Source organism: Rhamphochromis longiceps, linkage group LG11 (genome assembly GCF_057381845.1).
Source record: "Rhamphochromis longiceps isolate RC_006_pf linkage group LG11, R_longiceps_female_GT1.1, whole genome shotgun sequence".
Lineage (NCBI taxonomy): Eukaryota > Metazoa > Chordata > Actinopteri > Cichliformes > Cichlidae > Rhamphochromis > Rhamphochromis longiceps.
The window spans coordinates 6,332,154-6,476,332 of NC_140567.1; the positions used below are offsets into that span (position 1 = coordinate 6,332,154).

At 40.0% G+C, this 144,179-nt stretch overlaps 2 protein-coding genes, 1 long non-coding RNA gene and 1 pseudogene across 6 annotated transcripts; all 4 read left to right on the top strand.

The window, feature by feature from the left end:
- Positions 1-5,521: 5,521 nt before the first annotated feature.
- Positions 5,522-48,951, top strand: tgfb2 (transforming growth factor, beta 2). 2 transcript variants are annotated; one of them, XM_085422065.1, is made up of 8 exons: positions 5,523-6,239; positions 6,474-6,776; positions 24,726-24,889; positions 43,458-43,590; positions 43,681-43,791; positions 45,429-45,603; positions 46,863-47,016; positions 47,131-48,951. In XM_085422065.1, exons 2-8 carry the CDS (start codon positions 6,515-6,517, stop codon positions 47,287-47,289), a joined length of 1,158 nt encoding a protein of 385 aa, XP_085278191.1. In that variant the 5' UTR covers positions 5,523-6,239; positions 6,474-6,514; the 3' UTR covers positions 47,290-48,951. The 2 variants fall into 2 exon arrangements, with proteins under 2 accessions (XP_085278190.1, XP_085278191.1); XM_085422064.1 differs by having other exon boundaries at positions 5,522-6,776.
- LOC146658454 (uncharacterized) lies at positions 47,405-53,980 on the top strand (annotated as a pseudogene).
- Positions 53,981-55,380: 1,400 nt separating this feature from the next.
- Positions 55,381-82,211, top strand: cndp1 (carnosine dipeptidase 1). 3 transcript variants are annotated; one of them, XM_085422062.1, is made up of 13 exons: positions 55,381-55,593; positions 55,880-55,990; positions 58,752-58,895; positions 59,536-59,698; positions 67,689-67,777; positions 68,325-68,522; positions 68,604-68,688; positions 70,960-71,120; positions 71,482-71,646; positions 71,740-71,881; positions 73,414-73,561; positions 74,181-74,268; positions 79,800-82,211. In XM_085422062.1, exons 2-12 carry the CDS (start codon positions 55,880-55,882, stop codon positions 74,257-74,259), a joined length of 1,485 nt encoding a protein of 494 aa, XP_085278188.1. In that variant the 5' UTR covers positions 55,381-55,593; the 3' UTR covers positions 74,260-74,268; positions 79,800-82,211. The 3 variants fall into 3 exon arrangements, with proteins under 3 accessions (XP_085278188.1, XP_085278187.1, XP_085278189.1); XM_085422061.1 differs by having other exon boundaries at positions 55,385-55,593; positions 74,181-82,211; XM_085422063.1 differs by lacking the exons at positions 55,381-55,593; positions 55,880-55,990; positions 58,752-58,895 and adding an exon at positions 66,424-66,586 and having other exon boundaries at positions 59,566-59,698; positions 74,181-82,211.
- Positions 82,212-92,298: 10,087 nt separating this feature from the next.
- LOC146658456 (uncharacterized) lies at positions 92,299-99,573 on the top strand. Its single transcript, XR_014913636.1, has 3 exons — positions 92,299-93,263; positions 94,118-94,277; positions 97,110-99,573. It is a non-coding gene; the product is annotated as an uncharacterized LOC146658456 (long non-coding RNA).
- The last annotated feature ends 44,606 nt before the right edge of the window (positions 99,574-144,179 follow it).

A 144,179-nucleotide genomic window follows, 5' to 3' on the forward strand; every position in this document is an offset into this window, starting at 1 on the left:
CCTGGCCACGAGGTGTCCCTTATTTATTTTTCAGGGAGTTGGCAACCCTAGCTGGGTGGGTGCTATGATGTTACTGATAGTGAACTTTATGTTATTCATAAGGTTAGTTAGTAGAGTTGCCAACCGTCCCGTAAAAAGATGGAATCGTCCCGCATTCAGAGAAAATATTACGTGTTTCATATTGAGCTGAAAAGGAGCAGTTTGTCCCGTACTTCAGGTAGGATGGAAAAAGACACAAAGCTGGAGTTATTCTGTCTTTACGCTGTCAGCTGCCTCTTCTTTGCTCATTCTTTCCCCTCCCTCTGCTGTTTCTACTTCAATGAACATGATCATGAAACTGCTCAATGATCAGCTGATCAGCTTTTCTCTCTTGTTTGTTTATCGCCCACTTTGCACCAGAAAGAGGAAACCACAAACAACAGCTGCACGTTTAAGCTTGATCAGCTGTTGTTAGAATTTATTTAATATTAATTTCAAGTATCAGCTGATGTTTGCTGGAGCCACAGCTGTTAAGCTGCTGGTCATGATATCGGTTTGGATAGGTGGTGAGAGGGAAACATGAAACCAGGAGATGTCCTTACTGAATCATAAGAGTTGAACAGGTGATGGACAAACTGGTTTACCTTTTAGGTGACATGAATGAGTTGAAGGGACGTTATGAACTGTTTCTGAGAGACAAACAACACCAGGTTCCTTTTTTATGCTGACTGTACAGTTTTTACTAAGCTAACTACCTTTAAGATAGTAAACTCCCACCGTAAGGGTGTGTTTTAACTGATGAAACTGTGTCGTACTCAGGCTGATTGCTGCCTTTTATAAGCTTTACTGCACAAGCATAAGCTAACACCAGTACAGAAGCCAGGTAATCAACTGAAAGACACAAAATAAAACATTAACAAAGCAACACTACAGAGGTGGGACCAAGTCATTGTTTTGCAAGTCTCAAGTAAGTCTCAAGTCTTTATCCTCAAGTCTCAAGTCAAGTCTCAAGTAATGTCAGGCAAGTCAGAGTCGAGTCTCAAGTCACTGGTGTAAAAGTCCGAGTCAAGTCACAAGTCTGAAACTTTGAATTTCAAGTCCTTTCGAGTCTTTAAAAAAAAAAAAACGAAAAAATAATGTTGCAGTTATATGCTAAATGTAAATATTAGACCATGTAATTTTAAAATCTGTGTTTTTCTCAACACATGACAAAATAGTGAACTTAGAAAATATACACAAATTGTGAAATTGCACCTCTTTAAAATGCAGCTCAATTAAACCTAGCTCCAAGAATAATTTTCACCGACAGTTCTGAGATAAGCTGCATGTTATTCTTGGATGCGGTTGTAGGACCAGCTTTAAAATCGCATGACAAAAATATCATACACATTAAAAAAAACTGTATCACCAACGTAGCCTGGACAACATTTGCTAGTTAGATGAAGTCAGCTATCTCATCTTAGCATATTTATATGCATATTTATAATCATACGGTTCTTGGAGTGAGCGCATACACTCATGAAGTTTAGTAACTTCAGGTCACTGCAACAAGCCCAGGTACAGTTTACCGACGGATGGGTACAGGACCTTGAAATGCACCATGTAGAACGAAAGACCATCGTACGTATCATAAGTTTACCAGTCTCACAAATTGTCGTCATAAATACACATTCCTTAACCGTTTATTAATAGGACCTTTGAGCTCAACGGTAATTAATTAGTAGTGGAAATAATTTCTGGTACCCATCACAGAAATGTAGCAGTGACAACAATATTGTATGCTGTAATCGTACTGGGCAATTAGTGATACAAAAAACCTGTTTTATCCTGTGAATAAAAGTATATGTTTTTGTCAATGTACCATAATAACAGAAGCGAAACGCAATATTGTGTCAGGACAATTCACTATTTATGCACAATAAATAAAGGAGCATAGCGCGACAATTTCTGTTCAGCGCCAGACTTGCTTGTAACCTATATCACTAATTATGTTATGAAAATGACGTATTAACTACTAAAAAACACTGACCTTCGTGTAAATGCTTGGAGCAGACTAACCTGTGAGCTGGAGTGTTCTGGGACGTTATATTTGATCTTTGAATGGCTGAAATCCAGGCCATCCGTCGCGTCTTTGTTACTTCGGAAACATGGCTTGAACAATTTCTCTTCAACGACGTAATCCGATAACAACCGATCTCTTTACCCGTCGGCTTCCCGTGGCTGTCATGCGACCGGCTATTGCAGTTAATAATACAACGGCTTCTTGACATTTTTGTGTTTCTTTTTATCGCTGTATAACTGATTTTAATTGAAAGCCTGCGTGCGCTAGTACCGCTTGCCACGAGTTCCCAGAATCCTTTGCGGTTCTACCCGTGAATGACGTCACATTTTCAATCTCTATATAATATGCATGTTAAATTTTATATTTGGGGTAAAATATCAAGTCTTTTCAAGTAAACCGGTTCAAGTCCAATTCACGTCCCAAGTCATTGGTGTAAAAGTCCAAGTCAAGTCACAAGTCTTAGAACATTTTTTCAAGTCAAGTCTAAAGTCATAAAATTAATGACTCGAGTCTGACTCGAGTCCAAGTCATGTGACTCGAGTCCACACCTCTGCAACACTATTAATGACAGTACAGTTTGGTAATAGTCATATTTGTATCTTTAACACGTTATTTAGTTAACACAGAAACTCACCAGCTCGGCTTCATCAGTCATAACAGCAATATCAACGAAAAGAAGATCCTGCAGGTAGGATCTATGAGCGGCTGTTAACACGTACCATCCCAGACTTACATAAATCACTCTGTCTTAAATAAATTTGTCATTTAAAGCAAATATGGGTCTGGCTGATAATAAATCACAACAAAATTAATTGATATGTTAGAAATATGGGGAAAAAATCCACACTGACAGCTGGTAACTGTGCAGGGGTGGGTCTAGCAAAGTTTTGCCAGGGGGCCAGGTAGGGCATTAACTGGGAAAAGGGGGCACAAAGATATACGTTCTTATTCTCCTTTAAAATGTCTCGCTTTTATTAAATAATTATCTGAAGCTTACAACCAAAGTTTTAATCTGACGTAAAATGTATAGGAATCATATATATACCAACAAAACAAGTGTACATCACTGTCACAACAGCCTCTGTTTTCATTCAAAGGCTTTATGGCTTTTCCTATAATACCTGGGGGGGGCGATCTCTAGTCAAAATACCCGGGCCGATTTTTTGTCCCAGTCCAGCCCTGGCAACTCTCTCTTGCACCTCCAATCCCTCTGGCATCTGGGAGTAGGGACTGGGCTCGAACAGGACATCCTGACCTGCTGGGAGTGGGCCTGCTCTCACACTACACTTGACAACTCTTGTCTGACCAGGTGGGATGCTTATTAATTCACTCCCAGTTTTCACTCTGCCCTCACCTCATCGACCTCAGCTTTCTTACAGTCAATGGAGAATGCTGTGCTAACAGCTTCTGTTACAGCACGAGGTGACTCTATTCCCCTCTCTAGCATGTGTTCAATCACATTGAAGCCAATTATTGCCTCCTCCGCCACCCCATCTTCCTGAGCTGGCATGAGAAGCTCTAACTGCGCAGCCTCTTCTGTGGGCAACCTGAATTTGATTTCAACCCACCCAGAAAATGGGATTGGTGTCTGATTTACTGCCCTCCCATCTAATATACCAGGCCCAATGATTTCAGTTAAACTCCTAACTTTGAGGTGTGGGATGTTCTGTTGTCTCCATTTTTCATTTATGAGACAGACCTGTGATCCTGTGTCCCACAATGCTGTGCTTTTTACTCCCTCAAGCAGGCAGGTGATCATGTGCTTCCTCCCAATAAGATTGAGGAGCTGGGCTCTTTGTCTTGGGGAGAGGAGGCTGATAGAGACCGCTTCATTCCTCTTATCTTGTGTGACAGCTGCTACTTTTGTCTCCAAATGTTTTATACTGTCTGTCAAGAGTTTGTGAACATCTTGTTGTTGCTCACCTTGGTTTAGTAGCTGAAAAGTAGCGTGGGTTCACCGTGCTAGCTGACATACCAATTTGATCTTCCCTGTCTGGAAGTTTTCTCCGGGTGCAGCATCCCCTTGACAAATGCCCACTTTGTCCACATTTGAAGCAGTGGCCGCAGTTTTCTCCTCTATTGCTGTCCTGACAATCCCTGCAGCCACGTTTGAGACTTGGGCGGTGTGAGGGAGAAGGTCGGTGCGACTCACAAATAACTCCTTTTATTTCATCTATTTCCCCTTTTAGTTGATTGATGATTTCAAACAGCTCAGTTTCCTTCCGAGTCACTGTTGCTGGTGCTTTAGCAGCTTTACCTTTTGTCGAGGTGGAGAATGGCTGGTCTTGCCCACCCACTGCACCAACTGCTGCCTCTTGCACTGACTGTGCCTCTGCTTTTATCTCTCTTACTTTCATTTCTCGGGTAGTCTTTCTGAATTTTTGTTGCCTCTCCCACTCAAGGCTGGCCCGCTTCATTTGTCTTTGCAATCAGCACATCATCAGTGACTGCTGGATCATCCAGGTGGGGATTGATCTGGTATTTCACATTGTCACTGATCAGACCTGTGCCAACGGCTCGCAGAAACTTTTTCTGAATCAGTTCGACACTGTATTGTTCATCTGTCCCTGGCTCCCTTGATGATGTTAGGAGTCTTTCTTTCAGCTCTGTTGCCCTAAATAGAAAGTTCTGTGGGGACTCATTACTTCCTTGAGTGATATTTAGCAGCCGATGATAGAGGTCAGTAGAGCTATCCTCCTTGTAGTGTCCCCTCAGCGTGGTACAAAGTTGCATGGGGGTGAGGTCTGTTTTAATCTCCAACATATCACGGAGACTTAGGCCTGGGCTTATGGCTCCTGTTTTGTCCACAGTGTCTTTCTTGTCCTTACACAGGTCATTTTGTTTCAATCCCTGGCTGCTCTAGTTTGCATGTTAAATATACTAACCCCACGTTGCTTACCAATGCATCCATTGGAGTGTGGGAGTATTATACCTTATAACATTTAAATAGAAAGTCAAATAGAAATATTAATAACAATAAGCATAGAAGAAAAAAAAATCTTGCACAGATGGGTGAATGCTGTACAAAGGGTTTGAGTGCTCAGGTAGAATAGAAAATTACTATATAAGAACCAATCAATTTTCCATGATGTTTTTCTTAAGTTATGCAGCTCTTATTTTTTTCCTGTCATTTGGCAACCCCATTTCTGCTTTTGATTTTGGAAATAAAAACCACTAATCTCATTATGCAATTTTATTAAGATAATATGTGTTTTTGAAAATGTATGGTTTCAATATCTAAAGTTTAAGAGTCAAATTCTGGTTAAAAATAATAATTAAAAAAAATCAATTTGTCTATTGTAACAGATCGTGGACCCATGTACACATGCCCAGGCCATATTAGAAAGGACAGAACCCCGGGTATAAGACCCCGCATTCATGACCTGTGATGAGCCAGCGTATTAGAGTACTGTTGCCGCGCTGTCCCACTGTGCAAAACGAACACTCCTGTTTACTACAAATCGTCTGTTGACCTGGAATTGAAAGCATATCCTGCTCTGAAAAGTGAGGACGATAACTGTGGTTCAAAGCTGGTAGAAGGGGTAGCACGCTGTACGACCAGTCCCTTAAAATGGTCCAGTAAACAGCCACTACTAACAATTTAGCATTTGTAAATAAGAAACGATCCTTCCTCCAGCTGGATGAGCTGAAGGGAGACGCTCTGCAGTCGTACCAAGAACAACCTCCGAGTTTTTTTTGCTGTTGGTTTATTGTTTTCTTTCTCTCTTTTTTGAAGTGCTCTGCTTTTGCAGGAAGACTTTAGCGTTGTGAGAACAAGACTGGAGCTATTTTTGATTCGACTTCGAGGCGGCAGCTTAAGTTTGTGGCGCTGCTAAGAGCACGTTCGAGTTTTGATGCTAGTGTAAACCCATTTATCTGTCTGGACCATCAAAGCGCTGAAGTGTGACAGAGTGACTGTTTGGATTCCAGGAGAGCGATGAGAAGAGCGTTCGGATACTCAGGCTCGCTGAAGATAGCGCTTCAGTTTTAGGCTCCCCTTCGTCTCTTTTTTTTTTTTTTTTTTTTTTTTTTAAATCCGTGTGGGCTATTGCAGATCCGTTTGGTTGGCGATCTGGACACATTCAGTACCAGATTTACTCCTCACCCCCTTAAACGATTAAACAAGCCGGGAGCAGACCCTCGCTGTCCCACAGTAACGGATTCCTTTTTGGACTGAGGCAGTTGAATGGATTTTCCGGTACACTGCTAAAATTGGTTAAAACGAACTGTTCGAGATTCAAATAATTTTTCGGTACCAGCTTACTCGTAAATGCTCCAATTTGATCGTTGATAAAGGAATATATCTGTTTGGCGATATTCAAAGGCAAAGTGCTCTTGATTTTGTTTCCTGATTATTTATTGTGATATTTGAATACGCTGGTGGAGAAAATGAACGTGTATCTCGTGTGCCTTTTCCTTACTTTGGATATAGCCACCGTGGCTTTCAGTCTGTCTACGTGCAGTACGCTGGACATGGATCAATTCAAGAAAAAACGCATCGAAGCCATCCGAGGGCAGATCCTGAGTAAGCTGAAACTCGCAGCCCCCCCAGAGGACTTCCCCGAACCCGAAGAGGTGTCCCGGGACATCGTCTCTATCTATAACAGCACCCGGGACTTACTGCAAGAAAAAGCGAACGAACGGGCGGCGACTTGCGAACGGCAGCGGAGCGAGGAGGAGTACTACGCCAAAGAGGTGCATAAGATCGACATGCAGCGCTTCTACCCGTCAGAGAGTAAGTCTGTGTGCCCGCACTGATGCCATTTCAGGCCAAAAGGCACAACTTCGAATACCGCTGCTACGCGTGTTTGTGATTCTTTTGGAAAATCCTCTCCATCACGCTGTGCTGGGAGAGTGTAAGGAAAACCAGGTAGTGCTAATATTAAAAATAAGCTACACTTTTTATATATCGGTCGCTTCTACTCTTCACGAGGCTGTGTGTTGCCTTGTAACTTTACCATTACACACTTAGTCTCACTGGTGTCAAGCCAGCCTCCAATTCGAGACTTGCAGTCAAGCCAGCCTCCAGTTTGTTTTACGTTCCCTGTGTATTCAAAGTATTACGGGAATGGATGTGGAAACCGGATTTCAAAATAAAAGCCAACTTCGAGTGAATTAACAGATATGTTAAGAACATAATAACATATAATTTAGGCTTTTTTTTTTACAAACTCTAATGTTAGATCTATATGACACAGCCTTGTACCCTAATTGTGCCCTGTCACTATCAAGGCCATCTTATTTTGGATTTCAAAGTAAAAGCCCTGTGAATCTTCATTTTTGAACTACTCTTTCAATGACTTAATAATGCTCTTAAAAGCAAAAGTCGTATTTCCAAATACTATTTGAACTTTATATCAACACTTTCCAACCACAGTCTTTTTCACAGTGATACCATATCAATATCAAGTCAGTCTGATTTTGCCTTTCATAGTAAAGGCCCTTTGAAATTGCTGATATTTGACTTAATCTTTTAACGATTCAAAATGCTCTAAAATGGAAAATTCCTGTTTCCACAGGGTAAGTCCACTCCAGATCAACAGTATACAGCCCCACAGTGATACCATATTAATATCAAGTCATTCTGATTATGCCTTCCAAAATAAAAGACTTTTTAAATTGTCCACAATTGACCTACCTTTCAGTGATTTCAAAATGCTCTAAAATGGAAATTTCCTGTTTCCATAGGGTAATTCCACTCCAGATCAACAGTATACAGCCCCACAGTGATACCATATCAATATCAAGTCATTCTGATTATGCCTTCCAAAATAAAAGACTTTTTAAATTGTCCACAATTGACCTACCTTTCAGTGATTTCAAAATGCTCTAAAATGGAAATTTCCTGTTTCCATAGGGTAATTCCACTCCAGATCAACAGTATACAGCCCCACAGTGATACCATATCAATATCAAGTCATTCTGATTATGCCTTCCAAAATAAATGCCCTTTCAAATTGAGCATATACGACCTACTTTTTTAATGATTTCAAAATGTTCTTAAACAGAATTTTGCTGTTTCCACAGGATAATTTCACTTTAGGTCAACAGTATACAACCTCACGATGTTACCATATCAATATCAAGTCATTCTGATTTTGCTTTCAAAAATAAAAGCATTTTCAAACTGCCCATTTCTGACTTGATCCTGGAACAATTTCAAAATGCTCTAAAATGGAAAATTCCTGTTTCCACAGGGTAATTCCACTCCAGATCAACAGTATACAGCCCCACAGTGATAACATATCAATATCAAGTCATTCTCATTATGCCTTCCAAAGTAAAAGCCTTTTCAAATTGTCCACAATTGACCTACCTTTCAGTGATTTCAAAATGCTCTAAAATGGAAAATTCCTGTTTCCACAGGGTAATTCCACTCCAGATCAACAGTATACAACCCCACAGTGATACCATATCAATATCAAGTCATTCTGATTATGCCTTCCAAAATAAAAGACTTTTCAAATTGCCAAGATACGACCTACTCTTTTAAAGATTTCAAAATGCTCTAAAAGTGAAAATTGCTGTTTCCACAGGATAATTTCCCTTTAGGTCAACAGTATACAACCTCACGATGTTACCATGTCAATTTCAAGTCAGTCTGATTTTGTTTTTCAAAATAAAAGCTTTTTCAGCTTCCTTTTACATCATCTTTATGATTCAATTCTGTCATAATCAATTGAGTCTGATTTTGCTTTTCAAAATGAAAACCCAATATGTGTTGAAACAGCAATTTTCATTTTTAAAACATTCTGAAATAATTGAAAGAGTATATCACATATGGACAAATTCGACGGGCCATTAATTTGAAAGGCGAAATCAGACCACCATGAAATTTACATGGTTTTACTGTCGGGTTGGATACTGTTGATCTAAAGTGGAATTATCCTGTGGAAACAGCATCTTTCAATTTAAGAGCATTTTGAAATCGTTAAAAGAGTAGGTCGTCTACAGGCAATAAAAAATACTTTTATTTTGGAAGGCAAAATCAGAGTGACTTGATCTTAACATCGTATCTCTGTGGGGTTGTATACTGTTGATCTAAAGTGGAATTGTCCTGTTGAAACATGAATTTTTCATTTAAGAGCATTTTGAAATCGTTAAAAGAGTAGGTCGTATATCGGCAATTTGAAAAGTCTTTTATTTTGGAAGGCAACATCAGACTGATTTGATATTGATATGGTATCACTGTGGGGTTGGATACTATTGATCTAAAGTGGAATTATGCTGTGGAAACAGCAATTTTCCATCTTAGAGCATTTTGAATTCGCTCCAAGAGTAAGTCATATATGGGCAAATTGAAAAAGCTTTTATTTTGAAAAGCAAAATCAGACTGACTTGAAATTGACATGGTAACATCGTGAGGTTGTATACTGTTGATCTAAAGTGGAATTACCCTGTGGAAACTGAAATCTTCCTTTTTAGAGCATTCTGAAATCACTGAAAGTTAGGTAAATTATGGGCATTTTCAACAGGCCATTATTTTGGAAGGCATAATCAGAATTACTCGAAATTGATATGGTATCACTGTGGGGCTGTATACTGTTGACCTAAAGTGAAATTATCCTGTGGAAACAGCAAAATTCTGTTTAAGAACATTTTGAAATCTTTAAAAGAGCAGGTCGTATCTTGGCAATTTGAAAAGTCTTTTATTTTGGAAGGCATAATCAGAATGACTTGATATTGATATGGTATCACTGTGGGGTTGTATACTGTTGATCTGGAGTTGAATTACCCTGTGGAAACAGGAATTTTCCATTTTAGAGCATTTTGAAATCACTGAAAGGTAGATCAATTGTGGACAATTTGAAAAGGCTTTTACTTTGGAAGGCATAATGCGAATGACTTGATATTGATATGTTATCACTGTGGGGCTGTATACTGTTGATCTGGAGTGGAATTACCCTGTGGAAACAGGAATTTTCCATTTTAGAGCATTTTGAAATTGTTCCAGGATCAAGTCAGATATGGGCAGTTTGAAAATGCTTTTATTTTTTAAAGCAAAATCAGAATGTCTTGATATTGATATGGTAACATCGTGAGGTTGTATACTGTTGATCTGGAGTGGAATTAACTTGTGGAAACAGGAAATTTCCATTTTAGAGCATTTTGAAATCACTGAAAGGTAGGTCAATTATGGACAATTTAAAAAGTCTTTTATTTTGGAAGGCATAATCAGAATGACTTGATATTGATATGGTATCACTGTGGGGCTGTATACTGTTGATCTAAGGTGGAATTACCCTGTGGAAACACGAATTTTGCATTTTAGATCATTTTGAATCGTTAAAAGATTAAGTCAAATATCGGCAATTTCAAAGGGACATTACTATGAAAGGCAAAATCAGACTGACTTGATATTGATATGGTATCACTGTGAAAAAGACTGTGGTTGGAAAGTGTTGATATAAAGTTCAAATAGTATTTGGAAATACGACTTTTGCTTTTAAGAGCATTATTAAGTCATTGAAAGAGTAGTTGTTTTTGATTTATGTATGTTATGTTTTGTTTTACTTCATATGTTTATATGTTTCATATGTTGTTTGTTTAATTTAAGACAAAAAAAAAATTAAATGAATGAGAGGTAAAACTTGAGGGGGTAGGGACAAATAAGTAAATACTTCAGCCTACTCCTTTTCAAACAAATAATGGAATGATATTTTGTAATGATTGTGAAGGCACATGTTTGAAATGTTTGAAATAAAAATGAACTGAACTGAACTGAAAAAAGAGTAGTTCAAAAATGAAGATTCACAGGGCTTTTACTTTGAAATCCAAAATAAGATGGCCTTGATAGTGACAGGGCACAATTGGGGTACAAGGCTGTGTCATATAGATCTAACATTAGAGTTTGTTAAAAAAAGAAAAGAAAAAAAAAGCCTAAATTATATGTTATTATGTTCTTAACATATCTGTTAATTCACTCGAAGTTGGCTTTTATTTTGAAATCCGGTTTCCACATCCATTCCCGTAATACTTTGAATACACAGGGAACGTAAAACAAACTGGAGGCTGGCTTGACGGCAAGTCTCGAATTGGAGGCTGGCTTGACACAAGTTTAGTCTCTCACTCGAACGACAGCGTCAAGTGTGAGCTTTATTGTTTGCCCGAGTAACGTGATACCAAGTCAGCTGGCCACAATACATTTGTGAGCTTGAACTTGTGGCACAAAAACAAGCAAATTACTGGACTTCTTGTTCGCTTCATCATGTCGCTAATTGAACTTGATATGTTTTGCTTCCTGATGTACATATTGCACATGCAAGTTTATTTTCCTTCCTCCTTCCTTTATCTTAGGGCTAAAACTGTAATTTGAGACAAATAATTAACTAAATATATGACCAGATTCTCTCAGGATTTCATGATAGATTAGTGATAATTGATTAGTCTGTTAACTTATTAATTTGGCATTTACCATCCAGGTGGAATGTTACCCGCATTACTCTGACCACTACAGTTTATATTCAGTCACACACACGAATGATTTAGTCAAGTAGGGTAACAAAAACATACTTTGTATGTTAAACTTATTATTGACAGGATTATCAAGGTAACAACTTCCCAGGAGATTTTCCCATAAATATAAATTGTCAGTGCTAATGACTAGTTGAAAAAAAATAACATTTATGCGTTCAAGTTTAATTGTACAAATGGAGTAACACAGTAGTGCTGTGGATAGCACTGTCACCTTCAGTGGTGGGATTGTTAAAACCCTTTTATGTAAGAAACAGCATCTGCTACTGTCCCCACTTGCTGGACACGAATGGCCCAAAAATTTTGTTGTGCTTGCTGCTGCGTTCTACCTGTACATAATTTCTTTAAACCCATTTTATGTGTACTAGAGATGGACCGATCCGATATTACGTATCGGTATCGGTCCGATACTGACCTAAATTACTGGATCGGATATCGGAGAAAAATAAAAAAAATGTAATCCGATCCATTAAATATCACGAAAGCACCTCACAAAACTTGCAACACGCCGTAACTCACCTCAGAACGTTAGCACGTCGGAGCAGTATGCATCACGTGATAGAGCGGCTGTGGCATGCGGGACCTGTCGGTGGTCTGGATAGCATTTGGAGCTTCGCTAGCAACCCGGCATTTCATCTCCGACAAAGTTATCCCAAGAGAAGTAAAGCAAGTGTGTAAGTCCATCTCTGAATGTTTGTAAAGCATTCCTGCGTTAAGCTTAACAAGCGACTGACTCTCCTGCTGCTACTTCAATCATGAAACTGGTTAACGATCAGCTGATCGGCTTTTCTGTCGCGAGTCAGTGTCTCTAGTTTGCTTTTGGCCCACTTTGCACCAGAAAGAGGAAACCAGCGGCTGAACAACAGCAGCACGTTTAAGCTTGATCAGCTATTGTTAGAATGTATTTAATATTACTTTCTACTCCAGGATCTTTTTCTACGTAGCTGACGCTGGTAACTGTGCAGGGGCGGATCTAGCAAAGTTTAGCCAGGGGGGCCGATAGGGCATTAACAGGGAAAAGGGGGCACAAAGACATACTTTTCTTTCTTATTCTCATTTAAAATGTCTAGCTTTTAATAAATAATTATCTGACACCCAAAGTTTTAATTTGATGTAAAATGAATAGAAGTCAATTACTGTATATAGTAACTATTAAGTCTAATATATATACCCTAGTAAGCTATAGTACTTTTTCCTTTGGGAAGGTACCATCTGTGCAGTCTGCAATTTTGTTGAAGAAAGATGTTGAATCTATTTAATATTTCTTGAAAAATAATTGATTTCTGTGCATTTTTTTTCACACTGCATCAAATTAAGGTTGATTACGTCGATTAAGCATCATGAGGTGGAGCGTGAGGGGTGGTTCCCTATTTTTTATTTATTTATTTTTGTTGTTGCTGGGAGTTGGAACCCTATTAGTTAGGTTGCTTAATATTTATGCTAAGTACTCTTTAAAATACCAGAATAGGGAGGATGGTGTAGGTGTAGGCCTCATTGTTTGACAAACAGAAAGAGCAACTACACAGCACACTAACCATACACACCAAACATGCCAAATGTCACAAATCTTTGGGTTCTCTGAGTTCTTGGCTAGCTTAGCATTAGCATGCTGTCTGTTCATTTTGTTTGCATAAGCCGAGGTTGTATTAGCAGCATAATGCAGTTGTTTCTGCCCTGGATGCTGTTTTCACTTTACCATCATGCTTATGGCCTTATGTAGTAGTAATAATAATAATAATAATAATAATAATAATAATAATAATAATAATACATTTTATTTGAAAGCGCCTTTCAGAACACACAAAGACACTGTATACAGCAGAATAATAAAAACAAGCATAAAAGCAAGCAGTTTACACAATCATAAGAGCATAAAATATAAAACAAATTTAAAATAGCAGAGTGGTGAGGTTATGTGGGATAAGCTATTTTGAACAAGTGAGTTTTGAGTCTAGACTTAAAAAGAGAGAAGGAAGTGATATTTCTTATGTCAGGAGGTAGGGAATTCCAGAGTCGAGGAGCAGAGCAGCTGAAAGCCCTGCTCTCCATGGTGGCAAGACAGGGAAAAGGGAAAGAGAGAGTGCGAGAGAAGAAGAAGATCTAAGACCCCGAGATGGAATGGTGATCTGAACCAAATCAGAGAGATATGGAGGAGAGAAACGATGAATAGCCATAAATGTATACAAAAGTATTTTAAAATTGATGCGATATTTGACCGGGAGACAATGAGCTGTGGGACAGCGGTGATGTGGTAATTAGAAGGGGTCCTGGTGATAATACGGGCAGCAGAGTTCTGGACACGTTGGAGCTTGTGCATGGATTTTTGAGTAAGACCAACAAGAAGTGAATTGCAGTAATCAATCCAAGAAGTAACACGGCTGTGAACAAGAATGGCAGTGGCACGTGGAGTAAGAAAAGGACGGAGACAATTAATGTTGCGCAATTCAAAATATGCAAACCGAGTGACATTATTAATGTGTGAATTAAAAGATAGAGTACTGTTGAGGATGACACCCAAACTTCACAGAAGAAGAAACGGAGACCGGCGAGTTATTGATAGTAATAGAGAAACTGTTGGTTCTGGATAATGTTGATTGCCCAGAACCAAATAAAAATAGAAATTAAAAGTAATGTCCATGACTCTGCTCTAGATCACTCCACCATTTACTAGGGGTGCAACAATACTCGTATCGATATTGAACCTTTCGATACAGTGCTTTCGGTTCGGTATGCATATGTATTGAACAATACAAAATTTTTTATTTATTTTAGCAACTTTTCTTCTGACGATGCTGTCTGTGTTGAGCAATGACTGTATAAAAGACGGACGACGCGACACCGCCTCCTCCCATAGTGCAAAAATGAAGCCAAAATATCCCGCTTGTGGAGGCTGCCATCTTGCAAATTTGGAGCCAGAGTCTGCGCAGTAGTGACTTGAGGTGGAGTGACTGTGTAACGCTCCCGCCCACACACCCGCTGGACGTGACCGCAAACACGCCCCCCTACACTTTTTACGTAGCCCGGCGGCTCGAGTTTTTGTGCTGGTTTACCGCGACTGACGACTCGTTTAATTAAGGTAAATACAACCATGTCACTGTTATATTAAAAAAAAAAAGACACACAGCTTTTCATCTTATAGTTCTAAAATCACCCTGTTATTAATTTTTGCTAGATTAGCCGCTAGCATACGCACTGTGTTGGAGGCTTGTTGCTAGCTAGTTAGGATGCTACACACCTGTTACTCTAATAGTCTGTATTATTGAAGGATTCAGCACTTCTTATGTTTTTTTTATTAATCCATTTTTAGACAGCGATAAGCTCAGCTGCACACTCTCCCGAGGCCCAGAGTTACTGTTAATATCAAAAATGTAATGCTGTCCTTTGAGATATTAACATAAGACTGTTAGTGTAATGGATCTAAAACGGTTTAAATCTTCAGAGCCGTCTACATCCTGGTAACATGGAAACTTTAAAAACATCAGCAGAACGTTTCAGTAGTGTAGTCTAATTTGTTCATTTCATTTAATAATAGAGTCCATATCAACAGCTACATTCACCCTGGAGAGAAACTAGTGAGGGAGACCATCAGGACCAAGCTGGGTTTCCTGGGTCCAGAGGTTTGGAGAAACTTCTTCCCTTTTTTTCATGACAGCTGTCCTGTGCCAGAAGTTCTGTTAACCCACTGAGAGAGGCTTCATTTAAGAAACACCAGGAACACTGAAGCTCATCGCATTGATCAAGCAGGACTCATGATCTTCACCAGCAGCTCCCTCACAGGGAAATCTTCAGCACTCCTCCGTAGGCCTGCCCTGGGAGATGGATAAACCCAGCATTTCATGAACACTGTGATGGAGACCTTTGGTTTGTGTAATGTTGTAAATACTCCCCAGAGGCTCCGGACTTTTACATAAAGATATTATATTCAGTCCTGTAGAAAGTTATATATTTAAAAATATATGATCCTCTCTGGTTACTCTGGTATGAATAACTCTGCAACTGCAGCTGCAGTTTTCACTACAGCACATACAAGGGAGTGCAGAATTATTAGGCAAATGAGTATTTTGTCCACATCATCCTCTTCATGCATGTTGTCTTACTCCAAGCTGTATAGGCTCGAAAGCCTACTACCAATTAAGCATATTAGGTGATGTGCATCTCTGTAATGAGAAGGGGTGTGGTCTAATGACATCAACACCCTATATCAGGTGTGCATAATTATTAGGCAACGTCCTTTCCTTTGGCAAAATGGGTCAAAAGAAGGACTTGACAGGCTCAGAAAAGTCAAAAATAGTGAGATATCTTGCAGAGGGATGCAGCAGTCTCAAAATTGCAAAGCTTCTGAAGCGTGATCATCGAACAATCAAGCGTTTCATTCAAAATAGTCAACAGGGTCGCAAGAAGCGTGTGGAAAAACCAAGGCGCAAAATAACTGCCCATGAACTGAGAAAAGTCAAGCATGCAGCTGCTAAGATGCCACTTGCCACCAGTTTGGCCATATTTCAGAGCTGCAACATCACTGGAGTGCCCAAAAGCACAAGGTGTGCAATACTCAGAGACATGGCCAAGGTAAGAAAGGCTGAAAGACGACCACCACTGAACAAGACACACAAGCTGAAACGTCAAGACTGGGCCAAGAAATATCTCAAGACTGGTTTTTCTAAGGTTTTATGGACTGATGAAATGAGAGTGAGTCTTGATGGGCCAGATGGATGGGCCCGTGGCTGGATTGGTAAAGGGCAGAGAGCTCCAGTCCGACTCAGACGCCAGCAAGGTGGAGGTGGAGTACTGGTTTGGGCTGGTATCATCAAAGATGAGCTTGTGGGGCCTTTTCGGGTTGGGGATGGAGTCAAGCTCAACTCCCAGTCCTACTGCCAGTTTCTGGAAGACACCTTCTTCAAGCAGTGGTATAGGAACAAGTCTGCATCCTTCAAGAAAAAACATGATTTTCATGCAGGACAATGCTCCATCACACGTGTCCAAGTACTCCACAGCGTGGCTGGCAAGAAAGGGTATAAAAGAAGAAAAACTAATGACATGGCCACCTTGTTCACCTGATCTGGACCCCATTGAGAACCTGTGGTCCATCATCAAATGTGAGATTTACAAGGAGGGAAAACAGTACACCTCTCTGAACAGTGTCTGGGAGGCTGTGGTTGCTGCTGCACGCAATGTTGATGGTGAACCGATCAAAACACTGACAGAATCCATGGATGGCAGGCTTTTGAGTGTCCTTGCAAAGAAAGGTGGCTATATTGGTCGCTGATTTTTGTTTTGTTTTTGAATGTCAGAAATGTATATTTGTGAATGTGGAGATGTTATATTGGTTTCACTGGTAAAAATAAATAATTGAAATGGGTATACATTTGTTTTTTTTTAAGTTGCCTAATAATTATGCACAGTAATAGTCACCTGCACACACAGATATCCCCCTAAAATAGCTAAAACTAAAAACTACTTCCAAAAACATTCAGCTTTGATATTAATGAGTTTTTTGGGTTCATTGAGAACATGGTTGTTGTTCAATAATAAAATTATTCCTCAAAAATACAACTTGCCTAATAATTCTGCACTCCCTGTATGGTACTTTAACCTTTGTACTGTTTTCATCAGTTAATTTTGCAGTTAACATGTGAACATGTTGGATGATCTGTCTGCTGTCACTGGGTGGTGCTGAGGTCTGAATGTGAGGGCAGCTCCTGTAATCACAAAGAGATCAGAATCATCAAACTCAAATCTAAATTTTATCCCTCAAAATTGAAATAAAGCTGATCCTTCTGTCCTCACACACTCAGGATCTGAAGTTCTTCTCTTACATTCTTTTCAGTATTACAGTACACTACAGTACTTTAATCCATAGTTCCTGATTAATGAGGAGTTACTGAAGTACAAGCTTTTAAAAAAATGTTACTGTCTTTACAGATGTGGCAAGAGACTGAAAATCTACTGTTGTTTGCACATATTTAATATTCAGCTCTGCACAGGAGCTGAAGCAGAGTGCAGCCTGTTGCTTTTACAGTATAATACTTGTAATAAAAGTTTCTCTTGATTTCTTTAGTCAGGGTAAATTCATTCACCTGCACAGATTAGCTAAACGAACCTCAGTGCTCATTTTAGCTAGTGAGGTCTTGCTAAGGATGGTAGTTACGGATTAGCTTACAAACACGTTTAACTTACCGAAAAAGTGCAGCGGGGCCTCGGGTCCTTCTGTCGGGTAGTCCAGTTTACTGAAGAACACCTCAGGCTGTCAGTTTAAAACAGTCGGTCATGTTTTCGTAATGTAAATGCTGGTTCTCCTCTCAGAGCCTACGCTCTATCTGCTATTCCCGAACAGAGATACGCAAGTTTCTCCGTGACTGCAGCTGCCAGTCAAAGCTGTTATGATGACGTTTCACCCCAATTTAACATCACCGCGGTAAGAATTAGAATCAAACTTATGTGAGAGGAGACCCCTTGGACATAAATCAGCGTGATGAGAACTATTGAAAACAAAAGAAAGAATCTTTGGAAAAAAATTTTCTGAGGAGAATTAATTAATTTTAGTCTGACCCCAATCCCATCGCTAACATGGAGGAGACGGGGTTTATGACCTATACTGCAGCCAGACACCAGGGGGCGATAGAGATGTTTTGGCTTCATTTTTGGGAGCTGTCGCGTCGTCCATCTTTTATACAGTCATTGGTGTTGAGCGCTGTCACTACCCGATCCGTACCAGAAACCCGATCGGTACCCCGCATGTGCGAAAGGTGTCTACTTCCGGTCGTAGCGTTTTACGATAGTTATGGGTCATGCACACACATGCACCGTTATACAAAGATGAAGAGGAAACTTTTTCTGGCTTGTTCCATTTCAGAAGCTGAAAAAGGTTCATGTCCTCATATCCTTAAAAACAAAAACTGTGTTTCATCTTATATTTTTTAATTGGTTGTCCCACAAGAGCGGTGGCAAGCCCCACAATCTAGTAAAGCAAGAGTAAACTCATAAAACAAATTTCCCACGTGTGGGACTAATAAAGGTTATCTTATCTTATAATTATCTTTTTACAACATGAAGTAAAATTTTCTAAAATAATACTTTTTGATCCCTAGAGTAGAGTTACAGATACTAGGAGAATCAATGCCAAGGTTTGCCATTATGCCATGATGTTGTGACCCAACACCTTTTGGCTATTTTTCTTAAATACTAACCCACATGTATTTTCTAAATTCTATCAACTTTGTAGTTTTGCTTTCCCTACAGTATCCAATACTGACAGACCACAAAGTGAATTGTAATATTTGGTAAAACAAGCAACTTTCTACAAGTAATACAAATTGGCTAGTAGGCATAATGGAAATGTAAGGAATTACTAGCAGTGTGCTCCACATACTTTTTTGTACTACATTTTTGTTAAGTCATGGTCTAGCATGCAGGACGTGAATGCTATTGCTATTTGAACTGCTCAGCCACGGTGGCCAGCATTGCAAAACAGAAGGGAGAGAAAAGGGGAGATTGAGTGAGAGAGTTAAGAATACTACATTTTCCTCCAACAATGCATTGTTTACAGCAATGGCACCAGTCTGGTGTAAGATGATGGTTTTTGCAGAAGTGCTGGGGAAATGGGGGGGAAGATGTTTGATGCTCAGGCTGAGCCTGGGCTGGGGAGCATTTCTCATGCTACATGGGAGTTGGAGCTTTGTTTTTGGCTGTGTCTCAAGTATGGCCTAATTTATTGAGCCAATATTTGTCTGCCATGCTGTGATGTGTGTGTATACTGCCTTCTAGTAACTTGTTGCTATACAATACCAAACCCTTTTTCCTTTTAGTGTTTTTGCTGCACACTTTAATTTCTTGCTACAGGGCTCGCAAAATCGCTAGCCCGACGTCCCGGAGCTAGCGATATCTCCGGTCGGGCGACCAAAATCTGTCTCAGCCCCGCCCGTTGGGTTATCATATAGCCCGACGGGCTATATGACAGCTTTTCTTATGTTGGTATGGACATTTGTACAGTTAATGATGTAATAGAGGTGCATCAACAACTTTACATTGACAACCTACAACCGGTTCAGTTACAAGCAGCATGGGCTGTACAGGGGGATGCTTCCTTAAGTGAAACAGAACGGGAGCAATTCAGGTCAAAAATAGGACAGATTTTGTGGGTTGCCAAACAAACGAGGCCAGATGTTATGTTTGACATATACAGCCTGGCATCTAATATTAAAGATGCAACTGTGCAGTCCATTCATGATGTGAACAAAGTTATCCGTAAACTTAAGGCAGAGAAAGTGACTCTTAAGTTTCAGCACTTGGGTAACAGTGAGGATTTGGCATTGGTTGTTTTCAGTGTCGCATCATTTGGCAACCTTCCTGATGGCGGTACTCAAGCAGGGGCATTAATTGCCCTTATGGGTAAAGGAGGAAAGTTTTGTCCTCTCTTTTGACAGTCTAAAAAAATCAGGCGTGTGGTCAGAAGTACACTGGCAGGAGAAACTCTTGCCATGTCAGATGGAATAGACAGTGCAGTCTTCCAGGCAACACTTTTTTCTGAGCTTACAACTGATAACACTAGTCTGAATGCTCTTCTGTTGATCTGTGTGACTGACAATCATTCCTTGTTTGATGCACTCAAGTCCACTAAGCAGGTTACAGAGAAGAGACAGAGGCTAGAAATGAGCAGCAAAAAGAGCTCATACAAGCCAAGGAAATCAGACTGTTGGTCAGATTCCAAATCCCAACTTGCTGATTGTCTGACAAAAAAGGGAGTTTCACCTTTAACCCTCCTAAAAGCACTAGACGAAGGACTCTGGATACTGTGATCCTTTGTTTACTAAGTTTTCTTTGCATTAAAATGCACTATTGTTTATTTTGTGCAGTGATAGTATGCTTTAAGTAAAGTACATTGAAATGTTTTCTGAATGTTCAACAATGTTGACAATTTTTTTGTTTACATATATATTTATGCAAATGTTTTAAAGAGGTGTTTATATTTTTATTTTAAAAAAGAAAGAGGGAGATTGTTAACTTGTTATTTTCTGTTATATCGCGAGAGTACTGTTGCCCGCGAGGAGTTGTTGTTTTGTGTACGTGGTGTATGATGGCGTAAAGAATAAAGCGCTTGGAGTGAGACTACGACGTGTCTTTTGACTTTACAATCTGTATGTCAAATCATGGGCGAGATACTAACATGAAGTTTCTCTCTGATACGTCTATTGGAGTTTGAATGTTAAAGCACTTAAGCATGGAAAAGAGTCCTTGTGTGAATGAGATAAGTATAAAGTACTTTGAGCGCTCAAGTAGAATAGAAAAGAGCTATATAAGAACCAGTGGAAAACCTAGTTCATGTGTTTATTACTTCTGGCCTGGACTATTGTATGTCACTATTATAAGGATGTCTTAAAAACATTTAATCCAAAATGTTGCAGCCAGAGTATATCTTTGGTTCCTCGTTTCAAGGACATTGAAGTGCCTCCCCAAGAGTGTAAACATTTATCCACTCTCTCTGTCAGAGTTTTTTGTTAACATGAATGTTCAAGATGTTCAATAAACATGTTAAGTGCATATATTTTCCCTTTTTTCTCCAGTCTGTTTGCTCATGCAAAATGAAATGTGATTAATATAGAATAAAAATGAATGATATTTAATCGTGATTAATCAAAATTAATCCACAGTAACCCTGTGATGAATCTGATTAAACATTTTAACTGTTTGACAGCACTAATATATATTATATATTTGTGTGTACTTTTTTTTTTTAAAGTTGTATTTCACAGGAGAGAACCTGTGCTAAAAGATTAAAGAAAACTATTCAAATTCTCTTTGAATTTAAGCATACATTCTTTGTGTTTATTCTGCATTTACTTCCTTATATTGCATAAATGTCAGTTACAAGCTTAAATATAAAGTTAAAAAAAATGTAACTGCAACCATGCTCTTGATCAAGTAATTGTGATTAATTACAGAAAATTGTGAGATTAATTAGTTTTTATTTTTTTATTTTTCAAATCTATTGACAGCACTAGTTTTTAGAATTAATGAATCAATATAGCATTATTCAAACTAAAATCGATTTAAATCAGGAAATTCACTTTATAAAGCCAAGAGTTGGAACACCTCTAGGAATTAGTAGCACCAACTTTCAATAGATTAATATAAGATATGATGGGTCCTGATTATTCAAGACCTTGTATGCAAGGAGAAGGATTTTAAACTAATTCTGGATTTAACAGGGAGCTAATGAAGAAAAGCCAGGATAGGAGAAATATGCTTTCTCTAGTCTGTCAGTCTGTCTAGTCTGTCAGTATTCTTGCTGCTACATTTTGGATGAACCAAAGCCTTTTCAGGATATTTTTGTGGCAGCCTCATAATAATGAATTACAGTAGTCCAGCCTAGAAATAATAAATGTATAAACTAGTTTTTCAGCATCCCTGAGACAGGATGTTTCTAATTTTAGAGATATTGCAAAAATGGAAGAAAGTGTTCCTAGGCATTTGTTTAATATGCGCATTGTAGGAAAAAAAACAATTTCAAGATTCCTCATTGTTACTGGAGGTTATAATGCCAACCAAAGTAAGCATCTGGTTAGATGCCATACTCCTAAGAGATCTTTTATGCCTAAGTTTAATACAATAATCTCAGTTTTATCTGAATTCAGAAACAGAAAATTAGAGGTCATCAAGGTCGTTCCCACTAAACATGGGATGTGTCAGATAGATACGTGGATCATTTCTATATTGGGCCCGTTGCTCCATGACCAATTCTGGACATAAGTTTTCTAAACTAAGCCCACAATTTGGACATCCAACCATGACCCAACCTGGTTGTCAATATGATGTTCAATTTAAGATATGTCTGAAAAAATCTGATTTCCTGGCTGCTTGGGACGATCTGCGTGTTTGGGCGTGCTCTCTGCAATATCAAATGTGGAGCTACCCAGTGTGGTAGTTCCACACTGAGTAGCTTGTGAATAAGGTAGTAACCAAAAGAAAGAAACCACATGAAAATTGTTCTGCTGAGGAAATATGTTTTAATTTTGTACTGATCTCTGTGTAGAAATGTGACAAAAAACTGCAACATCTCAGTTAAGGTTGGTTTCAGTAAAATATGAGTATTACTATAGAGGAACAGAAAGGGACTTAAACATGCAAGGTGAGGACTCAGTGAAGAGTTACAGGGCAGGGTCGAATTTTTGGACTATGTTCAAAGCATTGCACCATCTGCCTGGGACTATTATGCACTAGTTCTGAAAACATTTCCCACTCTCATTCCCAATAAATAAAACACCTCAAATGTCACAAGCCCCATATACTCTTGGAACCAAAACTTTTGTAGGTTTAACACTAAACAGAAAAATAGTACATTTAACACTAATCTTCATAAATCATATTTATGTGATTTAAATACTCTTCCCCCCAAATTTTGTGCCATGAAAGGGACACTCCTTATGGAAAAAGCCCAGCCACAAAATATATCTGTCCATGCTTTTCAGCTACTCTTTACTGTTTTTCTATTCTCTATTCTATTCTATTCTCTTCTGAGTTGTACCAAGAATCTGGTCTTCTCTGATTCAATGCTTGTTTTTTCAAAGGGACCAACAGTATTGAGTGTCATACACAGTGAGGCTGCAGCACTGTCAACAAGATAGCTGACTTGTGTGGGAATTGTAGGTAGGTGTCCTCTACTGTAATGGTACATGAAATGCAAGTAAACAATAGGTTCATGACTTTCTTAGATGTGGTTACAGCACTTTTGATATCAATTGTAATAACATTTCTCAAAAAGTAACATAGTCCACATATAAATACTAACATTTAAAAAAATGGTAGGAGCAAAGAAGATTTGAAGAAGTACTATTAAATGTTTATTTTCTGTATGCCAGAAAGGTGTAATTAAAATAATGAATGGGTTTATTTATATTTGAGAGAAGTCAGTTGACTTTATTAATAAATTAAATGTTTTAATGAAGCTGCCCTTGTCAACATCTTTATCAATAGCCACACACTGTAATGACTGTAGTAGGCTTTGTGTTGGTTCACCTGATTTGAGGAAACTTGACACAACACAGGGGTGTTCAGCTTGGTGCAACACCATGTCTTTTTAGTTCTTTTTGTATTTCCCTTTGCATTTTCAGCTGGTTATTTGCTTACTATACTATTGTTCTCAAAGACAGGGGGAGGCATAATTAAGCAACTGGCCACAGCTGCAATAACCAGCCTCACTTCATTTACGTGTGAATTATATTTCTGCATCAGATCTACGTCATAACTTAAGCCATAACTGGGAGTCCCATTTTAACCCTTCGCCACAAGCTTCTACGTAGCCTGGTGTGCAACTCTTGAGAAATGTAACTACATGTCAGTTTGATGCATACCACAACAATTGGAATGTAACGTTGCAGTATAGGGATTAAAAGGCGATTCTGGTTACCATCTAAGTTTGGATGTAGATTTCCTGAGAAGTCTAAATCAAGCATTTAGGCCAGGGAGCCATCTGGCCTAGCCTACTGCTACCCCTAGTGCCACAAGTGGGAGAAAAAAAATCTGTGGCCGATTTTCTCTAACCAGTCTAGAGGGAAGACCCACCCCGAAGTCAGCATCAACCTAGCATCACCACTGAGTGCAGCACAGACACTACATGTCCCTATCTGTTGTGAGCCCACCACTAAGCATTGTCCCACCAAGTTATCCTGCCTAATCCATTAATCTTGAAAGATTAGGGGTGGACAAGGTGATAGCTCTTGTTAGTAAGAGCAAAGGAACCTGCCATAGCACCCACTATTCCCTTGGCCACTGGTATGCCTTGGCTGTGTCTTTGATTAATACAATGGAAGACTGCTGCCCCTCCCTTTCTGCTTGTGTTTAGAAGATAATGACAAAGTATGTGTAATTTGTGGGCGCAGTTGTAAATGGTACATGCACTAACATTCATACAGCACTTTTCTTGTCTGGTAACCACTGAAAGCACCCCTTACAACACTGTATCAGATGCAAACTAACACTAATTGGTGGTGACAATTTTGTAATGTCTTGCTGAAGAACTCCTCAAGCAGGCTTGACTAGTAGGGGATTGGACCATTGAACTTCAGTCCCACAACCCTCTCAGGCTGTGATGTCTTTCCTTAATTGTAGTTTCATTTTAGTAGTTGGAATTGACTGCCTCAGTCCAAAGCAAGCGTTCCATTAGCAGTCATTAAGTATCCAATCCTTATTCACACAATTCCTTTACATTTTTTTGCAGATGTTATTTCTCCTACACTCTTCAGCCCTTACTTCCGGCGGCTGACTTTTGATGTGTCCTCTATGGAGAAGAATGCCTCCAACTTGGTGAAGGCAGAGCTCAGGATCTTCCGTCTTCAAAACCCTGGGGCCCGAGTGTCTGAGCAACGAATTGAGCTCTATCAGGTACAAACACTTTTGTCTGGAGTAACATTCATTATGCCATATTTCCTAAATATGAGTTGCTTTGTGTTTTATAAAGACTAGGAAGGATTGCTTAATATAATTTTAAAATGCAAAGATTTTTTACATTGCAAAAAAATATATTCTGATTTTTGTAGGTTCTTTTTCATAAACTTTGAAGATTCTTAATGATTAGTATAATGAGATTATCAGAATGGGAGCCCTGTGGAATTGTATAACTAACTTTTGTGTGTGGAAGGCTCATCATTTAAATTTTAAAAATTAATTAATCCAATAAATATGACTCAAATCACTGTAGTATAGTTTTTATTCTCAGTTGTTCCAGTGCAATTCAATTTTGCGATTACTGGTGTCAAAAGCAACAATGATCCAGCAGGACATGCATAGAGACAGTCCATTGTCTGGCGCCATTAGGAGATTGTTAGTAACTGACTGGACATCCGTTTTTGTGCTAACTGAAACTTTTCAAACAATTGATTCCTTTCACAGACACAGGGATTTTAAAGGACTTTATCAGTAAAAGGAATGTTGGTTGTAGGTCTAAAGCACTCAATTACACTCAACAAAAATATAAACGCAACTTCTGTTTTTGCTGCAATTTTTCATGAGCTGAACTTAAAGATCTGAAACATTTTCGACATACACAAAGGACCCATTACTATCAAATATTGTTCAGAAATCTGTCTAAATCCGTGTAAGTGAGAACTTCTCGTTTGCCGAAATAATCCATCCCACCTCACAGATGTGGCATGTCAAGGTGCTGATTAGAAAGCATGAATATGGCACAGGTGTGCCTTAGACTGCCGCAAATCAAAGGCCACTCTGAAATATGCAGTTTGATCACACAGCACAATGCTACAGATGTCACAGCTTTTGAGGGAGTGTGCAATTGGCATGCTGACTGCAGGAATGTCTACCAGAACTGTTGTTTGTGAAATGAATGTTCATTTCTCTGCCATAAGCCATCTTCAAAGGCGTTTCAGAGAATTTGGCAGTATATCCAACCGGCCTCACAATCGCAGACCACATGTAACCACACCAGCCCAGGACCTCCACATCCAGCATGATCACGTCAACGTTGTGGATTGAGTGGCCCATGATGGCGGTGGGGTTATGGACAATGAACACAAGTGCATTTTATTGTTGGCATTTTGAATGCACAGAGATACCTTGTTGAGATCCTGAGGACCATTGTTGTGCCATTTATCCATGATCATAACCTCATGTTACAGCATGATAATGCACAGCCCCATATTGCAAGGATCTGTACACAATTCCTTGGAAGCTGAAAACATCCCAGTTCTTTCATGGCCAGCATACTCCCCAGACTGTTTGGGACGCTCAGCTCAGCATATATGACAGCATGTTCCAGTTCCTGCCAATATTCAGCAACTTTGTACAAGTATTGAAGAGGAGTTCACCAACATTCCACAGCCCACAATCAACAACCTGATCAACTCTATGCCCACTGCACACCATTTTCCTTACTGTGTGAGGCACCATTGTGAGAGAAATGGTGGCCACACCAGATACTGACTGGTTTTGCGACATCTGTAGCATTGTGCTGTGTTATCAAACTGCATATATCAGAGTGACCTAAGGCGCACCTGTGCAATATTCATGCTACCTAATCAGCACCTTGACATGCCACACCTGTAAGGTGGGATGGATTATCTCGGCAAACGAGAAGTTCTCACTAACACAGATTTAGACAGATTTGTGCACAATATTTGATAGTAATGGGTCCTTTGTGTATGTAGAAAATGTTTCAGATCTTTAAGTTCTGCTCATGAAAAATTGGAGCAAAAACAAAAGTGTTGCGTTCACATTTTTGTTCAGTGAAAATACTTGATTACAGAAGGTCTAAAAGCCTGTGGTGTGCAGCCTGCTATATGACCCTACTACCGTATTTTTCGGACCATAAGGCGCACCGAATTATAAGGCGCACTGTCGATAAACGGGTCTGTTTTCATACATAAGGTGCACCAGATTATAAGGCGCATTAAACGAAACAAAACAGTCAGGTAAGCCAAACTTTACTCAACTTATTCTTCTTGCTTCCTCCACTTCTGTACCATTGATTCATTAATGTTGAATTCTCTCACAGCTGCTCTATTCCCATGTTGTTACAGTATATTAATGACTAACGTTGTGTTGTGAATGGATTATCTCAGTTTTCTCCTGACTGAAGTTTGGTCCGTTTAAAGCATCCTGCCATGTGATTGCATTTGTCCCTAACCTTCTGGAACCCCCCCATTAACTTTTATCAAGTGGAAAAAAGTTAGCATTCATCTTGAAGCTTCACTGTGTTTGTTATGATGTGTCGCTAGTGATCACGTAGCATTATATACCAGCTAGTCCAACCCTACAAAAGTCACTGCTGTTAAGTTTTCTGTCGGAAGCAATAGCAGAGCTGTAGGTTTTAATTTTTTCAGAAATCTTTCTGTCAGAACATGGTATATCATGTTTAGGTCGAAACTAGCGAGCTAACTTCCTGCTAACTTCTAACTCTATTAAATTTAATCAATTCTGTTGTCATGGATGCCTGGATGTTTAACTTAATTCTTACACCTGGTAAAGCAGCAACACTGATCATTCTATTAAAGATGGGGTGGCTGTAGCTCAGGTTGCAGAGCAGGTCAGCCACTAATCAGAAGGTCGGTGGTTCGATCCCAGGCTGCCTCCTGACTGCATGCCAAATATCCTTGGGCAAGATACTAACCCCATGTTTGCCTACTGGTGGTGGTCAGAGGGCCCGGTGGCGCCAGTGTCCGGCAGCCTCGCCTCTGTCAGTGCGCCCCAGGGTAGCTGTGGCTACAATGTAGCTTGCCATCACCAGTGTGTGAATGACTGAATGTAGTGTGTAGCGCTTTGGGGTCCTTAGGGACTAGAAAAGCGCTATACAAATGCAGGCCATTTACCATTTAAAGATGAAAGAATTTAGACAGTTTTTAACTCTCAGTGATGCCGCAGTGACTTTGGGACCTAGAGCGGACAGAGTTTTGAACCCAGATTACTCAAGGCTCCTGACTACAGTAGCTGTAATGCCTCAACAATCCATCAAGCGGTGCGGCTTCATGGCTTACCAAAGTCATACTAAAGCATTTTTGACAGATTTTTGCGCCGTGTACCACATAAAATTGGTTCGACGTCCGTAAGCACAACCAGAATTCATACATAAGGCGCACCGCAATATAAGGCGCACTGTGGATTTTTAAGAAAATTAAAGGATTTTAAGTCCGCCTTAGTGCGGAAAATACTGTAAATATTGAATTGTTTTAGACATGCTAAATAAATGTTGATGATTTCGATCAAGTGACAGTTAAAGCTAGTTTAGTGAGGGAGTCAATAGGACAAAGGTGGTAAATAGATTCGGTCATATATAGCATTTATCTACTGTCATAGATCTTACGGTTGCCTCTTGTTGTTGTACTAGATGAAAGAATGGAAATGTTTATTAATCATGAATAATAATAATAATAATGATAATAATAATAATATATAGGTTTTTTATCATAAAGACATCCATGCTAGGTAACATTTTTCTAAATTAGTGGAAGACCAATTTCTTTTTAGCTTCTTTCACATTTACTGTTGTCTCGTATAAGGTGTATATTAACAGTCAAGAGCAAATTATATAATCTTTAAAAGTTTGTAAAAAAAATCACATCATGAAAACTTTGCCAAGTATTTTTTCTCTGTTTACTTTTTGTATTGTTAGTCTGTAAAGTTTCTCACTCAAGTCTTAACAGGAGACCAGAGCAAAAAACTAAACTGTGGCTTATAGACACTCAAAACCCTGTACGCATTTCCTGACATTGTCTCTTACAGTATCTGCAGGTATCTGAAAATGTCTCTCCCTGGTAACTTGTGTATCCCTTGTAACTGATTGAAAGAGGCAAAGATACCCTCCCAGTACAGATTACTGATTGTGCAAAACTGATTGTGCACCTGTTTCCAAAGTCTAAATGTATTTTCTAGAAAAGATGGATTGCCTACAGTGGGTGTGATAGAAGATAAAGACTTCAAATTAAAGTATAGTTTAGTAGCCGTCATACATCGACTTATCAATGGGCAGGGAAGACAGCAGTAAAGCTCCTATACAATAAGGCTGAGAAGCTCCAGCTGCAACCACGTGAGGGGACTGCTGTTGTCAGCTAAGCAGAATGTCATGAATTTTATATGCGAAGCCCAGTAATAGAACAGGAAATTTGGAAGCACTAACCCTCACTCTATTTTAGACTTGAAAAGATGTTTCCTAGCAAATTCTATGTGTTTTATTGCTCCACGAAAAAGGTAAGATGAGTGAATTCAGGTTTTTAAAAAATGATTTAGGAAGGAACATGGGGAGATTTTATAATAAGTACAACCACTTGGGCAAAATTATCATCTTTATAGCATAAACTCTACCAATGAGTAATATAGGGAGCATGTTCCAGAACTGTATACTTGACTGAAGCTCAGATATTAAAGGAGAGAAGTTAGGTTTTAATAGAGAGGAACAGCTGAGTACCCAGATAAGTGAGCTTCTCATAAACTCTGTCTATACCATGCTGGATGGGAGGTTTTGTAGCCAAGATGGGTTACTCACATGTATAGGGATTAGTTTACTTTTATTCAGATTCATCCTATATCCAGAGAAGGACCCAAATAACTTAATTTTGACAAATACAGCAGGAATAGTCTTTTCTGGCTGGGTGATGTATAATAACACATTATCCATGTAGAGTGAGATTTTATTAGTAGTTGTGTCAATATTATAACCAAAAACGTTGTAATTGGATCTTTACATATGCTTTCAGCAAGGGGGCTCTATTACTAAGGCAAATATCAATGGAGGGAAGGGGTCTCCCTTAGCACTAAAACCTTAGAAAAGTGCTTGTGTGAATGGGTGTAATTGAGTGAACGAACGAGTTGTATAAAGTGCTTTGAGTGCTCAGAGTAGAAAAGCGCTACATAAGAACCATTCCATTCACCATTTACAGAGTAAACCAGAGCCAATTACTCTGTCTTATCACCTTCACTGATGCATCCAACATCCAACTGCAGAGTCTGCAGAAAACTCCTGAAGATGGCAGGTCACTGTGCAGCTGCTGAAGTCTTATGGTGTAGAGGATGAAGAGAAAAGGGGAGTGGATGGTCCCTTGTGTTGAACATGCACATATTTTGGCCTTACTGTCAGGTATTCAAACAATCCAGGACACAAGGGGCATCCAGCTGCATCACTGTCAGCTTATCACCCAAGAGGGTCGGCCTGACGGTATTGAATGCAGGCCTGTAATCCTGAGGGCGACTTAATTTATGCTTCAATCTTAAATATGGTCAACATAACTCAATTAATGGGCTATGTACCAAAGGCATTTAAGCTGGTAGTAATTAAACCACCAATATACAGTACCAGGCCAATCTCCAACCTTCCTTTTATCTAAACAATTCTTAAATGAGTAGTTGTAAAACAGATGCCTGATGATCTGCAGAAGGAGGGTTTATTTAAAGAGTTTCAGAGCTCATGAAAGTACAGAAACACCTTTAATGAAATTTACAAAGAGATGTTCATATGACTTCTAACAGTGGACTCATCTTTGTGCTTGTCCTACAAGACCTTAGTGCAGCATTTGATACCGCTGACCATAATATTTTTGTCATGGTCCTGGGCCGTGTTGGCCCAGTATTCTTAGTTCTCTTGTATTTTTGTATTCAGTTCCCTGTTTAGGTTCTGTTTCCTGAGTTACCCTGTTATGTTGTTCCCTGTGTGCTTTCCCTTTGTGACTCTCACCCCCTGTGTGCCCCTCTATGTATTCATGAGCCCTTGTCCCCTTTCGTGTTTTATTCCATGTTTTCCCCAGCCCGTTATGTCTGTGTTTTCCCCGTGCTCTCTCCTCCTGTCTGAACCTCTGTACTTCCTGTTTGACTCTGCCTGTCTTCCGTCAGTGTTATGTTCACCCCGCCCTGTCTCGTTATGGTTATCTGTGTCAGCTGTGTTCCCCGTGTGTTCCCACTTTCCTCGTTAACCCTCTGTGTATTTCTGTCTGCGTCTCCCTCTGTTCGGCGTCGCGTTCTCCCTCATGTTGTGTGGATCTTCCTGTGTCTACCTGCGAGTGTTAGTTTACTTTTCCCCAGTTTAGTTTTGTATTTCCTGTGTTCTGCCGTGCCAGCATTAAAGCTGTGTTTCTCGAGTTCATCCCCGTGTCTGTGAGTTATGCATTTGGGTCCTCCTCCTGCTTGCCACACAGCGATCCATGACAATTTTATTATAACAATTAGAGCATGCTGTAGGATTTAACAGTAATGTTCTGCAGTGGTTTCTTCATACACTAAGGTTAATTATGGAGTTCCACAAGGTTCTGTGTTTGCACTAATTCTGTTTACATTATAGGTGCTTCAGTTAGGCAGTATCAAAAACATAGCATTTTCACTGCTATGCAGATGATGCCCACCATATATATTCATGCTGCCAAATTACACACATGTACAGCCTGATGCAGGGGTGTCAAACGTACAGCATGTGGGCCAAAACCAGCCTGCTGGATGAATTTTGAAATATAAAAACAAAAAATCATAAAAGACAGGAACTCAGAATTTGTAACAAAATGCCATTCCTAAATCGTCCACACGGATGTTAGTCAGAAGAGAGGGGAGCACTGTGTTAGTCAAAGGGGAGGAGCGCAATGTTTTAACTAGAAAAATTTGTATACCCTGCGAAAATGCTGTGTGGATGCCTCAACGCTGAAGATGTCTGCTGAAAAAGAGGTGAATCAGCATAATTTCTACTGAAAAGAGGTTTTTGCTGAAAACAGCTGAAAAAACTGGAATTTGTGCTGAAAATGGGTGAAGAAGCTAAAATCTGTGTTGAAAAGAGTTAAAAAAGTTCAACTGTGAACTGAAAGTATTGTTGCCAAAAGCGGGATTTGAACCCGGGCCTCCTGCCAAAAACAACCGAGAGAGCACAGACTTTACGCCTGTGGGTCCACCTCCCCTGCAGCGGCACTGCAGACCACGCCCTGCCACACACATCAAACACGTAAAATAAATATTTATGCACTTTTGCATTTACTTTTTATTTTTTGTTATTTTTACACAGTGTTCTGAATGATTAACAATGGTCTACAGCCAATCTTGTGTATTATTGGTTGTAAGATTCAGATAACTATTTAATAAAAGGTAAATATTTTATATGAGAGCAAGAAAGAAAAGTATATCTTTGTGTCCCCCTTTCCCTGTTAATGCCCTACCTGGTCCCCTGGCAAAGGCTTTGCTAGATCCGCCCCTTCACAGTTACCAGCTGTCATCTACTTAGAAAAGGATCCTGGTGTTATTTGTCTCTCAGAAACAGTTTATAACTTCCCTTCAACTCATTCATGTCACCTAAAAGGTAAACCTGTTTCTCCATCACCAGTTCAGCTCTGATGATTCAGTAAGGACATCTCCTGGTTTCGACCAGCCCTTTTTTTTACAGCTGTGGCTCCAGCAAACATCAGCTGATACTTGTAATTAAAATCAAATGAATTCTAACAACAGCTGATCAAGCTTAAACGTGCTGCTGTTGTTTAGCGCAATAAACAAACGAGAGAAAAGCCGATCATTGATCAGTTTCATGATTGAAGTTTCAACAGGCGAGAGAATGACAGGGGAGGCTGTCATAAAGTTCAACATCAGTAACTTAGCGCGCACACAGCTGTATAGAAACTCCGTCATGCTAGCTAGCAGTAAGTGATTGTAAAAAGTCAGCACAACGAAAATAAACTCCACCTAAACTCGGTTTATATCTGACCCAAATAGAGTGCAGTTCATAAGTTCTTACCTGAAATTCAGTTAACCTGACGCTCCGACCAGCAGCCGCCTGCTTCTCCTGCCTTCGGTTTCCCTTATCCACGATTGAGCTCCGTGTTAGCCACCACCGGTCAATCGGCGGCCGCCTTGCCGCCTCGCATGTGTCTTTCCCCGCATGCCCTTTCTGTCATACACCAGTGGCTAGCTGCCCTCTCTTGTAGCTCCGCGTTAGCCACCACCAAGCAACTCAGTTAATTTTTCCACATCGACCAGCATCTGGACAACCACCTTTCACTGTTTATACCATTACTAAAATGAATAAAGGAATCATCGGCCCATATATACGTAGACACAGACTATTTGTGAGCGATCGGGGGGTGAAACGAGTGTAAGCCGCCTCACTGAAAGCCAAGCCTGGGTGCTTTCGAGCGAAGCGGCGCTAGCCGGCTAGTAGCAACATTGTGAGAGAACTGTCGCTAATATGGGAAGTCTTGATAAAACGAGCAGATATTTGAAGTTTACAAAATTACATTCTCGCCTGAAAATATCTTAAATGTTTATTTTGTGACCTAGAAACACGAATAAGAGGAATATAAAAACGAGGTGGCAGCCGCCATTTTTTCACTCGGTAGAGGCGTGCTATGAATTGTGGGATATGGAGTTTTCCACCAAGCATACTCCCTTTCGCTTACCGTAACTATTCAATGGTTCGCGCAACCTTAAAAATGCCAATGGCTCCTGAAAGCAGCGATGCCGTGCGCGCCGTTGATATTGTCATCACTACGGTAATCCAAATAAGGGTAGACAGGCCGTACTACTCCTGACATACCACTAGAGAGAGCCAGCACACCACAAATGAAGTTTGAAATCTGTTTCTATGGGGCCAAAAGTTGAATCTTTCCCATTGGGCCTAGAAATGGGTCAAATTTGCACTAAAATCAAAATATTTAAAAAACTATAAAAGTCATAAACACCAAAAGTCATAGGATACTAGTCCAGATCCAGCCGCACAAAATGATATAACATATGTAACCCTTGTCTCAAAACTGGGTCAGATAAGCGCGGGAAAATTTGAACTGAAATATTAATATTTAAAAAACTATAAAAGTCATAAACACCAAAAGTCATAGCATACCATTCCAGATCCAGCCGCACAAAATGATATAACATATGTGAACCTTGTCTCAAAACTGTGGGGCGAGTTACGCGGCGAAATTTAGGCGGAAGATGGAGAATAATAGTAAGAACTAGAAAAAATTGCATTTCCTGCGAAAATGCTGTGTGGATGCCTTACGCTGAAGATTTCTGCTGAAAAAAGCAGAAAAAGTTGAAAAAACAAAAAACATTGCCCTGAGCGAGATTCGAACCTGGCCTTTCTGATCTATAGGCGGCGTCTCACCTTACTGGACCAAACTGATTCTTACAAAGAAGAGGTGGAGAGACTGACAATTCTGGTGAAATTAGCAGAAGCTGCTTAGTATTGTGCTAATAAGAGGTGAAAAGGCTAAACATTTAGCAGAAAAGAGGTGAATCAGAAGAAGTTCTGCTGAAAAGAGGTAAAGAAGCAAAAAGATGAGTTGAAAAGAGGTGTAGAAGTGCTTGCTGAAGATGGCTGTATGTGTAATGACACACTGGAGAGTGTCAAGAAAGCAGAGCGCATGCAAGCAGGGAACATGTGTAGCAACTGTCACAGGTAGGATTCGAAACTCTGCCCCCGGGTCTCACGGCAGCTGCCCTACCCTCTGAGCCAAATGAGTTCTGGTCTCAAGCAAATATATGATGAGAGAGAAAATGTGCACTGTGGAGCAGAAGCTCAAATTAGCAGAAAAGAGGTGAAGAGGAAGAACTTTGTTGTGAAATGAGGTAAAGAAACTGAAATTTGTGCTTAAAACAAGTGAAAAAGCTGAACTCTGAAATCCTGCTAAAACAGTAGTAGAGGCTGATATTTTTCAGCTACTCACTGAGCCAAACTGGTTCTCACGTAACTGAAAAAAGGTGGAAAAGCTTAAAATTCTAATGAAAACAGCAGAAGAGGCTAAGTGCACTGTGGAGCAGGAGCTCTAATTAGCAGAAAAGAGGTGAAGAGGAATAATTTCTGCTGAAAAGAGGTAAAGAAGCAAAAAGCCGAGTTGAAAAGAAGTGTAGAAGCAGAAGTGCTTGCTGAAGATGGCTGTATGTGTAATGACACACTGGAGAGTGTCAAGAAAGCAGAGCGCATGCAAGCAGTGAACATGTGTAGCAGCTGTCACAGGTAGGATTCGAACCTCTGCCACCGGGTCTCACGACAGATGCCCTACCCTCTGAGCCAAATGAGTTCTGGTCACAAGCAAAGATATGATGAGAGGGAAAATGTGCACTGTGGAGCAGCAGCTCAAATTAGCAGAAAAGAGGTGAAGAGGAAGAACTTTGTTGTGAAATGAGGTAAAGAAACTGAAATTTGTGCTTAAAACAAGTGAAAAAGCTGAACTCTGAAATCCTGCTAAAACAGCAGAAGAGGCTGATATTTTTCAGCTACTCATTGAGCCAAACTGGTTCTCACGTAACTGAAAAAAGGTGGAAAAGCTTAAAATTCTAATGAAAACAGCAGAAGAGGCTGAGTGCACTGTGGAACAGAAGCTCAAATTAGCAGAAAAGAGGTGAAAACAGCAGAAGAGGGTGAGATTTGTGCTGATAAGAGGTGAAACTGCGGAACCAATCAGAGGTACTGCTTCTGTCTGCTTCATCAGGCTGTGTACTTGTATGTATTTCTGCCATAGACTGTTAACCAGAATCTGAGGTCCATATTAGAAAAGCTGCTAAAATCATTAAACTTTGCAGAATTGTAATAAATTATCAATATGAATTACCGGTCTGTGATAGTGTATAAATTTGTAGTTAAAAAAAAAACATGTGGGCCAAGGTGGAATCGAACCCACGACCTCTGGTCTGAAGAGCGGTGTCATTACCAATCGCGCCACCTCTAAGGGGGCGGGCGCTTTGAAAAAAAGGGTGATGAGGAGTCAGAATTAGATCGCGGTGAGACGCGAAAAACGCCGTTTTTTGGAGTTACAAAACGTCGTGTAACTCAAAAACTAGGTGGGATAGAAGCATAATTCTTGCACTGGGTGAATCAGCGGACTTTGGTGTACTTTGACTGCGATTTACATAGCTCTTTGTATCTCCGTCGCGGAGATATGACGAGAGAAGAAACGGCTTCATTTTCGGAATTTGAAAAATGAGAGGAGGACAGATTTCCACCCCTCAAACAAGTCTAACTCATCTCAGAACGGTAATAGGTGAGAAAATAATTCTTGAATTGTGAGTGTCAGGAGTGTCTGAAGATATACAGGGACAAGCCTCATGTCTTAACTTTGCTTCGTTAAGGAGATATGACGATTTGAAAATGCCTTCAGTTTCAGTATTTCAGCTCTGAGTTTCACAACCTCCCCATAGACTTTGAATGGGGAGTTTTTAGACCATGTGTCACTTCGAGGCAAATTGTGAAAAAAACGTAACTCTCACAATAATTATAGTGACACTGTCTTAAAGCCAGCAAAAATACCTACGTTTTGATGTATAATTTGTGGAAGTTGAGTGGAAATTGAGCGAGTAGCAAGGAGTTGTTCAGACATGAAGAGAAAATTCAGAACGGACGAGTGTGCAGTGGGAGTTAATTGCATAGCAACCATAGCAACACATGTATTTTCTGAAAAATCACAAAGTTGTAACTGAAAACTTAAAGAGTCATTACATGAAAACGGTAACAGATATGAAAAAGCTGAATCACACAGGAATAGCCCAATCATCTGAGAACGTTTTAAAGTTTGAATGGAGTTTCTAGGTGAAAGTATGAGGAAGTAGTTAAGTTTCAAAGACAAGCAAGTTTTAGCAGAATTGTAGAAGTTTCCCATTCATTTCAATGGGACAAATTAAAGGAAAAAAGTGTAATATTTTAAAAAGTATAATAGTAATAAGTACCAAAAGATATAGCAGTCGAAAGCAGAAATAGCAGAACAGTTTAGAGTTTGAATGGTAAAAATCGGCTGAAAACTGAGGGAGTAGTTAAGCGGCAAAGAAACGGAGCAACTAGAATAATAAAGGATAAAGAATAAAGAGAAACAGGATCTCAATAGTGTGGATGCCTACGGCATCCACCCAACTAGAAAAATTTGCATTTCCTGCGAAAATGCTGTGTGGATGCCTTAACGCTGAAGATGTCTGCTGAAAAAAGCTGAAAAAGTTGCAAAAAGTTGTATGGCAGTGAAGAAACTGAGAATTCTGCTGAAAACAGGTGAAGAAGCAGAAAATTTTTGCTGAAAAGTGGTGAAAAGAAAATGTTGCCCTGAGCAGGATTCGAACCTGGCCCACCAGTGTAAGTGTGCCTCTTGGCATAGGCACACTTAACAAAGTATAAAGAGAAACAGGAACTCAATAGTGTGGATGTCTTTGAGGCATCCACACAATTAGAGTAAAAGAAGCAGCAAGTCTGCCACTGTGAACAGCAGATGGTAGCAACACGACTTCTGCAAATTTGGTGTAGGCTACCTTATTCCCTACTCACCTTGACACCCTCATTAGCCAAAATGTTTTTGTCAAAAAGGAGAAAAGTGGATAATGGGGTGTAGGGTTTTCCAAGAGAAATACACGCTTCCTATTTATTCATACAGACCTGTGTGCTTTGAGTGTAATCAACAAGTGTGTCTGTGCCTAAGGAATATAATATTTATATAATATATTCACTATAAGACTCATCATGGTAGAAAATACAACATCTTGCGAGGACAACTGAGGAGAGAGGAAAAATGAATTGCTGGGGGGTCAATTATTACCCGGAGCCGAGAGGTCAGTGAAGCAGCAGTAAAAGCCACCTATGTAATTGTTAATGAAATAGCATTAACATCAAAGCCGTATTCCGACGGTGAGTTTGTTAAAAGATGCATGACCAAAGCTGCAGAACTCGTGTCCTGAGAAGAGACAAGCATTTGCCAACATTAGCCAACAGCTGTAGGATCTTGCATTTCTGGTGGATATTACAGAGCACTTGAATATTCTGAACAAAATGTTCCAAGGCTGCAAAAAAGTTGTCACACAGTTTTATGACAGCATACGTGCATTCAAATTGAAGCTGACTTGTGGGAGACACAGCTGTCAAGTGGTGACCCTGCACAATTCCCTTGCCTAAGAAAGGTATGTGCAACAGGCATTAATGGTGACATTAAACAGGATAAAGACAAGATTGCAGGATTGCTGTGTGAGTTTAAGAAACTGTTTCAAATTTTTGATGAACTCGAGACAGAATTTGCAGTTTTTCGCTTACCCTTCACACTCAAAACTTCTGATGTGCCTGTCGAAATCCAACGGTTGATTTGCAATGTAATTTAAAGGACAAGTTTGCCTCAATAGGTTTGGACACATTTTATCAATATCTTTTGCCAGGGTACCCAAAATTAACAGCCCTGGCTGCAAAAATGTTGTGCATGTTTGGGACAACCACCTTTGTGAAGAAGTTTTCTCAGTAATGAACATCAATAAAACAAAATTGCACTCAAGCCTCACACATAAGCATCTAGATGACATTCTAAGATTGACTGCTAGTCAAGACATGACACCTGATATTGATGCACATGTGCAAACTAAAAGATGCCAAGTTTCAGAAGCAAAAATAAAATAGCCCAGAAATGACTAACTCCTTTAAAATGTTGCTTCAGACACAGATTACACTTAAAGAAAACAGTTCTGTGAAAATGAATTTTTGCTGTAGTTAAAAAATATTAAATTTAATGTAAGTCAACAGCTTCACTGCGAAAGAGTTTGGTTTGGTGGACTCCTATTGTTCATGCAATGCCATGAATTTTAAAGTACAATACTACATTTTCCATTTCCCAATGTTTTTGTCTTATAGTTATGTTTGTACTTGTGCAAACACTTACTTTAAGAAATCAGAGGTTGTTATTTGTTTTCATATGTTTTGTAAAAGGATATTTGATTAAACATGGAGGTTCTTTAATGTACTACTTCTTTGCAGGAAAAAAAACATGGACTTATTATTATTTATAGGTAATTATGTTATAATTGTACTGCTCCGGCTCTATGTGGCCCCTGAACCAAAATTAGTTGTTTTTTTTTTGTTTGTTTGTTTTCCGCCTGTCCTGTTTGGTTCTTTTGCCATCAGAATTATTGTCTAAAGGCAAAGAAAGATGCCCAAACCAAAATGAGTTTGACACCTCTGGCTTAAAGACTTAGAGACCCTCATATCCTCTAATTTTCTGCTTCTAAATTCAAATAAAACTTAGGGTTAGTGTTGTATTGTCTACTTATTGTCCACTGATCTATAATCTATCTATAATTGAATATCATCTGCAAGGGATGTCCTTAAAGGTTGATAAAACATGCCCAAGGGGGAGCAAATATAATAAGAACAACAGAGGCCCCCAAACAGAACCTTGGGTTATACCAAAATGGACTGGATAAAGGGGAGATCTGTACTTTAAAAGTAGCTACAGAAAGGGATCTGTCATATAGGTATGAAGAGAACCACTCCAAGGCAGTTCCTGATACCCCAATCAAGCACCTCAGCCTGTTAAGCAGAATATGATGGTCATCTGTATCAAAAGCTGACGTAAGGTCCAACATGAGCAACATAGAACAGTTACTCTTGTCACTCTGCATCAAAATGTAATTTCATACTTTTAGAAGTGCTGTTTCAGTTGAATGTGACCTAAGAAAACCTGACTAAAAGTAGTCAGAGCAGCAGTTCAATGGTTGACCGCAACCTTCTCTAATACCTTAGCAGTAAATGGAAGCTTGGAGCTGGGTCTATAACTGCCAATGAGAGAAGGATCCAAGTTGTCTTTTTTCAAAAGTGGGTGGATGACAGCATTGAAATAAGTAGATAACTTACCACAGGCCAGGACACATTTAGAATATTGAGCAAACTGGAACAAATCCACTGCAAGACATTTTTGAACAAAGATGTACTGTAGGTGAAACATCCAGGGAGCAAGAAGAGTCTTTCATTGTACCAATAAGCTTCACTAGACCAAGATAACAGGCTGACTGGTGTGGGAACCATCAACACAGATGCTGAGGAAGAGATTATTTCTTACATTTTTGACCTTGTCAACAAAAAAGGAAAGAAAACACTGACACTCCTTATTTGACAATATAGGAGCAGTAAGTGTAGCAGGAGTAATGATGCCACTAATAATGCTGAATAACAACTTATTATTACATGTATCGAGGAGTGGCCCTAAGGGTACATCAACATTCACCATCTTACAATGCTGTGAATGCAGCCAAGTATAATAGGAATATATGTAAATTAATTTCTCTATAGACTTTCAATTTTTCTGCAGGAACACTTTAAACAGCGTATATAATCATGGACCTATGGTGAGGACTGTAAAACTGTTAATTAAGGCTGGCTGATAAAAGAGCCCCTCTCTTATCCCCTTTAGTAAAGGGGACCTTACTGCGGACCGAAGCAGCCAGCTTTATTTTTTACAATTATTATAGATGTTTTAAGGCTGTAAACCCCTCACTACACACTTTCTACACTTTTCTCAGACAGGCACGAACATTTTCACACTTTTCTCTCTTGCTTAAACACTCTCAAAGTTCAAACCTTCATAGAAAAATAAGTCCAGTATTAAAGAATGAAACCAAAGGCACCCGCAGGTGCCGTTGACGGTGCAAAGCGTTTTGTTGACATTGTTGTGTTCGTTGGGGAGAAAACTTACAAACATACAGTACAGCACTTCAGAGTCACACTGTTAGCGATCGAAGATTTATGTAAATTTGACAAACTGAACCCATTCTGTACTGTACAGGAGACACAGCACGAGATTAACTGACAATGGTCTACAGCCAATCAGGACCAGAGTTGGGCAGTAACGCAATACAAGTAACACGTTACTGTAATCTGATTACTTCTTTCAAGTAACGAGTAAAGTAAGGGATTACAAAAATGGTAATTAGATTACTGTTACTTTCCCATAACTAAAACCGTGATTTTTTTTTTTGCGAGAGTGTCTCATGACAACGTAAGCGAGTGCAACGTTCGTGGCAACAGCTGTGTGCAGATGAACAATGGATAATATATATGAGTGCGGAAGAGAGTATGAGCGTTTAAAGCATGGAAGTACTGACCTTACTTTGAGTCTGATTCCGTAAAAAGAAAAACATTAGCGTCCGCTGTTTACTGTGTGGGGCAAACATCTGCCTGCTATACAGGTGAAAATAGAGCAACAGGACCGCTGAGTCTTTGATTTTATTTATTTTCTGCTGTGTTTCACTTGAATTTATTTGAAAGACTGAGTGTAAACCCCCAAATTTTTTTATTTTATGTGCTGGAATGTGCAGAAAATAGGTCTAAACGTTAAACAAATTTCTTCCTGTCAGAGAATGTTGCATATAATTAAATTTTTGCTTGATGCATAAAGTTAAAAAATTAAAACTAATAAAACCAAGCTTTAAAAAGAGACTTTTCCATTTGATTACATTTCATATGATGGATTATGCAGAAAAAGTAGAATTGGGCTGAAAGATGTATTGCTTTATTACCTATTCAGGTTGTAAATCGTGTTTTTAAAAAATAACTGAGTAACTAGGTAATTAATTACTTTTGAAAATAAGTAATCAGTAAAGTAACGGGATTACTTTTTGGGGAAGTAATCAGTAATTAGTTACTGATTACTTTTTTCAAGTAACTTGACCAACACTGATCAGGACACAGAACACAATGTGCTGTGAAAAAAAAAGAAAAGAAAAAAAAGCATGCAAAATTGCACAAAAAAATCTGTGAAATAACAAAGCTGCAAAAGTTGAAATGCGTTATAGCGAGGGACCACTGTAGTGTGTTCTCTTCAGTGGCTGCCCGTTAAATCCAGAATTGAGTTTAAAATCCTTCTCTTCACGTTCAAGTTTTTGAATAATCAGGGCCCATTTCATCTTTAGGAATTCATAATACCTTATCTAGTCATTTCAGAGAGTGAATTATACTCAACAGAGCACTTTACTGTCAGACTGCTGGCTTACTTGTGGTTTCTGGGATAATTAAAAATTGAATAGGAGGCAGAGCCTTCAACTTTCAGTCCTCTGTAAGGTGGAACCAGCTCCCACCTTGGATTTTGGAGACAGACACCCTCTGTTTTTTTCAAGATTAGATTTAAAACCTTCCTTTTTTCAAGGATACAGTTAGCACTGGATCAGGTTACCTTGAATCCTCTCTTAATTATGTTGCTATAGGCCTTGGCTGCTTATTTATCCTGTATTAATAATTACAAATGAATCAAAATTGCTAAACAGTAAATCAAATTTGTTTAATAATTACATGCATTCAGGACTCAAAATAATGGCTGAAAACCTGTGTAGAAATTATATTAACATGACATCAAAATGGATAGTTTTATCTGACATAAAATGAAGTGATAATTCAGGTTGACATAATGTTTTTAAACCATAACTTTTAATTAGGGCCCGAGCACTAAAAGTGCGAAGGTTTGATATGCCCATTGTCAGGAATACGCAGAGCAATACCTAGTGGGAACAGGAAATGTCATGTCTTTCACTTTGATATACTGATTTTCACAGGTTCATGATGGCCACCTCAAAAGCGGTGAATATTAACATCCGTCCCTCATGATGCTTCAGTGAGAAAATTGTGAGTTTAAACTGAACGGCGCACCCTGGTGGCATGGCGGTTCACCGTGAAAGATGAAGTAGCTTTTGAGGGGCTTAGAAAGTTTAAAAAGTCTTGAAATTTTGCCCACACCTCTAATGTCGTGAAGGCTTTCTTGTTATGTGATCATTTCCATGGAATATTGCAAAATGGCTCCACAGTGCCCTCTATAAAATTTTAAAACATCAACCTCTGCTCTGTTTCATCTACGAGTCTGAAACCTGGGAAGCTTATGGAAGGATATCAAGATTTACAAAAAAGTATCTTGGAGCAATATCCCAAATCCAACAGGAAGTCAGCCATTTTAACATTAATGTGTAATTTTGGCGACATTTTCCCTTCTTTTCAGGTCTCGTACTTTGACGAACTCCTCCCAGGGATTTCATCAGATTGACTTGATCTCCAGTGCAGGGAATCTAAAGAGCTTTGTGATGTTAAATTGCAAAGCTTTTTACGTTCAAGGAAACGGGTGGTCACAACGGCATGGGGAGTTTCAATCACTTGCCAAAAAGCAGTAATCTGCTGTCACTAAGAAACACAATGTCCAACCTCTCCCAAACTTCATAGGCATGAGTCGAGAGTCAAGCTCGGAAATATTTGATATGCCATTCGTCAGTAATGGTTAGAGCACCACCTAGTGGGACGACTATACTCATCATTGAACGAGATGAAATTTTAGCTGGTGGTTCTACGCATGAATTCCATCAATGCTACATCAGATCGGACATGATGGGTGTAGGTGTTGGACATGGCTCGATGTGCCAGGGTGCGAGGGCCCACTTAACGCTGCTTGCAGCTTTAATTTTAACTATTTATGTCTTGAGGGTGTCTAATTCTAACAACCCTTAGCCCCACAGATGCCATCTGCAAACCTTTATAGATATACATAGGTCTAAAAAGACCTTTATAGGTAATTTTAGAAACCATTTACTAATATTTTTTGTAAATTGTTGGCCATGACTACAAGGCTACAAAATAATTTTATTTAAATTTTGGCACAGTTTTAGTATTAATACAGGTATTTTATCCATCTTTTTATCTGCAGTGTAAATTAGTACTATTGAACATTCAACATTTAATTAATCAGAACTTTGACCTCACATTCCTTTAATTTGTCAACAGATTTTAGGATATAAAGATGTGACATCCCCAACACAGCGGTATATTGACAGCAAGGTAATACGAACACAAACAGAGGGGGAGTGGTTATCCTTTGATGTTACAGAGGCAGTTAGTGAATGGCTAAACCACAGAGGTGAGTACATTCTGTCCCATCAGTATTGCCTTTTCCCAATTGTTTATGCTTTGTGTTAAATAACTTCTCATTACTTTTGTTTTTCCATAGACCGAAACAGTGGATTCAAGATCAGCCTGCACTGCCCATGCTGCACTTTTGTACCATCAAATAACTACATCATTCCTAATAAGAGTGAGGAGCTGGAGGCACGATTTGCAGGTTATTTGAAAAATGTTGCCTCAAGGCACTTTTATGTTGTAAGGTAGGGCTGCCACAAACGATTATTTTGATAGTCGACTAGTCACCGATTATTTTTGCGATTAGTCGACTAATCAGATCATCATCCATTGGACGTAAAACTACAGCTTATTGCACCAGCAGCATCTGCTCTTATATAACTATCATTAGCTTACAGCTTTAAGTGTTTAAGGTCTGTGCTAACTAAAAATAAAGACAAGATGATAGTTTATTAAATTTTAATGAAATTTGCAGATTGTTTCGGTGAAGTTTAATAAACTCCTTGCTATCTAAAATATAACAGGACACTGGAGTATATTCTGGAGCATCTCACACTTCTGATAATCAGTTGTCTGCTTGACGTTTATTCAGCTGTGTAAAAACTATAACTTTAATCTCAGACAAACTGATTTACTCAGGAACAAATAAAATACAAAAAAAAAAAAAAAAAGCCAAACAATAACATTTTAAGTTATCTAAGTGACTCATATATATTTAACCTGAGGAGTGAAAGACGGCGGTGGGTTTGAAAACGATTTGCGGGGGGTCCGGTGTTCTCACGGCGCTAGTGAGCCTAGCCCCCCGGCTCGCTAATGAGCTAGTGGGTAACAGATGTCTCCGAAAACGTCAGAGCGCTTTTGAAAATATGTGGTGTCTTGATAAACTGAGCAGATATTTGAGGTTTACACAGCTACATTCTCGCCTGAAAATATGTTAAAGGTTTATTTTGTGACCCAGAAAGAATAATAAGAGTAAAGTTAAAACTAACTAGCTGCCGCCATTGTTGGAAACTGCGCTGGGCCGCGCTATGAATTCTGGGACACAGCTGCTTCTTCTTCTTCTTCTTCGGGGTTTAACGGTAGCTGACATCCTTGTACATGCAATGCTGCCATCTTCTGTTTCAGTCCGTTATTACACTCTTAAATCCTGCCACTTATTCCTGCGTCTTTTGTGATCTTACAAAGCTTCAAACGACGCGTCGACTATTAAATCAGTCGTCGACGATTTTGATAGTCGACGTAATCGTGACTAGTCGACAAATCGTGGCAGCCCTATTGTAAGGTAGACCCTATAATAATAGTTCACACTAGAAAGCTGTTGTGGTTTGGCCCCCCAGTACAGCTTAGAATTAATCACCATCTACAACCCAGTCAGACCTCTCACATCATCAGGTTTAGATTTTTTAAATGATCCCAGAATCCGATCTCAGTCTGCTGAGGGTTATTTCAGTTACTGTTGTCCTGTTCTTTGGAACAAGCTGCCTGCTGACGTGAGATCAATTACATCTGTGCGTACATTCAATAACAGATTCAAAATCTTTTTATTCACACACATTAATTAATAGGTGTTGTCATTTTCTTTTGTGCTATTTAGCCATTTTCACTGTGTCAAGGCATTGCAAATCTATGCAGGTTTTGTGTTCTGTGTTAAGTAGAGTACATGCAGTCATTATTTCTGTCTGACCCCCTCTCCCTTTAACAGAAATTTCACCTTTCTATAAGCACTGGAGCTATGCTGATAATTTTACTCTGAATACTTTGATAATGGTTTTTTTGTAATGAACTTTTCTGTCATTACCAGCCCTTGCAGTGCTGCTTATTAATCTCTTATGTTTTCAGGTATCGACGACAACCTAATCCGTGGTCGTGACCTAAAGGTTTTTAGGAAGTGGCAGCACAGTGTTCGGGGTCCACATCTTCTCCTCATGTTGCTACCTTCATACCGCCTGGAGTCCCAGTCCCAACATAAGAACCATCGATCCAAGAGAGCTCTTGATGCTGCCTACTGCTCCAAGTACTTGTCTGAAAACCAAATTGCCAAATGCAAAGCAATAACAATGTCCCTATCTGTTGTGGAGATTTTCAGAAATGAGTCATCAAGTAAAAAGGGGCCAAGCAACACTAATAGCACTAGGCACTGCACAGAATTGGTTGTCATTAGGTACAAAGATATAGAATAACTGTTAACACTCTGACTTCTTGGCTAGAGCCCATAGTGATGTTAAAGGTGAGTGCGTGTTTTAACCCACAGCCCATCAACCACAGCCTAAACTTCAACAAGTAACAAAAGGCACTGATCATGTTCATGTTTCTAAAGTAGAATCACCGTGGTGATTGGTTTCAGTCTCTTTGTGCTTGTTTTCATCTTTGCTTTGAGTTCATAAGTGTAAAAGGAAAAATATTATGTGTATCCTCATTAGGATAGGGTTTTGTGTTGATGTGTTGGATTGTGCTCAGGTTTATATTGTTAACTGGTAATTATGTGACAATGCATTAATGTAACTATAGTGTAACAAATGAGTTTCATTGTTACTTTTGAGTGATGACCCCTACGCAAGCTATATTTTTCTTACCACTGTGCAATACTTCATAATGCCATGCAGTCCCTATTTTCAATAAGGAAACATCTTTACCTCCAGGTGAAGGGGAAAAAGTAGCAACAGTGTTGTAAGAAAAAAAGTCTGTACCAGTTCAAGTCCAACTGAAGAAACTGGAACAATTTTGTTAAACGAAGAAGCCAGGAAGAGCACAGCTTTCCAAAGTTTTTTCCAACAGAATGCTGACAATTTGAAAACAAACAAACAAACAAACAAATAAAACAAGATTCTGGATATAGCTTTCCTTTTCTTCATGAACTACGCTTGATGTACCCTTTCCTGGTGAATTAAAATGAAAAACTGTGCATTGGTTCAGTTCCCACAGTCCCTCTCTCTGGACAGCCAATGGGGCATACATACTAAGGCACTGATGCTTGGCAGCATGCAGAGAGTGTCAACAAGTTGACCACTAACTGGTATTGCAAACTGCTTTCAAAACAGGCTGAAAGCAGAAGTGAAAGGCAACACCCTGGACAACTTGTTGGCTGATCTGTTTAACTATGTATATTTATCTTTTCTGGTTCAGTGGTTGCCCACAATAAGTAAAGAATCTAATCTGAGTGCATCTTCACCTATCTTCATCTCTCCATCTGTGACTTTTTATAGACTGCACACACTAGTGACGAGAGGATTCCCACAGCTCTGTTATTCACTTTTCCACTTTATGTCTTTACAGAAATGTTCAGGATAACTGCTGCTTACGATCGCTCTACATTGATTTTAAGAGGGACCTGGGCTGGAGGTGGATCCATGAGCCCAAAGGCTATGAGGCCAACTTTTGTGCAGGGGCCTGTCCATATCTGTGGAGTGCAGACACCCAGCATTCCAAGGTACTGAATGAGGAAGTTTGAAAGGCTACACAGTAAACGTAAACATGAATGCAGTCGCACTGCACTGTAAATCAGATTTTATTTTATGATATGGTTCTAATATGTATATTCCAGGTGTTAGGTCTGTATAACACCATCAACCCTGCAGCATCGGCATCCCCCTGCTGTGTCTCCCAAGACCTGGAGCCTCTCACTATCCTGTACTACATCGGCAAGACCCCCAAAATAGAACAGCTCTCAAATATGAAGGTCAAGTCCTGCAAGTGCAGCTAGAGGTCCTTAGAAAATACATACTCTTCTTTCATCCAGAGTGGAGTGAGTTAACGTACCGTCAAAGTGCCGCTGCACTCATTTACTAGCAATCCTACAGCAGTCGTTTCACACAGGCATGGCCAGGAATGGTGTATTAGAGAATAAAAGGAACAAGTCAATGTGAGTTCAATGCATATTCAACATACAGGACCAGAGCAGTTATAATACCAAAAACTTTAGTTCGATGCACTGTATGGACAAAAATGTTGGGCCTTCATGTAAATTCATGTGTGTTCAGTCTTGTTCCTGCAGGTGTTAATAAACATTCACCTAGCCATGAAGTCTGCCTTTAAAAGATCTGTAAAAGAATTGGTCATTCTAAAGAGCTCATTGACTGAGTATGGTACTATAATAAGATTTAAAGATTGCAACGAGTCATTATGTTAAATTTTATTTGTCATAGATATGAAGTGATCAACTGTAAGCAGTTTTATCGCAAAGTGAAACAGCAACTCATCCAGGAAGTGAAAGACCGTGTAAAGTTACAACGGAGTTCTGAAGCATGTTGTACATAAAAGTCGCTAACGCTCTGTTGATTCAATAACTACAGAGTTAATTTATTATTTATACCAGAACTGCATACCAGAGCTGTCAGAAGCTTCATGTATAGGTAACCCATTACTTTTGTTCATATAGGAAGAATTGTATTTCTGTATTGACACAGGTTTGCAAGTAAAATGAGCTTGTGTGCTGTTCTCCTAATAAATGGTCAAAGAAGAATAATAGTTCTTAATAATATTTCTTAGTAAGGGTAATTTACACCATGAAGGCCTGCTCTCAAAAACTGATATAGATAAATCCAGCTACACAAACACTTAAAAGTTTTTTAGAAAATGTTTAGTGCCATCTTGTGTCAGTACAGAACATGTCACCTCGTTGGTTTGTTGGTTGCTGTTAACAGACTTGCACTGAACCAACCAACTCAGGTGAAAATAAGGACACTAAAACTAACCCTAACCCTTTTCTACTCTCCCGGAATACTCAAAGCGCTCTATACAACACGCCACATTGCATATTTGGCATGCAGACTGGGATCAAACCACCGACCTTCCGATCAGTAGATGCTCTACCTCCTGAGCTATAGCCACCCTACAGAGTAGGCAGCACAAAAGTGAACCCTTTAAATTAAATTTTAGTTTTAGCCTCCTCATATTCCACTGAGTTACTAGTTTGCTGAAATAAACGGAAGTCAAACAAACCAACCAACTCGGTGATGTAGCATTCTGTATCACAAGATGGTGCTAAACATGTTTAAAACAAGCACAAGTATCTTAAATCCAGCTACAAGGAGTGTTAAATCCATATCAGTTTTTGAGAGCAGGGCTCCATGGTGTAAATTAGCCTTTGTCCGCTTTAATCCATCAGAAAAATAAATAATGAATAATTCACATAGTTTTTTTTTTCCCTCACCAATATGCAATACTGAAATATTTTCCTCAATAACAAAATTATCAAGTCTAGTATTTACAGTTAATTTTATTATTGAGTCTTCGTCATTGACTTTTTAGGAGTCTTGTTAAAATCCAGTGGCGTTTTAGATCATAACAAACTTTCCACCAGTTTTGTTTGTTTTTGGTTCACTACATGAGGCTAGAGATTTGCTTGTTTGTTTGTTTTTTAAATCATACACTTGCAGAGTTCTGAATTTAAAAAAACTGAAAAGTACTGTCATCTCCAATATCTTTTTGAAATGTTGTGGCGCTAAAGTGGCACACATTCAAAAAATCCAGGCCGATATAGTATTCAGTACCAAGTTATGTGAGAATACAGCAAACACTGGAAATGTAAGTGATATGTGTATATATGTGAAATAAGTCCTTGAAAAAACAGATCTACTCAGACCTACCTAACACTTTGCTTTCAACCACTTCGCCCTTCAGCAGATATCAAAGGCACAATATCACATTCTTATACATCATTATTTATTTTATTCCTTAAGAATTATTCTTTATTTTTGCATTTTCTGATTCTGTACAGTAAAACATTGCAGTAAGATGTCCTGCAACCTTGCAGTGTTGACATATATTATCTACTCCATTTTGTAGTTTATATAATACACACGCACAACTTTTATTAAGCCGCCATAAGAGAGAATAAGATGTTGCATTAGAATTGTAAAGGCTATTTTGATTTATTATGGCAATAGTATTAATTTTATAGCTTCCCATTTATATTATAAAACACTTTTTTAAGGGGTAAGAAAAACAGTGTTGTATGTAATAACTTTTAATTGCTAAATTGGCATACTTTGTTAACAGTTTTAAGCAGTAATGGAGCAATAGTCTCCTTCCAGAATTTCTTATGAAAATTATTAGTTTTGTTTGTTTGGATGAACTGGCAACTGGCCCTTTTAAATAGCCCAGTGTAACAGATGCCATAACACGTTTAAGTAAAAAGCTTAGATTCTGAATCATTACAACCCCGAGTCTGCTGTCTGTGTTGTTTAAAAACGAAAATACATGTTTATTTATGATGTTCAGATTTCTGAAACAGAAAATTCTGTAAATGTGTAATGGCAATGAATAAAATGTGTTTTCATCATTAACAGGTTACTTGCTGAAATTAGTTTACAATGTGAGGTCACATCCTATGTATAATTGTGACAGTAATACTGTACGGTATTAGTGACAATAATACATACAGTAAAACTGTTGACAACAGAAATATTTCTGACTTTATGAATAACAACAATACTACTAATAATAATAATAGTAATATTTTTTAAATTATTATCATTAGTATTATTATTATTATTATTATTATCATAGCAATTTTAAAGATATAATTCTTTGCGTCAGTTCAGCAGTGTGTGAATGGGTGAATGGCTGAATGTGTAAAGCGCTTTGGGGTCCTTAGGGACTAGTAAAGTGCTATACAAATACAGGCCATTTACCATTTACCATTCAGCAATTTGAGGTAGGTTGGGATAGAGAGAATATAAAACATGGATATTAATGAAATAAAATCAAATTCAAACAATCTTATTGAGCTGAGTACTGCACTTCAATGGAATGGAAAAATGGAAACAAATGTGAAAAAAAGGCCTGCTGCTCAGCTCAATGAAATATCCAGTTATTAGTGCTTAAAATTAAAATTAAATTAAGATTGTTGAAATATGCAACCCTAAGCTCCACCACATTTTATATTATAATGGGGAAAACTAAAGATTATCCAGAGGCCATCCAATTCATTTTCATTTACATAGCACCAAATAACAACAATAGTCTGCTGGTGGTGCTTTACATTGAGGGTTACCATGGTAAATGATTCTTATATAGCGCTTTTCTGCTCTCCCGGAGTACTCAAAGCAATCAATACAACATACCACTTTCACCCAAGTTCCTTGTACCATGTAAGGTACAAGGTACAAGGAACTTCCTGTTTTTCAGTCTGGCTGAGCACTTAGTTTATGAGTCAAAAGCGGCCTTGCTTTACAAACCTTCATTATTAAAGTACATAAAACAATATAATAAACAAAATAAGCACTAAGGATATATTAATTACATGACACTACATGTTAAAGAAAAAGCTGCTGTGACAAAGAAAAGAATCTGTCAAGCACAACTCTTTGGAATTTAAATTGTAAGAAATAAATGTGTAAAATTACACAAGAAGTTCTGGTAGCTCGTTGCCCAGACTGTCCATTTTGTTGTTTTAGTTTGGTTTTTTTTTAACTGTAGTCATAAAAAATAGAATTATATAGCAGAAAGTGGGAAAAAAAACTTTTCTTTTTTTCACAAAGTAAGAGAGGTTTTATTAGAGACATAGCTAAAAGGTTTTGCAAAATTTTGCATAAATTGTGATTTTCTTTTGGTATTGAATAGCAGAAATTAGGCTTTGCCAGATGTAATTTTTTGGGGGGAGGAAAAAAAAGCGGTATACAGCGGCCGACAGCGCTGTATACAACGCTAGACTGGTGTCTAATAAGCAAGTAAATAAGGCAGAAAATAGAGAAACGCACTGAGAGATAGAGCTGTGCGATTTTATTATCTGCATACTTACCGTGAACCCTTTACATTGTTCTTCATTTTGTCAGTAGTAATATAGGTGCTCTTGTTTAGCAGGCAAAAAAAGAGCACCTATATTACTTCTTTTGCCATTGTTCTATTATGTATTTTTGTTCTATTGTTAAGTGTCCTTGGGTGTCTTAAAAGGCACTTTATAAATAAATAAATATGTCTGTGAAGGTTCTCAGTCATCCGGGTCATCGTAGTCTAAGGAGTTTGGAAAGAAAAGCGTCTGGACTTCTTTAAGTTGCTTGAACACGTTTCACCTCTCATCCGAGAAGCTTCTTCAGTTCTAATGGTCAAATGGTGGAGAGTCCCAGATTTAGGACACCCAGTGGGAGACAAGAGGGACAAAGGGAAGGTGCACCGTGGTCCTAAACACAACAGATTACCACACAAAGATTACTACTCTCCTCAGTGACAACAATACCTACGAAGCCTTAAAGCGAGACCCCACAAGCAGCTACAAAAAGAAAGTTATAGCTTGCCTTCAAGACCTTGAAAGGGACAAAATCATTGACCGCCTTACATATCACCGCCTTTACCCAGGGGATGCCATACCCTGCATTTACGGACTTCCTAAGATCCACAAAGAAGGTGTCCCACTCAGACCCATTGTAGGTGGCATAAACTCAGCCACTTACAACATCTCGAAACACCTTGCTACCATCCTAGCACCTCTTATGGGGAACACCCCACATCACATCAAGAACTCCACCGACTTCATCGACAAGGTCTAGAAACTTACCCTGGACCCAGATGAAACCATGGTGTCCTTTGATGTAGTCTCCCTCTTCACTTGCATACCCACCACGGAGGCCGTGGAGACTGTCAGAAAACGACAACAAGAAGACAGCTCCTTGGAGGACAGGACCAACTTCACACCCGATCAGATTTGCACACTGTTACCCTCTGCCTCACCACTACATATTTCAAATACAACAAGGGTTTCTACAGACAAAAACAAGGCTGCGCCATGGGCTCCCCGTGTCACCTATTGTAGCCAACCTTTACATGGAGGAAGTGGAAAGGAAGGCTCTTGGCTCTTTCAAAGGAAGAGTAACCAGCCACTGGTACAGATATGTAGACGACACCTGGGTCAAAATCAAAACACAAGAAGTGGAATCCTTCACTGCGCACATTAACGCTGTGGATAAAAACATCAAGTTCACCAGGGAAGACACAAAGGACGACTGTTTGCCTTTCCTGGACTGCGCTGTGCACATCGAAGAGAATGGCAACCTCAACATTGAAGTTTACCGGAAGCCCACACACATGGACCAGTACCTCCTCTTTGACTCCCATCACCCTCTGGAACTCAAACTTGGAGTAATTAGGACCCTACACCACCGGGCAGAACATGTTCCCTCTGAGCCTGAAGGGAAAAAGAAGGAACACACACATATAAAGGAAGCACTTAAAACATGCGGCTATCCTAATTGGGCGTTTATAAAGTCAGCAAAGAGGCACAGAAAAGAAGATCAGACACCAGCGAGGGAGGATAAGAAAGACAGACGCAACAACATTGTCATCCCCTATGTAGCCGGTGTATCAGAGAAACTCAGGAGGGTTCTCTCCAAGCATGACATCCCAGTGTATTTCAGACCCAGCAACACGCTCAGACAGAAACTGGTTCACCCGAAAGACAAAACGCCAAAACACAGACTTAACAATGTGGCGTATGCTGTACAGTGCAGCGAGGAATGCCCAGACCTCTACATCGGAGAGACCAAACAGCCACTTCACAAGCGCATGGCACAACATAGAAGAGCCACCTCCACGGGACAAGACTCAGCTGTCCATCTGGATCTAAAGGACAAAGGTCACTCTTTCGAGGATGCCAATGTTCACAATTTGGACAGAGAGGACAGATGGTTTGAAAGAGGAGTGAAAGAAGCCATCTATGTCCACTGTGAGCGACCATCTTTGAACAGAGGCGGTGGTTTATGACACCAACTGTCTGCCATCTATAATCCAGTTTTGAGATCCCTTCCCAGACGCCTTAAGGCCCACTCACATCCTGGGTCATCTGACCTCAGGAAATCACATGATAGGGTGGGGCCAGGTTTCACAATGAGCTCACCCGAAACCCTGGCTGATTGTGACCCACACCCACTTTCGCACCTTGGCTCATGTGATTAGGTAGAGGATCACCAGCGTGTCCTAAATCTGGGACTCTCCACCATTTGACTCTTAGAACTGAAGAAGCTTCTCAGATGAGAGGTGAAACATCTTCAAGCAACTTAAAGAAGTCCAGACGCTTTTCTTTCCAAGCTCCTTAGACTACGATGACCTGGAGAATCTTCACAGACATTTAGACATGCTCAGTGTTTTATGAAAAGCCACGATAGCAGAACAGGTACTTACTAAAAAAGCTATGCATGCTTTACGCTATGTTGTGATTAATACAAAATGTAAATAACTGAGTTTAGATATCTGAGGGGTTATTTAAAAAATTATTAGTTCTCTTTATGCATTTTATAGTGAGCTTAGAGCATACCACCCTGAGCACACCCAATTTTGTCTGATCTCAAACGGAAAGCAGACAGTCAATCTTCAAGCTGGCAGGAGTTAAACATACTTAAAAACACATCACTTGACTGTCTTAGGTAATTATAGGCCAATCTCTAACCTTCCTTTTCCTTCCAAATTTGTCAGACAAGGAGACTTCTTTCATGTCTCTTAGGAGAGAGTATTGACAAGAGTATTGACAATTTAGTGATCGTAGATCAAACATAAATTTGATTTAACTTACTTATTGTTTCTCACATTATTGTGGGTGAAGTTTGGCCCACTCATCTTTATGATGTTGCTTCAGTTCAGATCAGTTGAGGTTTGCTGGCATTTAATTCGGCTCTTTCCTGACACAGCATTTCAGTCAGGTTGAGGTTTGACTGGGCTACTGTAACACATTGATTCTTTTCGTTTTCAGTCATTCTGTTGTAGATTTATTGATGTGCTTGGGTTGTTTTCCTGATGTATGACACAGTTTTAGTCTGTGAAACAGATGGTGTTACATTTGACTCTACATTACTGTGGTATACAAAGGAGTTGGTTGACAGAATGGCTGTACAGATCCTGTGGGGGCAAAACAAGCCCAACAAGCTGTGTTAATGTGTCATATTCTTTTTAAAGAGAACAGGCTTTCTCCTGGTAACCCATTGAATAAACCATAAAATATAATTAAGAGATGTAGGTCCTGGGTTTTTTGCTTTTTCTCTGATCGTTTTTCTCTGTCTTGAATCCTTTTCACTTGTGAGTAATCTATCTTGAATTTAAAAGTGAATTGAATTTCTCAGTGTAGAATTAGATAGTTCACATTTTTTCGATATGACCTTTTCCACAATGATGGGAAAAATTACTAATCTAAGGTCACTGGTAATGTCTTTCCTTGTTGGTATAGTGTTTACTGAGTGCTCCACATCAGCAAACTGCCAAAACTTTCTTCGATGAGCAGTTAAACCAAGTGCATAGCAGCAGCTTCTACATACCCTCTTAATTCCTATGCAAGCAGTAGGAGTCTGCTTAGTTTAGGGCTACATTAAAAAAAACTTCTTTTTGACATGACTGTATCAGCTCATTGTAGAAAATAAGAAAGACCATAAGAGCATTAATGAATATAAGTAAACAAAGTAAGAACTAAGAAGTTGGCAGCTGTCTTTGGCTTTCTTAAACACCCCCCCGTACATTTTTATTTCAGTGTAACAACTCCTGAGTCTCTTTTCCTGTCTCACACTGAGGCACACAAAGAGAAACAGGATGTTGTGAGCGAGGACAATTTATCCAATGAACAGGAGGTGGTGACGGGATTAAATATGTTCAGACAATCCCAGCTTAGGTTAATAATGTCAGGTAGAAATGGCTGACATTAAGTTAACCACAGTGGGACACCAGGCTAATATGGAACAACAAAAGCTTTGCTGAGCTCTGCTTTTGTCCTCACAGCTGGGTTTGCTTGGAGATTCCAAAACACAAACAACTGGACTTTCACATGCTCCTTTGTTCCCGCTGACCCTGCATTCCTAAGGTCCACTCTTCGCCCACAGGTACACATACTTGGAGTCAAATCAATAGATCAGAGTTTAATTCCTGCACTTTTCAGCAGAAAAAAAAATCACTTTGTCAGCTGTCCTGGCTTTATGTCAAGAAATGTTTCACTGCTTGACCCTGGGGCTCGGTATAAAAATCAAGTCAACAGCACAGGACCACAGTCTGCGAGCCTGAGGAAACTATCTTACACATTTCCAGCAGAGAAAAGGTAAGACACAAGTTAGCGGACAGTAACTTTCAGAATGCTTGTAGGTGAATTTTATATCAAACTAAATTAAAACATGCATGATTTCAGGATACAGTCCTCCCATTCAGCTTATATTCTAAACTGATGGGGAGATTAACAAAAATGTGACAAAAATTTAAAATAGGAAAGTTTTAATCTGTTGTGTTTTGGCTGTGGGAGCTTTCGGAGTACACACATCTAGTGTAATAAAGTAATAATCTTTTTGTGTGTGTGGTTTTGCTGATTTTGTTTCTGACTCTTGTAACAGATGAACCCTCAAGTCCTGCCTTCCATCCTGCTGCTCATTTCTGCTGCCCATGCTTTCCAGTACACGGAGCTAGCGCAGTATGTTGACAGCCACCAGGACGAATATGTGGAGGTACAAATATCTGCTCCTTACTCTAGCAGCACTGAACTCTGAATGCTAGAACTGTTGTAATCTATGCTGTTAGGTGTATTGGGTTTAGACAATTTACTTTAATATCTGAGCTTGTGAGTCAAACAAAATCTCAATCATCATCAATAATGACCCTAGTGCCAGCCCTAATCCTAAACCCTACACAGATTCAAAATATATGAGTTTTGGTTTTATTAAATTATTCTGTCAAGTCGTCAAGGTTTATTGTCATTTCGTATGGTATCTACAAAAATACACAGACTGAAATTAAATGATTATTACAGCCTATATACTGCAATAATCAGTAAAAAATAAAAGTACTGTATAACAATCAGCTTGCCGAGATACTCAGCAAACTCAAGTGTAAAACAATCACACTCATTCCGCTAGCAGCGGTAAGCTCAGAGAGGGATTCAGTTAGATCAGCTAAGTGTTTTTATGAGGAGAATGGTGTATGTGTGTGCCTGTCACAGTCCATTTGTTGGTCTTGCAGTGTGGCTTCTGTCTGTCAGTGTGTCATACAGTTTGACAACCTTAAAGACCTTGGCCAAAAATGGCCTCCATCCCCAGTTCATGCAAATGCATAAATGTATCAATATTATCTTCAAACCAAAATGTAATTATTTTTATTTAAAACAACAACAACAACAAAAACAAAAACACCACCAATCGGCTGAACTGACCCTCTAGTGTATATATATATATATATATATATATATATATATATATATATATATATATATATATATATATAATGCATGTAGCTGCATATTTGGCAGCTACATGGATTATTTCAACTAACTTAATTTCTGTGGAGACTAGGACTTACAAACTGCATGTACACAGTCTCCAATCAAATGTAATAATTAGCGTAACTAATAATAACAATCGTGGAAAGCAATCTATGTTGTTACAAAATTCTCCCATTGATCTCAATAGAGCATACTTATAGTTCCATATTTCACTCTAGACCATTATTAGACAAGAAGAAAGAATATAATTTAATACCAATAGATAGGCCATTAGAATAAGACACCAAATAAGAAATAAAAGTAAGGCTAAGCGTGCTGTATATAATCACAAACTACAAAAGAATCTGCATGTGATATAAGTGTGACTCCTTGAAGATTGTCGGGGCTGAGGTCAAAAGTACACTGTAATGATTCTGGATCACTTTCTTTACTCGGCATCAACACGGAAAGACAGTAAGGTGAGGTGTTGACTCTGAAGTAACAACCACAACTTTTACCTGTACAATATCAGCTGTTGTTGAGAAAAATAATAATACTCTGACTACTTGAATATGAAAGCAGTTATTCCAACTAAAGAGACATTAAAATGTATTTTTGTCAAAATTTTGACAAAATTTAAAACAAAAACATCAAATAAAGGCTCAGGAGTTAGAAAAAAATGGGGTAGAGTTAGGGCTGCTCAATTAATCGAATTTTAATCTCGATTACGATCTGGGCTTTCAACGATCATTAAAAATGACTGAGCTGATTATTAGCCCCTCCCTTGTGCTTTACTCTCGCGCTGCTCCGTGTGGCAAATCGAGCGCACCTCTCTGCATTTCGAACACATGTCACAACAATTAAGAGCAGTGGTCCCCAACCTTTTTTGCGCCACGGACCAGTTTATGCCCAACAATATTTTCATGGACCGGCCTTTAAGGTGTCGCGGATAAATACAACAAAATAAAACTTGTACTGGTACCGAAAAAAAGAAAATTTATTCATAACACACGTGAAAAGACCAAGGAAAACCGAGTAAACGATAAAAACGATAACAAAATAACGCTGAAAACCGATAAAAACCCTGAAAACTATACATTTCACACCTGAGCCTCAACTCTCGCGGCCCGGTACCAAACGACTCACGGACCGGTACCGGTCCGAGGCCCGGGGGTTGGGGACCGCTGATTAAGAGGACCCGAGGGAAGCTCGGAAAGCTAAGCAGAAGTTATTTGGAGAGGAGAGTGACTGCCGTTGGTTGAAAAGAGAGGTAAAAAAAACTTCAGTGGTGTGGAAACATTATGGGTTCGCGGAGTCAGACGTGGATCAAGTAGACATAGTGTGTAAACTTTCATTTATTTTTTATATTGCAAACATTTGCACTGTTATCAGTATTTGCACACTATTTTATATTATTTTTTGACAATCTTTAAAGTCATTATTCAATACATTGTTATTGTTAAATAAATATCGTCAAATAATCGAGATCTCAATTTCAGTGAAAATCGTGATTATCATTTTTGCCATAATCGAGCAGCCCTAGGTAATCTCCAAATATCATGAATAGTCACAACTTTTAAAAATTTTACTATCCATTAGTATCCACGAATACATCCGCTGAGGCACAAAGCAAGTTTGAAGAAGAAATTAGCCAACTCTCACATTCAGCTTATTCCAAGACATTGCAGGAGACTTGAATAAATCATCAACAGTATTTCACACTTTTTGTGTGTTTTTTTACATATTGAACGCAGTGATTTTCCACAGGGGGAAATGTAATATGTAATGTCTTATGAATGAGTGTTGGTGGCCAAAGTCAAAAAGTGGCAATATAGCAACTGACTATTTCTGAATGTCAGTGTTGCAAATAAAATATGTCTTTAGAATCAAGTGCACATTTTGCGAACTGGACACTAGTTGAGGGCAGGAGTATTAAATAACATAAAACTCAGTGGCAGGTGGATTAGATCAAGTCCAGTGACAATGTTTTGGATCTTGGTTGTGTGTTTCAGATGCTGAGGGACTGGGTTGCAATCGAAAGCGACTCCAGCAATGTCCAAAAGAGACCAGAGCTGCACCGTATGATGGAGACTGTGGCTCAGAAACTCCAGTTGATGGGGGGGACTGTACAGCTGGTGGATATCGGAGAACAAGAAGTCAGTGAAAGAACCACCTATCTTTGCAATATTACCCCTCCCTGCTCTTTAGAAGTGCTTGTTGATATTGGAGCTTTGTATCTAATTGTCAGTGTAATTGGCTGGTAAATGTGGTGGATTTCTCACAGAGGTCAGCTCATTGGCAAACTTCAAAAAAAAAAATCAGAGGGCTCAGGACTAGCTTTGCCTTCTTATTACTGACTGGGCCACAACAAAGCCGCTTTCCACACTCATTAAACACACTGTGTGTGTGTGTGTGTGTGTGTGTGTGTGTGTGTGTGTGTGTGTGTGTGTGTGTGTGTGTGTGTGTGTGTGTGTGTGTGAGAGAGAGAGAGAGCGAGAAAGAGGCCATACTAGAGGGCCTAGCTTTTCACCATTAACCATTAATTAGGTGCCACCCAGTGTGAACTGTTACTGTACTATAATGCCTCCAGAAAAGCAGATCTTCTGGCCTCCTGGAGGAGTATCCCTTTTATAGTCTTACACACAGTGCAAGACTATAAAAGAAATTGCATTGATATGTGAGAGAGACATAGACCAGCTGAATACTATTGCAAGCGTTTTGAACACACTTTAAAATCAGAAGGATTAATAGATTGATGGAAAAGAAATTGTGTGCTGATCTCGACTGTATGTGCAGCTTCCTGATGGCCAGACATTAGAGTTGCCTAAAGTGGTGACGGCTCAGTTTGGTAATGACTCCAGCAAACACACAGTGTGCATCTACGGCCACGTGGATGTCCAGCCAGCAAAACTGGAAGACGGCTGGGCAACAGATCCATACAACCTGACTGAGATCAATGGTAAGAGCCTTTAAGCTAATTAAAAATACAAAGGAATGCTATCCAAACTCACAAATTTCATTTGATTCTAAAAAAGAGGAACATGTCTGGGTAAATGTCAGGGCTCTGTGTGCGGGCAGGTGGATATGAGGATCCAAATGCAGCACTCGAAAACAGAATGCAACTCAAAACCTCAGCTTTATTGCTGGCATGAAAACAAAACATGAAGTGAACACGGAATGCAGAGACCAAAAACACACAGGCATAATCTGAGGGTACGACGCGACACTAAGGGCATACACAGTAAAACTGAACACATTCACCTGAGTCACAGACCTTCACAATAAAACAGGAAACAAGAAACCACTAAACAAGGACACAGACTGAGAGGCAGACAGAATATAACACATGGAACTCAAACAATACATGAGACAACAAATCCTTAAACACGAATAAACAGAAACATGGAACTCTAATAATCATCATCATCATCACTACAAGAGAATAAGAAAACAATCCATTATGCAAAAACACACCAAAACATAACAACTCAAAATACTGGGTCAAACTGGCCCAGAACCGTGACAGTAAACCTTTGGTGAAGTACAAATGCTGGACTTGTTGCCTTCCTAAGATGATGACCAGAGGGGCAACTGGTTTCCTGTTCAACAATGTGTGGTGCTGTGATAAAGAATAGAAAAAGGGAGCTGATGTCGGTTTCATAACAGGAAGGTTTATTCTTCACAAGAGCTTCAGGTATCACCACACTAACTGCAAAGAAATGTCCATATGCTTCAGTCCAATTTACAGTACATGGCCACAGTTTCCTGAGCTAGAGACTGTATTAATCTCTCAACACAACTTTGACAAAGCATGAACAAAATGCTGCTTAAATCCATTGACAATATCACATCCACAATAAACACATTTGTTTTACAAAGATAAACAAAATGTCATTTTTAAACATTTTAATTCTCGTTTCAGCACTAAATTATTTATGTGAAATGTATTTCCACTGTACTGATGATAAACGTGACGAAACTATTCAGAAAAAAACACACGGCGTATATATTGTTTATCATGACCGGAAGTAGACACCTTTCGCACATGCGTGGTACCGATCAGGTTTCCAGTACGGATCAGGTAGTGACATCCCCATTAACTCCAGGTGTTGTGCCAGAAAGTGATCATGATTGCCGTCTGCGGGAGCGCGCGCAGCTGCTTACAGCTGTAGCACTCAGCGACTTCCGTGCAACTGATGTAAGGTGCGGTAAGCTGAACACAACTTCAACCGTCTGTTTGTTGAAAAATAGTAACGTGACCGCACCGATTTTCTTGTTAGTAACCATAACGGCGTTGTAACGATAGGAATAGTAATTAGTTAGATTACTCGTTACTAGTGTTGGGTAAGTTACTTTAAATTAGTAACTTAGTTACATTACTAGTTACTTCTATCAAAAGTAACTCAGTTACTTCAAGTTACTCGTTACTTTCAAAGTAACTAGTTACTAGGGAAAGTAACTTTGGTTTTACTCAGAATTCTCTTGTTAATGTGTTGCTTCCGTAACTGGACACCTATCAAGATTGCCAGTCTTCTAGCTTGCTTACTTGCCACAAGTGCATTGTGCCACCTACCAATAGAAAGGAAAAAATAGTGTGCATACTTCCACGAGAGGAATCCCACACCTGGACCGTCGTTGACTGCCGCCATGATTCTAGCCAACGTCACAGCCTCATGTGCGCTTTTTACATCCAACACAAAACTGCAGTCGTGGTCCTTTGATTGTACTCCGAACTCGGAAATTCTGCCTTCCGAATAGATCTTCCTATTCAGAAAGCAGAATTTCCGAGTAGGTAACACCAGACTGCAGATAAGCTGCATACAGGGCTGGACTGGGACAAAAAATCGGCCCGGGCATTTTGACTAGAGACCGGCCCACCATTATAGAAAAAATCATGAAGCCTTTGAATGAAAACAAATGCTGTTGTGACAGTGATGTACACTGTCTTGATGGTATATACAGTGGGGCAAAAAAGTATTTAGTCAGCCACTGATTGTGCAAGTTCCCCCACTTAAAATGATGACAGAGGTCAGTAATTTGCACCAGAGGTACACTTCAGCTGTGAGAGACAGAATGTGAAAAAAAAATCCATGAATTCACATGGTAGGATTTGTAAAGAATTTATTCGTAAATTAGGGTGGAAAATAAGTATTTGGTCACCTCAAACAAGGAAAATCTCTGGCTCTCACAGACCTGTAACGTCTTCTGTAAGAAGCTTTTCTGTCCCCCACTCGTTACCTGTATGAATGCCACCTGTTTGAACTCATCATCTGTATAAAAGACACCTGTCCAGAGCCTCAAACAGTCAGACTCCAAACTCCGCCATGGCCAAGACCAAAGAGCTTTCGAAGGACACCAGGAAAAGTATTGTAGACCTGCACCAGACTGGGAAGAGTGAATCTACAATAGGCAAGCAGCTTGGTGTGAAAAAATCAACTGTGGGAGCAATCATCAGAAAATGGAAGACATACAAGACCACTGATAATCTCCCTCGATCTGGGGCTCCACGCAAGATCTCATCCCGTGGGGTCAAAATGATCAAGAGAACGGTGAGCAAAGATCCCAGAACCACATGGGGGGACCTGGTGAATGACCTGCAGAGAGCTGGGACCAAAGTAACAAAGGTCACCATCAGTAACACACTACAACGGCAGGGAATCAAATCCCGCAGTGCCAGACGTGTTCCGCTGCTGAAGCCAGTGCATGTCCAGGCCCGTCTGAAGTTTGCCAGAGAGCACATGGATGATACAGCAGAGGATTGGGAGAATGTCATGTGGTCAGATGAAACCAAAGTAGAACTTTTTGGTATAAACTCAACTCGTCGTGTTTGGAGGAAGAAGAATACTGAGTTGCATCCCAAGAACACCATACCTACTGTGAAGCATGGGGGTGGAAACATCATGCTATGGGGCTGTTTTTCTGCCAAGGGGACAGGACGACTGATCCGTGTTAAGGACAGAATGAATGGGGCCATGTATCGTGAGATTTTGAGCCAAAACCTCCTTCCATCAGTGAGAACTTTGAAGATGAAACGAGGCTGGGTCTTCCAACATGGCAATGATCCAAAACACACCGCCCGGGCAACAAAGGAGTGGCTCCGTAAGAAGCATTTGAAAGTCCTGGAGTGGCCTAGCCAGTCTCCAGACCTCAACCCCATAGAAAATCTGTGGCGGGAGTTGAAAGTCCGTGTTGCTCGGCGACAGCCCCAAAACATCACTGCTCTCGAGAAGATCTGCATGGAGGAATGGGCCAAAATACCAGCTACTGTGTGTGCAAACCTGGTAAAGACCTATAGTAACCGTTTGACCTCTGTTATTGCCAACAAATGTTATGTTACAAAGTATTGAGTTGTATCTTTGTTATTGACCAAATACTTATTTTCCACCCTAATTTACGAATAAATTCTTTACAAATCCTACCATGTGGATTCATGGATTTTTTTTTCACATTCTGTCTCTCACAGTTGAAGTGTACCTCTGGTGCAAATTACTCTGTCATCATTTTAGGTGGGGGAACTTGCACAATCGGTGGCTGACTAAATACTTTTTTGCCCCACTGTATGTATCAATTTATCAATCGTTTGTTGTAAGATTCAGATAATTATTTATTAAAAGCTAGATATTTTAAATGAGAATAAGAAAGAAAAGTATTTCTTTGTGCCCCCCTCTTCCTGTTAATGTCCAACGTGGCCCCGCTGGCAAAACTTTGCTAGACCCACCCCAGCACAGTTACCAGCTGTGAGCGTAAAAAAGGATCCTGGTGTTATTTATCTCTCAGAAACAGTTCATAACTTCCCTTCAACTCATTCATGTCATCCATCACCTGTTCAGCTCTGATGATTCAGTAAGGACATCTCCTGGTTTCATCTTCATGTTTCCCTCTCACCAGATAACCAAACCGACATCATGACCAGCAGCTTTACAGCTGTGGCTCCAGCAAACATCAGCTGATACTAGAAATTAATATTAAATAAATTCTAACAACAGCTGATCAAGCTTAAACGTGCCGCTGTTGTTTAACGCGACCTCCACTGGTTTCTTCTTTATGGCGCAAAGTGGGCGATACACAAACAAGAGAGACGGGACTTGCGACAGAAAAGCCGATCAGCTAATCATTGATCAGTTTCACGATTGAAGTAGAAACAGGAGAGGGAGGGGGAGAGAATGAGAGAAGAAGAGGCAGCTGCAGGGTAAAGAAACAGAATATCTCCAGCTTTGTGTCTTTTTCATTGTGGCTGAAGTATGGGACAAACTGTGTTCCTTTTCACCTCAATACGAAGCGCATAATATTTTCTCTGAACACGAGACGATTCCGTTTTTTACGGGATTGTTGGTAATAATTAACCGTATGAACAAAATAAAGTTCAACATCAGTAACATCATAGCACCCACCCACCTGTATAGAAACTCCATCATGCTAGCTAGTACCCAGTACGAAAAAGTCAGTTTTTTTTATTTATATATGTTTATATATAAATATATGCGGTGGCCCCTAGAGACAAAACACGTACAAACTCCAAAACACATTTCTAGCATGAACTGAACTTCCAAAACAGAGCTACCTAGATCACTTAAATTACACAATTGAAAGCATGAAAGCATATGTGTATTGTTTGTGTATTTATACACAAGCATTCATATATAGTCAAATAATAAAAAAAAAAAAAAAGTTCATTTACCTGTTATTACCACACACCAAATCCGGTCATTGGTACTTGCTGGCTTGTGTAGCCACTACGTAACAAAAGCTCAACACTGCCCCTAGCATCCTGGAGCACTTCTGTTGTCTTTTGTACGTGTTTTGAGTTTTTATGTGCTTCTGAGTTTTTACGTGTTTTGGAGTTTGTACGTGCTTCGGAGTCTGTACGTGTTTTTATGTGTTTTGGAGTTTTTACGTGTTTTGGAGTTTGTACGTGCTTCAGGGTTTGTACGTGCTTCAGAGTTCGTACGTGATTTTAAGTTTGTATGTGCTTTGTCTGTAGGGGCCACCGTAAATATACTTTTATTTATTCACTCCACATAAAATGTAATAAATAAATCATATAATACAAAAATCAACTATTCACATTTCAACTTTTAACTATTTAAATTTTCAGCTTTTTCCTTTTACAAATTTAAAGTGAAACAACACAAAACACTGCAAACCACAACACAATTAAATATAAATTATAATATGAAAACAAAAAGAACATGTATATTCTCTGTCATATGGGCCCGCATGAATAAACTTTCTGAATCCTTTATCAGCTGCTCTCACACTGCTCATCACTGAAAAAAGTAACGCCGTTAGTAATGCCGATATTACTAACGGCGTTACTACTGGGGTCAGCGGGGGAGCTGGCCCCAGGGAGGGGTCACTTGCCCCTCCCTTCCCTCCCCATCTCCAGCTGCCTCCCCCTTCCCGCTCCACCACAACCACCCACACATGCAGGACCTTGGAGTAGGGGTATGTCACCAGGGTGCAGAGGAGGCTACCCCCCCCCCCCCCCCCCCGTCCCCTTCTGGCTGCCTCTGCCTCAATTTTATCCCACAACTTAGACATTCACATTACTCACACTCTCATTACACATACATATAGGATCTTGGGGGTGGGCACGATACACGGAATCCAAATTACCATCAGGGTGGAGGGAGGTTTGGAGTCTTCTCTCACCCCCATTCTCTGCGGCCTGCTGGAGCGGGGGGGCTAGGAGGAAGAGTTGGCCATCCGACTGCGGTCTGGAGTGTGGGGCCTCCCTGCTGCTGTGGAGTCGGGGCGGTCTGCCTCTCCCCACCGCAGGGAAAAGGGTAACACCACCTGGGTCTGGGTGCAGTTCCCCCTCCAGGGGCAAGGGTACCTAGACCCGGTTCGTAGAGTACGCTTGGGGAGTGTGATCGTGTGTACAGCGTCTCTTTATGTCTGTCTCCACGTTGGTTGAGTGTGAAGTAAGTGCATATGAGAGCATGAGGGTGGGAACTTCCCCTGCCAGTGGCGGACTCCCTCAGGTGTCGGTGCGTTGGTGGTTCTTTGTGTCCGGGGATGGGCGTCCAGGTACACACCGGCTCACTCCTTGGCAGCCGCTTATCGGGGCCTGGAGCCTGGGGCTCGCTCGGGCCACTTCAGAGGTGGGGTGCCCCCGGCCTCTCGGCCTGGGGCTCGGTCACTCAGGCACGGCTGGCTGCCGGCGGAGCTCACGGGCGCGTCACTGCAACTCCCCCTGGCTTCTGCTCCGCGGCTGCTGAGTGAACCCTCATCTGGGACTCTCCTCAGCTCTTTCTGGGACAGTGGCGCGGCTGCCCCTCTGTTGGTCTTCCTTGGTCTCTTGTGTTCTGAGGGCCTCTGGATGTCTGGAGTTTTGATCTCCTCCATACCTGCTTCATGCCCTGGAGGACGGGGCTGTGCCCCCCCCCCCCCCCCCCCCCCCCCCCCCCCCCCACACACACCCTCTAGCAGATCATTACATGAAGGAACCTTTTAAAAAAAACAAGCATGTCCATGCTCACAGGTGTACACACGGGTGATCACACCCACAAACTACACCCTTTTTGGCTCCTACCTCAAAGCACACTGTGTTCTGTCGATCTTATGTGCTGCACAATAATGTTTAATATTTAGTATTTACTGTCATATTCCCATATATCATTGTGATGTTGTTTATTCTATTACTCTTGTTCTCTTCTGCTTGTTTTCTTTTTTCTTTCTCAGCAGGTGACCCAGGTGATCGATATATGTATTTTTTTTTCTTTTTTTCTGCCCGTTCTGTTGGTTTTTGTTTTTTGCCCTTCTCCCCCGTCCCTCTTCTCAGCTGTTTCTCTTTCCCTCTTTCTTTCTCCCCTTCTTTCCCCCAGTCAAGTCTGTCCCGTATTCAGTAAGTGAAAATAAAATAAACAATAAAAGGTGAATCAAATGGACCATTACGGCAAGGCTGGGATGGTCAATTTGGTAAAGTAAATCCGTTGGGCATCTTTCTTTGCCTTTAGACAACAATTCTGATGGCAAAAGAGCCAAACGGGACAGGCAAAAAAAAAAAAAAAAGTAATGCCGATATTCCCATCACTGATCATACCAAAAAACTTTTTCCCAGTCTATTTCTGATACCAGATTTTAATAGAAAGCTATTTCCAACTTTCTACACACTAAACAGCTAGAATATTCTCATGTGATGAAATGGTACAGCCAAAAAAGCATAAGAGAAGCATGTACAAGGAAATTATGGGTGCTCCATGCCAACTGTGTAGGGATAACATACAAATAGTAAGACAGCAGGAATAAATAACAAACAGGATAAATATATGCAGTTAAGAGAAATATATACAAACTAGAGGAATATACACAAAACAAGAGAAAAGACACACATTGGAGTGCAAAGTTGAAGTAGTGCAAAGAACTTGGTCTGAGTATAGTCCACATATGAGTGGCTTGAGTGATGAGGGTTACTCAGACCATGACTCAGATTGGTGAGGTGAGTCGGGAGGGTAATAACTACTCATCACAACCAAGCTATGTAGAGTATATCAACCCGTAGGGCACCTTTGGGACTGTTCATCTAGATGTAGCGTTTTCAGTGGGAAAAACGTTTTGTCACTCATCTAAGTGACTTCTTCAGTCTTAACTGACTGCAGCTTTCTCCAACCTTATATACAGTACTTTTGCACAATGGCTGAAACTAGCACCCCTGGTGAACAATGAGCAGTTGAGTTTCTTGGTGAAACCTTGAGCTGAGACTGAAGAAGTCACTTGGATGGCTTACGAAACTCTTCTCCCACTGAAAATGCAATGTCCAGATGAACAGAATCAACTTTTGGCGTTTTATGTAAAGAGTCAAAACGAATTGGAAGGTGATGCTTTTTTCATATGAGGCTTCATGGATGCATGTAGATACATTTACAAAATAGGATGAAAAATAGAATGCAAAAGTTTTATGTACATCATTAATAAATACAGTGATATTGTAATTTTTATACTTTTAGGCAATCTGTATGGACGAGGAGCATCAGACAACAAGGCCCCAGTTTTAGCCTGGATCCATGCTGTAGAGGCTTACCAGGCTCTCAGTATGGTAAGAGACTGAGTTCACCATATTGTTAGATAGGCTTTCATGTCCCAGCTGAATGGAAACATTTAAAATGCAAAGAGTGGGAACAGAGAGAGATGCCTTCGGCAGGCTAGATTCAAGAGATAACTTCTATTGCTGTAGCAGACTTTTTTAAGTTGAGTGAAGTACTCAGCAGATATATGGGGAACAAAGTGCGTACCCTCAGGCTAGTGAGACAGCAGAGCCAAGTCTAAGGCAGACTAACTTTCCATGTCAGTGCTAGTTGTGTGGAGTCACTAGAGCAGTCTGTTCCATCCATGCTGCTTTGTTGTCATGTTAAAAAATATGGCGCAATATGCACACATCAGAAGGCCTCAGCCACATGCTGAGTGCACTGTGGAAGGAGAAATGCGTTGGTGTGGACGCTGAGAAGACTGATTCAAACAAAGCTAATCACTCACAATGTCAAAAAGACAATTTAGGTTTTTATGGAAACAATAATTTTCTGCCCAGAAAGCCTGTTTGTTTGCTTCCTACCAAACATCATGGAGCTGTTCCCCCCATTCACCAGGATCTGCCAGTGAATGTGAAGTTTGTCATAGAGGGCATGGAGGAGACGGGCTCTAACGGCCTGGATGCCATGATCATGGCCCAGCGAGACACCTTCTTCTCAGAAGTGGATTACATCATCATATCAGACTGTGGCTGGCTCAGCAGACGCCCCGCCCTCACCTATGGCACCAGAGGCAACTGCTACTTCTTTGCTGAGGTGGTGTATTAAGAAGCATCCATCCATCCTTTATTCAAAGAGTCACCCTCCAGTCTTTGATTTGTGCTGCCATGTTTGCAGGTAGAAGGACCGAAGCAGGACTTGCATTCTGGTGTTTATGGAGGGACTGTGATTGAACCAATGACCGACCTCATTGGAATTCTCGGTGAGTCTCATATTTGAATGCGCGTAAGCAAGCAGCCTTTGTTCATAAACCGCATAATTCAGTCAAATGTATGAAGAACTTCTCTGAATGTCCAACACATCAGACCTTGAAGCAGATGGGTTACAGCAGCAGAACTGGGTGCCACTCTTCAACCAAAGAAAATTGGAAAAATGTTGCCAGTTCTGATGAATCTTAATTTCTTCTGTGACATTGATGGAAGTGTCTGAATTTGGCATTAACAACATTAAATGATTCTTAATCCTGCCTGTTATCAGCATTACAGTATTTCAGTAGATACTGCCCTTAGTACCAGTGGAGCATAGTTTAAATGCCGATTTTCTGTACTCTTCTGCATAATGCACCATGTCATAAGCTCACATCATCTCATACTGGTGTCATGGACATCATAATAACTGAATTTTACTCAAATGGCCTCCAAATTCACTAAATCACAATCCAATAGAGCACCTTTTTGGGATGTGGAAGATTCACAACACTGTGAAATGCCATCATGTCAATACAGCCCAAAATCTCAGGAAATTCATGAAGAATTAAAGCAAAACTGGAGGCAAAAGTGGGTCCAACTAGCAAGATTTACCTAATGAAGTGGCCAGTAAGGGTATATACTTACTGTAAAGGAAACTGTTGTTTTAAAAGTACTCTTGGCTCATCAGCAGAATACCAGTTATCCCCCCCCCCACCCCACCCCCGCCCAAGCGCCCTGTTCTATTAAATTAGACTTAAATTAAATAATCGAGGAACTGATCTAACAGCCCATTGTTCATTGAGTGGACTAGTTTCAGTTATCATGCAAATGTACTGTTATATGGTTGGGGAAACCTGCAGTCAGCTGCAGAAGTCAGTTGGATGAGTGACAAAAAGTTTCCCTCACTGAAAATTAACAGAATCAGCCATTTTTTTTAGGATTTACCTACCTAAATGATTGAGCATGCATCAATACATAGACTTAAAGAAATTGTAGAAGCTAAATTGTTATCAGAAAATATACCCAGTACTCTCAACATTGCATTTCCAGTTCCCTGGAAGCAATAACTACAAATGGAAACTGGAGGAGCTCTCTGCAACAAGAAATCTTTTTCCTACCTTCAGATAAACAGAGATTGCCAATCAAGCGTTCTGTCTGTTGCTGACAAGTCGCTGTTTCATTGATTTTGTTCAGCAGGGTTTATATGAACCCAGTGGTGATAAGGTTAACCCTTGGTGCTTTCAAACATTTTGAACTCACTATGATAAGGAATCCCACTATTCCAGCCAGAAATGTGAAATGAGACCACATTTCCAGAAAGATTGTCTTCTTAGGGTGCCGTTTTAGCTCAGTGCGTTGAGCAGGCGCCCACTTCAGTCCTTGAGCATCAGAGCAAAAGAATTGCAACGAGAGTTTTTTATTTACAGTTTGATAAATCTTTGTAGCCCTATGACAGGCCTTGGTTGCCTACTGCAGCCAAGGCCTGTCATAGGGCTGCTGCAACTTTAAATCTCAATGAAGTTTGAAGTTTAAGTTTACTTTAGTAATTACAAACATGCATTTTTTAACCTCTGGCTCTAAGTTGGCTATTTTAAATTGAAGAAGATGGGGATTTTAATAGTAAGAAAATGCTCTTATTTCATTTCAGTTATCATGCACTCATTAATTTTGTTCATTAGATCGTATTTAGCACATTCACAAGCAAATTCATGTTTTGTCAAACTGACAAAAGTCAGGTGACAATAAGCAGTGCTGGTGTCCAGTCACATCTAACAATATATTTATCATCTTTGTCCTGTGTGTTTTCAACAATGCAAGACTTCCTTGTTGACAACTCTAGCTGACATTAAATTTAATAAAAACATTCAGTAAGCTACATTCTCTTGGATCAGGCATAAGAGGCATGCGTAATAATCAGTGGGACTCAAGCATCAGGAGGATCGGGTCTCATCAGTACGTGTTTAACCCTGTGAGGCCTAAGTCAGTGTCAAAGATAAATGTAATATAAATATAAATAAAATCTAAGATTTGGTTGAAAAATGTTAAAAGTGTTCGCTGATTTGGGAGTGGGAGAATTTTGTTACATTTTCAAATGTCATATACAGTAATCAGTAATCATAATAGAGATTTTTTTTAGTCCTTACAGCGTTGAAAGAATCTTCCCTACTGAAGTCCTTGAGCAAAGCATCAAATAAGTATTTGCAATAAACCAGTCCAGTCTTATCTTTGGAAAATCTAAGTTTAGTTCCATTAACAATAGCATCATCCTATTATTACTTCATTAGACACACTGATCAGCCCCAGTGGCAAGATCCTGATTCCTGGGATCAGAGAGGCTGTAGCTCCCCTCTCTGATGAAGAATGGAAAATGTACCAGGATATCCAGTTTGACATGGACAACTACAAGAATAAGATTGGTGTCAACCAACTCATGTACAGCAATAAGGTAATGTAAGGCATCCTTGGTGTCAGAAGATCATTAAGAGCAGGTGAGTACAATCCAGAATTTAGATTGTCATTACCCTTGCTTCCAATGCTACTGTGAAGAACCTTTTTAACTACTGTTTAAACAAGTCTCTCATATGGCTTTATTTCTTACGTAAAACATTACCAGAACTAGGATGATCCTGAAAAAATAGTTCATCTATTTGCTTCTCTCCATGAAAGTGCTTGGTCATAGGAGATCAACGCTTACAATCTCGTGAGATCTTTACAGGATAAAGCTCCTTAAAATGAGTGTTGTTTTCATTGACAATATATAAGTAAAATTATTAGTGAAAATAAAGAATTATATCCCTCTCCCAAAGGTGGACTTGTTGGCTCACATGTGGCGCTACCCCACAGTCTCCATCCACGGTATTGAGGGGGTCTTTTCAGACCCTGGGACTAAGACTGTCATCCCTGCTAAGGTTACTGCTAAGTTTTCAATTAGGCAAGTTCCTGACATGGACCCTGCTATGGTCAAGAAACAGGTAAAATACATGAAAAGTATGTACGTGCTCTGTTCTGTTGCATTTACTTTTTGTAAACTGCTTCTGCTGTTTTCTTGATGTGCTCTTCTTCAGGTAACAGACTACCTTCACTCTGTGTTTGCCAAAAGAAAGAGTCCCAACAAGCTCAAAGTCACAATGGTGATAGGAGCCAAACCTTGGCTGGCTGACACTCACCATCCACTCTACGAGGCTGGAAAGGTTGCTATTAAGAGAGGTATTGACCGTTCACCTTACTTTAATCACCGGTGATGTTGCTATCAGAATGTCGGGTCTCGGGTTTGATAAACTGCAAATAAAATTTCACCAAAACTGGCTCTTACAAGCCAGACAATTACTGACAGTTTTTACCCAAATAATCTTCATTTTCATATGTTAACATTACTAGGCAATTTTTTTCATTTTTCGGTCATTTGAATAGACTTTAATGAAACGATAAAGAATTGGGACATTGTGTTGATACTGATTTTCCCTGTCCCACAGCAGTTATAAATGACTTTTGTTGGCATAAGGCCACTCTGTTTTGACAGGAGTACATCCTAAACCTAGTGGAATTAGTAGTAATAATAACAACGATTTCTTAGTTATGATTATGATCACATTGGTGTTTTGGATGGCAGTCTTCAGTTTCCCTTACATAACAGTCTCCTCAAGGCAAAGACTCTAGAGTATTAACGAAAACTGATGACATCAAAGAAGTGGGTTGGAACAGTGGGAATGAAGAACTCTTTTTAATAGGATGAAGCTTCCAGAACCAGTCTCAGGGAGGAGCAGTCATCTGCTTTTTCATCATATTTGAAAATGATTCTTGGTGGTTATAGTTATTGTATAAACTAGTGCTGTCAGCGTAAATCTCGTTAAAATGATGTTAACGCCATAACTGCGTTAACACGGCAAATCTCCGTTAATGAGTTAACGCGGATCGCCCCGTGCAAGGGCTGCACGGCGTCAACGTGTTAGCGCAGTTAGCCTGTTAATCTGTTAGCGCTGTGCAGCCCCTCGCACGGGGCGAGCCGCGTTAAGTCGCCGACGGACATATGCCGCATTAATGCAGTTATGACCTTAACGTCATTTTAACGAGACTAACACTGACAGCATTAGTATATACACAAAGTATTGTAGCGTCTGTTGTATGACAGAGAACTAGGCGACAGGAGTTAGAAACTGACATGATATAGGTGTATGTACTAAAAATCTTCGATGAGATCAAATCCCAGTGACCTTGATCTCAAGGCCAAGGTCAGAGGTCATGTTTTCGAAAATCTTGCGAATGCAACAACGTAGGACCTAGGTGACTTAGGATTTAGAAATTGATACCATGGGCTGAGGGGTAGCACTATAAGGCCACCAGTATTTTACACCAGTAAAATACAAAACCTGGAGCTCTTAGTTTAGTAGAAACACAAGAAATGCATTTTCAGTGGTTTTGACACAGCCTTAAGATATTGGCTAACTTTTAACTTTTGTATCCTTTTATTATTATTATAGCTTCATTCCTTTGTAGTGTGCTTTGTTGCATTTATATCCTGCAGGAGTTTTGAAAGGTTACCAAAGAAACAGTGTATGTTTTCACCTGTCCTTAATTGTTTAGTATTATAGGAATATAAAAAAAATGTGAGACAATGTAAAGAAAACAAGTTAGTCTTTCAATTTTCACAATTAGTCATTCAAACATGCCAGAATAGTTCCCACTTAATGTTCATGTCCACTTTACTAGCAGAAAATATTCTGTCTTTGCTCTACCTTTAGTTTTCAACATGGACCCTGATCTAATCCGTGAGGGTGGAACCATCCCAATTGCCAGGACCTTCCAAGATGTGACGGGAAAAAGTATCATCATGATGCCCATCGGAGGCTTTGATGATGGTCTGCACTCTCAGAATGAGAAAATGAGCAGGTTAGACTGTCTGTACACTCCTGCAGTTTTATTCATTTCACAGGAATGTTTAAAGAAATTAGCTTGTACTGAGTCTTTCTGAGTGTTCAACACAATATTTAAGAGAAAAGCTTGAGGGAGAAAGCTTTGCAGTCTGTTAGAACCATCCACAACTGAAAAATAATTTAACTACCATAGAGACACCATACAGGACCTGGACACAGGAAATTATTTTAACACTGAAACATTAAGCAGACCCAAGTAGACAAATTTTAGGGGCAGATTTGTTGGAATCCAGCATAAGACAACAAGGGTAAATGGGCAAATTCTGGAGAAATCAGAAAAGATGGTTAAAAGCAGACTTCTCCGATTATAAGGTGGATGCTGTGAGACTTAAGCAGCAGATATAAAGACATACTGGTCTGTTTCCAGAGGGCTTTGTAAGTCTTACAAGCTGCTGGCAGCAGAAAAGTGGAACAATGCTTTGGGGACTTATAAGAAGGTGTAATGTAGCCATCTACTGCTGCAAATAATAGTGTATGTGAATTTATTGTATTTATGTTAAGGAAACTTGGAAATTTGCAACCCAAACAAACAGGACCTTTAACTCTGCCAACCATAGTTTTTCTCTCTCTCCTAGGTACAATTATATTGAAGGAACCAAGTTATTCATCGCATACCTCAATGAAGTGTCCCAGATTAAGAGGACTAGTGTGTGATGTTTTATGGTATGATCACATGACCTCTTCAAAAACATTCCAGCTATAGAAAAGTGTGTTTTGATATTTTTACTGTGCCTTTATCTTTATTTCATAAGGTTTTGAAACTTGTGGCGCATTTACTGATCTGCACCTCAAGTCTATCTATTTTTGCATTATCTCATGGTTTTTTGGCTGTTTCCATCTCTTTTGCCAGTGTTTATGTTCACATAAACTTGGGCAGCACTGTGAGTGTGTTTGTATGTGTGTCATGTAGTAAAAGCTGGACAATGCAATATTACGAATACGTCATTTATTTTATGAGAAATACAAAATGTTATTTTATGAATGTTAATAATACGAGAGACATATACAAATACTGTTTCTTTAGCCATTAGTCATTTATTCACTCCTGAAAAATTCACTCTTATAGTATGTCATTCCTTAATCAAATGATTAGTTCATTACCAGGCCTCTGGAGATCTCCAAAACATGTTGAGGAGGTAATTACGCCATTTACAGTCGCTTTGGTGCGTTTCTCACATCACTAGTAACATTTGCACAGCACTTAGTGTATTTCTCAAAACAATTGGTGCAAACTGCAAAACCTAGTGGATAACCTGCAAAAGCAGGTCACTTGCTCAAAATCGATAATCCATTCCTCAAAAGCAAGTATTCATGTCAATGAAACTGCCAGTGTCATCAAAATGAGAAGTCGTGACACCATCTTTATGAACAAGATAGTCAAATGGCTTGTCATGTTTTCATTATGACAGTGTACAGTATTCTCTCAGTGTATTCCAATGCAAAAGAAGGTCAGAACTTGTTGACACTACCTGAAAATGCTCAAGAAAATGCTCCACCCTCTCCATGACTCTGCTGTGATGTTGTCACATGCTGCATCCATGGCTGCTAGCAGGGCCATTTGCACATGTGAATGCCAGTCATAAAACTTCCACCTCCAGGCAGAGAAAAACTCCTCTATCGGATTAAGAAATGGGGAGTAGGGAGGGAGATATTGAACCAGCATTCTGTCATGTGCTGCAAACCACTGTCTGACCAGATGTGAGTAGTGAAAACTGACATTATCCCACACAACAACATACTTGTTGAGTTGGCCTCCACCCCTCTCATTCTCAGGGACTATGTCCCTGTAAAGAGTGTCTAAAAAAGTCAGGAGATGTTGTGTATTGTATGGGCCAAGAAGGGGAATATGGGAGAATGCCATTGTCTGAGATGGCTGCACACATTGTAACATTCCCTCCGCACCGGCTTGGGACATCAGTGGTTGCTCTCTGTCCAATGCGATTTCTTCCACGCCTTCTGCCTTTGGCCAGATTGAAACCCGCATCATCAAAGTATATTAATTACAGCGCTTTGAATTTCTTTCAACTTTATTGCATTGTTTGCAATCACCATTGCACAAATGGCTTCATCTTGCTGCGGGGTAAAAAAGGGCCCTCTTCTACCTCTGCGAGGTTGTCTTTCAATCCGTTGTGGTGCAGATTACAGTAAAATTACAATAATGTACACTAAACATGAGATATTACGAGATGTTGGATTACTGTCCAATACTATACATACCTGTTCTCCCTACGAAATGTTTAAATGATTAAATTCACAGTGGTTCTTCCAACACCCTCCGACCAGCCTCATCCAGGCCGTGATTGACAACATGATCAACAAGTGTTGCCCTAATTTAATTAGGAATCTGCCTGTATTTGGCATCTTTTCCCTCTTCCCCTGTTTTGTCCCCCCCGCATCCTCAACCCTCTTCCACGATGCTGACCTTCCATTTCTGTGTCACAGAATTGTAGAAATGGTACACACTATGGCTGTATCCCAATTCAGGGTCTGCAGCCTTAAAGTACGCATTTCAAGGCCGATTACGTCACAGCAGCGCGCCGAAGGCTGTCCCAATTCAAAGGCTGCTCGAAATGCGGCCCTGAAATGTGTCCTTCATTTCCCTGAATTTTAAGGCTGTGGCGGTGTAGACTTCGTGGCCCAACATATCCCAGAATGCATAGCGCGGCGGCGGGTGTGGATAATTTTGCCGAAAAAAAACGGCGGATGAGGGGCGCCCGAAGAGTAAACTTTAAGTAAGTACTAAATATCATGTCACTTATTTATGTGCAAATGTTTAATGACGAAGAACATTAAAACGTTACTTTTGGCCACATGTCGGCAAAGTTATGTGACATTAGTGACGTTTTTACTAACTTGGTTTTAAAGCCTTTACTTTAAAATATACGCCGTTCAATAGCTGAGCTTAATCTTACAGAGAATGATCAAAGCTCATGTAGAAACAAACAAACAAATGAACAAAAGATTTTCTCCTTCATTTCTGTCAAACAAAGCTGTATGACACGTTTCCAGCTGTTAGTATCATGGTTGCTGGGCAACCTGGGCAGCGCAACGGAGGCTAGACCGTCCCATTTCACAAGCCTCGCACTTCCGGCCTTAGCGGTCTTTGAGTATGCGGCCCTTGAGGATCGTTAAGGCTGCGTACTTTAAGGCTGTAGACCCTGAATTGGGATACAGCCTATGTCCTGCTCGGTTCATATATGCTTGCCAGTTGAGGGTTCATGGGATTGATCCATGATTGATCCATGAGTGGCTTGTCATTGGTTACAACTAATACTTTCCACACCTCCTCATCAGTGAAAGCTGAAGTTCACCTGAGAGAAATTGTTCTATTTAGGAGACATTTCCAGGAAAAATAATAACAAAAGGTATAAAATTTTCTGGGCAGAATTTGATAACTAAGTCAACAATTTTGTATGTAATGACTCCAGCAATGAAATGAAGTCTATTAGTTTTATTGGGAACGACTATTCAGCATCCGAAAGTAGAGTTCATTTTGACTGACATGACATAAGAAAATGATAATGTTATAAAACGGCAGAGAATTGTATGAAAGCAACTAATACATGTACAAGAGCATTTGCAATTTGTTCAGAGGAAGGAGAAATTGCAACTATGATGTGTACAAATGAATAAATGTTGTGGAGGTTGCACTAATGGTTTTGAGAATTTTCTTGTTCAGAGGAAGGAGAAATTGCAACTATGATGTGTACAAATGAATAAATGTTGTGGAGGTTGCACTAATGGTTTTGAGAATTTTCTGATCTGAGAAAAGCACCAAAGGAACTGAGAAAAACTGTAAATAAACTGTGTTGGATCAAGGACACATCTAAAACCTGCAGGACACCGGCCCTTGAGGCCTGGAGTTCCCCCGCACCTGGTCTAGATTGAGAGTGGCTGCAAAGACACATGCTCTGCTCCAAGCAGTCGATGTGCAGACTGACAGTCCAGGCATTGTCTGAAGTTCCCCATGAGTCCCGTTGAGATAAATGCAAATTCTTCATGCATCTGACAGTTGGCGTTGTTCACTAAGATCGCGGCAGATTTGCTTAATGACTAAGACTATATCTTAAATGTAACATTTAAAATGTGTTTGTTCTTCTCCTAGCACAAGAAACAGTTATGCTATTTTTTTCTTTATAGTTTTAGAATTTAAAAAAATTAATGTCAGTAGTTCACTGTAAAATAGACTCAATAATATCCAGTCAAATAGATTGGCTTTATTAATTAGACACATGGATTTGTGTCTTAAATCTCTAGTGCATATACAGCATATCTGGCCCACCAGAGCATTAAACCACAGGTGACACAAATAACACCAGCTATCAGGATTGAGGTGCCTTTCCAGGCACCTCAATCCCCACATCTTGTGTCAGGTGATCTGAATGGGTCATATGATAGGGTGAGGTAAGGTCTCACAATTTCTTCACACAAAGCCTCTGCTGATAATGACCCACACCCTTTTTCACACCTTGGTGCATGTGGTGAGGCACATGGTGAATAGTGGGTCAATGACCCTCTTAAGGGACAACTCCTACTAGGGATTAAATACCTGGGACTCACCAACACTGGGTTTCTGATCCAATCCAATCAAATCCAACTTTTATAAAGTGCTATAAAATACCCAGCACAGGACCAAAGGGCTGTACAGTAAATAAGTTAAGAACAATAGAATAAAACAAAACAGCAAAAAATAAAACACATAATATATAAAATTAAAACAGCCCTTTATTAAAAAACAAGATAAAACAGCATGGAATCAACTTAAACAGTTGAAATAATAATAAACTAAAACCAACATCTCACAAGGCGCCAAGGCCAAGGTGAAGAGATGCGTTTTCAGAAGCGATTTAAAAACAGGCAGAGAAGAGCCTTTCTAATCTCTACAGGCAGATCATTCCACAGTTTTGGAGCTGCTACAGCAAAAGCATGATCTCCTCTAAGTTTACACTCAGTCCTGGGTACATTCAGGAACAGCTGATCAGCTGATCAGAGAGCAGGTGGGCATATAAGGCTGTAGCAGTTCAGAGAGATAAGATGGGGCTAGGCCATGGAGGGCTTTAAAATCAAAGGTTTTAGAACTGAAGAAGCAGACAGAGAGGTGAAATGTTTTCAAGAAACTTAAAGAAGGCCACTCGCTTTCTTTCTTTCCCTTATACCAGGGGTGGGCAACTCCAGGCCTCGAGGGCCGGTGTCCCTGCAGGCTTTAGATGTGTCCTTGACCCAACACAGCTGATTTAAATGGCTAAATTAGGTCCTCAACATGTCCTGAAGTTCTCCAGAGGCCTGGTAACAAACTAATCATGTGATTCAGGTGTGTTGACCCAAGGTGAGATCTAAAACCTGCAGGGCCTGGAATTGCCCACCCTTGCCTTATACTGTCCAGTGGTTCCCAATCCCAGTGAACAGTAACACACACACACACACAAAAAAAAAACAAAAACTGTTGTGGTTGGTTGTAGCCACACTGTGCATTATGGTCAACCACGTCCACTTGTCTGTCCAAACATTAGTGTTCCAGAAATCTTGTTAATTGCAGATGTAACAGATGTAACTTTGCAAATCTAAGCTGTATTGCGATCTTCATTTTTAGCGAGAACAAGCATCCTGGAAACCATTCCTAACAAGTCAGTTTAGTTTTTTCTAATTGCACTGTCATGAGCTTTAACATTTAATGTGTTAACTGAGGTCTATAGACGACCAAATGAGTTTTTATTGTGCCTTGATATGAAAACTCTTAAAACTGACTTTCTTTATGCCATGACTGTACTGTAGCAATACAAATTAAATGAAAAGACAATACAAGACTGCTATGAAAGTAAATGCTGAGGAGCATGCATGTCTCTATTCTAAGAAATGTTAAATGTGAAATTGAAGTATAATTGAAATTATAGTAAATGAAAAAAGAAGAAAATGAAAGAAACTCCCAATGACTTTAGATCAATTAACAAATGAATTTGTTCAAAATCATTCTTTTATTCTTTACACTCTTATGCAATACTACTTACACCAGGACATTCAGAATAAACTGACAGTCTTGCATGAAGCAACCCTACAAGCATTTTAGAGAAGAAAAAAGAGATATATACAAAAAGTCTCTAGCCACCCCTCATTTCCTGATATTTTTCTTTCAATTTGCTAGACTTCCATTTTTGGTTTTTATTTTTAATTTTTTTCTTTCTTTCTTTGTTTTCCAGGCTTTCTGAAAGTCTCTCAAAGCTTTTCTTCAGACATTGCACTGGATCATTTTCTGAATTTTTGGATTTCTGAATTTTTTGAATGTTTTTAAGACACTTGTCTAAAAAGGTACAAGTGAAAAACCATTGTTGTGTCTACACACAACAGACAACTTAGCAATGAACCTATTTTACGCAGACATATTGTTATTAGAACCTCCCACCCTGTTTCTTTATTTAAAACTATGAAAAATGCCAAATAAAATACAATTTGACAGACAGAAAATAATATTTCCAGAGGTGGTGAAAGCTTGACATGAGATGCGGTGTGTCCTGTAAAAATCTGAGGAAACTGGACAAGCAGAGCACAAAAACATAAGTGGCAGGGCTGAAACAGTTAAACTGATTCTGAAAGTCATGCCCTTAAATAACTGGAACAAATCCAACAAAGACCTAATACAGAACCTGAGAGATGCACCTGACACCTGGTGATCCATCTACTGTTCACCAGTGTTGGGACTAACGCGTTATTAAGTAACGCGTTACAGTAACTACGTTAGTATTGTGGTAACGAGCACGGTAACTAGTTATTATGCCAAAACCATGAACGCGTTACTCGTTACTGGGATTTAGATAGGCTCGTTATTCGTTACTTCGTGTGGTGGCTATCGCGGAGCTTCCACAGATTCAGTAACATTAGCAAGTGGTGGAGGCCAGCAGGTGGATGAAGGAAAAGGGAGGCAAGAGGAGAGACCCGCACAGCAATGGCGCCTGTGTTTGGCTTTGCCGCTGCTGCTACAGCTCGTTGGAGGCGACAGTGTAGTTTTTCACTGCCGTCACTTGTCGTTTGCAAACGGAGAAGGTACCGAAGGCTAGCTGCTTTGCTGTGGGGTGACTCTCGGTGTCTGCGACCAGTTCCTCTCCTGTCGTTTGCTGGGGATGTTACGCTGCCGCCTGGGACCCGAGCCCCATGGCTCGAAAGCAGTTTGCTCACTCTGTGTCCGTCACCCATTTCCCGTTTTGTTGGTGACAGCTACGTCTGCTCATCGATCAAGGTTTTTTCCAACTCTGGAGTCGCTGCCCTGCCCGGCAGGTCCACAGGTTTGCACAGGTGTTTAATTCAAGTACCGCTGCAGTCAGCTGTAGATTCCGCAGATAAACCGTCATCATGCTTAACGTTCGCTCTATAACGAACAAATCATTTATTTTAAATGATCTTTTTATCAAAGAGTCTCTAGGTTTTATGTGTCTGACTGAGACGTGGCAGCAAAATAAGGATTATGTCCACTTGAATGAAATCTGCCCGTCTGGCTGTTCTGTCATTGGAACTCCGCGTCTTTTAGGACGTGGTGGAGGACTTGCTGTTGTTTACCAGGACAGACTCATATGCAAACTGGTGACTTCGGACTTCTTCTCTTCATTTGAGTCACAGATGATGAAGGTCGGTTCTCTGAAAACCTTTTATTGTATTTTAATCTATCGACCTCCTGGACCTGCTGGGGTCTTTCTAACTGAATTTAACGACCTTCTGACATCGATCATTAAACTGGAGAAGGTTGTAATATTGGGAGACTTAAACCTTCATATTGATGACGCTTCCTGTAACACTGCTGCTGAGCTCATCACTATCACTGAGTCTTTTAACTTTAAGCAGCATGTTTCTGGCCCCACACATACGAAGGGCCACACTCTTGATCTTGTTTTCTCCCTGGGTTTAAATATATATGATGTATGTGTGGAAGATGTCCATGTGAGTGACCATAGTTGTATATTCTTTAATTTGTCATTTTACGTGGATCCTTCACCTCCTAAATTGATGATCCAAAGGCGGATTATAAACCAGGATGCTGCTAGAAGGTTTTCTGCCATGTTTGTCCCTCGCATGGCTCAAAATGATATGGATTCACTTATTTTGTCTTTTAACAATCAATGTAAATCTATTTTAGATACGGTGGCACCTCTGAAACTAAATGTTGTCCATTCTTCAAATTTCTGTCCTTGGATAAATGAAAGTATTCGAAATTTTAGGAGATATTGTCGCAAATTAGAACGTTTATGGAAGGCTTCCAAGCTTGAGGTCCATAGGGTACATCTCAAGGAATCAATTTTCTCACTTAACAACATGATAAAAAATGCCAGAATGGAATATTTTGCTAATTTAATAGCTTCAAAAAAGAAAAATCCCAGAGTATTGTTTGATACAATTAAAAACATTGTCTCTCCTGATATTCCTCATGTACCAGTCTATACTAAATCTGACTGTAATGACTTTTTAAACTATTTTGTTAATAAGGTCGCTGCTGTCAGGTCTAATATTTCTCCATCATCCTCTCAGTATCACATTGACACGTTGCTTACCTCTGATACCTGGTCCTCTTTTACTCCTGTTACCTTACAGGACATCAGTGCTCTGCTTGGTCGAATGAAACTGACTTCAAGCCACCTTGATGTACTTCCTCCATCATTTTTCATTAGTGTGTTTGATTCTATTGGCCCCTGTATTCTGGAAATAATTAATACTTCTCTTTATACTGGCTCAGTTCCCAGCTATTTTAAACAAGCTATTGTTGAACCAATATTAAAGAAACCAAATTTGGATCCATCTCTTCCAAGCAGTTACAGGCCAATATCAAAACTTCCATTGGTGTCAAAGATTTTGGAAAAAACAGCTGCAGAACAACTTAACAACTTTTTGGAAAAGAACAATGTTCTGGACATTTTCCAGTCTGGTTTCCGCAAATTGCACTCCACTGAAACCGCTTTGCTTAAAGTGTCTAGTGACATTCTGATGGCAGCAGACTCTGGAGAGTATACTGTTCTGGTTATGTTGGATCTCAGCTCTGCTTTTGATACTGTTGATCACAGCATCATGATAAATAGGCTGAAGGACTTGTTTGGGATTACTGGCGTTGTTTTAAAATGGTTTATGTCATATCTATCTGAGAGATCCTTTACTGTCTGTATAAATCATGTGCTGTCGGAAACATCAGTTCTGTCTTCTGGGGTACCTCAAGGATCTGTTTTAGGTCCTATTCTCTTTTTGCTGTATATCCTCCCTCTAGGCCACATTATCAGATGTTACAATAACATTTCTTTCTCAATAACTTTCTTCATATCTATGCTGATGACATTCAGTTGTACTGTTCTTTCAAAGCTTCTGAGTTGTATAAATTGTCTTGTTTAAATAATTGTCTGTCAGAAATCAAACAATGGTTAAATGACAATTTCCTTCAGTTAAATGCAGATAAAACAGAAACTTTGATTATTGCACCTGATCACATGCTCTCAGAAATTAGGCAGCATATCAGTTTTTTAGAACCTTCATTTCAGTCGAGTCTCAGAAACTTAGGTGTTATATTTGACAGTTCGATGTCTCTTGAGAAACACTCTAAACAACTTGTCCGGAACTGTTTTTATCATCTAAGAAACATTTCTAAACTCAGGCTACTGGTGTCAAAGGCAGAACTTGAGATAATTATTCATGCTTTTATCTCTTCTCGTTTGGATTATTGTAACGGTCTTTTTACGTGTCTTAACAAATCAGCTCTGGATCGCCTTCAGTCTGTACAGAATGCAGCGGCAAGACTTTTAACTGGTACAAACAAGAGGTCACACATTACTCCAGTTTTGGCTTCTCTTCATTGGTTGCCTGTAAATTTTAGGGTTCATTTTAAAATTTTAGTTGTAACTTTTAGAGCTCTGCATGGTGAAGCTCCCCAGTATATCTCTGACCTGTTGAAACCTCATGCTTCATCCCAAGCACTTAGGTCTTCAGGTCAGAGGCTACTGGTGGTCCCATGTACTAGATTTAAAACACGTGGGGATCGGGCTTTTCAGGCACTGGCACCTAGGCTGTGGAACTCTCTGCCGTTGTCTTTACGCTGTCTAGACTCTATACTGACTCCTTTAAAAAGCAGCTGAAGACATTTTTATACAAACGGGCTTTTAACTAATTTAATTAATTTTAACTTGTATGTCTGATCTTACTGTAAAGCACTTTGTGATTTTTATCTGTGAAATGTGCTATATAAATAAATTTTACTTACTTTTTTTACTTAAGTCTATCTGGGTCAGATATGAACCAAGTTTAGGTGGAGTTTATTTTCGTTGTGCTGACTTTTTCGTACTGCGTGCTAGCTAGCATGACTGAGTTTCTATACAGCTGGGTGGTGCTATGTTACTGATGTTGAACTTTATTTTGTTCATAAGGTTAATTATTAGAGTTGCCAACCGCCCGTAAAAAACGGAATCGTCCCGTATTCAGAGAAATTATTACGTGTTACGTATTTAGGTGAAAAGGAACAGTTTGTCCCGGACTTCAGCTACAATGAAAAAGACACAAAGCTGGAGTTATTCTGTCTTTGCGCTGCACAGCTGCCTCTTCTTCTCTCATCCTCTCACCCTCCCTCTCCTGTTTCTACTTCAATCATGAAACTGATCAATGATCAGCTGATCGGCTTTTCCCTCTTGTTTATTTATCGTCCACTTTGCGCTAGAAAGAGGAAACCAGCGGATGTCGCGCTAAACAACAGCAGCACTTTTAAGCTTGATCAGCTGTTGTTAGAATTTATTTAATATTAGTTTCTAGTATCAGCTGATGTTTGCTGGAGCCACAGCTGTAAAGCTGCTGGTCATGATATCGGTTTGGTTATCTGGTGAGAGGGAAACATGAAGATGAAACCAGGAGATGTCCTTACTGAATCATCAGAGCTGTGATGGAGAAACAGGTTTACCTTTTAGTTAACATGAATGAGTTGAAGGGAAGTTATGGACTGTTTCTGAGAGACAAATAACACCAGGATCCTTTTCTATGTAGCTGACAGCTGGTAACTGTGCAGGGGCGGGTCTAGCAAAGTGTTGCCAGGGGTCCATGTAGGGCATTAAAAGGGAAAGGGGGGCACAAGGAAATACTTTCTTATTCTCATTTAAAATGTCTCACTTTTAAAAAAATAATTATCTGAGTCTTACAACAAACAATTGATAGATTGATACATATATACCATCAGAACAGTGTACATCACTGTCACAACAGTGTTTATTTTCATTCAAAGGCTTTATGATTTTTCCTATAATAGTGGGCCGGTCTCTAGTCAAAATGCCCGGGACGATTTTTTTGTCCCAGTCCAGCCCTGTATGCAGCTCATCTTCAGTCTGGTGTTGCCTACATCTTCCTATTCAGAAGGCAGAATTTCCAAGTTCTGAGTACAATCGAAAGCACCACGACTGCAGTTTTTGTGTTGGATGTAAAAAGCAGGCTAGGATAGAATCAGGCGTGGGATTTCTCTCGTGGAAATGTGCACATTATTTTTTCCTTTCTATTGGTAGGTGGCACAGTGCACTTGTGGCAAGTAAGGAAGCTAGAAGACTGGCAATCTTGATGGGTATCCATTTATGGAAGCAACACATTAACAAGAGAATTCTGAGTAAAATCAAAGTTACTTTCCCTAGTAACTAGTTACTCTGAAAGTAACGAGTAACTTGAAGTAACTGAGTTACTTTTAATAGAAGTAACTAGTAATGTAACTAAGTTACTAATTTAAAGTAACTTACCCAACACTGCTGTTCACTGAAGTGTGGGATCATGTTGAAAGAATGAGTGCAGAACAAAAGACAGCCAGCATCCAGAGAAGAGCTTGTAATGTCATTCAATGAGCCTAAAGTTATCAAAGTATTCCTGAAGAATACTTCAACAAATGACAAGAAAGCTTGTCTAAGAGAGTTCATGCTGTGTTGAAGAATAAATGTGCTCAAAGCAAGGGTTGACTTTCAAGCTTGTTAGAATTGCAATGAAATGTAGGGTGGCCCAAGACTTTTGCAAAGTCCAAAAGTTGTAAAGTAGATTACGATCCATAGTTTAAATAGTTTTGTGTGTAACATGGCAAGAAAATATACACATATATATATATATATGTGTGTGTATTATTATTTTTTTTTTCAGTTTCAAAAGGGCACAACAGTGTAGATGATAGTGATAATAGCAAACTGTTCCAAAGCTGGTAGGTAACACGATACTATTGGTAATAAGTCACAAGTTAATAGTTATTTACTGTTTAACAATGAAATGACATTCCTTAAAAACTTGTTAGTAACTCGTACATTTACACTTTGTGTTTTGCTGTATTCTAATGTACAGCATTGTGCAGAGACATGTGGTGGATGTGTCCTAGCAGGAAGTAGTAGGGAGGAACCCTGGTGTTGTGAAAAAGCCGTGCGTGACACTTCAGCGGCCTGATTCACAACACCAGCTGACCCTCCCCACCCATCAGTGCTGTAGTAGCTAATGGAAGCTAATCTTCAGTGACAGGACCAAGTCAAACTGTCAACCAGTATTTTTGAAGCTTTTTTGTTCATCACACTGTGGAGCCATTAAAACCATTTATTTGCATGAGAAGCTGGTTGACTGAGAATACTCACCTTTCCTCTCCACTCTTGCTATACAACTAACTGCAGCAGCAGCAGATGGTGATTAACTAACAAACACTGAAAGGAGAGCGGAGAGCACTTTGCACACAGTAAACAGTCTCCACCGGGGGGCACCTAACATCTTTCCTTCTTGCCCCCACACTTTGAGGACGATGATCTGATGCTGGCAGCTTGCACACACCACGACTTAACCTGGAGATAATGAGGCAGAAACAGGAACATTAATTTCATGCTGGAGGATTAGCTTTCAATGCAAATGTAGTGTTTGAGAATTAAAGTTGAATAAGCAGGTTGTGACCCAAGGACAGCCTTAAACATCACACAGGACTCAGCTACATAAACACATCTTTAGCCAAAAGTGTGTGACTGCAAAGTGAAATGCTAAGCAGGGTCCTTGGATGTAACAGTGCTCTATTTATTGCCTATTTTTAAAGTGCTTTGGAATTGAGGTTAGGGCCATGATGGAGCTGAGAATAACTTTGGTTTCACAGCGGCAAGCCTTAATCCACCTTGAAGCGGCCCGCTGTGTACCAAAGCTCAGAGTAATGTCACTGTAAAGTAGGTTTACAGGAAAATGATCTGCATGCAGGGCTTCAGTATAACAGGGCATGTTTGGAAAATCAGTTTCCTGGTATGTCTGTATGTTGGAATTGTTAACAGAATTGTGTACAGGCTTTGTGCAATTGTGCAATGGCCAGGTCCTAAAGAGTCATGACGTTTAAGAGCCAGGAGCAAAATAGAGTTAGAAAGAATTTGTCAGTCTATGAAATATGAAGATTGCCATCCAATTTGTGTCCTGATACTTTGGTATCAAAATCCAAAACATAAAAATATTACTGTTAATCAAAGTTCAGCCATTCGGGCATCAAAGGGAAAAACCTGAACTCCTGACCACTAAAATGTGGGTGTTTGGTGAGTCTGTCATGCTGTGCCAGGCTCTTTTGTTCCTCTTTTATAACTGTGTGCTTGATTCTTCTTATTTATGGCAGCAGCTAGTCAGATCTGGGATGTGTCATGTGCAGTATTTATATTTCTGTTATTAATGGGATGCCTTTAGTCAGCTCTCCCACAGAGCTCTGTTAAAAATCCAAATGCTTGCCATCTTAAACGGCACTTGGGCACTTTGGCAGTTACCCAAAATATTTCGCCCAAGTAGGCACTTCACCCCAATCTAACCCTTCTGGGACAGACAGGGACCCAGAGGCTTCATACTGTGGAAGGAAGTATCTGTCCTCATGATGGTGTTCACTCAATTAAACTGTGTGTCTTGTTTTATCTGTCAACTTGAGAGAATTTCTTGTTTAAAAAGTGCTCTGATTGTCTTGTTGCTACATTAACTGAAGTGTATCAGTTTATTGTGCTAACATAAACGTGAATTCTTAAAATCATTGTTTCCCCCTATACTGTCATTTAAACCTCTGGCTGTCCTAACAGACAGGTTGCCTTTATTCCTGGAGCGGACTAACATTTATAACAAGATGTGAGCTAAATGAAATCTTTACGGCACCTAAGACCTGATCAAAACCTCCACATTTCCTGGTACTATAAACTTTTACAAAATACTGTACCAAAGTTTTAAATTCACGCTCAAAGCGTCATTGTAAAAAATGTTTTGGTTATTACTTTAATTACGTGTTGGACATGCATTAAATAAACAAATATCAATTTTACAAATACTATGTGTTTCATTGTTTAGAAAATTTGTTTCTCTGTTTAGGAATAAATATCAAGTTTACTTTGTTATGATAATTATAGCTGTTCAGAAATGTCTGTTTTTGTATTCTAATTGTTATATATTTAAAAGGCAATAATTTGTTACTGTAATGCATGTAAAAAAAAAAGTCATAATAAAATAATGTGGCAAAATAATAACAAAGTATAGAACATGCTGTTGTATTATAATGTATTATATTAGCCTAGGTCACCATCAGTGTGTGGTAACTGTAGACCTGGGCACTGCATCTATATTGTATATTTATCCATATTGTAATTCTAATAGAACAATGTGATTTATTGAGGATGGTCAAATCTGATCTTTTCCTGGGCCACCCATGTTGGCATAAATCATATTTTGGTCTGGGGGTGGGGGCACCTAACTCCACCAGTTTGGGCCCTGCTGACTGGGGCTGACTACACTGGGCTGTTTGACGTAACAGATTTTCCTGGCAACCTGACTGTGTCGCCCCCTTTAGGCCAAACTCTGCACCCTCACAGCGGGCGACCTCACAGGATGAATTTGCACCCTGCTGTTCTGAGGTGCTGTGCTGGACAGCAGTCGAGAGGGACAGTTTACAATACCATGGGAGGTGTGCAGGAGGTGTTGTGAAACTGGGTTGTAAGTGTAGCCTCTGACCACTCCATTAATCACAGGTTTGTCCTTTTGCCTGACTAATCCAGGACGGGTCAGGCCTGCACTAATTCTTCCACAAGCGGCCATGTCACACTGAACATAATATCCCAGCATTTTTTCTAATCCCTTTTTATCAGGTCTGCTGGCCTTTCTGGTCAATCTAATTGTGACAAAGCACACATAAGGGCTTTTGTGCCAAAAGAAAGTTCTTTTAAGGTTTCAATTAAACGCCTCGGCCAGCCCAGCGGAAGCCTCTTGGCTCAACGCCAGTGTCCTTCAGACAAAGAATGTCACTGCGCATAATGGATAGAAACACTTGAGTGAGGAAGGAGGAAAAGAAGTGGAAAATGTGGGGGGATTTTTTTGTCTTTTCAGAGGGAAGGAACACAAAGATTTAAGTAACAATCAAAACTAGCCTGAGGGATTAGGAGCCGGAGAACGCTGTGTGTGTGTGCGTGTGGAAATAGAGGGGGAAGCTCAGTCACAGTTCAGTCACAAAACGCTATTGGAGGAAAAGCAGTTTAGATCTAGCATTTCAGTTTGAAGATTTTGGGCAATGACTTTTTTAAAAGCTTCCATTGATTTCTGTTTTGTTTTATGTTCCAGCAAGTCTGAAAACCTTTCATATTTTACCACAGCTCACAGGATCTTTCCTTTTCCTTTAAAACATCCAAGTGCATGACTCCAGAACTCTTTCGTTCTCTGACTGTCCAGAATGATTTTAAGCTTTACCACCCAACTCTCTCAGCAGCCTTTACATCACCAGTTCATTTGGACCGAGTCACACATACGACTGCACAGAGCTTGTGAAAAAGTGGATCGCAGTGCACTTTGTCAGAAAAGGCTCATATGTATTTGTCCGTACACATCAGTGTGTGTACAGTTGCAGAGACTTCAGTGCCAATGCTGTTAGTGTGTGTACAGAGGCAGAAAGTGAGGGTGGTGGAGGTTTCCCTGTAGTGAATGATCCAGTGTTAAACCAATACTTCGTTGTAATATTAGGAACTTCTAATATTTTGACATCTGCTAAGAATTGAAACAACAGATGCATTAAGAGAGCAGCAAACAGAGCTGCCACTCAGCCTCTTTTCTGGTTCCTCTCAAAGGTCACTTGCTCTAATGCAGTGGTTCCCAAACTTTTTTTGCAAGGCCCCCCTTTGTTTTACAAGAACACACACGCACTCACGCACAAACACATCCTCCAACCACACACACCATGTTTTGCTCCATTGCGGTTTATTTCACACCTCAAACATTTAGTAAACAATTAAGCAAATACAAGTAATCTGCAATAACTTACAGGTAGTAAGAAAATAAACTACTAACTCTTTTACGCTACGTCCACACCTACACGGGTATTTCTGAAAACGCAGCTGTTTCGTCCACACGTAAACGGCGTTTCGAATCACTGAAAACTGAGATTTTTTAAAACTCCTTTTATGTGTGGACGAGGAATACAGGGTTCATCACTCAACGTCAAAGGTATGTGTCTGTTTGCACGTCACGCTGCGCGCCACGTTATTCTTTACATGAGATGAATTGCAGAATGGCAGATAGAGACAAAATACTGTTACTGTTAATCTGATTATCTTCAGGTTTTACACGCTTACATATACACGCAGTTACTGTCCCTCCGTTTAGAAAGGCGTCACGATGTGATTATTTTACGTGTAGTTGTTTTTTTCCTGTGTAAATAATATTCAACATTGCTATCAATACATTTTTCAAAAAATGCCTCTCTGTGCAAAATGGGTTTAAAAACATAAACAGCTGTGGGATCCTGTTTGTCCGTGATTTAGACAGGGGCAACAAATCATGGCAGGATCAGCCTGATATTATTTGTATCCCACTGTAACTTTGCTGTATAAAGAGCTAACATCTCCAAAATGTCAGGAGTAGTTAGTCATTATAAGAAGTGTTTGTGAACTAAAAATCAAGAATGTGGGATACTGTTTGTCCGTGATTTGGAGAGCCCAGCGCATGCTCCCGACGAAGGAAAGACCAATTATGCAGGGGAGACCTACCTTGGCACTTGTGCAGGTGAAAACATATTTAGCTATGCTTCATCTCCTGCTCTGCGTTTGTCTGGGCGCAAGCTTGCTTTTTTGGGTTTTTTTTCCCTTCTCATATGTTTATCATTGCTTTATTTAATTCTTGAATATTAAATGTTCAGACCTTCTTAATCATTTTGACTTTCATGTCTTATTACGTTTTGCTGGGGGCTTGATGGTTAGAATGGGAACATTTCTTTAACAGTTTTCTTTACATATCTAATATGCAAAGTAAAGATATCTAAACAGCTTTAGTTTTATATATCTAATATTTTTTCTTCACATTATTTATTAAGCTTTTCTATCATGGCTTTTGTGGCAGCACACTATGCCTCCACCTGGTGTAAAATTTGCTAATCACTGGAGTCTTAAAAAAATGTCTGTTTATGACAACAATGCCAAGGTAATTTACTGGTTAAGACAGGTTAAGACCTTAAATATCTGAGCTATAACTCTAGTGATGAAACAATTAGAACCCCTGGAAATGGTGGGAAGGAAAAACTCCCCTTAAACAGGAAGAAACCGCCACCAGAACAAGGCTCACGACGGGTTGCCTTCTGCCACGATCTGTTGGGGGTGATGGGAGGAAGGACAGGACAAAGACACGTTATGTAAAAGAGCCAGAGACTACTGATAACTAATGATTAACTGCACGTGTATAGACACGTAGTGAATGAAGAAGAAACACTCAGTGCATCATGGGAAGCCCCAGCAGCCTAGGCCTATTGCAACGTACACCGTAAAAAAAAAAAAATCCTAAAAAAACGTAATATTCCGGCAGCTGATGCGCCAAAATAATACCAGAAAATAACAGAAAATAACTTTCCCATGAAAATACGGTTATTTTCAGTAATGACAAAACAGTTTGTTGCCCTAACTTTACATGGGATTTAGGGCAACAAACTGTATGGGATTTTGCCTTTTTCAAGTGCTTTTAAACATTAAATTAGGAACAATTTAATGTGATTAAACAATGAAATTACTAATAAACAAGGACAATGAATGCGGCAATATGAATAATAATACTTAAATGTACAGAAATATACAGTTAACAGTTGGTTTAAATAATAATGGATTGCATTCATATAGCGCTTTATGAGACCCTCAAAGCGCTTTACAATTCCACTTTATAATTCCCCTCTGGCCATCACCAGTAGGTGGTAGGTGAAGTGTCTTGCCCAAGGACACAACGACCGAGAGTGTCCGAGCCGGGGCTTGAACCGGCGAACTCCCAACTCTTGAACCACGCTCGCCCTAAATAGCAATAATTATTATTATTATTTGATGTAAAAAACGTTTATACAAATCATTTTATATATTTTTCCATAGCATTGAATTTAACAGTTCAATCTTTCAAATAACGGACAAATATTTATGAAATTATGATACATTTGTGAATCTATTTTAACAATCTAAATATGCATATGTACAGACTGATACATTTAAAAAACAAGAATATTATGTTTTATTACATTTACAGTGATTTTACGTTAATTTACATTTGAAATGTAAAATCACAGTCTATTTATGTGAATTTAATGATATTCTAGAAGAACAGTACAAAACTGTAAAATACACAGTAAAATACTTTTATATTACAATTTTTTTTACAGTGTATCTCTCTCTGTATCAAGCCTCAGCTGTCTGCCTGAGGTGGTCACTGACTGCACTGAGTACAGGACAAAACCCTCTTGGTGCCTCTCTTCTGCAAGGCTGGCAGTTCAGTGCCAGCCCACAATGCAATACTACTGACTGACATCCTACTAATAAATCTCCTAGTGGCTGTGTTATTTAAGCTCCCTCAGTCTGTCCACTGCTACAGCAGGTGTTTGCATACCACTTTGCAACCCAGCTCCTCCCTTTCTGCTGCACCTGACTTAATCAGAATAATTAAGGACAGTCCTGTTGTGTGCTGGGGTCTATCTGCTGCACTCTCTGCCTTATGCTTTCCATGGAAGGATGGGGGCAGGGGTCCCAGAATAGAAATAACAACCTGCCTTTGACAGATGGGTGGTCCTGACTGAACTTAAATTTAGGGAAAGATTTCCCATTGTCTAATAGGACAATTAAAGCTTTGGTTATTAAAAATACCGCGTAGGTTCATGTTATCATCAAAGTTGTTATTAAAGGTTTGGGCTTAACTCTTTCCCCTGTAAACACAAGACAACAGAGACAACAACTGTGTATCTTTAATAACGAGTTGTGACACCTTCGTATGTATTAGTTAAGATGTGGTTTGACAACCATCAGAACAGTTTGCAGGTTAGCTGCAAAGGCAGAAAGCACCCTCACTAACCCCAGTACCACTCAGTTGAGAAAAGAGCTTCAAGTGATACTTCTGATAGTCTTTGAAGAGGTAGAGTCCAAGCCTTCCCCACCTCCTTCCTTCTTCCCTCAGCTCCTGTAAGAGACGTCTATCCTTCATGCTGCTTTTAGACAGCTGTGCTTACGCTGCATTACGCAGAGCAGAGTGTGGGGAAGACAGAAGATGGAGAGGAGAAACAGAGAGTGCCTGCTGGATAAAAGCAAGCTTTTTGTTTCCTAATGGATCCTTGCCCATTTTATTCAGATCAGTCATGCAGGCAGTGGCTGACATTGGCATCATTGATTTAACATCATTCATTTCAGAAGGAGGAGGAGGAGGAGAACGAGGAGCTGAAGGTAGCTGACACTTGTGAGAAATGAGGAGAGCAGCAGGAATTCTGCATTAACCCAGTCATTCATTAAGTCGCATTCTTTTTTATAAATATGTCAGTTTAAAGCATAACCAGAATCTTTTGATTCCAGCGTACCGCCATTAAAGGCCTGTTCATTGCTCAAGCAGATGTTTTCCTATTTTAAGATTTAACTGTGAATCAAATCCATTATTCAACTTTAGTGACAGGATGAGAGTGTAGAAACAAAACAGTTTCTCAGCTATGAATTCAAAAAATTACCAGAAAAAAAACACAAAAGGAATTTACAAACAAGCTCGTTCACCCTCATCACGGCCGACTGAATGACAGTGAGAAATCTGTAATCTGGTTTGTGAGAAGACAGAGAGGCTAGGCGATCGGCACGCAGCCAGACTGAGTCCGGTATTTTCAGCCTCAGAATAAACTCCAGTCTTATCACAGGCGGAGCAGCTGGCTGCCGAGCAGGACAGGTGACGGAGACAGATACTGACAGCAGCCCGACCTGCCAATCTAACGTCTTTCCAGATTCCCAGAGCGAGGAGGGAAACGTGGAGGTGAACTCCACTGCTGCTTGAAAGGAGCTGCACAGTTAAAGTTGCAGTCTTCTCATGAGTCACAGAAAAATGTAGCTGATCTACAGATTGAGCTGCATTTACAGCTTAGGAAATGCAAAATGTGACTTCCTGACATGCGTCATCTAATAGGATCGAGGAATTTGGAACAATCCCCGGGCTGAGTGACTGGTACCGCATGTTCAAAATGTAGTGACAGAGCCTGATCTCAGAGGAAATTCCTTTTGATACTCACCAAAAATATGTTTTTGTCACTATGATGTTGTAGAGTTTGACACCAGAGGGCTGTTTCCACATCTTCATCTGCTGAAGAAGGGAACATTCCTCTGTGCTCACCTCAACTCCGAGCTTGACACGTGGATCTGCAAGCAGGATTTTGTGACATCGCAGCTAATTTTACAACATTCATGCTCCAGAATTTGGGGAAGGTAATTCAGCTTTTATTCACAAATGTATCTGCAGGGACTCTTGGGGAAAAAAAAACCCCAGGCATTAAGCAAAACTTTATATTGTTTTTTAGCCTCTCCCAGTGGATGTGTCTGTTTCCTGGCGGTTCATTTTCAGCATCCTTATCTAGTCTTTTCTGTTCATTTAAACTATGTTTCAGTGCTGCAGATCATCAGCACAAAGGAGCTCTTAACATTGATGTGGGAAACACCTGGAAAGAGCATTAATGTAAATGCTCTGAAAAACACGAACTGAACTTTTTGATATTTGTTTTTCCTCGAGTCAGAATCAGTTTTCAAGGTCAGAAAGGTTTCATTACTTTATGTTTAACTAATTAGAAAAAAGTGACCATTTAAAACCATAAAGAATTAAACTCTGAATGTTGCACTTAAGGCATCACAAAGACTACACAAAGCATAAACACACACTCTTGATAATTCCATCAAAACTGCCACTCACACGACAAACGTGACAACCTAATGCAGTGACTGGAATTAGAAGAGGTGAATCCCCATAGAGGGGTAACTTGTGTTTGCATCCACCTGTCAGCTTTGTTTAAAACAGTCAGTTAAACATAAGAAAGCTGTTTTATGGAGCAGAATTAGCTATACATGCTAAAATTTAAGCAGCTGTTTGGTTTTAATACTTACCTAACCCTTCATTTTCTCTCCAAAGTAAATGTGGCAGTATCGCCAGGTCATATCAGGACAGTGGCAGAGCTTCAGGAAGATTCATTAACACCTATCAACAGCAAACTGTCTCTTTCTGTGCTCGTAGATCTGGTCTAAACTTGAACTGCAAATGCAAATGAAACATAGGAATGAAATTTCCGATGTTTTTCCCATCCCCCAGTAGTTTTCTTTGACTTTGCATAAAAATCTGGACTTTCTTGTCAAAGAAGGCAACTTTTAGTGCTTAATTAGTTCATAAAATCTTGCAATGTGTGCCAGCCCTGAAGCAGGGTCCCCACGGCAGACCAACAACAGTCTGCTCATTAGAGAAAGCCATTGGTCTGTGTCTGTTGCTCTGCATGGGCTGCTATCAAAGTCTCTGTGGTTTAGAGGATGCTACAGGAACAAACATGCTCAAATGTAGGTACATGTGCACAGCACTCTGAAAACTCTGAGATTTTTTTCTTTGTGCCTACAAATCCCAAGAAAAGAACCAAAACCAACTAACAAATATGTCTTTTTCCATTTTGTGCCAGAGAGCTCACAAAAACATGTCAAATCTTTAGTTTTTAAATTTGTACACCACATTATATTTATATTAATGCCTTTTAATGAATGAATGAATGTCTTTATTCGAGCAACCAAATAATAAAGTTATTGTAATGTACAATTACACACACACACACAAAAAAAAAACAAGTTTAGCTCGAAAAGGAGTGGGATGAAGACAAGCTTTTTAACTCCCACCCCTGCAATCTTATCTGAGTTTTAAATTTTGTAGTTGCGCAGTACATTTACCATCTCTAAAAAAATTAATTTAACTGATGTGGATATCATACTGATTGTTCTGTCAGTTCAAGTGTAATTTACAGAGCTACACTGGAGGAGGACACTATTTTGGTTTAAGTTAGGAAAATAGCTCAGCAACAGGGCTGTTTCTATGCAGCATAGCACAAAGAGATTAAGATAATGCAAAAGACCTGGAATATTTTACTATTTTAACACTGGAAACAAAATAAAAATGGAATTATACTGGATAATAAGATGTGAAATATATATGCTTCAACAGAATTAATTATATAAGATGAAATGCAAACAGTTCCAAATTCTGCAAATTATAAGCATACTGTGGACTTAAATAAATATAGTGTTCTAAAATGTTTACATATATATTTATTATTATTATTTAGGGCGATCGCGGCTCAAGAGTTGGCAGTTCGCCTTGTAATCAGAAGGTTGCCGGTTCAAGCCCTGGATTGGACACTCTAGGTCGTTGTGTCCTTGGGCAAGACACTTCACCTGCTATCTACTGGTGATGGCCAGAGGGGAATTATAAAGTGGAATTGTAAAGCGCTTTCAGGGTCTCATAAAGCGCTATATGAATGCAATCCATTATTATTTAAACCAACTGTTAACTGTATATTTCTGTACATTTAAGTATTATTATTCATATTGCCACATTCATTGACCTTGTTTATAGGTAATTTCATTGTTTAATCACATTAAATTGTTCCTAATTTAATGTTTAAAAGCACTTGAAAAAGGCAAAATTCCATGTAAAGTTAGGGCAACAAACTGTATTGTCATTACTGAAAATAACCGTATTTTCATGCAAGTTATTTTCTGTTATTTTATGGTATTATTTTGGCGCCTGAGCTGTTACTGTTTTTTTAGGATTTTTTTTTACGGTGTAGCTGACTGTAAACGGCAGTATTAGCTTTATTTAACTGGAAAAATCTGGTATGTTGTTATCTTTTCTTGAGCTTTGCTGCTTTAATGTTTTGACATGTCACCTATATTAGTGCCTTTTTGGTAGGATCAGCAACCTTTAATCTAAACCCTGCTGCATCCTGTTTAATGAAATTAATTTTAAAGCATCTTATGGGTGTGGAAATGGAACCGGACTTTGTATTTATATACTGCTCTAGTCTTAGCGTCCACTTAAAAGTCTGTAGGCTGTACAGAACTTTACTGCACATCCTGATTTAGAATCACCAGTTAGCCTAATGTGGATGTCTTTGGGATGTGGGAGGAAGCTGGACTACCTGAGGGACTCCCACCTTTTGCCTTAAGAGGACAGCGCTAACCAGTGTTTACTGTCACTCTCATCCCTCTCCCTGCTGTTTTTCTTTTCCTTTTTAGGAACCGTGTGTCAGCACTCTGACAGAGAACACCAACTATACCGCCATCTGTGCCTGCAAGTAAGAGGCACAATGCAACAAAGTGGTGTGTCACGGTGTCGCAAGGAGAGGCCATGGAGCCACTGATAATTTCATGATGGGGGAGCTATTGTGTTGAAGCTGCAGAGAGGGGGAGAAAAGAGAGAGGGACTCTGGGCTGGACACTTCGCAGGCGTGGCACCACAGCAGCAGCAGCAGAGGCTCTGAAGCAGCTGGCATCCACAATTAGAAAGACGGGAACAGAAAGAGACAGGAAGGAAGCTATGAGACAGAGGTGAAGAAAGGGAGGGTGAGGGAAGGTTAGGAGGGATAGAAAGGAATGGAAGACAAGCACTCTTGTCACACACACATGTGAGAAATGTTCACATCTGGTTCTCTCCTCTCTGTGTACAGAGCACCAAATTGAGTTGTCATCTGCAAGAGCCTGTGGTAGCGAATCACAGATTAAATTGTTGCTTTCCCTAATTAGCTCCAGTGTGAACTCTAAGGCCCAGCATCCCAGAATGTGTGTCACTTTTATAATCCTTCCCGCAGAGCAATTTAAAATGGGAGGTAACTACCTTTAGGCTGCACCGTGGCTGGAGTCATTTCCAGGCCACATTAAATGATAAGATCTGTAATAAGGCTGAAATATAGCTTAGCTGATTGAGCCAGGTGAAGGAGACAGCTTTTGTCATATTAATCCTAATGTGAAAATGATGGAAGAAAAATGAAGTCAGGGATGAAAATGATTAATCGTGCAAGGAGCTGGATGTGCCAGTTGTGTAACAAAAAAGAGAAAGGAAAAGAAAAAAAAAATACATTCAAGCATTTAAGCAATTATGTAATTTGTTCCATGCTTCGAAGAGTGCAAATGCAAATTGAATACAGTGACTCACAGCCACGAAGCAGGTGCAGACGAGCAGAGGCAGGATTATCTGATTGAATCCAACCCAGAACTCAAAACTAATTAAAACATTCTCAGACACAAGAGCATTATCTCCTGGTCTTTATGAGCAAGTTTGTTGTGTGTTTAGTGTCGATTTTTCAAGCAAAGGAAGAACTTTCAGGGATAAGAGTGAAAGTGTGGGATTATTCGGAGGAGAGAAAAGGTTGCTATGGCGTTCCTCAAGAGCTGTGCAGACAGTTTGCTTTATCCCTCTAGTTAACTGAGTAGGATGTCTGCCAAACTCCCCAGGGATCTGTGTGTGTGAGAGAGAAAGAAAACAGAGCTAGAGGAAGGAGAGTAGTTCCAGTGGGGCATGATTTGCTGAATGGACTGACAGGCAGACTTTATGAAAGTGGTCTGTCACAGCGGACACACAGCTACGCCAGAGGAGCGCTTGACGTGAAGCTCAGCCGGCTGGCAGAAACCATTTTCGTAGTATACATGTTAGAACTGACCAACACTGCATTATGTAGCTCACACTGTGTAAAGAACCAGAGCCTATTCATCATATTTTGTCACTGTAGACATCAGTGTGTGTTGACAGAAGAGAATTTAACTGGATTTATGTCTGCCAGCAGGTACAAGTAATAAACTACTCCACCACAAGTGAAAGTAGCAGAATATATCAAAATTCTAAAAAGTAAAAGACGTCAGCGTGCAGTAAGGCAGTTGATGTCTGGTTTAATGCTTTTGGAGCAAGGCAAAACCGACTTGCTCCAAAAACACTGGAGCAAGTAGATTATAATATGTGTGCCTGTGAATCATTACAAATAGAACATGCGATAAAAAGTTGTTTTAATGTGAGAAAATATTATTTAAAAAATAAAAATAATAAAAATACAAGGTTATTATTTATCTTTATTCTTTAAAGATGCTTTGCTGGACATAAATTAGTCAGCACTTAGTATGGCCATCATACACCCCAACCACCTCCTACTGACTGTGATGAACTTTATGAATATGTTGCTTCATTCATTCATGAAAAAAATTCTCCAAAAACCCATTTAGTTAGTAATTACATTTCTTATCACAGAGTAATTGAAAAACAGTTTATCCATATATGAAAATAAATGAGCACCCACTCATTTTTATAGACATGTTAGGAAATAATGGTCCTTTGTTACTGTGTCACTATGTCTTTTTTGTATATATATAAAACACAATTTATAAGACCTTAGCATAAAAATAAGAGACTCTAATTAAAATAACTGCCTTTGTATCATCGTCTTTGGAAAAATATGGATAATTCCGAATGTTAGAGTCGCCTTTAAAATAGCTGCCTTGATGCATTTCAGCTGAATCATGGAAGTTTCCAGGACGAGGAGTCGTCCTGCTGCCACCTCACACTATCAGCCACAGTGGCCTCCTAATCAGCAGTGGAACCAGCCCGACTGAACAAACAGGCAGTTTTATACAGAGGAGGCATGCAGAGTGTGACCTTGACCTGACTGCCAACCAGAGTAACCAGTGGAAACCACAAAAAAGCAAATGCTTTTCATTGATTTATGGAGCTATACTTGTTAAATGTAATTTATTTTATTCAATTAAAATACAAAATATATATATATATATATATAAAAATAAAATATAATAAAAATATTATTATTCAATTTGGACCCATGATTAGGTGCAATTAAATTCCGACATGGGTGGAACAGCATTGTTTTTTTCTTTTCTCACACAGAGTTTGGTTACAAGGTGTCACTGCAACTATTACATCTGAAAAGGAGAAACTTGAAGTATAAATTTATTGCAATCAACTGAGTGCAATCAAAGCCAAATGAAAGTGACCTTCATGTTCACACGGCTGAAGCAAACAGGCAGTAAACAGACTCATTTGCAGTAATTCCTACCTCTCAGCTGATTTCAGGTAGTGTGGAAAAGCTTCTGCTCTCCAAATAAAGGCTGACGGCCGGCCTGTGGGAGGAAAGCAAATGTCAGAGTAATTAATTTGTTTTCCTTTAAGAATAATAATAGAGGGCCAGTGGTGTGTGTTAAACAGGCTGGACTGGGACTCCTCACACATATAGAATCTTTGTATTAATTAACTGTAATAAATCACATAAGCATGGTCAGCGACTGCACACAGGCATATGATGCATGTGCTTTGCATCTGTGTGTACATATACATGCACCTCCCTGTTGACCATGTCTGTCCCAAGCAGCGCTGCGGCGCTGAGGTCCGTTTTGTGTTGATAGCAGTCTCGTTAATCATGCACACGCACAGCCTGCAGCTCCATACCTATGATTATCAGCATCAATTGGCTCAGAGAAAAAGCAACTGCCGTCTTTGGACCAATGGAGGCAGAGGTTGTTGGGGTGTAACAGAGTGGATGGTTATTGATTTAAGTGTGAGAGGAGACTAAATGGAATCTGAATATTTTTCCTCAGAGATGAGACAGTTATTGGTGGTGCTGGGTGTGTCAGCAAGACACAGTCCCCAAAAGGATGGATTCAGTTTTGCACTCAGGATATAATAACTTCATATTAATTAAGAGTCTATAATAATTAAACAGCTTGATCACAAAATTCCCTGCAAATATGTTTTTGTACTCTTATTCAATTCTGTTGATTTTATTGTATGCATTAGATTCTAAACCAGTCTTGCAAAAGCGGTAAAACATCACTTTGATTACACTGAAAAGTTCCAAAATAATACACCTCATCTGGTTGTTTTTTTTGTTTGAATTAATTATTATTATAATTTTTAATATAACAAAAGTTGTGCTGTCATAGCAGATTACAAAGGGCTAAAATATATTTACCACAACATGGAATTAAAGATGGTAAAAAATAGCATCAATTCAATTCAATTCAACCTTATTTATACAGCGCAAAATCACAACAGCAGTCGCCTCAAGGTGCTTAATAATGTAAGGTAGACCCTACAATAAAAAATATTGTGTAAAAAATTTGAATTTTTCCACGATTTCTTCATAACAGGTATCTGAAAGGTGATTACCTGCTTCTGTGACAGGGTGCAGCTGCAGACTGTCATGATATCAAATTTCCACAGCATGATTATTGCATTCAAAATGACTCACAATAATGATTTCCTTAAAATGGCAGTAGAAAATGTAATTACTATATATACACTTATACTGTGTAAAACTCATCTTTAATATGTGTTTGTCAATTTTTTGGCAAATGAATTTACTCAGAACTGTACGGAGGTGGAAAAAGACAATAACTGTGCAAAAGCTATAGAATAATTACATAACTATTTACAATTTTATCAAGTATTAATATTTCATTTTTAACAACAAACTAATCTGAAAATGTTGCTTGGAAGGAAGAAGCGTCTAAATAGAATTTTAAATTTTAAGCTTCACATTATGAAGTGAAAAGACTGTATGGTGGATAATCTTTACATTATGGAGCTACTAAAATATAAATTCTTATGTTAAATGATAAATACGATTCACTTTTTCATGCTTACATCATGTCATGTTGTACTGGATGCCACTGATGCAGGGATTTATTTCTTTTTTATCTTTATTGTGTTTTATGCATATTCTGTTTATGTCATTCAAAATCCTATGCAACAGAGTTATTCATTCAGGGTGAATAATAATAATGAACTATAACAATAACAATAAATAACAAAAGTCATTAATGTAGTTTATCGTTGTTTGTAAGCACATTAAAAAGTGACTGTTTGCTATTATTCTTGTGTATGTTTGGAAATAGGCTGCAATCACAAAAATCGATTACCAGCATTAACAAAATGGATATATTGGATATATTATGCAAATAACATTCATATACATAATCACCTATTAGGCTTACATACATTGCGCTTTAATTAATTCGGCTTACAAATGCATGAATGAGGCCCATTTTGCTCGTTGTCAGCTCAAAGGCATATGCAGATCATCTGACTGATCACACAAACTGATATTAGTATTTGTAAAAAAAAAAAAAAAAAAAGAAGAAGAAGAAGAAGAACCAAGAAGCTGTTTAAACCATTTATAATTATCAACAACTCTTAAATCCATGGTTAGGTTAATGCATCCATGTGGATAATGTTGCTTTTATCTGACTTTGCTAACAGTGTTGTTTGTATTTTAGGCAAACCGAGCCTTTAATTCCTGTAAAGCCTGAACTGTATCAGTCAGTGAAATATAATGAGGCGTCATATGGCGCACTCAGGGGTGCGTTATGTTCACATGTATCTCTGTTACCATCGGAGTGAATGCTGTACTTTGTGCTACAATAGTCCCTCACCTCCTCTACAAAAAAACCAGGATATGGAATCAGGGCAGCCTAAAAAAGAGATGGGAATAGAAAAGATGAGCACAGAGGCTCCAGGGTCTGGTCAAAATTACCTCGGTCTGCTCCTCAAATGAAAGCAAATGTGTCCTCAAAGCCCCGCTAAAAGCGTCAGACGGAGGCTGCTGGAGATGCACTCACACAAGGCAAAAACATTTTGAGCACTGATTAACAAACTCGGGACTCACGTATGTCCGTGTATGAGAAAAGGGTCACTTTTGCTCTTTCCTGGAGGTGATTCGAACTGTGTGAGAATCTGAAGGTTTCGACACAAACCACAGCATCTGAAGAGAAATGACGTGCAAGGACGTTCACATCTTTTAAAGCCTCCCCTCCGAGTGGCCTATCAAAGCTCTCTGATTTCAAGTTTCTGTTGGGATCAAGAGGCTTTTGAGACAGCTGCACACGCTGAGGAAGGAAGCGGCACCTGGTTCACCCATCCTCGCTCTCACACCTCCTGCCTACACACCGGGCTCCTAGGAATGGCCCAAAACCAGCAAACCAAAAAAAGAGAGACTCAGTAAGACCACACAAGCATAAATCCTCTTTTTCTCACAAGCCTGCACACACACACACACACACACACACACACACACACACACACACACACACACACACACACACACACACACACACACACACACACACACACACTCACGTATCCTGTGATAAAACCCACTGGCAAACTCTGTCACTCAATTAATGTCTCGTTTTATCTGGTTTTAACATACCTGCCATCCTCAGCTGGAATTAAAGCCTCACCTCTTTCTCCCCCCTCTCTCCCCTCCCCTTCATGCACACACTTTCTCTCTCTCTCTCTCTTTAACTCTCTCTCTCTCTAAGTAGCTGCACACAGTGTGCAGGATTAAGCACTGTGGTAATAACTTCCATATTGAAAAAAAAATGCAGGGTTGGGCTTCCTCACGTTCACAAAGACTTCTTAGAAACAGAAATGCCTTACACTTTGTATATACCCACAGACTTCGTGTCCTCTGTGGGTTTTATTCTGGTTTTATTGTGGAGAAACTCCAGCTGCGTTTTATGTTTCAAGTTTGGTTTTTTGGTGTTTTTTTTTTAAAGGATTCCAAGGGGGGCTGATGCCGTGAACTATCTTGTACAGTGTTTTCCCACAGTGTTTTGCAGTTCAAATGGCGGATTGGAAAGTGCTGACATTCTGGTGGCAGATACTGCTCTCTTGCCCGCCAGCGCCATAAATCCCCTGTTGCGAGGAGTGTGGTGTGAAATCCATTTAGCACAGATTCCTGCAGAAAGCTTGTCATCTCATTGAAAAGATCCCCCCTGAAATATGGAAAGAAGCCTTAACTACAAAACAGAAAAAAAGTAGGATGTTCTTTTACTGCCACAAAATCAGCCCCACCACAACCCTCGAGACCGAACCTTTGTTTCTTCTTCAGTGTAATACACAAAAAGAAAAGCTGGTAGTAAACAAAGATGGCTGCCGCGTCTCTGTCATGGTGGCGTTAATCTTTCATAAAGTCTGTATGCAGTATGCAGCCGCCCCCTTGTGCGCGGCACAGTAGCACTAACAGGTGTAAGTAAAGCTTTAACATTTCATTTACTACAGCACTTCTGCTCCCGTGCCCCGACAATGCAACAACCTATGGCTGATTTCATCAGACATGCACGCTGGTGCAACAATCACTTTCATGCCGGGTTATCACTGAATGCCCCTCCATCGTTCAGGCACCATATGGAGGCAAAATGCTGCTCTTACTCACGATCAATATGCATCAAACCTTTAAAAAAAATCCTTCCCACAACAGACACTCTGGCTTCAGTTCTGAATACAAAACTGGAAGACGAAAAAAAAAAACATTGATCGCTGAGAACTGTACAGTCAGTGTAATGATTCATGTAGGGTCTCTGCGAGGATGCCAGTGACAGTCGACTCGCATCACCTCAGGACAGGAATGGTCTCAGAGCGAGCTGATGTGCTCTGTAGAGTCAATAGCTCCTCTTTTGTCTGAGGGGAGACAAAGGTCTCTTGCAGCTTCTCTTGGAAGCAGCTTCATTATTAGTGCATTTTATAATGTCAGAGAAGAAGAGTGCAGACGTTTGGAAAGAGAAATGCAACCAGAAGCATTGTTTGATTATAGAGGCAACCTCCAGCATCAGCACGTTGTTTAGTTTGAGCCAATCAGAAGTGGTCCTGATGAGAGTGTCTGACTCTGTGTGTGTGGAGGGGTGTACTCTCCATTGCTATTTCAGGTCTGAATGTCTTTGTGTGCAGCTATATGTCAAACAAAGGGCCGCTATGCCTGCCCCCCACCCCCACCCCGCCAGCCAGTGGGGGTGGGGGGCAGAGATGTAGTATGTGGGTGTGTGTGCATGTGTGTGAGATTTTGGAGTGGAGGGGGGTGTGCTGTCTGCGGGGAGCAACCAGGCGTGTGAAATTACTCCACACTGCCTGTCTCTTTCCTCTTCCTCCTGACGCCTTTGTGCTCTGTTTCTTTTCTTTCCACTGTCCTTTTCCTTCATCTCATTCACGCTCGCCTCATCTCCACGACCCCTCTACCTTTCACCCTCTACTCCCTTCTAATTCTCCCACCTCCCGCCATGCTTCCTCTTCCTGTCTGTGCCTCAGATGTCATTCCACTACACAGCCAGGAGCTAATATTAGCCCGCAACAAATGATTATGGAAAGTTTACCGCCCATTACAGCTCCTTTGATGGGAGACAGTCTTTGATATGGAAATGCCACCACTGCCACCATGTACGATGCACACATATGCACTGCATTTGTGTGCTTCTGTGTGTGTGTGTGTGTGTGTGTGTGTGTGTGTGTGTGTGTGTGTGTATGTATGTGTGTCAGACAGAGCGAGACAAGCGTGGGAAGACAATGAAAAATGGAAGGTGTATCCTCGGGGAACCCTGTCGTAAACCGTTTGGAGAAATTGGGACTGAGGGTAAACTGTCTCAGAGGGTTTGTCGCAGCCCACAGCTAATATACGCACACATGAAACTGACACATGACAAATGGTAGGTGTGGATGATGGAGTTACTGTGAGCCAATAATCTCTTTAATATGTTCAATCCCGCTTAGACACACTAAGTACCTAAGTGCTCAAAGTGGAGAGGCAGGCAACGTGAACAAAGAAAGATGAGCATACAGTTAAGACATGTTAGGGTGATAGATAGGAGTCAAATATCTTCCAGGTGTGTAGAGAGAATATGAAAATTAATTTCAAAACATTCTTAAAGTCCGTAGACTGAAGGAGTCCACCAAGATAAAGAAAAATGGCTTACCTTTCAGTTCCACAGCCACATGTGAGAGTCCATCACCCTCACACACACACATGCACACACACAGTCATCATGCATGTGCTCCCACGCGCTCATACACACTGTGTGCAGGGAGGGAGAGACGAGAACCCATCATTGTTCTCATAACCCCTCCCACACGGCTGCGTAGCTCTGTCTGGATGGATACATGTAGGAGTAGCACTCTCCCACACACACACACACACACACACACACACACACACACACACACACACACACACACACACACACACACACACACACTTTCTCACAGTGTCTAGTAAAAAAGAAACACGCAGCATCAACAATCTATCTTCTTGTACCCTCTCTTTACTCTAGGAATTCCAACACACACACACACACACTTTCTCCACTCTATATGCTTACAGCACACAAAGACTCCCACTCACACACCATGTGATCATGTGATGCGTGTGATGCACAATGCTTGTGAGAGCATGTGGTATATTTCCACAGTTACTTTGTCTACATTGCGCACATTTCCTTTTTGCACCCTGCTGTGATACAGCAATGTAGGATGTGTGTTTTCCTCGCACGTACACACTGTGTAACATGTGACTACATAAGCGCGTATTTGTGTGTTATCCACTAAAGGCATTATGGGTGAGGATAAACAAACACACACCCTTACAAGCCCTTGTTTGGCGAGGCCACTTGGGCGAGGAAACTGCTCTCATGTCCGTTCTATTAGTCCTGAGGGGCAGTAAAGCTACCTGTACTTACCCCCACTGCATTATTGATGGATGTAATGGTGCCATTACAAGGATAGTTACAAGGATAGGAAGCTGCTGATGTTTTAACACAGGGCTAATGAGGAAGCGTTAAGGAATTAAAGTCCACTGGGCCAACTTTGGCATTTTAAAGGGAGAGGAGCAGGAAGCAGAGTGGAGTGTTTTCACAGAGAATGAGGGTTACTAAAAGAATGGTGGTCCAAGCGCTAACACAGCTCAGCTATTTTCTAGGCCTTTATAAAAAAGATAGACAGCTAATTAATGTTCTAAGATATGGCAGTTTGGTGTGATAGTACTGGTCTGAGCCGAGCCACTGTGGTTTATATCCTGCTGACCGAGGCGTTTGAGTCCAGCCAAGTCGTCAACTTAGCCGTCTGTATTTTTTGAATGTGCAGACATGGGGTGTAAATCTTATAGACGTAAATCTTAAAAACAGCAGACGGCTACCTTTTAGCAAAGTGGTTGTGTGTGACAAAAAGCCGAGCTGGCTTCCTGTTCTGATCTGCATACCGGCTGCATTTGTAGCAGGCAGCACTGCTGTGGAAACAAGACAGGTTGTGAGGGTCAGGATTTTATCCAAGCAACATTTACAATCTGTCTTACTAATTAGAAAAACACACACACACATGCAAGAAAAGACACTCTGCTCTCCCATGAACACACCATACTGTGTTGATCCAGCACCAAAGTGCATTATGGTTTTTTTTTTCATGGCTTTTATTTAAAATAAATCAGAACACACCTGCTGAAGTTTGTAAATCGTATTTTTGCTTTGGCTTGATTTCTTTTTTTTAATTATAAGATGAAATTAATTTACTTCCTATCTGATAAGCCTTTGTACTTTCCTCAGCAGCTTTGTTAAACAAGTTTTCAAATGAAGTGTAATTAAATAAAATAAAAGGGTGCAAATGAAGTCACATTTGTAATTATTAACTCTGCAGTGAAAGTGAAATTTAGACAATTTTGCAACATGTCTGCAAGTACAGATGTGTTGAAACACCCATTTAAAAAAAACTCTAATTGGATTTGTGGGTAAGTGTCTTTGTTATCGACTCTGTGTTGGAGAACAAAGGATTTCAGAGAACGTGCACGAATACACGTGCATTCTCAAGTAAGCGTTGTCTGATGTGCCTTCTACTCTGTTAACTGTACAGAACTTACACCTACCTGTTGGTAATTTTCACTACTTTTTCTTGCAGGTATTTTCTGCAAATAATGGAAACATTAAGAATGAATGAACATTTTTACTATTTTAAAAAGGCTTACATTTCATATCCATATTTTCTGTATATTTTAGCGTTACTTACTATTTCTTTTTAGGTCAAGCTTGTTATATACATTTGAAATAACAAATACGTATTAGTAGGAATTGGGTTTATGGTAAAGAAACAAAAACAAAACAAAACTATGGACAAGGATGTGAATGGGAATGAAGTGGAGTAGAGGAGTTGCCATTTTCACAAAGTTCACTTAGTGCAGCTTATATATGATAATTATTGCTCGCTCTACTACAGATACAAATGTTAGTTTGTTCTCAAGGAAACTTGACCCATGTGTACCATTGTCCGTTTTTTATAACCAAGATAGATTTGAAAAATCTATATAATTGTAATTGTCCTTCTACTAACTAGTAGGTACTCTTTCACTTAACATACATATATTACCTTTTTGTTAAAGATCACATGCAGGTGAAATCCAGTGAGCAGTGAGATTTCATCAGTATATCATATATATATATATATATATTATATATATCATAATGTGTTTTCACCTGTAGAGAGCAGTGCAGAAGCACTTGTCTACTGTCTGGGATTTAATGTGAACACAATGAGATCTGACTTTGGAGCCATGAAGAGTTAAAGTTTGTCACACAGACATTTCACCTGCAGGCGTTTATATGTAATGTGTAAAAATGTTTTAAATGAATAGTATTTATTAACATCAGAAAACTTTACTGTATTTACTGTTAAATGTCAGGAACTTCTTTGATAGACTGAAAAACATTATAAATATATTACAGCCTTTAATTGCAACCATAATCAAGCAGCGCTTTAAAATAATGTATGAGTATGTGAGAGCTTCTTTGATGGTCTGCATTTTCTCAGCTTCAATGCGATCCCGGTGGAAGATATGACTCTTTATAGTACACTGTGTTCTATTACACATGCCCTTCCACCACTCCATGTCATTCTCTGAAAATGCTTTTAATAAAACTAACAAAGCTAAAGGAAAAGAAAAAGGATGCAGACAAATTTTGAGAGGATTAAACACATCGGAGTGGCACAAAGGCGTTCAGTCAGTGCATGCCACACCCAAGGTCCCTCACTCAAGCACAGTATATGGATACCCACTCCTTTTCCTTCAGAGGCCATCTCACTGACACACACAAACACACACACACACACAGCAGCAGGGTCAGTGGCCAGTCTCAGTGAAATACAAGTTTCCCCGTGTATGATGACACCGCTGTATTCTCTGAGATGGCCTGGCCACCGAGGCTGCCGCCTCACAGCCTCTTGACAAGAGAGCACAAGGATGACCAAACAGTCAGCGAGACAAGCAGACTGAATTAGTGCAGATCGGATCAAATAAAACATACAAAACTAATCAGATTTTTTTAAATATAAATGCTTAGTATGGATTAATTTTTTATTGGATTTTATAATAGAAATGCAACGTTTTTAAACCAGCTTGGAGCTCCGCTCTGGTTCCAAACACCTGTCACGACAAAGCAGGGAAACAATAGGAATTAATGAGAAATATTCAAACGTTTTCCAATAAGTGTTTGTGTGATTCACAGAAGAGTGGAGGGGTTTTGCAGTACACCGCTGCATACAGCAACTGCTCCGTGTATTTCAGATATTCAAATTATCTCTCGCTTGTGCTCGCTGGCATGTGAGAGCACAGAGGCTTCATGGCATAAAAGCTGGCCAAATATACAAACTCATAAGCTATCAGTATCAATGCTTTGGGCAATTATTAACACATAAAAGAAGCTTTTAGATACATGGGGGGATGGGGGTGTAAACTGATCGTACTATGATAGAGTATGAAAAAGAAAACAGGATAAGAGAAAAAATATGTTTTTGCGCGTGTGATATCAGCTTAGATAAACGGAACCTGTGGGGGAGGATGAGGCAGGGTGGGCTGGTGCCACATGTACAGTACCTGCCCTATCTTGGCATAGTAATGAGCTACCCAGCTCTGTGTACTCCTCTCTGTGCCATTCAATGCAAATAAGGAGATCCCAAGCCCACGAACACGATCATTTAAACATCTTTGAGATATTTTACTTCACCAGAATTGACACTCAGCTCAGTTTAAACGATGAAAAGACCTTGCGGGGTTTTTAAAAAAAACTTTTTTGTTTAAAACAGCTTTCTGAATGCATCTCTGCATGTGCAGCTCTGAGCATGTGCAAGGCTGAATTTATCTGTGGATTAATGAATGAAGCACACGGTGTCAGAGCTGCGTTGATACTCTGTCAATATCAACACAAGCTGCAAGCTTGTTTCCAGAGCTTAGACAAAAAACCACTGACCCCGCCTTGTCTCTCCAGTCCTGCCATGTTAACACCTGTTTCTTTTACTCTTGGTGAATAAATAATAAACATTAAGTATTAAGACTTTCAGAGATACTAAACCAAGTAGCAATGTGAATGCTTACATTGTGAATAATGAAAAAAGAAAACTGCTCCAGGTAGAAAACAATCATAATGATCTCACTAGACCAGGTGAGCCTCGTCCACAGGGTCCCCACCCACTCAACTTCATCATAAGCACATGCACAGTCTCCATGACAACCACTTACCATGACGCCTCCCCCCCCCATCTCCTTTCACCATGACGACCTCTGCCACCCAGCTGTCCTCCCGAGGCCTGTAACTGAGCTAATATGGCTGCTGCTGCGGAGCGCCCAGCGACACTGAGAGCACCAGCCCTCTCCTCCTCCTTTCCTGTAATTCCTCCACCCCAGGGGGTTAAAGCAACTCAATCCAAGGAGTCATTCAGACAATAAAACCCACTCTACCCTTCAGTTCCACTGGGTTTAGTGACCCATTGCCTGCTAGCATAGGAATCAATTTGATGTCCAGTGCTGCTAACTATCAGCCTAACAACTCCTTAGAACTGGCAAGCCTCTCTCACATGAAAAACTCTACCCATGATTACTCTCCCATCCAGAAAAATTTCTAAATGGCTTCTGTAACCTGGTTTGGGTCTTGCTTATTTTGAAACTGAGCTCAAATGACAGGTTGATTGTGTGCTACAGGAATGTGTAAGTGCACTACAACTACAATCCAAACACACACACACACAGCTTTTTAAAGCATCTCTTTGTGTCGGGGGGTTGCATAATGATTCCATGACAGCCTGTCAGACATCATATGAAATTGATTCCATGCAGCCAAAGCTCCCCTCACTCTCTCTACACCATTGTCCCCTGATGACTCCGCTCTTGATCAATCCTATTATGTGATAACATGCTACAGTATCCTAACAAAGACAAAGAAAAGTACAGATCACAAATGGAGGCATCGTTAATGTCCGTTAAACACTGTCACAGTTGATTTTGCGTGCAGAAGTTGGTACCTTTCAGGTCTGTGAGATCTTCCTTCGCTAAACCCGCGATAAAGCTTCTAACCTGCAGGGCTGGCCACATCAGGAGAATGTTCCTACCGACTGGAAAACCGTTTAACCTGACTGGAACAGCATTTAAGACTTTGTTGAAAGATTGTCAAGTGTCCACTAGGTATGAAATGTAGCCTTTAGGCCTTTCCGAAAGGGGAGCATATCCATACACTGAGATGCTGTAGTGTGTAAACGCCTGAGTGAAAGTGTGTGTGTGTGTGTGTGTGTGCGTGCGTGCGTGTAGAGCGGTGGATATCGAATGCATGCATGTGCAGCAGAGTAGTGTGTGACTTACCCCTGGCTGTCCCTGAGGGCTGAACATGCTCTGACAATGCTGACGCTTCTCAGCGTCCCACTCCTCCGACAGCTTTCATCTACAGTATGTTCGCTATCACTCAAAACTCCCTCCTCTGCTTCCTGAACACTCTTTTTTGTTTCTATAGTGTTTATCTTCCCGTGCTATATCTCCATACTTCCTGCCTCTTTTTCTACTACGTTCCTCTTCTTTCTTCTCATCTTTCTCTTACTCTCTTACTTTCCATTTGGAAACTCTTTATTCACTTTCTCACTCACTTTCTTCTTTACTCATCTCCTTCTTTTTTCCTCCCGCTCTTCTTCTCCTCCTCTCTGTCGCCCTCATCAGTGCTCCAGGAGCTTGGTATCGCTTGTCTCTCGGCTGGCACAGAGAACAGGCAGACACATGGGAGGGCTGTTTTGTAATCCAGCAGGTCATACCACCCTGGCACAGGAAAAGGGGGGGGGGGGGGCTGATGGGATGCACAGAGGGAGGGGAGGGGTGAGGGAGGACTTAGAAGGCCTATACTACTACCTTCCAACCTATACCTTTTCTGCATCCCTCCGTCTGCGAGCTGATGGTCTCTCCCTTTTTTTTCCCATCGACGCCGAGGTCTCGCCTCACTACATCCTCTCTGCGAGTTTGAGGTTTTAAGAAGGAGATGAAGGAAGGAAAGAAGGAAGGAAAGAAGGATGAGGGAGAATGGGAGTGGAAGGAAGTGTGGGAATGAAAGGAGGGATGAAAAGGAAGAGGAAAAGATACTGATGAATAGAGGAAAGGAATGGGAGAGGGATGCCTCGAAGGGTTGTAGACTGAATCAATGATGCCTCTTCAGGAGATATTTTTTAAGTATAGGAATCAAATGTGTGATAAAACGGGAACAAGGAGAGCAGTCATGATTTGGTGATGCAAGGAACAAACAGATGAGCAGAAAGAGAGCGGTAGAAAGACAGCCAAAGAAAAAGACAGAGGTTAGGACTCAGTGGCTAAGCGACTGTCTGCCTCGCTGTGAGCTGTCATCTCTCCTGCAGTTGGTCAAATTGCTGTCCATTCATCCTCACTTTCACCACAGTCAGTTCAGGAAGATGCTGCTCTTCAGCAGTTACAGTGTGATTGATATGACAGATTTGCCAGATCCTGCTACCATTTTGAGCCTGGACATTATGCCTGCATTTAATGCTACTTATGGAGCAGAATTGGGGAGAAATTTCCTTATCTATTATCTTTAAGTGATGTGTATGAACCCTGCTTCCGGGTCCAAACTACTCTGCATTTATTAAGGCTGTTCAGTTTTTGTCTTATTGTATTTAATCGGAACAAGCCCTTAAAAAAAAGTCAGTGATCATTGGTCAGTGATCTCTCGGTTTTTATTACCAATATTCATCAGCAGCATGTTTTAAAGCTCAGTTTTTAAAACCTTACGCTGTAACTACAGTCCAGAGCATGCAGCAGTATTTTACTGACTAACCTCGTATTGTGGATGCATTATCTCACTTGTTCTCCTGTCTGAAGTTTGGTCCATTTACAGGATCCTGGCGATCGCATTTGTCCCTAACCATCGAGAACCCTCATGTTAATTTTTATCAAGTTAGCGTTCATCCTCCAGCTTCACTGAGCTAATGTGTTTATATAATAGCAGAGCTGTACATTTTAATTTTTACAGAAATCCCTCAGTCAGAATATGTTATATTATCTTAAAATGGAAACTAGCAAGCTAACTCCCTGCGAACTTATTAATCAGTTAAATTTCACAAATTCCCTTTCTCATGGATGCCTGGATGTTAAACTCACCTGGTAGAGCAGCCACACTGATCATTTTATTAAAGATTAAAGAATTTAGACACTTTGTAACTCTCAGTGATACTGCAGTGTTTGTTTCACTTTGGGACCTGACGAGGAGTTTGGACCCAGAAACGGCTAATGACGTCAGACTGATAGGTGGATAAATGCCATAGTGTTAACTTGTGGCAAACCACAAAGTGTAACTCAGTCTCAATCCCTATAGAACAGCTGATCTCACCAAAGCCAACATTAGCTAAGCTAATACCCCTTTGCACATCCAATTGTCACACCTTGAATAAATGTATAGAAACATGCTATTAAACTGCTTTGGGCTGTCTACAGTTGCTGTGCATCTGCAAGCTGCTTTGCAACCAACCTCCATCCTAGCTGCTCCTTTTCATGCTGCACCTGACTTAATGTCATATGTGGTCTTATTCCAGCAGGTTTAAAAACCAGACACTGTCCATCAAAGTCCAAGATGTGAGCTGTGAAGAGGGTTTCATATATTGTTTAATGATTCACCAAACTCTCACATACCTTTATCCTTCACTGATCAGATTCTGCTTGCGAGACTACTCAGACAGAACTGAATACAGTGATTATAAATAGGCATAAAAATTGGACTACATGACAGTTGACAATTTTATCCATTAGATATAATTTTAATCTCATATATTTGACCATATTTCTAATGACCCAACCTGTTGTCTCAATTATCTCAGTTGTGTAGGCACTCTTTTGAACATAGACCACTTGAACATAGTATTATGTCCTCAGTGTTGCTTTATCCTTAAAATACTGATTCTCACATTGATATGTAACTGCTTGTATTAATTCATGTAAGCATATTTTAATCAGTTGTTAATGACCAAGCTTTGCCTATATGTTACAGTAGGCTGGGTTTAATTGCTGGGGTGAGACATGCTAATGTGTACAGTGTGAATGACTATGTGTGTGTGTTTGGAAGAGGGAAGGTGGTCTGATTGAATGAATACCCACCAAACCATGAAGGAAGGTGACCAGAGTGTGCATGTGCCTGAATAAAAAGTCTTGAGCAGGAGTATTTCTACAGCTGGCTTGACATCTGTGCCCAGCTAAGGGTTCACCTCCTCTCTAAATGAAGAGCAGCCTTCCAGGGTGGATTGGAAGAAATTTTCTAATCTAATTCTTATTTATTGCAAATGCCTCATTATTACTAATATAAATTATTTAAAGATAATAAATATGAATAGTTTTCAGAGGCGTAAAGCTGTGACAACACTACAACACTGAAGTATAGTCAAACTATGTAAAAAGGAGACAATAAAACCATATATTTTTGTTTAAGAACGAGAAAGTGAAAGGGATTATCCATGAATGTAAGATACAGTATGGTGCTGAGAACACATAGGCAAACATTATTTAGAGCAAAGCTGTTTACTTTTATGGTGGTTAAAAGGAAAAAGCTCCCAGCGTCCGCGGCTCCATCCTCCTTTTACATCTTAAGCAGAGACGAATGCAAAGATGAAGGCAGCATTTTGACTGAAGGGTTTTTTTCTTCAACCATTTGAAAACACTCATTCCAATTCATTTACCCAAATACATCAGTCACCACAACTATGTGCCACCTATGGATTGATGCACATGCTCAGCTATGGATGAAGTCAGTTAGTTATGCCTGTGAGAGGAGGTATCGATCGTCATCCACATGCAATCACAATGGACTGGGAAATGAGCCTAGCCCACACCACACTAACTGACATCATTCAGACCTTGTATATACATATTAGACTTCATAATTTCTCTTATTACTTGAGTATGGGCAGAAATCTGTGCCATCAGAAACTGAATTTGAATAAGTTAAATTTGAATTTGAATTGCTCAGATTAAATCTGAATTGTAACTTGAATAAATGCTTTTGAAAACTGAATTTGAATTAGTCTAATTTGAAATTGAATTTATGGTTTGAAAATGATCATCACTAAATTCAAATTGCATTTTAAATTTTGAAAATGAATTTATTTTCTTTGAAACTACATTTTATCCTTTAAAAATTCAGCTCTCAAATAATTTCAGTTTCACTTCTCACCATTCAGTTTCAGTTCCAAAATTCAGTTTTTTGGAACTTACATCCGGTTCCGGTTCAAGCGCAGATTAATAGAACTACGTTTTACTAGCGGACCGAAAGTGTTACCGACGGGAATCTACAGCATCTTGAGCTGAATTAAGACTTCAGAAGTCATTCGTCATGTCGAATGACCAGCGGATAAACTCTCAGGTTGGTAATAAATGTATTACATGTATAAGAACAAGCGTCAATGTTAACAAATGATAGCCGTAAGGTAACTTTTATGCTTATTGTAGCTGTTAGCTAAAAACGCTAATTTAGCGTTGTTTGCCCTGGATTCAGCTTTGACAAACAAATATGATCGACTGTTTCTAGTAGAATTCCAAAGTTGTCATCTTGTACCCTCTCAGAGTACCCCTTCTGTATGCTTGCAGAGACCCCTACAGTAGGGAAACATGCAAAACGGTGTCCAAACCTTTGTATTTTAGCTTTATTTATGTCTTACACAGCATCCCAACTCTTTAGCTAACTTAATAACTTTAGCTAAAGTGAATAGTTAGTCTAATTCATTAGTGCAGCATTACTGGGTCACCTCTGTTTGAAGTGATATAATATGATATACAACTATCACTGTGTTTAACTACCATAATAATTCTTAGGGTACTGAGTGCATGCTTAATTAGATTTGTGTTTTGTATTGTTGATTGTCATTTATGCTTAGAAATATTTAACCATATATGCTTAGAGGTGTATAATCAATTGTGTAGTGATAGGATGTGTGATCTTTAGCAGGCCGCAAAGGCTTGGTGTGCATTCTGCACACCTACAGCCTGGGAGCATGGGAAGAGGTCGTACCTTGTTTTATTGTTTTATGGTAGGATAAACGTATCTATATCTGTTTTAGGCTAAGTGCCTTTTGTTTAGATGAACTGTTGGACTTCCAGACCAGCAGGTTTAGGGAAGTCATTTATGGGGTCACACTCTGACCCCCCCCCCCCCCCACCACCACCACCACCACCACCACCACGCACACACACAGGCAAGGTACTCTTTGTTTGTATGTAGACGTCGTATGTTAATGAACCTATGCATATTCATGTAACCTCAATAAAACAGCAGTGTTACGGGGGAGCGGACGAGAGCAACTGGGGTCAAGCGAAGGAACGGCGTTTGTCCGGTTCTCTCCCGTGCACGAGAAACATGAAGAACTTTGCCTACTTCGTGTCTTGCTTGCTGTGTAATTATATTGTCTTCAACGTTCCAGCGAATAGGTTCAAGCTACAAACCTATCAGTGTGTTTAAAGCCAGACCTTAAAAATGTGTCTTTAGTAATAATTTAAAATGTTCGAGTGTTTGTGCAGATCTAATATTAAGAGGAAGGCTATTCCAGAGTCTGGGACCTGCCACAGAGAAGGCTCTGTTGCCACCAGACTTAAGTTTAGTCTGTGAAATAGTTTTGACAAGGACCTCATATAAGGACAACCATATTCTGGGTGTTAGGAGTCTTTGCTATGTTTGGGATTTTGGATTTTTGGACCACAAAGAACTAAAGCTTGTTTAAAGATCATTCCTGCATTTGGGTCCATTAAACTTTCCTGCCATTCCCATAAAAAAGTACTTAACAACTTGAATAAATGTCAGTATTGAACGTATTTCCAATTTCACATTCACCAATCTAATCATGTTTGCTTATGAAGTCATGTGTGCCTAAATGTCTGCAAGCAATTGTGAAACTTTCCTAACCATATGTGTTAAAATGGGTTACAATTCTGTGTAGCTTTGAAGACTTTTTTAAAACAATTTTTTTTTCTGTGATGTACACAATTGTGCCGTATTGGTATATTCAGAGATGGGCAGTAATGCGTTACTTGTAACGCGTTACTGTAATTCGATTACTTTTTTCAAGTAACGAGTAAAGTAAGGGATTACTATTGCAAAAACGGTAATTAGATTACCGTTACTTACCCGTAGGAACGCTGCGTTACTGCGTTACAAAAACCGTGATTTTCTTGCAAGAGTGTCTCATGACAGTGACGTAAGCGAGTGCGACGTTCGTGACAACAGCTGTGTGCAGATCAACAGTGGATCATATATCGAGTGCGGGAGAGAGTATGAGCGTGCAGCGTTTAAAGCGTGGAAGTACTGACCTTACTTTGAGTTTGATTCCATAAAAAGTGACAAAAACATTAGTGTCCGTTGTGCGTGGGAAGAAAACTTCTTTTTACAGCGAAAAACCCCCCTAAACTTCCAACAAGCACCGAGTGCGCAACGACGTAATGGGAAACTCACAGAGAAACTCGCGGATTCTTCAACTGACCGCTGCGGCACACCTGCACCAGGGTAAACCTCCGCCTACCCTGCTCCTGCTTTACAGGTGAAAGTAGAGCGACAGGACCGCTAGTCTTTGACTTTATTTATTTTCTGCTGTGTTTTACTTGCATCTATTTGAAAGACTGAGTGTAAACACAAACAGAAAAAAAAAAATTTATGTGCTGGAATGTGCAGAAGATAGGTTTAAATATTAAACAAATTTCTTCCAGTCAGAGAATGTTGCATTTAATAAAATTTTTGCTTGATGCATAAAGTTAAAAGATTAAAACTAATAAAACAAGTTTTAAAAAGAGACTTTTCCATTTGATTACATTTTGTATGATGGATTATGCAGAAAAAGTAGAATTGGGCTGAAAAATCTATTGCTTTATCACCTATTCAGGTTGTAAATCGTGTTTTTAAAAAGTAACGGAGTAACTAAGTAATTAATTACTTTTGAAAATAAGTAATCAGTAAAGTAACAGGATTACTTTTTGGGGGAAGTAATCAGTAATTAGTTACTGATTACTTTTTTCAAGTAACTTGACCAACACTGGGTATATTACCTCAAGAAAAGCCAAGTTGTAGACAACAGAGACCGGCAGTTTTGTTAAAAATATTGGACTTGTGGCCTTAACTATAGACAGAGAGAGGAAAATCCAATGACAATTCAATAAAAGAATCCAACGTCGAACAGTAACCATCCAAGAACCATGAAAGCTCACCTTCATTTCCTGGCATCTTAGTCCCTCCCACAGAGAAGTGAGCGGATGGAGAAGAGGCATGAGGGGGTCCATCATTGTAAACATGACATTTGACAAAACTGCATCATAAACATTTATGCTTGTTGCCCACCTATAGCTGTATTTTGTGATCTGAAACATAATAATGTAAAACTGACAACATTCACAACAGTGGTTTATTACTGTTACATTTCGCACATGCAGAATCACGGAACAGTACAAAGTCTGATTAACTTAAATAAATTAACCAGCTTATGAATAAAAAGCCATTTAAAGAGGCCTCCTCCTGCCATAGTTTGTATATTCCAACGGTGTGCTCTTTTGCATTCTGAAGATAATAAAAAACTCAACAAACTCATCAGCAAAGGATACATCTTATGCACCCTCGATAATAGTTCCTTTGGCAAGAAGAAGGAGACAGACAAAGGACAGAGGAGATGAAATAATGTGGATTCACATGAGGGAGATGCAGTGACAGCAACTTGACAAAGACTGAGTGAGAATGCACATTAAATACACACATTAGGAAGTGTAGAGACACAAGGAACAGACACTAATGTGGGTGGGAAAACAACAAAGGAGGGAAGTAAAACACAGAAAACCACATAAGAAACTAACCCTTTTGGAAGTAAGCAAAAGGAGGGCCAAAAAGAAATGAATACACTGCAAACACGGAAGAACACACAGACACACTCAGAAGAAAAACAATCCGCAAAACAATGCATATATGATTAAAAACAGAACGGCAAATCAGTGAACTACAACTGGAAAACAAAGAAAATTCCTTCTGTTTTAGAAACATGTCTACATAGCTAGTAGACATGTTGTAGGCATGCTGTAGGCATATGTGTTATGCCTACAGCATAACTATCTATCATTCTATCTACAGATATATATCAGTGTTGTACTCAACACACAAGATAAGTGCATACAGCAGATTCCTGCAGTTACTGGCACCATAAGGCAAGGCTAATGGGCGCCGGGGCTCATATCGACAGGCTGTATGATTGACAGGTGCACAAAGAAGCCCTGCAGTCAAGGCTGAGCTCGCTGCAGCCATATTCTTCACTGCCCCATTTACATGCCGCCATGTGGAGTAACTTGCAGCTCGGAAACCGATTTTAACCACTATGCTTGTGTAACAAATTGTATCATTAACCTATTTTAGCTTCATGAGCCGCATGTTAAGCTAAGTAGCCTTCTTTGAGGAGGATGCCGCTGCTAGATGCCACTCAAAAATGTGAAGTGTTTTTCTAAAGCCTTAATTTCAGTCACACTGCATCTCTGTGACATTCTGTTGCAAAAGAAGTGCTGCGGCTCAGGCACAGATATCAACATCTTTCTATGCTGCATTTTAAAGAACATAAGACAGAACGTGTACCATCCAGTTATGTTAATGTGCACATTATTATCCATGTGCATTTTCACGTAGCTGTGTCAAGAGTGCATCAGTTGATGTCGTGTTCTGTACTTCTGCCTGTGTGTCGGTCAGGGAGAATGACAGAAGCGAGACAAAGCACTCATGCTCGTATCCACAGACAGTTTGTTGTGTGTTTGAGACATTTCGTGAGTGTGTATACTTCCAGTTGTAAGTGTATTGTATGCAGCACTGTATGTCTACGATATCCATAAAGCGAAACATTGTATGAGAGCGTCCAGACGTGATGTGGTGTGTCTGCTATTCTGATTCCTGAGCTAACAGATGTGGCACATCTGCACATGCACTGCCACCACATAGTGAGCATGCTATGGCAGTTTTAGGGATCCTCATTTTGTCTGCAATATGAAAATCAGCTGTTGTTATTTCCTCTGAAAATTATTTTTTTAAACAATATTTAATTTTGTTGTTGTTAAAGAAAAAAACCTTATTACCACACTGCCACTAATTGGATACAACAGTTTCACATAAACATATGAAAAATAATGCAGGCTGCGCATTGTTCCAGCAGTGGGGGTGTACAACTGACTGCAATATTTCTCTTTGCATACAAACTGACATGAACAATACACACCATAAATATGCATATTATGGTGCATTATGGCACATGTCAGTCGTTGCTCCTACAAAAACGGCATCAAGTGAAAAAGTGGGGTCAACTGCATGATCAAACTATGTGCATGCACACAAACACAACAGCACTTTATAGAACTGTGCAGCACACTCTCAGATTCTGAAACAGCTGGTGTTCTTTGCACCACCCCCCTAAGTGGAGCTTCTTGTAGCTATCTTATGTTACAAAGGTATATACACACAGATGGCACACTGGTCGCTGCTATACCTTTGAGTGATGTGTCAAAGCAGCCACCATATTGTTTAAGAGGAGCTGGACTTGGTAATGCATTTATGTCTATATCTATACATGAGCAATAGTCACAGGTCCACAAATCTTTCATAGTTTTTTTAATAGGTATTTTTAAATGAATACCTATTAAATTATTAATGCTAATGATTAAATTTGGCATACTCATAAACATTTTTGTCTCTTGTGTTGATAGTAAAATACTAGTTCTAAAATAGGTTCAATTAGGTTAAACATTGAAGTTAACTGTTGCTAAAACTGCCAACTTAGTGCCGTGTAACAGATAGTAATCAGAGTTAACAATCCAAGATTACAATGCTGAATGCAAACAGTAGTAAAACTATAAAACCTTTCATCTCTACTGCCATTGTTGCTTGTTTATGATGGAGTAAATGCACTTTGGCATGGACAGAGCCTGGGCATATGCAGGGCATTACCATGGCTCTATCCATAACTGTGATGCAGCAGTGTTTGAAAAAAGTAATTGTCTTGTATTGTGTAATCTGAATGTCTGTACTTTGGTAAGGACCAATACAAATCCTGTTTTCCTCATTTTTTCTGGAACTCTGATGTCCGAATTCTGAGGCTTCCAGTATAAATACCTCAGCCTCTTCCTCGGTTTTTATTACTAGACCATTCTTAGGTCAGAATCTAAACCTCGAACAGAACATATGTATCATGTGAATTCTTGAGGGTTTGAAATGGTTTGGGTTTGTGAAGCCATTTCACCTCTCATTCCAGAGGCTGTGAGCGCACTGAGGAGTGCTTAGACTCTACATAGGAGAGACCAAACAACTCCAAGCGCACTTCACAACAAAACAGAGCCGTCTCACCAGAACAAGACTGAGCTACACATCTGCACTCTTTTAGTGATACTAATTTTCACATTTTGGAAGAAGACCGATAGTTTTTTGAGAGAAGTAAATTGGTTTCCATTTGTACCCATTTTCCATTAGCTGGTAGGACCTGTTACCAGGTACTTTTTTACCTGCTCAGCTGTGGTTCCACGTGGGATGAGTCATTCTGAAAATGTGACGTCAATAGACTGCATGCCATTGATTGGCCAGTCAGTGGCATCACTCGATGAGACATGAGAGGGACTCTTTTACTAAAATTAAAACCGCCATTTTTGAAACCGAGGAATGAGTTAAATGGCTGCAGACAAACCATTTCCCTGTGTTGTCCACTGATGAGGTGGCAGGTATAGCATCGCTTCAATGTCTTCTATTGTTGCGTTGTTTCTTTTGCATACAAGTAATGTCAAGTGACCTACGTGACCTACAACTGAAACCAAGTTGAGTCAAGCTGAGTAGGTACTAGTGGAAAAAAAGCTGAGTGACACTGGAAAACAGTAAAAAAAAAAAACACCTACAGCAAAAATGATTACTGCATGATCATGTCTGGTAAATGCTACTTTCATTATCTGCAAAGGACATAACAATGGATGTAATCTTTTTAGTCAAAAACTGTATTTTGTCAGTATACTGCATGTCTTAGTCAATAAGTTTATGCATGGAAAATAATGTGCTAAAATGCTGACCGAAGTACACAACTTCTATCAGGAAATTCGGAAGATAATGTAGCACGTAGCTAGTGCTGTTACTTTGTGACTGCATAGTATCACCATTGCTCATCCTTGTTTGGACCTCTCAGTATTGTCTTATATTGATGTAATAGCCCTGTCAATTATCTTTATCATTGCCAAATGTTTCTGGTTATCAGTAGCAGAGTTTCCACCAATAACCTGCTGGTCAGTCATACCTGTGGCTGTGATTGTTAACTCCAGCCGCCACCCATCTAGTATGAAAAGATAATCCGCAAAGTTGTTTATTCAAATATTTTATACCAATTGCCCTTCTTAATGCAACCCTTCCTATTTATCTTGGTTTGGGACCAACATTAGAAGTGCACCTGCTTGTAATCCCCACTGACTAAGTTCAATTTACTCCACAAACATTTTTTGGTTATCCTCCAAATCTTGAATAGTACTCATAAGTAGAGCATAAATATTTCCAAATCTGATTGAACATTAACAGGAGGGTCGAAGTGCTCCACCAGCACAGTGAATTACCTCCAGTTGGCATCATCCAGGCACAAGAGATGAAACAAAAATCACTTAAAATCGAGTGTTTAGAGAAATCTCAAACTTGGGCATTTGGCTTACAGGTATTACTTGTACATATTGTGACCCCATTAGTGGAAATTTAGCCATGTTTAATATGAGTTTCCGTTACTGTAACTGTAACCTTTACAAATGTTAGAAAAAAGCAGAACCAATTAAGTTCACTTAAATTACAATTAAAGCTGTGCTAGTATAACAGATTGTCTTTTTAACTGCTCAACCTCTATACACAGCTATACCAAAATGAAACCACCACAGCAGTTTTGTGGGTATTAACACCAAAATGACACCTACAACCAAATTATAGACTATAGAGTACATGAGTCCATGTTAGCAAACTAGTCTAAGTATTAAGTTATGTGCGTTAATTATTTTCTTCTCAATGCAGTGCATTAGCTTGTGCATGTACCCACATTTCATCTCATTATTATCCAAGAGATTAACAGTGATGAGGCCATTAGGAGGCTGTAAACCCACTCCTCTGTCTGTTATGATTACATAAGCTAGCCGCTATATTATCATACCCAACAATGCTAATGGGATGGAGAAAAGAGTAAGATGCAGAAAGATTCTGTGAATGCTGAAATGACAGCTGAGTTTGTGGTTTTCTTATATTTTCCAAATGTGGCTTTTAAGTAAACAATTAAGTGTGTTGGTAAATTGGTCACCCTCGCTTTATTTCCTTTACCAATGTGCAGCGTAAAATGCTTTCTTTCATAGAAAAGAACCATTTGTACCATTAAAGACAAACACAAAATATCTGCTTTTAGAGGGAGCCTTCCACATCTGTTTACATCTGCTGGTGTGAGTTTATGCAGTTGACTTTTTCCCTACCTGTCTTGCTTGAGGAGTGAGAAAAACATGGGTGCTTGAAAACATAATTACTATTATTATTAACCAAAACAAACTATGGTAATTAAATGATATAAATGAGCAAATCTGTCTTTCTATCTTTCCACTCTTGTCTTCATTTAACCCACTTTGGTCTTATGGAGCCATCATCAGTATGGTAGTTTTGAAGGAAATTTTTCTCATTAATATGCAAATGCAGGCATCAGGGTGATCCAAAATCTAATCAGATTATCTCCTCTATAGGGAGAGAATTTCTTGCCATGCAGTTTTCTGGAGTTATCTTGCATGTGATGTGTATATGTGTGTGTAGATGTCATATTACAGATGTAATGATTAAGAACAATTAAGCCATGCAGTTTAATTTTCAATAACTTTGTGGCATACTTTATAAATTTAAGTGTGTGTGAGAGACAGAAAGAGTGGCCAACTGTCCTTAACTTAAACCACGTCCTCTAATCTCTATTTTGACCTTGTAACAAATGACTGGTGGTAAGTTCAGTTCAGTTAGATTCAGTTTTATTTATTGTATACAGTACTGGCTGACAATTCCACCAATTGCCATTTCGTATTGAAATACTATGGAAAGCAGGAACTCCAATTTGCACAGCACCAGATGCATTTTTATATATAATGCTTAGTTAGTTTTAGCTGTTAGCAACCTTCTTAGCTAACCTGTACAAGTTAATCCTACCTCTATGGTAGAAGATACTAATCTAAAAGGGTAATTGTTATTACCTGCCTAGTAACACTGACTGAATAACTATTTGGCAAAATCGGACATGCAATATACAATAAGGTTGAATGGGAAAAATATTTTCTTACAGAAAGACAGAAACAGAATGGCTTTCTCTTGGCAAAGAAGCAAAAACTTCACATTTGGATGTGAAAGTGACAAATAGTGGATTTTTATACAGGGCACTAGGGTTAGAGTATTATGTTAGACCACTTTTAAATTCATGTGTAGACTCTGCTTTATTTAGTTTCAGGACTAATACCCAGTCCATACATGGGCTCTGCTCAAGTGACAGTATGCAAATGGATAATAGTTATAAAGCACTTTTCTACTCTAATTGAGCACTCAGTATGTTTATTTACGACACATCTCATTTACACACATTTATATAGAACTGTTATTCTGTCCCTAAGTGCTTTACCTAACGACCACACGCACTGATGAATGCATCAGAGGCATCACCCTAGTGTACTTTGACATGCAGACTTGAGCAGCCAAGCTACCAACCTTCTGATTAATAGAGAACCAGCTCTCAACCAGACAAGATCCAGTGATTTGTCATTGTGACAGATGTGTTTCACCTTGTCCAACATGTGCAATGTAGAGAAGGTGGGGTTTGGAAAACTTGTTTAGAACTTCTTTAGCACATTAGGAAAGAACGCTCTGACGATGATGGAGAAGGGATGATAGCTCTGACCATGTCTGACTGGTCTAATAAAACAGAAAAGCTCACCAGGTGCAGGCTCAACAGCACTTTCAAATCAGCAACTATGAGAAATGACTCAGTTGAATAAATACAATAAAGACAATTGTCTGTTTTTCTAGCACTCCACTTACATTTTTCAGTAATATTTTGAATCTCTCTGAAGAAATTGACAGTTAACTTTGTGGCACAATGCTTAAGCTGATCCATCGATCCATCCATTTTCTGCCACTCATTTGGGCCGTGGCAGCAGCAGATGAGCGCAGAAGCCCAGACTCAGCCCTTCCAGCTCATTTTCTGGGAGGAAACTGAGTCGTTCCAAGCCACCTGAGGTATATAATCTCTCTGACAAGTTCTGGGCTTGCCCCAGAGTCTCCTCTCTGAAGGACATGCCCGAAACACCTCTCCTGTGAGGTGTCCAAATCAGACGCGCAAACCAGCAGAACTGGCTCCTCTCGATGTGGAAAAACAGTGTCTCTACTCTTAGTTGCTCTTAAATGACCAAGCTTCTCTCATCTCTAATGGAGAGCCCAGCTACCCTTTAAAGGAAACTAATTTTCATTACTTGCATCTGCAACCTCAGTCTTTCGGTGACTACCCAAAGCTTGTGACCACAGGTGAGGGTAAGAACACAGACTGACTGGTAAATGTATCTAACAACTTTTACGCTCTGACTGCTCGCCCAGGACCAATTTGCCTCAGGAGCCCTACCAGAGGTAAACTGCCCCAAACAACAAAGCTCCTGAGATTACTGAAACACATAAATCCCTCCACCGTGATAAGGTGGTGATTCACGGAGGGGATTTAGCTGATTATTTTGCTAATTAATGTCTGACTTTTTAAAATCAAGATTTTGGCCTGTGTTTCTGAGTTAATGAACAACTTTCTATTTCAGAGATATGGTGTCCTCACAGGACAGTACAACAAGCCTGTGATATGATTTATATAACTTGATGCTGTATAAAAGTATAAAGCATTCAAAATGAGCTCTGCCTGAAAGGATATGCAGCACAAATATTAATTTATTTAACATTAATGGTAAACATTTTTCTCTGCAGAATAATTTGTAATCATCATTAATTATTTAGTTTTACTTTTGACACTTTTTACAATAATATAGTTTTATTTTAGTGTCTTCATGTTGTTTTCTTTTCCTGTAGGAATGTTTTAAATAGTCTTCCACCACTAAAATTGTTTTGGTAATATAATAGATATTTATTCACCTGAAGAAGTAATGATATTTTACAGCTCTTCAGCCAGGAAGGAGTGCAGAAAGGTGAAAATTTCCACATAGAGTGCTACAAGGTGCAGGAGTCTGCAAGCTTATTTAAAACAATAAAGGACAGGAAGCACAAATGGTATTTTTTTTGCATTCTCTTCTTGCATTTGTTTGTGCATTATATTATCTTAAAGTTGTGATTACAAAATGTTGTCTTTCCCCCATATAGATAACATTTGACAACCTCTCCAGTATCCTTAATGATGAGATTTGATACTTCATTAGATATCAATAAAGAAATGGTTTGCTGACCATTAGAATAACTTCGGATTTTTCAAAGGGTAGCTGCATAGGCAGAAACCACCCTCACTAACTTCTGATGGATATTTTGGCCTGAAATATGACAGAAAACACTCAGTTAACAAAAGAGCTTCAAGCTTTACTCCTGGTAGGCTTTCAGTGGGTAAAGATTTATGGTCTTGAATTTTTCGATATGAAATGTTTAATATTTCTTATTTTAAAAGTCAAATTATTTTTAGATTTGAGACCACACTGACATAAAATCAGATGGAATTTGTCTCAAGTTAATTTTGAGCCTTCTTTATAGGGTTCTATATGTTTGTCCTTGTTGTATACAGCTGCCAGCTCTCATGATTCTCCCTGAAGGAAGATAAATAAGTAATATCAAGGACTCTAAGCTGAGGACTGAGGCTGTGAGTAAAGCAAAGCCTTATTATGTCTGTTTGTTAGACTATAAAAATGGAGAGACAGACTGCACACAAAGCAGCAATATGGACGAACCTGGGCAACATTTTAGTACTAGTCATGACCACAATTTGACACTCAAAAGGGACCCTGGAAGAGTCACATTACACGTTTTGAGGTAATAGTCATCTGCACATCAAGAGGTTAAAAGAGAAAATATGCAGAAATAAAACCTCATCACTGATATTCATCAGGGCTCGAGTATGAACCTACAAGAGGCACTTCAAAAATTTTTACAGAGTGGCTGAGTCATACAGGACACACACGAGAAAGACTTGTAAAAGCTCCAGTAGGGGGTTTCAGAAAGTCGAGGCCACTGGCATACCAATTAAAGATAAGGAGAGACAAACTGTAGCACCATGAAGTGGATGTCTTTGTATGTTTTCAGATTGTCTCATAACCAACATGGCCGCAGGCAACAAGCCACTAAACTTGTAATTACTTTCTTTTGTGAGGCAGATTGCATGTTTTTGTATTTTGCTAAATTCATCATCTCCAAAACCACTGCTATGTGGACGTATGTTAGCATATTCATATTATTCTGTGGAAGACAAAATGGTGAATCAGGAAATGTGTATTGAAATGGCTGGATATGAGGCACTGAGACAGGGAACATTTAGCTGCAGCTGCAGAATAAGCTAGCAGAAGGCAATGTGAAGGTGTGTAGTTATTCATGATGAATAACAGATAATCAAACTCAGTCTAGGTGGTACCAGTGACATCTTACATCTTACTGACTGAATATGAATTAGAGATGGAATTTATTTCATTTTTGTTTAATTCAAAGTGTATTATTAAATTGGAAAAAAAAATTACATATAAGGGACAGGATAGAATATACCAGGGGTCTGCAACCTTTTACACCCAAAGAGCCATTTGGACCCGGTTTCCACGCAAAAGAAAACACTGTGAGCCGCAAATACTTTTTGACATCTAAAATGAAAAAAACATTGCATATATTGTTTTTTTTTTTTTTTGGTTTTTTTACCTTTATGCTTTGTGTGAACAACTAAAGTAAGTAAGTAAAGTTTACTTATTAAGCGCTTTTCACAGACATGCATTCACAAAGCGCTGTACACAAATATTAAAATAAACAATGCAATCAATAGACATTATACACAATGTAAAAGATCAAATGTAAATAATGTAAAGAATATAAAATACGTAGATCAACAAAAGGCTTGTTTGAACAGAAAAGTTTTTAACTGCTTTTTAAAAGAATCCACAGAGCAACTAAAGTGTGTTGCTTATGAAATCCAAGAAGTGCTACAGAGAAAATTACATTTTATTTATGTAATTAACACATTTTGAACTCTTAAAGAAATATAACAAAAGGAAAGGCACCCAGCTGAACTAAAATGATCCAAGTAGCAAACAAAAACTGTTGTGAGCCGCCACTCTTATATTGCCTTTGGGCTTTTGGAGCTTTGACCTGACTTTTAAAAAATAATTGGAAAAAAGCACTATGGCGCTAAAAAAAAAATAGATATTTGCAAAATTCTGCCTAAATATGTATTTTACCTGGTTAATGTGTGTGGCAGGGCGTGGTCTGCAGCACCGCTGCAGGGGAGTCGGACGCACCTGAGCGGCACCCGCAATCACGCCTCACCGCCTTAAAGTCTGTGCTATCTATGCTGTTGTGTTGTCAGACTGTGAGCTGAAAAGCTACAGCCGGCTGTGTGCGTACAGCAACCGTGTGTGAAAAGTGGTCAATAAAGAGATGCTGAAAAGCGTGTTCATGGAAACATCGTCGGGTCTGCCGTGATATGTTTACAATAAGACTTATGGTCCCGAACCTCTGCGCACAGCGTCTGCAAATTGGGGCTTTCATCTTTACGCGGGACTGTAAGCTGTCATCTGTGGGGCGTGAGCGGTGTTTGTTTTTAAGTTCAGCTGCAGCAGCTAAGTGGAGCTGCCGACATACTGTGGATCCGAAGATCCATAATTGGCCTACCTGTGGTCGAAAGTCTCGATTAATTGCACGGCGTTTCGGCGGGTATACCGGCTTCTGCGAGTGTGACGCTTATTTTGAGCGATGAAAAAATAATAAGATATAATTTTATTTTTATATTTCAAAATCACAATAATCTTCCAATTTAGAACTACAAGTTAAAAAAAGAACTAAACACAAATAAATACACTTCAGCTAAATACTTCTAATTTATTTTCCCAAACCACCCGGAGCCGCATTAAAAGGACTAAAGAGCCGCAAGCGGCTCCGGAGCTGCAGGTTGCCGACCCCTGGAATATACCATAGTCCTGCAGAGCTGTAAAAAAAAAAATCAAAGCACATGGTTGGCATCAACTGACAGTGCTAAATATATTCTTCAAATGTGTGCACAAATGAATGGATAGACAATAAATATTTCAGCTTGCCTTTTTATGGACACTGAGACAACCACCACTTGACTTTAGTTCAAGTGAGACACTTATTGATAACTTCTCAACCATAAGGGGAGAAGAATATGCAAATAAAAAGCACATTTACTCAGTCCAGAATCCATAGTTCACTGCTGTGGACACAACATCGAAGATCTACAAGCACCTGCAAAAGACATGCTATTTTACACACTGTCTATGATCCTAACACAAATCTAGCAGCTACACACCCTCAGATCCAGAGTGACGCTCAAGTAAAGTATGAAAATGTGGAGAGAAGCCCTAAGTTATCACAGGACTATGCAGGCTTACGAAAAGGGATTTCAGTTATCATCAGCAACTGTGCAAAGAACAAAAGCAGAAGCTGGTTGAAGGCATTCAGGTGTGCTACTGTGCAATACTCAGAGACCCCCCCCCCCCTCCAAAAAAAAAAAAAAAAATTATATATACATATATATATATATATATATATATATATATACCCCTCCTTGTACCTTAATGTACCTTATCGTGGTGGAGGGGTTTGTGTGTCCCAGGGATCCCAGGGGCTATGTTGTCTGGGGGCTTTTGCCCCCTGGTAGGGTCTCCCATGGCAAACTGGCCCTGGGTGAGGGACCAGACAAAGAGCGATTCATAAGACCCTTATGAAAAGGACACCGAGGGAACAGTTTACCCTGCCCGGGATAGGGTTACCGGGGCCCCGCCCTGGAGCCAGGCCCGGGGAGGGTGCCCAAGGGCGAGCGTCTGGTGGCCGGGCCTTAGTCCATGGGGCCCGGCCGGGCACAGCCCAAAGAGGAGACATGGGCCCATCCTCCCGCAGGCCCACCACCCGCAGGAGGCGCCATAGGGGTCGGGTGCATTGTGTGCCGGGTGGCGGCCAGGAGCGGAGGCCCTGGCGGACTGACCCCCGGCTGCCAAGACTGGCAATAGGGACATGGAATGTCACCTCTCTGGTGGGGAAGGAGCCTGAGTTAGTGCGTGAGGTTGAGAGGTACCGGCTAGATATAGTCGGGCTCACCTCTACGCATGGCTTGGGCTCTGGAACCAGTCTCCTGGAGAGGGGCTGGACTCTGTCTCAGTCTGGAGTTGCCCCTGGAGGCGGCGGGCTGGGGTGGGTATTCTAATATCCCCTCGGCTTGCTGCCGGTACGTTGGGGTTTTTCCCGGTGGACGAGAGGGTTTGCTCCCTGCGCCTTAGGGTCGGGGAACGGGTCCTGACTGTCATCTGCGCTTATGCGCCGAGTGGCAGTTCAGAGTACCCAGCCTTCTTAGAGTCCCTGGGGGGGGGGGGGGGGGGGTGCTGGAGGGTGCTCCACCTGGAGACTCTGTTGTCCTGCTGGGAGACTTCAATGCTCACGTGGGTAACGACAGCGAGACCTGGAGGGGCGTGATTGGGAGGAACGGCCTCCCTGATCTGAACCCGAGCGGTGCTTTGTTATTGGACTTCTCTGCTAATCACAGTTTGGCCATAACAAACACCCTGTTCGAACATAAGAGTGTCCATAAGTGCACGTGGCACCAGGACGCTCTAGGCCGTAGGTCGATGATCGATTTTGTAATCGTATCAGCAGACCTGCGACCATATGTTCTGGACACTCGGGTAAAGAGAGGGGCTGAGCTGTCAACTGATCACCACCTGGTGGTGAGTTGGATCAGGTGGCGGGGTGGGACGCTGGACAGACCTGGTGCACCTAAACGCGTAGTGAGGGTGTGCTGGGAACGTCTAGCAGAGGCCCCAGTCCGCGAGATCTTCAACGCACACCTCCGGCAGAGCTTCAACAGCATTCCGAGGGAGACTGGGGACATTGAGTCCGAGTGGACCGTGTTCAGCGTCTCCATTGCCGAAGCTGCTGCATTGAGCTGCGGCCGCAAGGTGGTTGGTGCCTGCCGTGGTGGTAATCCCCAAACCAAATGGTGGACACCAGAGGTGAAGGGAGCCACCAGGCTGAAGAAGGAGTCCTATCAGGCTTGGTTAGCCTGTGGGACTCCGGAGGCAGCCGACAGGTATCGACAGGCCAAGCGGAATGCGGCTCGGGCAGTGGCTGAAGCAAAAACTCGGGTGTGGGAGGAGTTCGGAGAGGCCATGGAAAAAGACTTTCGGACTGCCTCGAAGAGATTCTGGCAAACCGTCAGACGTCTCAGGAGGGGAAAGCGGTGCTCTACCTGCACTGTGTATAGTGCTGGCGGAGCGCTGCTGACGTCGACTGAGAAAATTGTCAGGCGGTGGAAGGAATACTTCGAGGACCTCCTTAATCCCACTGACACGTCTTCCGAGGAGGAAGCAGAGTCTGGGGATGAGGGGAATGACCCGCCAATTTCCGGGGGCGAGGTCACTGAGGCAGTTTAACAACTCCTTGGTGGCAGAGCCCCTGGTGTTGATGAGGTCCGCCCCGAGTTCCTGAAGGCTCTGGACGTTGTAGGGCTGTCCTGGTTGACACGCCTCTGCAATGTTGCGTGGAGATCAGGGGCAGTACCTGTGGACTGGCAGACCGGGGTGGTGGTCCCCATCTTTAAGAAGGGGGACCGGAGGGTGTGTTCCAACTACAGGGGGATCACACTCCTCAGCCTCCCTGGGAAAGTCTATGCCAGGGTGCTGGAAAGGAGAGTTCGTCCGTTAGTCGAACCTCGGATACAGGAGGAACAATGCGGTTTTCGTCCTGGTCGCGGAACACTGGACCAGCTCTTTATCCTCTCCAGGATACTTGAGGGTGCATGGGAGTTTGCCCAACCAGTCTACATGTGTTTTGTGGACTTGGAGAAGGCATTCGACCGTGTCCCTCGGGGTGTCCTGTGGGAGGTATTGCGGGAATATGGGGTGTCTGGCCCATTGCTACGGGCCATTCGATCCCTATACAACCGTTGCAGGAGCTTGGTTCGCATTGCCGGCAATAAGTCGGACTCGTTCCCGGTGGGTGATGGGCTCCGCCAGGACTGCCCTTTGTCTCCGGTTCTGTTCATAATTTTTATGGACAGAATTTCTAGGCGCAGCCAAGTGGCGGAGGGCTTTCGCTTTGGTGGCCTCAGAATCTCATCTCTGATTTTTGCAGATGATGTGGTTCTGTTGGCTTCATCGGGTGAGGGCCTCCAGCTCGCACTGGAACGGTTCGCAGCCGAGTGTGAAGCAGCGGGAATGAGGATCAGCACCTCCAAATCTGAGGCCATGGTTCTCACCCGGAAAAGGGTGGAGTGCCCACTCCGGGTCGGGGATGAGTTCCTGCCCCAAGTGGAGGAGTTCAAGTATCTCGGGGTCTTGTTCGCGAGTGATGGGAGAAGGGAGCCGGAGATCGACAGACGGATTGGGGCTGCAGCTGCAGTAATGCGGACGCTGCACCGGTCCGTCGTGGTGAAGAGGGAGCTGAGTGTAAAAGTGAAGCTCTCAATTTACTGGTCGATCTACGTCCCTACCCTCACCTATGGCCACGAGCTGTGGGTAGTGACCGAAAGAACGAGATCGCGGATACAAGCGGCAGAAATGAGCTTCCTCCGAAGGGTGGCTGGCCTCTCCCTTAGAGATAGGGTGAGAAGTTCGGCCATCCGGGAGGGGCTCAGAGTAGAGCAGCTGCTGCTCCACATCGAAAGGAGCCAGCTGAGGTGGTTCGGGCATCTGACAAGGATGCCCCCTGGGCGCCTCCTGGGTGAGGTGTTCCAGGCATGTCCCACCGGGAGGAAGCCCCGGGGCAGACCTAGGACACGCTGGAGAGATTATATCTCTCGGCTGGCCTGGGAACGCCTTGGTATTCCCCCGGATAAGCTGGAGGAGGTGGCTGGGGAGAGGGAGGTCTGGGCCTCTTTGCTTAGGCTGCTGCCCCCGCGACCCGGCCCCGGATAAAGCGGATGAAGATGGATATATATATATATATATATATATATATATATATATATATATATATATATATATATATATATTAGTGCTGTCAAAATTATCGCGTTAATTGTTAAGATCAACGCGAAATGTTTAATGCATTAAAAAAATTTAACGCTGATTTTGTTTTTTTATTAATTTCCTGTAATCTAAGACCTTTAAATTCATGAGCACCTCTGGAGGAGGGGGCAACAGTGTGCTATGCTGGCGTTTGGCCTGACAGAAATGATTAGAAGAAGAAGAAGTGACACCATGCTACTATCTAGCTAACACTAGCTAACACACGCAAGCATGGACGAGGGCGGACTTTTGGGTGGAAAGTTTCTCTTTAAGAAGTTGCCTGATGGCTTGTTGGACAAAACGAGAGTAAGATGCACAATTTGCAACGCTGAATTCAAGTACCACAGAAGCAGTTCATCACTGGCGTATCACCTGAGAGCAAAACACCCAACTGAATCCACCTCTACGGGACCTCGCCAGTCTACGCTTCAGGAGTATGGTGCTTGTGGACGAATAACAAAAAATGTGAGAGAAAAGGTAACCAATTCCTTGGTTGTTTGGATAGCTAAAAACTGCCGACCAGTTAGCATAGTAGAAGATGATGGACTGAGAGAAGTCATTCGTGCTGCATCAGGAGATGAGTGTTACAATCTGCCCTCGAGAGGAACCATTGTGTCGAGACTGCACACTTTGTATGGGGACCAGAGGGCTCAGCAGTCCAGCAAGCTTGTGCAAGTAAGGAATGTCTCTCTCACCGGAGACCACTGGACTTCGGTGAACAACGATAATTACTTAAAATATAAAGAATAAAAAAATGTAATTGGAGCCAGGCTATTAATAAAGTAATTGAGATTAATCGCAATTAATAACAGAAAATTGTGAGATTAGTTAGTTAATTTTTTTTAATCTATTGACAGCACTAATATATATATATATATACATACAAGAGATACACTTCAGAGTAGACCTCAGTTAGCACATTAAATGTTAAAGATCATGACAAGTAAAAGTAAGACAGTGAGTGCGGTTTGTCTGGAAGTGTTGCCAGGAGAAAATCTTTGGGTGATGATTTGGGTTTGTTTTGCAGCCAGAGGGCCTGGGAGCCTTGCAGTCATGAAATCTCTATGCTTAAGTATTCTATAATCAAATGTGTAGCCATCTGTCTCACAGCTAAAACTTGGTCAAAATTGGTTTGTGCAACAGGACCTGTTGCAAATCTACAACAGAGAAAGGTGAAAAAGAAATATAACAAAGTGTTGCAATGGCCCAGTTAAATTCCAGACCTCAACCTCATTGAAATATTATTGTGTCTTAAGAGAAGCGATGTATAGATGCCTATAAACCTCAATGAAATCAGGTGTTACGAAGACTGGGACACAATTCCTCCACAACAGTGTGACAGGCTGATCAAGTCATACTGAAAACAATTACTTTGAGCTGCAAGCGACTGAACCATATTTAGGAAAACAGCATACCTAGTTTTTGTTAAATAAGTAATGACAACGTGGAATATGTTCTATGTTTTTGCTCATCTGAGGATCTATTTATCCATTTTTAAGACTAAGGACTAAATTGAGTAGGGTGTACTTTTTTAACCCTTATCCATCCATTCGCTTCCGCTTATCCTTTTCAGGGTCGCGGGGGGCGCTTAACCTTACCTGTACTTATTTGTACTTTAAAGTAGCACCAACAAGTTCACCATGTGGCATTTAGCCTTTAAGGCAAATCAGCATGAAAAAATATTCATCTGGTAAACATAAAATAATTTTTATTCAAGATGCATTTAGTACACATGCACTTAATTAATTATATTTAACTATAGTTTTGCTTTACTTAAAACTGTAGTTACTGAATATTACTCAGTATAGCTGGCAGTTCAGTGTGACTGGAGACTGTGATACAAAAAAATACGCAGTGAGGTGCAGACAGTTGCATCAGCAGCATCCTTTCACAGGAGGAGCTGTTACAGGACCCGAGGCTGAATTCCCCTGGACTTTAACAGCGAGTCACAGCTTCCTTTTAATATTATCTGTGTTTGTAACTTTCTGTTACACTGTAGCTGTGCCTGCCAAAGTGAAATGGCTTGTGCACAGTCGTGCTTTGCAAACACCCCTGTACGAAGACTGCAGGTGGAACGTCCCAGTATCTCTGAGTCTCCGTAGTCATTAATATGACAGCCACCAGACACCAGTCACCAGCTGTCCACTTGTCATCTCCCTTACCTCCTTACCTTCGGGTGAGTCAGCCTCCCCTCTCAGCCTGTATCTTTTCATCTCTCGTTCTCTCTTTCTGTGTCTAAGAGCACCGAATATTTTATCATTATCAGCCATACACTGTGGCAGCAAAGGCAGTGATCAGTGTAATTTAGCATTGTCACTATAACAATAATCGGTCTCATAATCATCAACAAAAAAAGAAACATCGTCATCATGACTCAGGTCACGATGACAAAAGGCTTAAGAATACACTGGCCGATTTGGCCGTTGTGTAATTAAATAAAAATAGGATATACTCATACTTACAGGAGCATTGCCCCACTGTGACATATGTAGCGTATCCAGATGGGTCAGACAAAGATCCAAACCATGTGCTCGGTATGTTATCAGCTCATGCCCACGTGGCCCTCGCTACATTTCATCTCAATATTCTGACATTTTGTTCTCCCACAAAAACGGACAGGTTTGTAAGTATAAGAATTAATTATTTATCCTGGTAGATAGCACTGAATTATTCAGAGTACTGGACTATTTGACAAGTCAGTGTCAACATTTACCAATGTAAAATTGTTTGTTTTTTTCTTTACTGTCTGACTAGTCTTTGCAAAAAACGGAGTAGATAAAAAATGAATTATAGTTGAATTTTCTTTGCATTGTTTCTTTTTATCACAGGATCATGGCGAAACTAAAGCATGTACCTTGTGAAATCATTGATGATGATGATGGTGACATATTACGAGCAGCAGTGGCTAAAGCTAGCAAGCTAACTAACATGTTAGCTAGAGCCGATTAGTCACAGAGCTTTTCGAGCTCATAAATCAAAGTTCAAGTCAGAGTCTGCCATAATCTTACTTCACACTCTTGCACGTTGATGTACTGCCCCTACACTAACAACTGAATAGAAAACATTTGGGCTAAATTTTCTCCAAAGAACATCATCCCAACTCTCTGTGAATGTAGCCATAGCCATTGATCAGTGGTCTTTGATCAGTGGGTTTTGGTCAGTGGTTGTTGATCAATGGTCATGAGAATTTGCATAATTAAGATTAAGGAACTGACCACCTTCCTTCCATTGTTCCTTCAGTGGGCTGGTTTCAGTCATTATGCAAATGTACTGTTTATAAGACTGGGAAAACCTGCAGTCAGCTGAGACTGAAGAAGTCACTTGGATGAGTGATGAAACGTTTCTCCCACAAAACGCTACGTCCAGATGAACAGAATCAACTTTTGGAGATCATACTACCTAAGATACATAATGTTAAAGGATGAAGTGCTAAAAATACTATAAATGCTTGAAATTAGCAGTATTATTCAGATGTAATTGTGGAATAGTGATACGAGGTTTAAATATACAGTCCTCGTTCAATATAGCACTCTATATTGAACTCTCTTTTCTGTACCTTTCACAGCCATAATTACAGCTCGCTATTGATGGAAATGTTATTATTATCCTTAAAATGCCCAGGGAACATTTTTTTCAGTATATACAGAATCATGTGAATTTAAAGCTTGACGTAAATCCATTCATGAACATGAGCAGCCCTCTACTGTACATTACACAGTTTTGTTTAATATCAACATGGTGGAAAATAATTGGGCCTAATGTGAAGTTTAGTGCTTCATTAGAGTGATTATCTTTCTTATGTGTACACACACATAATTGCAGTATATAGTTATGTATACAGTGTTTATAGAAACACTTGGTTGTTCATTGAGAAAATCAATTTTGGAAAGCAAAGGCTTTTAGTAATGTGTCGAAAGTGCTGTGCAAATAAAGAGTGCTCATTAATTCTACCAGAAACACTCTGTCCCTAATGTGTATGCATAATCAATGAAATCAAATATTTACATTTAAAAACATAGCATAAAAAATATTTTATTTAAAAAAAATTAGTTTTGCTCTTTGAGGGCAGTCGTGAATTGAAAAGCCATCATAAACCAAGAGCCGCATGCTTTCGTGACATGTTATTTTCTCTTTAACTGCAGCATTAAGCAGTTGCAGCAATCAATGTCATTCAGCAACTTGTGATATTTTGCATTTTGCTGTTTCATGCTTGAATGTGCATCAAGAAACACCATGGAAACAATCAATCAAGTCTGGCAACACACAGGGCTGCAAATTACCCCACTGCGAAGCACACTGAGTTTGACTGCATCCATATTTTTCATGATCTAAACTGTCAGTTCATTTTAGAGAGACAGCAGCTCCATCCCTCAGCTATTGTGAGCACTGAATCATGCCTTAGGCTTTACAACAAGATATCCAAACAGTGCAAATGAATAAATTATTAAGATATTACTGCAAAGAACATTTTCTTATTTGCCTTCACCACTGAAATCATGGTACTTAAAGGTTTGGGGACGCCAACATTTAGAAGCTGCGCACAGTAATCCATCAAATGACTAATTTTCTGGAAAAGCGTCATTGTCAGTGTATGGGAAACTGACTCAACAGAGAGCACAAAAAGTTGATCTGCAGAGTCATTGCAGGCAGCACAGATTGAATTTCTCTTGTTTTGTTCTGTAATTTAATATACCATATTAAAGCAGCACCACATGTACATTTTATTAAGGAATTTCCCCTGGTGTTGTGTTTCATCTGTTTGTGATTTTGAGAGATGGGAATGCTGGATCAGTGCAAAGTCTGGCTCCCTGACAGTGAGAAACGACTGAATCACTGGGCCGTCTCGGTGGCACAATCAAGTGTTGGAAAACACACACTCACACTTACAAACATGCATATAGTTTGTTAATATGCATGCTACTCTTGTAATGAAATTCTTAATTCTTACCTTCTCCAATTCTTATCATTATATATAGTAATTCTTGAATTGCTCTATGTAGCTTTGTTATGAGGCAAATTTTGTCATTGTTTATCTTTTCTAGTCTTTTGGTTTCTGTTTCTGTGTTCCATGGTTGCTGTTCCCTCCTAGTCAAGTCCGTGTCTGTTATGTTTCCTGTTTTACTTTGAAAGTCTGTGTCCTATGTAAATGCATTGAGTTTTGCTTCCCCTGTCTCGTCTTGTCAATTACTCCCAGCTGTGTTCTCCTTCTGTGTCTCATTCCCTCATTATCCCTCTCTGTATTTAAGCCTTGTGTTTGCCTCTGCTAGTTGCTGGTTCATCTGCGTAACGCCCTCTGTCATCCTATGTGGTTTCTCCTGTATCTTTCTACGTCTCCCTGCATCTCTGTTTCATGTCTCAAGGTTTCAGGTTTGTTTTTGCTTAGCTTTTCCCAGTTTAGGTTATTGTTAGGTGTTGGTTTTTGTCCACTACATTCCTGTTTGTTTCGCCCTTCATATTAAAAAAGAAGGCTCACTTCGCTCACTTCAGAAGCTGCCTGTATCTTGGGTCCTTTAATAATTCACACACGGCTTGCCCCGCAAACCGTGACAAATGCACTTAAACATCTTACGAATTATTCCCCAACACAGCTGCTAAGCTAAAATCCAGTTCACAAGTGGATCCAACTCGCAACTGGATTTTAGACTGATATATGGTAAAAAAAAATATCACCCAGGCATATGTGTTGCATGGACAAAGAGAAGCTGGTCGATTACCTGGTTCATTTGATGTCATCCAGCCGAATTTCAATGTGTGTTAATTTAATGCGATCACAAAAAATGCAGCACGGTGGTACGGTGGTTAGCACTGTTGCCTCACAGCAAGAAGGTCCTGAGTTCAATTCCAACATCAGGCCGGGGTCTTTCTGTGTGGAGTTTGCATGTTCTCCCCGTGTTTGCGTGGGTTCCCTCCGGGTACTCCGGCTTCCTCCCACCGTCCAAAAGACATGCAGCTTGTGGGGATAGGTTAATTGGATAATCCAAATTGCCACTATGTGTGAGTGAATGTGAGTGTGAATGGTTGTCGGTCCCTGTGTGTTGGCCCTGCGACAGACTGGCGCGACCCTAAAAAGGATAAGCGGAAGCGGATGGATGGATGGACAAAAAATGCATCAAAATGGCAATGATTTGATAAGTGGCAGAAAGTACATTAACATGTGTTTGTAGACCTTTGGACTACCAGCATATGGTATGGCACTGAATTTTATTTGTTTGTTCTGTGAATCAATAATTATCATCAATACGGAGCTTTTATAGGAGATTAAATGATATATGAGATTAAAATGATGATGTATGTAAAATGTTAAATTCCACAGCTAGTTTTGTCTTCTCCTCATGCCAAACTAAAAAATAACTTAGACAAAAGGCAAAATAAAAAACTTTATGAGAATCACCTGCTTCCAACTCCTGTGAGTCATAAGTAGCTTCCTCTTTGTTGTTGCAGGATTTCATTTGCTTTGTAGATTCATCAATCAAATTCCACTAAAATCTGCACAGCTTGTGACTTTGTGGTGACTCAGAGGTTTTTGGGTGTAGCATCAGCAGTAAGGAGCAATGACAGAGCCACTGGAATGACTTTTGAAGTCTGGCACATAGTAAATAAAATTAAAATATGAGACAATATTTAATATACAACATATGGGCTCAGATAAACAGGTCAAACCAAATTTTATATCCTGTGGAAGATTCTCTACTTTCCATTTTGTCACTAAATGCTTGGATTAATACTGAATGATGTTAAAAACTATCTACAAGCAATTTGGTTTGGTTTCACACACTAATGTTGCAAACAATGAGTGCTAGCTTTGCTAGCATTGATAACCGAATGTGTCATCTGCGTATATGTACATAATAATAATAATAATAATAATAATAATAATAATAATAATAATAATAATGCATTATATATAATATCATAATATTATATATAATTGTGTAATTGTAGTTTTTGTATTCAGCAAACATTTAAGCATTAAATAATGGTCCGTTGGTCGTCTTTTCTCGACATCTGAGTTATAAGAAATTGTTCCAAAAAGTATTGATCTCTAGATTTCATTCACTGCTATCTCTTAACTTCAGCATTTCTTAAACATGTTCAACTTTCCACGAAAATAAAAGGTTACCGGTATATTAAAAAATTGTTTCACACACAACTCTGTTCTAGGATGCCCTCTGGACCCAGTGGAGGTGGTGAGTGACAGGAGAACGGCGGCTAAGCTGTCATCCCTGATGGACAACATCTCCCACCCCATGCAGCAGACTGTGACAGCACTGAGCAGCTCCTTCAGTGGGAGACTGCGGCACCCACGGTGTGGGACGGAGAGATTTCGCAGGTCTTTCCTCCCCACTGCTGTCAGACTCCATAATAAAGACTTTAACTGATCAAGCACACACATCCATACATATGCAATAATACTAAGTGCAATAATCCTTTCTGTCATCGTTGTATTTTTACTCAGTTGTATATAGTATTTGTATTTGTATTCTATTTTTATCTTATTGTATATTTATTTTATTTTATTCTACTGTATATAGTATTTTATTTTATTCTATTCTGTACAGTTGTGTACTGTATTTATTCTTATTGTATTCTAATTTTTGCGTCATAACTTTTGCACTGTCCACTTCCTGCTGTGACAAAACAAATTTCCCACGTGTGGGACTAATAAAGGTTATCTTATCTTATCTTAATAAGTAGGTCAAAAAAACTAGAGAAGATATTGTGCGGCTTCCTGTTTACTAATTAGTGACCGAATTATTTGTTAATCAAATGTCATTGGATTAAAATTGTAGTATACATGGAAACAACATCAACATCAGCCATGGTTCAGTTTTTCCAGTCACATCTTAACCAGTTCTGGCCCAGGTCGCTGCTTCAACCATATTAATTGGCTATAGTTACAGATTCTCTCGTTACCATAATTTTCATTTGTTAAACCAAAAGCATCTACTAGCTGCTCTGTTATTCACAAGGAGTCGCCACAGCTTATGTTAGTTAGCATGTTTTTATGCCACGCGCCCTTTCTGACGCAGCCCTCCCAGAGATTATATCACACAGGGATACATATAAAGTTAGTGCATGAATTTAAATGCTAAACGTCAGCAAACGTTGAGTTAGAAAAACAAATTCGGTGACAACAATAGTCTACACACAGTGGCAGATGTCATTAAAGTAATAACATGAACAACACACAGTCAGGGAAAAAATTATTTGAACCCCATCTGATTTTGTTAGTTTGCCTTCTAACAAAGAAATGGTCAGTCTATTTCAATGGTAGGTTTATATGAACAGTGAGAGACAGAACTGTAATTGAAAAATCCAGTAAAATGCATTTCAAAACAAAAAAATGAAGGTCATACATTTGATATTTTTATTTTATTTTTTTCAACACAACTTATGTTCTGCAGGGCATAGAAATGTTGATAGGAGCAACATCTTAGCGCAAAGAAAAAGAAAGAATCCCCATCCATCATCATGTAGCTTAAAATCAAAACTCCATTCATCACTGCTAAAAGCCAGAAAGTGTAGGGAGTGAGGGAGACGTTAACACAGAGAGAGAAGGAAGACAAAGACGAAACGTTGATTCACAGAAAGAGAAAATTCGAGCAAGTAAAGAAAGAGACAAGGGAGAAGTGGTAGACACAGAGATGAAGAGAAAAGGAGACACAAAGAGCGAGGGGGGAGGTGCGGCAGACTTTAGGCTGAAACCACTGCGGTGTTTAATTGCTGTAAAATAGGCAGTAAGCTTCTTCCCACCTACTCTTAGTGTTGTTAATATGCTGTTAGTCTCTTCTCCTCCTCCTCCTCAACACCAGTCCCCTGACACACACACACAACCTACTTACATCCATCCCTTAATGCACGCATGTATGCAGAGACACATTTAGTAGCTGTGACAGCACTTACACCTCTGTTTATGTGTGTATTTATGGAAGGTCAAAGGGTTCATATCCACCTGCTTAGGCTTTTAGCTTTACATAAACAAATATGCACATATATGTGGTTTCTTGGCACGTGTGTGTTTCTGTGTGGCTCTAGCATTAAGCAACTGGGGCTTTGAGAAGCTCTTGACAAGTTTAGTGAGGAGGCTGCTTCCTGGCTGAGAGCAGCCGTTATGCAACGGAACTGCCGCTCCTGTCTGCATCCACCTAAAATCTCCTCCCCACTCTCTGACTTCCACAAAGACACACACATGGATGGATGCACATTCATGCACTTGTATTCAGTTTTTTCATTCCATCTGTCTCCTGTCTCCTCCTCAGGTTGCCTCTCCTACCCTCTCCTCACTCCTGCCCGCTCCCCTGCACGTTAACTGAGTGAGTGGATGCTGAAGGCTTTAATCAAGGCAGCACAATGCACACCGGGCTGTGTTGAAGATCACTTTCCATCAGCAATGCGCCACTCTCTGTTCATCTGTCGGGCTACTGTTCCCGTTTTTGCTGGTTGAATTTTTTTGCCTTTTTGTCAGAAAGACTCAAATCTTCACACCAATGGTGCAACAGCATTGATAACCTGAAGGGTTGTAAGCTACTGTGGTGATACAGCCATTCATCAGGAAGAAAAATGGGCTCCAAATAATGAAGATATTGAACCATTTATCACCGGCTTACAGTTCTAACATTTCATTAATACATGACGGAAAACATGAAAAGAGCAAATCCTTTGCTGTCCCACCTCTACACACGCACACACACACACACACACACACACACACACACACACACACACACACACACACACACACACACACACACACAAAGATACTTCACTGCATTATCTTTATTTGTAATTTGGGTTGTGCTTTTAAAATAGCACACAAAACTATTTTTAGACAACTTCACTTTCAGGAAGAGCCTACTACAGAGTCGACTGTCATTCATTGTGATTTTCTCACCATGACTTCTCTTTGGGGTTTTTTTCCCTCAACTCTACAACCCCTAACGCAGTCTTCTAAACAATTAGGCATACAGGCTACTTTTTAGTATATACATCAAATAAACAACATAAGAAACAAATAAAAACTAAGCAAAAATAAATAAATAAATGTGCATGATGTGCTCAGGTTCCCAGTGAACAATATAATCAATATGCAAATGAATGACCAATTAAAGGAAAAAAGCAACATGAAGTGTTCTTATTGCAGGGAGTCTGTACTGCACAATGTGCTGGGTGAGGACTCAGACATCGGACAGACAACCAGGGATAACGCCATATTAAACTAGTGATAAAAGTATAATAACAGTGATGAAATCTGTGTTGGTGTAGAAATTGTCAGCAAAATAGACAATGAAACCTCAAAATGATGGTGTAAAGCCTAGATTATACTCCTTTGTGGACATGGTCACAAAAATCAGACATTACAGACCTTTGCATTAACCATTTGATGCTAAAATTTACATCACTGGGACCTAAGCAGAAGCTAGTGACTTGTTAAGTATCCCTAGTAGTAAGTAGTCCCTGCGTAAGTGTGCACACTTAAGCAGGGACTATTTAAGTGTGCACACTTAATCCTGCGTGCTTAAGTGTGCACATCTAAGCATACAGGATGTGGACGGGGACCTGAGCTGCATCTATAAACCTGGAGAAAACCCACAAGTACAGAAAAATGTTTACTAGCATAACAAAGCAGTAAGATACATTAGTACAGTGCTTAATCATAACACTCCTTGTGTGTCTGCTGGATAGTTTAACTATTGTCTCTCCCTCAGTCTGCTGTGCAGATGTCCATGTAATTTGCAAGCGATAACCACAGACATCACACTGTTTATATGGTTTTATAATGCAGTGCCTTCGATTATAAAGCCTCACTCAAAATGAATTGCCCATCTGGTTTCATGACAGTTTTTTATTTTGAATTCTGCTTTGTGTAAATGATTCTGTCACTTCTTTTGTGGCTTAGTTTGTCTACATAATTAAAATAGCACTTGTTCGAATTATTTACACATTACATTTTTAAATGTTTGTATGCAGTTTTGTATTATTAGTTTTGTCTTGTATTGTA

Coding starts and splice junctions, on each gene's coding strand:
- tgfb2 (XM_085422064.1), top strand. CDS start 6,431: ATGAACGTGTATCTCGTGTGCCTTTTCCTTACTTTGGATATAGCCACC. Junction 6,777..24,725: donor GCGCTTCTACCCGTCAGAGA/GTAAGTCTGTGT, acceptor ATTTTTTTGCAG/ATGTTATTTCTCCTACACTC. Junction 47,017..47,130: donor CAGACACCCAGCATTCCAAG/GTACTGAATGAG, acceptor TGTATATTCCAG/GTGTTAGGTCTGTATAACAC.
- cndp1 (XM_085422062.1), top strand. CDS start 55,880: ATGAACCCTCAAGTCCTGCCTTCCATCCTGCTGCTCATTTCTGCTGCC. Junction 67,778..68,324: donor CTTACCAGGCTCTCAGTATG/GTAAGAGACTGA, acceptor CCCATTCACCAG/GATCTGCCAGTGAATGTGAA. Junction 68,689..70,959: donor CGACCTCATTGGAATTCTCG/GTGAGTCTCATA, acceptor TTACTTCATTAG/ACACACTGATCAGCCCCAGT.